Source organism: Capricornis sumatraensis, chromosome 10 (assembly GCF_032405125.1).
Source record: "Capricornis sumatraensis isolate serow.1 chromosome 10, serow.2, whole genome shotgun sequence".
NCBI classification, from domain to species: Eukaryota; Metazoa; Chordata; class Mammalia; order Artiodactyla; family Bovidae; genus Capricornis; species Capricornis sumatraensis.
Genome location: NC_091078.1, coordinates 29537467 through 29681645, shown reverse-complemented (window position 1 = coordinate 29681645; position 144179 = coordinate 29537467). Strand labels below are relative to the sequence as shown.

Genomic DNA, 144179 nt, shown 5'->3' with positions numbered 1-144179 from the left:
CAATGGCCCCATCCTCAGCATTCCCATGGCTGATACGATCCTAAGGATGAAGTTACTAAAAGCACTAAAAGCCAGTTATTGTCTCTACAGTTTAAACTTTCCCATCAAAGACCATGTTGGAGGTTCTAGGTTAAGAAGAGTCAAGAAAAAATTCAAATGAGGGACATCATCGATAATGCTCCCATACTCGGCCACTTAGAAACATGGTGAGTAAAACCCACCACCTTATCAAGGAGGTTATAACTCTCATCTCATAAACAAGGAAACTGAGGCTCAGAGAGGGTGAGTGCTTGTTTAAGGTCGCACAGCTTGTTGAGCCAGGCCTCAGTGCCAAGCCAGCATCTCCCTCCTTCCAGTTCCCTGTGATGCCTCTCTTATTTAGAAGCCTGATGCACATGTTCAAGAGGACTGAACCTACCTAACTAAAGCAGAAAAATCTCTTAGTCTGTAATCCTGAGGAGGGACTGGAGTGTCAGCTTTCATCTTTTCTGAGACGGCTGGGCAGGGCCCCAGCTTCAGGGTCTTCCTTTTCCAGACCGTAAACACAGTGACCTACTTTGCAGGACTCTCAGAAACAACCATTATTTTGAAAGAAAAAAAAAAAAAAGGCTGCAAGGACAAAGCCTTTGGCTAAACACTCAAGGTGGCAATAAATTCAAGCAACAGGACAGATGCTCTCTCCCTGCAGCAAACCTCAAACGTGGAAAAATAACAGACAAGGCCCAAGTGTCCAGTCCAATATTCCCCTGCAGACACTTTCCATGTGTGAAATTTCTCTTTGAAATCACTGAAATCCTCTCTTTGGGGAGGGAACACAGAAAGACAGAAATACTGTTAATAATAATAATATTATAAAATAATTAATAATAAATATTGATATCTGGCATGACCACAAGGCTGGGTCAAGCTTTGAGATCATATTAAACCCCTTGCTTCTCCTTCTGGCTTTATTAAGCTAGAAGGAAATGGAGGGCATAGAACTCTAATTCATATTAGATAATATAACCAACCTTATAAAAACTGGAAAGACATTGAAAGACAGGGAGAGAAAACAGGTTTCCAGGGTCTTTGAGCTTCCTGTATTCCCCTACCAGAAGCAAGCAAGACTTCTGCTAAACTTTCCTCTTGTCAACATTTTAAAAGGCCACTAAAAAACAACCAAAACTTACTGTTTAGGGGTTTGATAAGCGAAGTCCAAAGTCACGGAGGTGATCTCTCTCTTTTGTGAAAAACACCATCTGCTCCTAGGTGGCTCAGGAGACTCGCTGGGCTGTTATTAATAACTGGCTTAGCGCTTTCCTGAGAAACATGAGCCAGGCTGTCACGGGAGGAGGCAAGTGGGGAGGAACAGACAGACACAGGTGGGGTAAATGATGACAAAAACACCCTTAGGCCCACAGAGGAGTGCAAATAACCCGTGAGGAAGGGGTGGGCCCCTCCACATCAGTATTGATCGTGAGGTGCTAAAGTTCATGTCAGAGGTGCTAAGAGTTCAACATCAACTAATCAAACACTCGCTACTATCTTACTCTATTGGAAAACGTCATGACTCAAGCAATGTCAAGCTTTCCTTTGTTCTTCTGAGCAATTCTTTTCCATGGATATTAATATTTGAATATCTTCTCAAACTATACATTTTTGCTTTATGTTGAATTTCTTGTTTTTCAAATACATAAACAAATAGATTTTTAAATGCACATTATCAATTTGTTAAGGTTTGTTTTCTCGTGAGCGCATCAGTCTCTCTCCAACAAATAATCCCAAAACCTTTCCTGGCAAAGGGAGGGGTGCATTGTGACAGCATCATAATAAAGGGAAACCTGTAGAATTCAAATTCAAAGAATGGAAAGAGTCGTGACCTGGCTACTGGTTTACAGCAGGTCTTCCCTTTTGAAAAACTATCAACTATTTCCCCAAAATCTAAGTCTATGCCTCCCTCCCCCTAACCACTGACACCAAATTGTTCAGACCAAGAACAACCTGTCTTCTAACTTACATGATCTAACTTACATTGGTTCTGTATCTGTCTAAAGCGTTAAAAGAAAACTGAGGATCACACAAAAGTTATTAGATTAAAGGGAACAAACGCTCATCAAATGTCCAATTTGTAAGGATCCAGCTGCCACCCGGTTCAGGCCTGGTAAATATTCTTTTTTCAAACTCAACTGGGGCTTCTCCTCTCCAGCCAGGCCCCTGACATTTGACCCACCTTCAACCTGAATCAGCATATTCAGAACAACCCTTCCTTAGTCATCCTACCCCAGCCCAAAAGCTGACCATGAACATGGACCTTCCCTGATCAATGGTCCAGACATCAACTCGTTCACCCCATAGACAACATCCAGCTCCTTCCGGTCTTGTTTACCCTCCTTTGGGGAAAAAGTGGAAGCAGTGACAAACTTTATTTTCTTGGGGTCCAAAATCACTATGGATGGTGACTGCAGCCATAAAATTAGAAAACACTTGTTCCTTGGAAGAAAAACTATGTTAAACCAAGACAGTGTATTAAAAAGCAGAGATATCACTTTGCTGACAAAGGTCTGTATAGTAAGAGCTATGGTTTTTCTAGTAGTCATGTACAGATGTGAGAGCTGAACCATAAAGAAGGCTGAGCGTTGAAGAATTGATGCTTTTGAATTGTGGTGCTGGAGAAGACTCCTGAGAGCTCCTTGAACAGCAGGAGATCAAACCAGTCAATCTGGTTTGGTTCATGGACGGACTGATGATGCTGAAGCTGAAGCTCCAATACTTTGGCCACCTGAAGTGAAGAGCGGACTCATTGGAAAAGACTCTAATGCTGGGAAAGACTGAGGGCAGGAGGAGAAGGGGGCAGTAGAGGATGAAAGAGTTAGATAGCATGGAGATGAATTTACGCAAACTCTGGGAGATAGTGAAGGACAGAGAAGCCTGATGTGCTGCAGTCCATGGGGTCACAGAGTCGGACATGACTTATTGACTGAACAACAAACTACAAAATTAGAAAAAAGCCATTTTCCACCTGACCTTTGAGATGCTTGCAATCTTGTGGTCAATGTGTTATTTTGCAGTGGGCCCCTTCCCCATAGTATAAGCCTTTTCTCTTTTTTGAGTATTTTTTGAAGTTGTGGTAAAAGGCACATATCGTAAACATTAGCACCCCAAACATTTTTAAGTGTGTGGTTTGGTCATGTTAAGTACGCCCACTTTATTGTGCTACAGATCTCCAGAACTTTTTCATCTTGCGAAACTGAAACTCTCATCCCCATCAGAGAGCCACTGTCTACTGCCGGCCTTTCCTCCCACCTCTGGCAACCACTTACAATAGTCCTTTCAAATACTCCCCCTTACCTAAATCTGGATTTGTCTTGGACAGTTTGCTGGTGCCATGTCTCAGACTGAATGCCAGCCCTCCCGTGGGCCAGGCCGTCTTCACTTAGGTTTTCCCATTGGCTTCTCTGACCCTCTGTGTCCTGGGGATCTGGGATGTTCATTCGGGGCTTTGGCCGGCCGTCTCACAAGACATGCTGAGTTACAGTGACTCTTCCAGGCAAGGTGACTTTCCTCTGGCTCTTCTGCGAGGCCCCTCCTATTTCTCTTTGGTTCCTCTTGTGAGATTTTTCCAGGAAGTTCCTTCAGCTCCTCAACTGAGGATTGAATGAAGGAGGATTCTTTGCACTGGGACAGTGTGGGAAGCATCAGAGCAGTAACACGAGGGGGATGATCTTTCCTGTCTTTTTTTTTCCCCTTTTTTCCCCCCTTTTTTTCCCCTTACCCCCTCCTTTCTTTTTTTTCCTGTCTTTTTTAAGGTGTTCATGTCTGAAGTGATTATCTAATCCCACGGGTTACTAACTGGATGAGTTTCCTAGGGTTGTCCTGACAAAATGCCATAAACTGTGTGGCTTTGAACAACAGAAAGTTGTTGTCTCAGAGTTCTGGAGGCTAGAATCTGAAACTGAGGTGTCGGCAGGGCCACCCTCCTTCTGCAGGTTCTAAGGGATGATTGTTTTCTTGTCTGGTCCTGGAGCTCAGTGACTGCCTGCAGTCCTTGGCACGTCCTGGTTTATGTTAGATGATCTACATACGTCATTTCTTCTTCTTTTTTTTAATTTCCCTGTAAACCGCCTCAAATAACTATTTTTTAAAAATAATTTTATTGATTGATTGATTGATTTCTGGCTGTGCCGGGTCTCCGTTGCTGTGCGGGCTTTTCCCTAGTTGTGGAGAGTGGGAGCTACTCTCTAGCTGTAGTGCAGGGACTTCTCACTGTGGCGGCTTCTCCTGTTGCACAGCACAGGTTCTAGGGCACACGGGCTTCAGCAGATGCAGCATGTGGGCTCAGCAGTTGAGGCTTCCCGGCTTTACAGCACAGGCTCACGGGTTTAGCTCTTCGGGACATGTGGGATCTTCCCAGACCAGGGATCAAACTTGTGTCTCCTGCATTGGCAGGCAGATTATTTACCACTGAGCCACCAGGGAAACCCTACATCATTGCTGATAAGATAAAATACTGAAATATTGGCAACTCACTCCAGGACCCTTGCCTGGAGAATCCCATGGATGGAGGAGCCTGGTAGGCTGCAGTCCATGGGGTCGCGAAGAGTCAGGCACGACTGAGCGACTTCACTTTCACTTTTCACTTTCATGCATTGGAGAAGGAAATGGCAACCCACTCCAGTGTTCTTGCCTGGAGAATCCCAGGGACAGAGGAGCCTAGTGGGCTGCCGTCAGGGGGTCGCACAGAGTCGGACACGATTGAAGCGACTTAGTAGCAAGCATAATTTTAAGACTTTATATATTTTGATCTGTTAGTGAATGTGTTTTCTTTTGCCACATCAAGAAGCGGTACTGTAAAGATGTATATGGCCACAAAAAGTTGTGAGATGTACATTCATAAGCTTTGCTATAAAACGGTGTGCGACAGTTCACAATTATCCACTTTCCAGTTATTTCTGTGGAACAGAAGTTGCTGGGGTTAAAAGTTATGATCATTATATGATCATTATATTTCTCTGGGAGAAATAACTGCATAGGAAAATACATGTGTATGCAAGGTATTCAGGATGTGCTTTTGTTAAGGGAAAGAAGAATAGCTTTGTCCTAAAGTAAGATGATTGGTTGTTTGAGAGTGAGGAGCAGGGATGCAGAGGACAAAATCCACGTGGATATAGAAAGTTGTAGAAGGTTCACAGAAAGGGAACTGTATTTGTCATGGTCAACATTTGTTAAGGGTTGGTGGTGGTTTAGTCACTAAGTCGTGTCTGACTCTTCCCAACCCAGGAGTTGAACCCAGGTCTCCTGCATTGCAGGCAGATTCTTTATCAGCTATGAGGGAAGCCTCCTTTGTTAAGAGTTAATGGGCTTATTATAAGATTGCCTTTAAAAGATCACTAGTATCAAATATCATACTGGTGAAAAACTGAAATTCTATTTTCTCGTTGCCAAATGACAAAATTTTCTTGGATTACTTATCTGCTTCTTAAGAGATTAGAAAAGTGTTCTCAGTCTGCCTAAAAGCCAAAAGATTCTATGTCTTAGCAGAATACTATCCTGTGCCTTACGCTGACTTTACCACGTCCTTGATGACTGAAAGGAACAAAGTTTTCTCACTTTGGGAAGAGCTAAAGTTCTTTACAATCATGTGATCTTCTACTTTAAAAAGTATTTGTCACTTTGATTTCAAATTGATTTTATTTCGTTTTACATGGCCAGAAACAACCACATTTTCTCATCAATTGCATTGTTTTTGTAATAAATATTTAAAAATGGATGTATAGATGATTTATATTCTTTTTTTTACAGTTTCTTCCTAGCTGTGTATCTCAGCCCCAAAACAAACAATAAACAAAACATTGTTGTATGCTAGGTATAAAAGCTGTTAAAAGAGTAAATCCTAGGAGTACTCATCACAAAAAATACTTTTTTCTATTGCTTTATATATATAAAAATATATGATATTATATATGATATATATGTTATGATATATATGATGATGGATGGTCACTAGACTCATTGTGGCAAACATCTCATGATATATGTAAGTCAAATCATTATGCTGTACACTTTAAACTTAATATAGTGCTGTATGTCAATTATATCTTAATAAAATGGGAAGAAAAAAACACCCTTCATGTAACTTAGATAAGATCCATAGATACTCCCTCGTTTACCTAGGATGAAGCCAGGCACAAACTCCAGTTCCCCTTATTTGTCTATCAGTGATTAGCTAAACTGTTTGAGCCCACTGACCATCAGGTGTCCCTGGTGGCTCAAATGGTAAAGAATCTGCCTGCGATGCAGGATACCCTATCCCTGGGTCGGGAAGATCCCCTGGAGAAGAGAATGGCTATCCACTCCCGTATTCTTGCCTGGAGAATTCCATGGACAGAGGAACCTGGCAGGCTACAGTCCACAGGGTCATAAAGAATCTGACACAACTGAGCGACGAACACTATTGACCATTTCGGAGAAAACACCTGCTGACGTGACTTGACCTAACTTTGCTCTGGCTTCTTCCCTCCCCTGAGGAGCCTGAACTTTGACCCACTTTCAACCTGAGCCAGCATCTGAATACTGCACAGCCCTTCCTGACGAAACCTGCGGGAGACCCTTGCAAATCTCCAGCTCCAAGCACTCCATTACAACAGTGCCCCTAATATCTCCTTATCTTCCTCTAGAATTTTTTTTTTAATTTGACTGTAAGAAAGTGCTGAGAGGTGCACCCAGTGTTATAAATATTGAGGACTATGAAAAGTGAAAGTGAAAGTCGCTCAGTCGTGTCCAGCTCTTTGCAACTCCATGGACTATAAAGTCTATGGAATTCTCTAAGCCAGAATACTTGTGTGGGTAGCCTTTTCCTTCTCCAGGGGATCTTCCCAACCCAGGGATCAAACCCAGGTCTCCCGCATCACAGGCGGATTCTTTACCAGCTGAGCCACAAGGGAAGCCCAAGAATACTGGAGTGGGTAGCCTATCCCTTCTTCAGGGCATCTTCCCAACACAGGAATAGAACCAGTGTCTCCTGCATTTCAGGCAGATTCCTTACCAACTAAGCTATCAGGCAAGGCCGGAGGACTATGGGGTATGATCCAAATACTTAAGCAGATAATCATGTCTCAGTCCTATTTTACAGGTAAGGAGATGGAGGTAGCAGAAGTCTAAGAGACTTGCTGACTCACAACACTGAGCGCAGATTAGGGAATCCAGGTGTTATTTCTTATCTCCTAGAAAACAGTGCTCTTTCCAGCACGTGCTTGCAGGCTAAGTCGCTTCGGTCCTGTCAGACTCTTTGTGACCCTATGGACAGTAGCCCGCCAGGCTCCTCTGTCCATGGGATTCTCCAGGTAAGAATACTGGAGTGGGCTGAGATGTTCTCCTCCAGGGGATCTTCCTGACCCAGGGATCGAACTTGCGTCTCCTATGTCTCCTACATTGGCAGGTGGGTTCTTTACCACTAGCACCACGCAGCACAAACATGCTCAATTCTTGTCAATGTTTAGAGTAGGTTTGGGGAAATTATTGAAAAGCATTGGTTAAAAACAATCTCGTGTTTAAAGAAAGGGAAATTGTATCCAAGAGTGAAAAAAATCAATGGAATACCCTGAGCTTCAGGAAACTTCTGATCTGTGGAAGTGAATGAAGACCACCCAAATGAGAACAAGCAAAGGCTAATGATTTAGAGCTTGCTCTAGCAAGGGAGTTGCCCATCATCACTTGCATGTGACAGAAACTCAAAAGCAGGCGGAAGGGCTTCCCCGGTGGCTCAGTGGTAAAGAATCCGCCTGCTAATGCAGAAGACATGAGTGCAATCCTTGGCCCGGGAAGATCCCACCTGCCATGGAGGAACTAAGCCTGTGTGCCACAACTACTGAGCCTGCGCTCTAGAGCCCGGGAACTAAGACTACTGAGCCCATGCTCTGCAACAAGAGAAGCCACCACAGCGAGAAGCCCACACAGCTCAGTGAGGAATAGCCCCCGCTCACCAAAACTAGAGAAGAGCCTATGCAGGGACACAGTCACAAATAAGTAAATAAAACAGTCACAAATAAGTAAATACAAGTCATTAAAAAAAAAAAGCAGGAGTTAGAGTGTGACAGTTTTCTGGTGGATAAAAAGGGTAGGAAGCCCTGATTGGAGGCTGTTAGCGAGGAGAAGCAGTAGATAGGCCAGTGAGACATCACGCTTTCCTGTGTAATTGGTTAGGGGTGCCTTCTGGCTTTCCCCTGTCTGTCCTATGGCGGAAGTAGGTACAAAAATTAGGGAGGCTGTCAGTTATTAATCAAGTCCTAGCTGTTTGGGATCAATTGCCACAGGGATTAAGATTTGGCTTCCTGGACTGGCTACTGTTAGGAGGCTGGCTTCCTGGGCAGACTGCAGCAGGCTGTGGGCCAGGGTTCTATTTTTATTTATAGTCTGGCCAATGTACGTTCAGTCTCTCAGGGCTCTACAGGGACCCTGCATTTAGAAGAGGCTTTCAGATATCTGACCAGTCCTGCAGAGGAGTCTATACACAGGCCAGGGATACTGGCAAGAGGTTTTCCATATCCAGTCTGGAGGAGGGAAAGTATTGTTGACTTAAAAAGTAGTTACAATTTCCTGCCTGACAGAAGGGGGCAAAGGTGGTCACTTGCAACCCAGCAATCCTACTTCTGGGCATACACACTGAGGAAACCAGAATTGAAGGAGACACGTGTACCCCAATGTTCATCACAGCACTGTTTACAATAGCTAGGACATAGAAGCAACCTAGACGTCCATTGGCAGATGAATAGATAAGGAAGTTGTGTTACATATACACAATGGAATATTACTCAGCTATTAAAAAGAACACATTTGAATCAGTTCTAGTGAGGTGGATGAAACTGGAGCCTATTATACAGAGTGAAGTAAGTCAGAAAAACACCAATACAGTGTATTAACTCATATATATGGAATTTAGAAAGATGGTAACAATGACTCTATATGCAAGACAGCAAAAGAGACACAGATACAAAGAACAGACTTTGGGACTCTGTGGGAGAAGGCGAGGGTGAGATGATTTGAGAGAATAGCACTGGAACATGTATATTATCATATGTGAAATAGATACCAGTCCAAGTTTGATGCATGAAACAGGGCACTCAAAGCCGGTGCACTGGGACAACCCAGAGGGTTGGGATGGGGAGGGAGGTAGGAGGGGGGTTTGGGATGGGGGACACATGTACACCCGTGGCTGATTCATGTCAATGTATGGCAAAAATCACCACAATATTGTAAAGATATTAGCTTCCAATTAAATAAATAAATAAGTTAATTTTTAAAAAGTAGTTACAACCTTGAAGTTGAGAGTTATATTTTATTTGGTGGGAATTTTTAGGACTTCAAGCCCAGGAGACAGCATCTCAAGGGAATCTGAGAGAACTGTTCCAAGGAGGTGGGGAGAGGAGTCAGGTTATATATAAGTTTTCAGCAAGGGGCAGGTCCACTGAGATCTCTGTGAGTCATGCAGAAGGGACTTGATGTCCTCAAGGAGCTCAGCCAAGTGGGAGAAACAAGCAAATAGGTGAATGCACTCAATGATTTCCCCAGGCCTACCAGCAGCTGTCTTGGCTCTGAGCTTGCAAATGGCCATTCCTTCTGTCTAGATGGCCTTTCCTTGCCCTAGTTCCTCACTGTGCATTTCTTTCTAGTTTCCCCCAAGCCCCAGGCTAGAGACCTCTGAGTGACCTGCGCTCACCTTTCCAGGATTGCTTATGCTATTCTGCTCCGGGGTTTTTGCCTCCTTTCCCTAAATGATTCTGAAATCCTGAAGACCACCTCTCAATCTGGGTTTCTATCATCTGTCTCATTCCTAATACAAGGCAGCCGCTCAGATATTTGAAGGTGTGCACGGAGCACAAGGGCAACCCAGGTGGGAAGACTGAGTGCTGGAGGAGCTGGTGCCAGGGCCAAGTCTGAAAGTGATGCCAAAAGCTCAGCTTCTCTGTGTACTGGTGCCGGATAAAATCTCGGAGACAGAGTGTTTGGGGGCGAAGTAGGAAAGGATAGCTTTATTGCTTTGCCGGGCAAAGGGGAACCCAGCAGGCTCATGCCCTCAAAGGCATATGTCCCCACTTGGGAAAGACTGTGAGAAGTTTCATAGTAATTGTTCAAAGACGGAGTGATTGACTCTCATGGACATTCTTCTGATGGGGTGGTGGTGGGTTAAGAAAGAGTCTTCATCACCCACCTTCAGGTCCAACTGGTCTGGGGTCTACATCCTTGTAGGTAGCATACCATTGTTAACTTCTCCCACCTGGAGGGGTTTCAATATCTGCAAAATAGCTCGAAGATAATGTGTGTATCACTTGATGGGGAAACAGGACCCTGCTCCAAGGCTGCTCTTAGCTGTTTGTTTCTCTCTGGTCTTGCCTCCTTTCCCTTCCCTAATTAACAACTGCTTGAATCTGCCCATTGGAACTCAGGGAAGGTCATGGAGGCTGAATGAAGGCTCTTTCCTATAATCAAAGAAACTTTGAGAGACTCTGTGCCCAGGAACCCTACAGAACCCTGCTCAGTATCAAAAGGATAAGTAGGAACTTGCCAAGGAGTCAATAGAAAAAGCATTCCATGCAGAGCTATTAACGGAAGTGAAAATATGGGAGGAGGAGAATGGATATGGGTGGGATGAGAACATCATGGGGCTTGCACACCTGAAGGCTAAAGAACAAGGCAGGGACTTCCCTGGTTGTCCAGTGGTTAAGAATCTGCCTGTCAATGCAGGGGACACAGGTTTAATCACTGGTCCGGGAAGATACCACATGCTTTGGAGCAACTATGCCCACGTACATCTACTGATGAGCCCATGTGCACTAGAGCCTGTGCTCTGCAACAAGAGAAGCTATCGCAGTGAGAAGCCCATGCACCATAACAAAGAGTAGCCCTGCCTGCCACAACTAGAAAAAGCCTGTGCACAGACGCAGCGTGGCAAAAAAAATATTAAAAAAGAAAAAAAGAACAAGGCAGAAGCAGCCAGAGACATATAAAATTTTAATATTCTGCTTCCTCACTTACTAGCAGTTTAACTCCAACCAAGTTATTCCACCTCTCTACACCTCAGTTTCTTCATCTGTCAACTAAAAATCAGAACAGTCATTCTCACATAAAAATGTTGCAAGGGTTAAGTGAGTTAACATACATGAAACCTTTATCAATAGAAGAGCACAGAGTAAGAATGATAAGATTGCTTGCTATTTTTATTCTTTTATAGGCAAGATCTGGCTAATTCTCCTACTCTTAGCAGGAGTGAGAGATGGTTATCGGAGCGGGACCTGTGGCCAGCACAGAGGAACGATTTCCTACAAGAATCCAGTGAACAATACGGGCTGAACTGACCTGGGGCAGGGGTGGGGAGGATAAGCAGGATTCAGCAGCATTTAGCAGGTAAAACTGGTCAGACTTACCGCCTGGCTGGAACTGGGTGGGAAAGACTACAAGAAGCCCAGGAAGCATTAGATGTGTGGTTTAGGCAATTTGAGTTGGTAAGATACAGAAAGATAAGGAGCTTGTAAGTGCTTCCTATGTGCTAGGCACATAGCTAGATGCTTGATGCCAAGAGATGCTGAGGAACTGATCCAGGGCCAGAGCAAGTGGCCAAACAAGACCTGAAACTGTCTTCCGAAATCCAGTTTATGCTCTTTCCAACACACCCCACTCTAGTCAGAGAACTGGCTCCTTCTCAGGGATAAGATTTCTGCCTCGCATATCACAACTCTTAACCCTTAGGAACCAACAAGGAAAATTTAACACTGGGAGAGATGAGAGGGGGTATTTTTGAATTGTCAGGGCTTTCCACAAAATAAATATATAATAGAAGTGTACCTCAAGCCACCTTCCCTTCACAAATTCCTTTATTTTATTTATTTTAGCGTAACCCATGTCATATAAACTTAAATACTTCTAACACCCATTTCTTATTCCTGGTTCAGTTCTTCGCATCAGGTGGCCATATTGGAATTTCAGCTTCATATCAGTCCTTTCAATGAATATTCAACACTGATTTCCTTTAGGATTGACTGGTTTGGTCCCCTTGCAGTCCAAGGGACTCTCAAGAGTCTTCTTCAACACCACAGTTCAAAAGCATCGTTCTTCGGTGCTCAGCTTTCTTTATAGTCCAACTCTCACATTCATACATGACTACTGGAAAAACCATAGCCTTGACTAGACGGACCGTTGTTGGCAAAGTAGTGTCTCTGCTTTTTAATATGCTGTCTAGGTTGGTCATAACTTTTCTTTCAAGGAGCAAGCATCTTTTAATTTCATGGCTGCAGTCACCATCTGCAGTGATTTTGGAGCCCAGAAAAATAAAGTCAGCCACTGTTTCCACTGTTTCCCCATCTATTTTCCATGAAGTGATGGGACCAGATGCCATGATCTTAGTTTTCTGAATGCTGAGTTTTAAGCCAGTTTTTTCACTTTCACCAAGAAGCTCTTGAGTTCTTCTTTGCTTTCTGCCATAAGGGTGGTGTCATCTGCATATCTGAAGTTATTGATATTTCTCCCAGCAATCTTGATCCCAGCTTGTGCTTCATCCAGTCCAGTATTTTTCATGATGTACTCTGCATATAAGTTAAATAAACAGGGTGACAATACACAGCCTTGATGTACTTCTTTCCCAATTTGGAACCAGTCTGTTGTTCCACGTCTGGTTCAAACTGTTGTTTCTTGACCTGAATACAGATTTCTCAGGAGGCAGGTCAGGTGGTCCAGTATTCCCATCTCTTAGAGAATTTTCCAGTTTGTTGTGATCCAGACAGTCAAAGGCTTTGGCATAGTCAATAAAGCAGTAGTAGATGTTTTTCTGGAACTCTCTTACTTTCTTGATCCGATGGATGTTGGCAATTTGATCTCTGGTTCCTCTGCCTTTTTTAAATCCAGCTTGAACATCTGGAAGTTCTCAGTTCATGTACTGTTGACACCTCACTTGGAGAATTTTGAGCATTACTTTGCTAGTGTGTGAGATGAGTGCAATTGTGCAGTAGTTTGAACATTCTTTGGCATTGCCTATCTTTGGGATTGGGAATGAAAACTGACCTTTTCTAGTCTTGAGGCTACTGCTGAGTTTTCCGGATTTGCTGGCATATTGAGTGCAGCACTTTCACAGCATCATCATTTAGGACTTGAAATAGCTCAGCTGGAATTCCATCACCTCCACTAGCTTTGTTCATAGTGATGCTTCCTAAGGCCCACTGACTTCACATTCCAGGATGTCTGACCCTAGGTGAGTGATCACACCATTGTGGTTATCTGGGTCATGAAGATCTTTTTTGTATAGCTCTTCTGTGTATTCTTGCCACCTCTTCTTAATATCTTCTGCTTCTTTAGGTCCATACCATTTCTGTCCTTTATTGAGCCCATCTTTGCATGAAGTGTTCCCTTGGTAGCTCTGAGTTTCTTGAAGAGATCTCTAGTCCTTCCCATTCTATTGCTTTCCTCTATTTTTTTGCATTGATCACCGAGGAAGGCTTTCTTATCTCTCTTTGCTGTTCTTTGGAACTCTGCATTCTGATGGGTATATATTGCCTTTTTTCCTTTGCCTTTAGCTTCTCTTTTCTCAGCTATTTGTAAGGCCTTCTCAGACAACCATTTTGCCTTTTTGTATTCCTTTTTCTTGGGGATGGTCTTGATCACTGCCTCCTATACAATGTCATGAACATCCATCCATAGCTCTTCAGGCACTCTATCAGATCTAATTCCTTGAATCTATTTGTCACTTACACTGTAGAATCGTAAGGGATTTGATTTATGTCATACCTGAATGGTCTAATGGTTTTCCCTATTTTCTTCAATTTAAGTCTGAATTTGACAATAAGGAGTTCATGATCTGAGCCACAGTCAGCTCCTGGTCTTGATTTTTGCTTATTGTAAAGAGCTTTAAGTTGCATTTTCAGAAAGAAAACATTAAAAAAAGGAAAACTTGGAGTTATGAGAAGAAGTTAGGTTGACGTCTATCTTTAGAACTTAATATGATTGACAATACTAGAGTGGTAAAGTCATGGAATGCAGAAATGTTTAATATCCGTTCTCATATACTGAGGGTTTAACTGGTCCTAAGTTCTAAGTTCCTGAACTAAGAGCTTCATCTACAGTAAGATATTTATTCCACATAGCTCTATGTAGATGAGAAAATGGGCTCTGGTTGGTTATGCAAACTGTCCAAGGATCTAAATATAAGATCCGATATCTAATCAGGCACTCAGGTACAAATGCCTAGTCTCTCACCTTTGTTTTCAAAATATACATGGGTAGCTACAACAGTGGGCTTTCCTTGTGGCTCAGCTGGTAAAGAATCCACCTGCAATGCAGGTGATCTCGGTTTGATCCCTGGGTTGCGAAGATCCCCTGGAGAAGGGAAAGGCTACCCATTCCAGTAGTCTGGCCTAGAGAAATCCATGAACTTTATAGTCCATGGGGTCACAAAGAGTCAGCAACATTACTGAGCGACTTTTTAAAATTTGGCCATGCAATGCCGATTGTGGTACCTTAGTTCCCCAACCAGAGATTGAACCCACACCCTCTGGTGAAATTGTAGAGTCCTAATCACTGGACTGCGAGGGAATTCCCACAAAGCATATGTTCTGATGCAAAGAAAAAAGGAGAGAAGAGCCACACCTCACACCAGCTGATCAGAGAGGTCAATCAGATGAGCACCAGCACCCTTTTTAAATACCGACTGAACTTTTCGTCAGAGACATAAATAGGCTGATCCAAGCTATAGATGGTACCCCACTCCAGTATTCTTGCCTGGAAAATCCCATGGACGGAGGAGCCTGGAAGGCTGTAGTCCATGGGGTCTCTGAGGGTCGGACATGACTGAGCAACTTCACTTTCACTTTTCACTTTCATGCATTGGAGAAGGAACTGGCAACCCACTCCAGTGGTCTTGCCTGGAGAATCCCAGGGATAGGGGAGCCTGGTGGGCTGCCGTCTATGGGGTCACACAGAGTCGGACACGACTGACGCGACTTAGCAGCTGCAGCAGCTAGCGTATATATAACCTGGGGCTCAGGTTTGAAGGGCATTTCACACCTAACCTTTGGAGAGAGACGCTGAATGCAGTTTTAAAAAGCCAATAGGCTGAATAATGTGCACTTCATCTAAATGGTAATAAAACTTGTTTAACAACTGAGGATCTTAATGACAATTTAAGGCACTTGTTTTCCTAACACAGAGAGAGTAATTAACATTAAAGAGCACTTGGTTTTTAATTGTTTTACAAATAAAACCATTCCTTTTCCCTTTTAAGCTATTAGAACTGCCATCTGGTAAATCAACTCTGGAGATGAGCTAAAGTATTTTCTTTAGGATTAAGGAAACCAAGGATCTGAAGCCAAATACTTCAGATGAGGGAATGGAATTTGAAGACAGGGTTCCTCAGAAGAGGAAAGTAAAAATGGTAGTCACTCAGTCGTATACAACTCTTTGTGACCCCATAGACTGAAGCTCACTAGGTTCCTCTGTCCATGGAATTCTCCAGGCAAGAATACTGGAGTGGGTAGCCATTCTCTTCTCCAGGAGATCTCCTCAATCCAGGGATCGAACCCAGGTCTCCTGCATTGCAAGCAGATTTTTTTACTGTCTGAGCCACCAGGGAGGAAGGTGGCTAGAAATCTGGGGACGTAGAGTCTAACCAAACTTTCGCTGATTCCATGGCTCAATGTCACTGTCCCAAACTCCCACCCAATCACATGAACAAAATGTAACCTTGGGGGAAACTAGGAGCAGAGTAGAGAATTTAAGAGCTTTCTTCCCACCCTAAAATCCTGTACATTTAGTTTTATTAAACCATTTGATTTAACAGCCAACACTAAATCTGTGATGATCCCTTCAGAGAAGCAGCTCAGAGTATCAGACATATGCTATCCACACCCATGTGGCCGTTTAGATCTTTTAAATGACTATTCTTAAGTACTGACCTGGGGCTAGTGGGACACGACAGAAGCTGTTCCCAAGGTATGAAGCTGGTCAGACTTGATATTAAGATACTTCAGAGCTGGACTCTCAGAGGACTAACCCTTTATTCTGCATCTCACCTTAATTTATGCCCAGCTGTGCTACCCAACCTGTAGTCATATGTTATATAACCTGAAAGGCTTATACAATGAGTCACAAACACCCACCACAGGGAAAGTTCAGCAACTTAAAAAAGCACCTACAGGGGCTTCCCTGGAAGTCCAGTGGTTAAGACTCTGCTTCCAATGCAGGGGGCCGAGGTTCAATCCCTGGTCTGGAAACTAAGATCCCACATGCCGCATGGTTCAGTCAAAAAATAAATTAATTAAATAAAAGCAACCACAAAGAGATTGAAAAGCCAAAGTAAAAGGAAGCCCACTGATTTCCTTCCCCTAATCTAGTCATAAGCCCAGGTGTTCTAATGGGAGTCTCACTCGACAATCAGGTAGAGATTGTCTCTTTAGAAACCTTATTACAAATGTGCTTTCTTCAGGACTCCCAAACTACATGAATTTATCCCAACACTCTTATGGTCCCAAAGTTCCATAAGGCTAACCCCAAATGTAATGACAGCAACCTTACATCTTGACTGAAAAAATGAGAACTCCCCAGCACACCTGCAAGCTGTGGCCTTTCTCCAGCAGAACAGAAGCCCCACCACACCAGCCAGCCCTGCTTTCTGCGGAAATATGGATATGAGAACAAAATGGGAAAAAAGAAGAGGACATCCTTGTGCGATGAATTTCATTAGGTTATCAGTCACTCTAAGCTAGTTGCCCAGAGTCCACAAGTCCCAAACCCAGAAAATCACACTCAGTTCAGAGCAACTTCCCCCCAGGTTTCTCACATTGGAGGGTGGGATACAGAATACTCCTGCCTTCCTGCAAAAATCAGAATTTTCTACAGTGGCATCTCCAGCACCGTGTTTCCTGAGATGCCTGCCCTTTCCCCTGTCTATCCTTAAAATCTCTTGATCCCCTCCCTTGTATTTCTGAAAAATTTACTATGAAAATCTCAAACATACAAGAGTATAGTATAACAAACTCTCAGGTATCCATCACCAAATTCAGTATCCTCCCGATGCTGTTTTCTCTATACAGACATCAACCTGCCTAACCCCCATGAGCTGTTTTAAAGAGAATCCAAATATCATATCATTGCATCAGTAAGTATAAATAAACTTCGAAAAGACACAGATCTTTTAGAAATATTTACAGATAAGAAATAGGATGAATGTATCTTATATGTAAATAAGAAATAGAAAACAAAGAAAATTATAGAGAGATTTAGGAACTTCCATGAAGTCATGAGTCAGGCAAGAGTTAGTCTGTCTCTAAACGGCATCTTCTGTGGCTTGGAATTTTGCCCTTTTGCTATTATACTTTGTGACCTCTCAGGCAACCCTATCTCTGATGGCTCTGCTGAGTAAGGCTCTGAACTTAATGTTTAAGGGCAAAACTCCCCCAAGTAATTAACCCACCCATAGCCCTGAGAAAGATCTCCTGGTGAATCTGGAATCTTTCCTGGATGGAGTTCTGTTTCTGTGGCCCTCTCCAGCACCTTCATTCCAGGGTCCTGATATTTCTCTTGGATCTGGGACCAAGGTTCTATGGGAAATAGTCATCGGCTAAAATAAAAACTTAAAAAAAAAAAAAGGGAAATAGCTATATAATACCATTATCACAGCTGGAAAAGAAATCAACAATATAGGAAGAAAATCCAAAAAAGAGAGGAGATATATATATATATAAACATGTGGCTGATTCACTTTGCTGATTAGCAGAAACTAATACAACATTGTAAAGCGACTGTACTCTAATAGAAAATTTTAAATAGGAAAACAAAATTAACAATAATCCTTTAACATCAGCTATCCAGGGGGTGTTCTATCCACTTCTCCTTTGATCTAGGTGGCCTTGGTCTCTTGGGTGCTCTACTGGAAGTGGAGTGAGGAGGCCTCTCTGTTTCTGAGAGCCCAGTTCCCTCTACCCACCCCACACCTAAACACACAGATGAATGGTGTACCAATGTTCATAGGCTTCCCTTCACTCCAATCTGAACCAACACCCCCAACCCCAACCCCACTTCTCTGCTCTCATATTCCCAACATCTCCCCCAAGGATTTTTAGCAGCTGTAAACGACCACTGCTCTGGAATTTCTTGTCATTACGAAAGATACACCCACCCAATTGCCACATTTCTTTTCCATCAAGTTGTGAAGATTGCATGCTCTGGACGGTCTGGCCTTGCCACTTACTGTATGATTCTGGGCAAGCTATTTATTGTAAAAAAATTTTATTTATGTATTTTTGGCTGTGCTGAGTCTTCGCTGCTTGTCTCTAGCTGCCAGGAGCGGGGGCCACTCTCTGTGGCAGTGCTTGGTCTTCTCATGGCAGTGCCTTCTCTTGTCGCAGAGCATGGATCGAACCCATGTCTCCTGCATTGGCAGGAAGATTCTTTACCACGGAGCCTTCAGGGAAGCCCTGGGCAAGTTATTTAAATTTTACGTGTGGTGCTCAGTTTATAGTCTGACCCAGACAGAGAGGAACAGGACGAGGGGAGGCCAGTCTCAAGTACAGCCGAGGGACAACCCATACCCCCTGCAGAGCTCCTCAGCACCTCTGGCCCTGCTTCTGCAGAATGAAGTTCCAACCTCCTGTCCCCGCTGAAACTTAGGATGGTGGGGAGGGAAGGTAAAGGCAGAGCGCAGGGAAAACTGAGTGCAGAGACTGTGCCACCTGAGTGTGACTGAGGCCAGTGTGCCTGGGTCTAATCTTGGGATCTTTCCCACAAGGGCAGCTGCCGCAGCTGCCTTGAGATTCCAAAGGGAGTCTCAGCCTCAACCTTCTGTCCTCTGCCAATTCCAGATCCAGCCTTTCTCGGTGCTTGCACCTGTGCTTGGGGTTTGAGAGCCCCCAAATAAATCATTTCCTCTCCCATCACCCATCCTTGTGTAAACACTGATACAGGAGCCTCCTCTGACCTTTGGCCCAGAGGTATCATAGACCAAGCGCAAAAGTCTCAAGAGAGTTGACTGTTCAACTGCCAGGAACACTGTGAGCTGGTTGTTAAACACAGACACTAATAGAATACAATTATTTAAGATAAAAGATTGTATTAAAAACAGGTTAAGGGACTTCTCTGTGGCCCAGTAGTTAGGACTCTGTGCTTCTACTGCAGGGGCATGGATTTGATCCCTTGCGGGGGAACTAAGGTGCCCTAGGCGCCCCCACACCACAAAACTCATAGGTTAAAAAAAACACATAGGTAACAAATACTCAAACCACCCCGCTTCCTAATTATTTTACTCTATTTCACTATTTGTTGTTGTTCAGTCGCTAAGTCATGTCCAACTCTGTAACCCCATGGACAGCAGCAAAAGCCAGGCTTCCGGGTCGTCCATTCTCTCCCAGAGTTTGCTCAAAGTCATGTCCCTTGACCTGGTAATGCCATCCAATGCTCTCATCCTCTGTCGCCCCCTTCTCCTCCTCCTGTCCTCAACCTTTCCCAGCATCAGGGTCTTTTCCAAGGAGTCGGCTCTTTGCATCAGGTGGCCAAAGTATTGGAGCTTCAGCTTCAGCATAATTTTACTATTATTATGTATTTAAGGTTAGTTACCATTTGAACTGTGGTGTTGGAGAAGACTCTTGAGAGTCCCTTGGACTGCAAGGAGATCCAACCAGTCCATTCTGAAGGAGATCAGCCCTGGGATTTCCTTGGAGGGAATGATGCTGAAACTGAAACTCCAGTACTTTGGCCACCTCATGTGAAGAGTTGACTCATTGGAAAGGACTCTGATGCTGGGAGGGATTGGGGGGTGGAGGAGAAGGGGACAACAGAGGATGAGATGGCTGGATGGCATCACTGACTCGATGGACGTGAGTCTGGGTGAACTCTGAGAGTTGGTGATGAACAGGGAGGCCTGGCGTGCTGCAATTCATGGGGTCGCAAAGAGTCGGACACGACTGAGCGACTGAACTGAACTGAACCCCTAATATATCTGCACAGTAGAAATACCATATAACGGTGTTACTATTGTACCTCTCTCTCCAAGTTTAGTGACTTCACATTGCTGACTTGAAATCAGCCACAGTGGGGAGAATTTACACCATGACCATTGGTAAGCAATACAAACCAAGGCTTATTCTCCCAGAAGGCAGACAGTTACACTTCTCATCTCCTCTACAGTTCTTCATCCATGGGCACATCCTCCTCCTCAGCCTGCTGAAACCATGCTGTCTGTTGTATTTGGAGAGAGCAAGGGGCAAATTAGATGGCACCACAGCTAAGAGAATCTAGGAATACTTTCATATCTTCTCAAATCCTGTCCAATCTTCCCTATGAGGCTCACAAGCAAGACTGATTTCCTGAGACTTCCTTGTTGGCCCAGTGGTAGAGAATCCACTTTCCAGTGCAGGGAACGTGGATTCAATCCCTGGTCAGGGAACTAAGATCCCACATATTACAGGGTAACATGCCTGCCTGTGCCAACTGCTGAGCCCACGCATTGCAACTAGAGAGCTCGTGCACCATGACAAAGACCCAGTGCAGCCAAAAACACACACATAAATAAATAAAAGACTAATTTCCCAGAGTCCACTCTGCGTCTACAAACCACCTTCTATTAGCTGGACTTCTGCTGGGAGCTTCTGGTGTAAGCCTCTCTCCAAACAGGGCTTCAATTTTCACTTCTCATTCACTCTCCTACTCTTCCCCTCCTTTCTTATGCACACACACAAGCTCTAGCCTTCATTCCTAGAGGACCTTATGCCAGGGGTTCAGAAACTCAAAGCCTGCAGGGCGCACCATGGCTCTGCAGGGGCAGATGTTCTCTGCACCCTGGGCATAGCTTCTGCTCAGCCTGGCTGACTGAGTGATGGAGGGGCGAGGCCCTGCTGAGCTCTTATTTTTTTGAGTAATCAGAAATCTGGATTTTTTAAAAAAGAAAAATCTCCCTTATTATAAATCCAAGGGTATTCCAAATTTCATAAACTGTAAGTAACTCTGTGAGGTGACAATATGTTCACCAACCTTATTGTGGACATCATTATGAAATATATATTAAACTTACACCATGTGATGGGTCAGTTACTTTTCAATGAAGATGGGGAAAAAGAGAAAAAAGGAAGATAAAACACATTACAGGGACTTCCCTGTTGGCCCAGTGGCCAAGACTCCACACGCCCAATGCAGGGGTCCTGGGTTTGATCCCTGGTCAGGGAACTAGATTCCACATGCTGCAACTAAAGATCCTGCTTGCCACAACTAAAACCTGGGGCAACCAAATAAATAAATAAATAATTTTTAAAAAACCCCACATTACATCTCTCCAGTTTGGGGGGAAAAATGTTTTTCATGCATACTTGGGCCAAATCAAATGATTTTTGTTGTTCATTCTCTAAGTTAAGTCCAACTAACTCTTTGTGACCCCATGAACTGTAGCACACCAGACTCCTCTGTTCTGTCCTTCATTATCTCCTGGAATTTCCTCAAACTTAGGTACACTGAGTCAGTGATGCCATCCAACCATATCATCCTCTGTCATTCCCCTTCTCTTGCCTTCAATCTTTCACAGCATCAGGGTCTTTTCCAATGAGTCTGCTTTCTGTATCAGGTGGCCAAAGGATTGGAGCTTCAGCTTCAGCATCAGTCCTTTCAATGAATATTCAGGATTGATTTCTTTTACAATTGACTTGGTTTGATCTCCTTGCTGTCCAAGGGATTCTAAAGAGTCTTCTCTAGCACAATTCAAAAGCATCAGTTCTCCAGTGCTCAGCCTTCTTTATGGTCCAACTCTCACATTAATGCATGACTACTGGAAAAACCATAGCTTTGACTATCTGGACCTTTGTCGGCAAAGTGACGTCTCTGCTTTTTAATACTCTGTCTAGGTTTGTCATAGCTTTCCTTCCAAGGAGTAAGCATCTTCTAATTTTGTGGTTACAGTCACTGTCCCCAGTGATTTTGGAGCCCAGGAAAGTAAAATTGGTCACTGTTTTCACTTTTCCCCCATCTGTTTGCCATGAAGTGGTGGGACCAGGTGGTTAGAGGTTATTTAGCCCCCAGGCCACCTGTAGCAGACTGGATGCAATGCGTCACACTCCCTGGCTCATCTCGTGTTACTGAGATCCCTCACACACCTTGCCAGCACCCCTCATCAAACACGGGGTGGCCATCGTAGGGACACAAAGCAGATCAGTAGCTGCCCAGTGGCGGTGAGGGAGGTGACTAGGGAAGAAGCAAACTTCCAGGTCGATCATGAAAATTATCTACTGATTAAAGAGAAAACTGCTGCTGGGTCTTGGGAGATGGTGTGAAAAGGGACAAAGGACATTCTAGGAAGGTTATTTCAACATAGATTACAGTTCTGTTGTCTTGAGAAATAGGGTCATCTGCCGAGGCTTCGGCACATGGCACAAATTTCATTCCTATGTTCCTTTGAACATCAGTGAGGAGCTGGAAACATAAGACTCTGTGGAAGACTGAAAGTACCCTGTCAGCTGAACCCTAGTTTTATCTTCAAAAGGCCTTAAATGGATTAAATTATGGTTTAACTTTTTTCCCCCCCTTTGACTGCACCATGCGGCATGCAGGATCTTAGTTTCCAGACCAGGGATTGAAACCCAGGCCCCTCTGCAGTGGAAGTGCAGAGCCCTAACCACTGGGCCACCAGAGGACAGGGAAGCCTGGCATGCTACAGTCCCTGGGGTCGCAAAGAGTCAGACACGACTGAGCGACCGAACAACAAGAATGAATAAAATACTAGAAACAGTTAAGAAGTGACAACATGAAGACATATTCTCCCAAGTTTTAACAATGTTCACTGGATCCCAACAATTCCATTTGTAACAGAGAACAAATCTGACTCCACACTGAGTCTATTCCTTTAGCTTAAACCCTTGGGCTGTTGCCTATGCTTACTCATGCTGGTTCTCCAGCTTCTATAAAAATAATGTCATCTGCAGCCTGAAATATATAGGAAAGCCCATTCTCAAGGCTTTGACCTTTAAAGGTATAACACTTTTCTCATCATAGAGAGATGAAAAGTTGCAGAATAGAGAATATTTGTGTTGTTGGAGGTTTACAGGAACAGAGTGCCCTGACCTACATGGACAGCTGCAAGAACAAAGGATTCTGGACACCAAATAGTTTGCAACAACCAACCAACCCCCTCTCCCCACATCCCTCCCTTTCTATCTCAGGTAACATGGTTGTCTGGGACATGAGTCCACCATCTTCTCAGTTTGCTGGCTTTCCAGATAAAGTTGTTGTTTCTTGCCCCAACACCTTGTCTCTTGATTAACTGGCCTGTTGTTCGGTAAGAAGTACGAGCTTGGACTTGGTAATACATTCTCATTCTTATTTTACAGGTGAGGAAGCCAAAACCCAAAAAACTGAATTTAGACCAGACCTGAACTCACGGGACACTTTTCACTCCACCTAGCTACGGTAAATCTCAGGCTTCATGCCCAGCTTTAAAGTGATGAACAGCAGTAGTCAGGCAGTTCCCAAGGTTACTAATTTCCCAAAAGCATTTAACCAGCACCCAGACAAAGCCATCTCAGGGGAGAGGGGTGGAAGAAAAGTAGGTTAACTGGACTTAACTTGAATTTCAGCAGTTGCCTTTCAAAGGAACATTTAAAGAGCATAAATACAACTCACAAAAGAGTTAAGACAAGTTTTTGTTGCTTTACATATTTCAGATACTGTATTTTATTTTCTCTAGAAGTTCAATTGGAATCTTTTTTATATGTTTCATTTTCTTCATCACGCTCATGTAGTCTGCCTTCCAGAACCCGGGAAGAATGTTTATAATGGCTGTTTTCACATCCTTGTCTACTAATCCTATCATCTGTTTCACTTCTGAGTCTGGTCTTTTCTTTCTTGATTTTTAATATGAAAAATCTTCAGATTAATGACTCAGATCTCTTTTTGGGATAATTGAGAGTGAAAGTCACTCAGTCATGTTTGACTCTTTGCAACCCCATGGACTATATATATAGTCCATGGCATTCTCCAGGCCAGAATACTGCAGTGGGTTGCCATTTCCTTCTCCAGGGGATCTTCCCAACCCAGGGATTGAACCTGGGTCCCCCGCATTGAAGCCAGATTCTTTACCAGCTGAGCCACTAGGGAAGCCCAAGAACACTGGAGTGGGTAGCCTATCCCTTCTCCAGTGGATCTTCCAGACCCAGGAATTGAACTGGGGTCTCATGCATTGCAGGCAGATTCTTTACCAGCTGAGCTACCAGGGAATCCCTTAGGATAATTCAGTTCAGTTCAGTTCAGTTCATTTCAGTCGCTCAGTCGTGTCCGACTCTTTGCAACCCCATGAATTGCAGCACCCCAGGCCTCCCTGTCCATCACCAACTCCCGGAGTTCACTCAGATTCACGTCTATCGAGTCCGTGATGCCATCCAGCCATCTCATCCTCTGTCGTCCCCTTCTCCTCCTGCCCCCAATCCCTTCCAGTATCAGGGTCTTTTCCAATGAGTCAACTCTTCGCATGAGGTGGCCAAAGTACTGGAGTTTCAGCTTTAGCATCATTCCTTTCAAAGAAATCCCAGGGCTGATCTCCTTCAGAATGGACTGGTTGGATCTCCTTGCAGTCCAAGGGACTCTCAAGTTGCACTCAATCATTAGTAGGGTATCAGAAAATTAGTAGGCTATCAGAAAATACGATCTTTAGAAAAAGGGCTAATACATTTAGTCCAAAAGAATTCAATGTAATATGAAATTAGAGGAGATATGAAAGACAAAAAAGTTCTAAAGGACAGAAACTCAGTGTCTATGTTGACATACACATCTGACACTCGGAAGGACTGATGCTGGAGCTGATGCTCCAATACTTTGGCCACCTGATGTGAAGAGCTGACTCATTTGAAAAGACCCTGATGCTGGGAAACACTGAGGGCAGGAGGAGAAGGGAGTGGCAGAGGATGAGATGGTTGGATGGCATCACCGATTCAATGGACATGAGTTTGAGCAAATTCCGGGAGAGAGTGAAGGACAGGGAAGCATGGTATGCTGCAGTCCATGGGTTCATGAAGTGTTGGACACGACTTAGCCACTGAACAATAAATATTTACCAAGCACTGACTTCTTCCTCTATTTCTAGGAAAATGTTTAAAAGTTTGGGTCTGAATTGTATCAATACATTAGTCACTGAAAACAACTGTATTTCCCCAAGTATTTTTTTAATTCAAATAGCTTATACATTGAAGCAAGGGCCCAGATTTACCTATAGAGTTTTATATAAACACCAAAAAAGTTTCTAAACCATTTCAATTTTAGAAGCACCATGTGAAAAAAAGAAGTGCACATATAGCTTAAGTTTTATAACTTACATGTTAAAGTACTCTGCTTGAAATCCCATTTTCCTCAAATTCTACCTGAAATAAGAATGGCTCTTTCCAACATGCAGATTAGAAAACTGAAGCTGGCAAATGAAGCCAAGTCCTGAATTCAGAGGTCCTGGGTAATTTCTTGGTCAATATTTTTAAGTTGCAACTACAACTTCGCTGCCACGAGATTTTGGTCAACTCATCAAACGGCCAATCCAATTGAAAACTCTTATCATTTTTGCTTAGTCACTCAGTCGTGTCTCACTCTTTGCAAACCCATGGACTGTAGGCCCCCAGGCTCCTCTGCCAATGGGATTCCCCAGGCAAGAATACTGGAGTGGGTAGCCATTTCCTTCTTTAGGGGATCTATCCAACCCAGGGATTGAACTTGGGTCTCCTGTATTGCAGGCAGATTCTTTATCATCTGAGCCAGTGAAGGAACTGGTACTCAAACCTAGAACTGATCCTAACACTATGCTTTCTACAACTAGGAAGAGAAAACCCTACAGATGGATTTAAAAATATATACCAAATGTATTTTCCCAAGCCTGCCTATGTATGTGCACATAAATGTATACGGGATTCCCAGGTGGTGCTAGTAGTAAAGAACCCGCCTGCCAACCTTACCGGAGAAGGTGATGGCACCCCACTCCAGTACTCTTGCCTGGAAAATCCCACGGATGGAGGAGCCTGGTAGGCTGCAGTCCATGGGGTCGCTGAGTGTTGGACAGGACTCAGTGACTTCACTTTCACTTTTATGCACTGGAGAAGGAAATGGCAACCCACTCCAGTGTTCTTGCCTGGAGAATCCCAGGGACGGCGGAGCCTGGTGGGCTGCCATCTATGGAGTCGCACAGAGTCAGACACGACTGAAACGACTTAGCAGCCAACCTTATATGCAGGAGATGTAAGAGACACAGGTTCAATCCCTGGATTGGGAAAATCCCCTGGAGAAGGGCATGGCAACCCACTCCAGTATTCTTGCCAGGAAAATACTATGGACAGAGGGGCCTGGAGGGCTATAGTCCATGGGGTTATAAAGAGTCAGACACAACTGAAGCGACTGAGTACATATATTTTGTGTGTGTGTTTGTGTTTGTAATGAAATTACATAATCAGGTTATGTGCTCATAGTGTTGCAAAGGTTCCCTAACAGAGTGGACTGCTTGGACTCAGGACACCCATCCCTCCACTTACAATGCAGCCCAACAATGCAGGTTCCTCATTCCTCACTCTCGCTGAGACCAGAAATCTTATCTTTCTGAGGAAGAGAAAGGCACTACGGAGACACACCCACTCAAATCCTTGCTCTCAAGTATACTGATCACCTTTGTAGGCTACTATAGTCCATAGGGTCGAAAAGAGTCGGACACAACTGAAGCTACTTAGCACGTGTGTGTATATACATGTATCTATTGTTTATAGGTAACATTTTGAGAATGAGTGTGGTTTTCCTTTCCTTTTCATAATCTCCCAGGTTTATGGTTTTCAAGTGAAATACAACACATATATATATGATACAGATCATAAACTCACAGTTCAGTGTAGTTTCAAAACCTCAGTACATCCAGATAACCAGCATCCTGATTAAGAAACAGAGCAGTACCAGTCTCTTCTGTTTCCTCTTCTTAAGCTCACTTTCTAAGGCAGCCTTCAGTATTCAGAATCCAGGATGAATGTCTATCAGGAGCCACAGGGAAACAATATTCATTTTCTGACTCAAAGACCAGAAAGAAATAGGGTATAAGGCTCAGGAGGTTCATTTTAAAAAATTATCTTTATTTAGGTTCTGATTCAGCACATGTATCAAAGGCTAATCAACATAAAGAAGTAAATAAGACATTAATTGGAAGTCTTACATCTCTCTAAATTCTGACCAAGAAATGTCAAGATTGCCACTATTAGCAGAACTCCAACCTAGTCAAGTTGTAGACAAGCTATTATGAACGACATACAGTGTGCACAGATACGCAGAGGCCAAAGTCATGCTAGCGCTTGGCTCTCTCCTCTTCCTTGTTGACGTCTTTCCTGGGGACAGTCCACTTTTGCTTTCCATGCCTAGCTCCAAATAAAGTCCAAAGAAGGCTCAGGGCCAACCTGCTCCAACACTCTGCTGGAGGAATGCATTCTCAAGCTGTTGTGCCTGCAACTTTGTTTTTGCCAGGATGAAGTTCAGATCGAGATGTACAATACAATCTAGATGACAGTGCAGACTAGGTCAAGAACTAAAGTTGAGCAGTAACCCCGGTTAAGGCATGAATGCACACACACGCTTGCACACACACATCACCCACACTACCATGAACAGAAGATTCCTTCCATTGCCTAGCGAGAGGCAACCAGGGCTTGGCAGTTAACCACAACTGCTGAGCACTCTGGAACATGCTCCCTATAATTTTATACTAACAGCTGTGTGTGTTTTATCTGAAAAAGAAAAAAAGAGAGAGAAAGAAAAAGGAAAGAAACTTAAAAAAAAAAACAAAACCTAACAACAACAAAAAAGCAAAACCAAAACAAAACCCCAAAACCTAAAAACCCCTTAATCTCTTACAATGGCTCTTGAGCATGGAACTCACGTAGCAGCGTCAATGGCTGGCTCTTTAGTAATTTGGAAATAAAAGGTTGTTTTACTATGCATTTCTTTGGTAGTCATCGCTACAAAGTTATCAGTGTTGGTTACCTATAATACAAGTACTAGAGAGAAGAATCAAGTTATGCAGAAATCATTTCTTCTGTATCGATAAGATAAAAATAGTGAGCTCTCCAAGCACAAGTTACTATGCTTTTTCTTGCCTTATTGTAAGGGCATCCTCTACAAGCAAGGCTTCGTGCAGGCAAAGTTCATGTCTACCTAACAAAGGGCGATAACATATTCTATCTTTCTACAATTGAACAGTTAATAAAAATTCACATTATCCATTATTTCTGGTCAAATCAGTGAGAAGCCAATTACAAAGGGGCAGCAGCAGCACTTGGTGTCAAAGCCACATTCTGGTCACACATTCATTCCATGGTTGTGGTCAGGCTCTCAGGAGCTCAAAATGTCAAACTCCTTTCAATGAACAAAGGAGTGAGTTAAATCAAATCTTAAATACTTCCACCATCTGCCACATCACTAGAGGTCTGTCTAGAATGCCAGCATGCTGAATGACCGAGAGCAGTTCAGAGCCCAGAGAGGCATCAGGTGTTAGGGAAAGTAATTTGGTTTTGTATAAAAGGCATGGTCATCTGGCGACAAGTACTTATTCTCTTAGCAGCACAGTGATAGCCCAGGGTCTCTGTCAGTGAGACAGGAAAACGAAGCTATTGAGCCTGCTGTGCCTCCCACCTGCCTTCCAAGGCCTCTGGGAGTCAGTCCAGGGTTGCGGGTGGGCAACAGGAATAGCAGAAACTGCATCCAGTCCCCAAAAGACATGCTCCAGGTATGTCAGCTTCCTGTGGACGAGGGGGCTTTTGCCTCTGTGCGCTTGAGGTGGAAATCTTTGGGGTCCTTGGGGACTAAACAACTGGCAAGGAGCCGCCCTAGCAGGTACTGCCTAAGCGTGACAGGCTCCCCACAGGGTTACAAAACACTCAAACAGAACCCGAAATGGCATCAGCTCAAAAGAGTAGTGTTTGTTCTATCAATCCAGAATGTCCACTGGGAGAGGCAACAGATTTATAGTCAAAAAGTGCTATTTGAAGGAGCTGTGTATTATTTTGTGATGAAATGACTAGTCTAGGGAAACTGGCGTCACCTTCCTGTAGAAATCTGAATGTTAAGGACCTGTCTCTAGAAGGCATTTATCAGAACTGTTTGCTCCTCAGTCACCATAGGACAATGTTTTAACTTTTGTGCTTTCCGGAGATCACTAAACTGCTAGCAAGCAGAGGGACAATCATTACATTTTAGACTCTCTTGTTTGAGCACAAGACCCTCTATCCAACAGCACTGAAACCTACAGTCTTGTAGAAAATTCTTGTAAACATAGACCATATTTCTCCTCTAAGAAAAACTGAGAACTGTACCATGCAGGCAACACCTGTTTGCCTGCTCTCAGAATTCCTCAAAATGGCCAGGTGCCAGGAGGGACAGTGAGCCATTGGTGAAATACCCAGGTTAGACAGGACCCCATCTGATTGAATTAAAAACCTCAAGCCTCAATAATCAAATGCCAAACTTCTTCCCTATATTTGAGAACTGTACTATGATTATGTATATTACACATTATAAATAAAATTTATATAGACTTACGAGCGATGCTCTCAGTTTGGGGGTGGAAACTGAAAGAGCTGGAAAAAAAAATCCTATTGTTGCTTTTACTCTCAAGTTCTTAAGATGCTAGTCAAACACTATTAGCCAACAAGAGTTTTTCTCATTCTGTAACTCTTAAATATGCATTTGAAGGCAAAAATGGAGGTTTCTCTACTGTACAATATTAAGTATCTACAATGTTATGGTTCTTTATACTTAGGAGTGTGTTCAGTAAAGAGCTAGCTATGAGAGGTGGTAGTCACAAAACATGGACTCTTAAAAATTACGGATAAATTAATTTTCAGTTCTCTGATTATATCCAACAGATACACATTCTCATCATAAAATATACATTCTCTAGTAAGTTATTTCCATCCACAGCATATATAAATATGCAAACACAGGTGGTAAAAATCACTTTACTACCCAAGTACAAAACAGTAACTGCTGAAAAGCCAAAACAAAGGTGTTCCAAAGAGTGACTCACAGTGTTCCACTTTAAAGTGAAACCAAACAATTTGTGCTGAATGAATGAAAATAATGCATTCAGGATATACTTCTTTGAACACTGCACTTGTTTTTACTGGGCAAAATAAGCAGTCCTCAAGGCTAATGTGCTACTTGCCTCTATAGCTCTTTCCTGCTAAGAGATAAAGTATTTTGTGGCCATTATGCCAAAGTATTCCTGTAATATTCATTTCAAACAGTATTTTCTTAATAGTACTTTTGCACCTTTAAAATATCTGTTTGAACTCTATTTTAGGGGAACACAAGTAAAGAATGGAAAGGGAAAATAGCTGTTTTTATTACAATCACACTGCCTTTGGCAGCAGAAATCACACGGCACGTTCTTATCAGCCATCGCAACCACCGGTGGGTAGTTAGCAACTCACAGGAGAGGGGGCTAGTGTGGGTACGTTAACATCAAGGGTAAAGACAGAATCACACCTAGATATACAATAATTATCCATCCCATGTATATGGAAAAGATACAGCCATGTGAGCCAATACTTCAGGTGACCTCTTTTACAAGAGATGTGGGTGTTGAGATATACTGAACATACCCCATACAAAGTGTATCTGTTAGAAAGCTCTATTAAACATGATCTTGGGCACTGATCCAGCTAACTTTCTGGTCTATACTGAGAGCTAGATTTTCAAAGGTCTGAACTGTAGTGCTGAATTACTGGTATGCTTGGTAAACACCATTATAATGAGGGGTGAGGGGTAGTCATAACAGCTCAGTAATTTTCTGCAAATTCATGGAAAAAAATATAAAAAAGAGATCCCTTTTTATTTTACAAACCTAAAAGCCAGGAAAATGAAGCTCTGGGGGCCAAGCGAAAAATTGCACACTGCTGCTTAACTACCAAAGAGTTGAAAAGCCGAGGTCCCAGCCAGGGAATGGACGCACGTGTAGATTCAAGTAGAACACCGATGGAAAAGAGTCGTCTGCTTAGTGTTGTAGACCCACAACACTGGCTGCGTTTCCGACACACATTTACAACACAATGAATAGTGAAGCCTAGATAACCTCAGTGCAAATAAGTCAGATCCGAATATGCCAGGGAAGGAAGCCTTTGGCGTCGAGTCGACGGCTCCACTGTATGAACGAGTCCCCACGTGGGGTCTGGACTAAGCACATGCGTTAAGGCTGGGAGGAAGGGTGCACCGAATGTTGCGAGGGGGCAGGCTGCGAGGTGGCTGCCGAGGGGACCACGGGCTGCATGGGTGGCGGAGGTGGAGGTGGCGGTGGCTGGACGGGGGTCTGTGTGTTGGGAGACGGAGGCGGCGTGGGCCGTTTGAATTTGTCAGGACTGTTGCTTCTCCGCGGTGAAGGCCTCTGTAGAGAGGACAGGAACAGCAGGTCAGACCAGGCATACAGGCTCACCCCTAACCCAGCCTGACTCGGGGCTAAGGCTGCCCAGAAGCGGACCCACGGAGACAAAACACCGGCCACGTCCTTGTCCTTCCCGAGTGGTTTTCAAACTCGTCATGAAAACAACAAGCTAGAGTGTGCACTGACGCCTCGGAACAGGCTACACAAAATCACTATGAAATGTGCACTGACCAAACGACGGGACTCGGGGCCCTCAATGAGCCTGTCCGAAAAGGAAAAAACAGCTGCCACATCCTCCCCTGAAATGTTTTCTCTCTATTGTGTGCCTCCAGTTCCTCCCATCCCTCAAACAAGTTTTCGATATCCTGAAAGCTATGGTTCAACCAAAAATGCCTGCTTTTATGTAAAGCTCATCAAACCAGCAAAACAGCTTCAGAAATATCTTACACACCCTTTTTTTTTTTTAGAATAGGGTTCTTCTTTTCAAGATTCTCTCACTGGGAACACCCTCCATTCTACCCTGTTCTCAAACCTCTATTAGTGACATTTCCAACAAGCCTCTTATTCAACTACATAGGCGGCTCTAAAGAAAATACTCCATTAAGTAGAGTCTGAACCAGATACACATAAGGTTCCTTCTAATTTCAGGATAGAAAATTCTGGATGAAACTAGAAATGAATCTAATTTCAGGAAGAATATTGAGGGTCAGCGAACTGTGAAGATGCAGACAATAAGTACTTTTAGATGTGATGGCAGCCAACAATAATTCGCTATGGCAAGGAGCTGGCGAGAGTTCAATCACGGCATTGGCCAGAGTTCAGACTACATTTCATGAAGGGCAATTTTTCAAAGAAAGTGCAGGTCAAGTTTTTGCCTCCTGAGAAGGATTTTAGTTTCTACACCACAATGCGGCATCGAATTATTGGGAGATCTCTAGAAGTTTAAGATGAACTGAAGGAATAAGAAAGGTAAAGTTCCAAGGGCGTCAATACCAGCTCCCATGTCGCTATACCAGTCGCTACCGCCATCAGGCATAAAGAGCTGCTTCTGGCACGGATACTCACTGTGATACCGTGGGATGCTCCCATATGCTGCACATGAAGACCTGGGGAATTGTAATAAGACATTCCGGCTCTAGTCAGTGAAGTTGGTGGTGTGAAACCAACTGTGTGGCTTGCATATGAGAGACCTGAAATATAACAACAACTTGTGAGTATTACTTTGGACTCAACTCTCTGGTGTCTTAAGCATCTAGGAGGCTTAAAAATAGGGAAGTTCTGGAACTTCCCTGGTGGTCTAGTGGTCAAGACTCCATGCTGCCAATGCAGGGGGCACAGGTCAATCCCTGGTTAGGGAACTAAGATCCCACATGCCTTGAGACCAAATTTAAAAAAAAATGTGGAAGTTCTTATTCATCCACAAAAATGCAAATGGGTGAGAGAAGTGATGGGCTCACCAAACGGCCTGATGGATGGATAACAAAGGATGTAAAAGTGAAGCCCTAGAACAGACTACACAGTCCAGATATAAGTCCACGCATAAATGGTCAGATGATTTCAATGAAGGTGCCAGGAATATGCAATGGTAAAAGGGTGATCTCTTCAACAAATGGTGCTGGGAAAACTTGACATTCACAGGCAGAAAGAATGAAACTGGAGCCCTAACTTATACCACACACAAAAATCAACTCAAAATAAATTAAAGACTTACACATAAAACCTGAAACTATAAAACTCCTATAAGGAAACATAGGGGAAAGCTTTATAACTTGGTCTTGGCAATGATTTCTTAGATATGACACCAAAAACACAGCCACAAAAGCAAAGATAGCCAAATGGGACTACAGTATACTAAAAAGCTTCTGCTCAGCGAAGGAAATAATTGACACAAAGGTAACCTATGGAATGGGAGAAAATATTTATAAATCATGTATCAGATAAGGGAATAATATGGAATAATCTCCAAAATATGTAAGGAACTCATCCAATGCAAAAGCAAATAAACAAATAACCTGATAAAAAATGGGCAGAGAACCTCAGCAGACACTTTTCCAAAGAAGGCAAACAGATGGCCAATAAGATACATGAAGAGAGGGTCAACACCATTAATCATCAGTGAAAAGCAAATCAAAACCACAACAGGATATGATCTGACACCTGTTAGCACAGCTTAAAACAAATAAAAATAAACATTTCTAAAGGTCAGCAAGGAGGTGGAGAAAAGGGAACCCCGGGCACTGCTGATGAGAATGTAAACTGGTGCGAACGCTACAGAAAGCATTACGGAGCTTCTTCAAAAATTAAAAACAGAACTACCATAAGTGATCCAGCAATCCCACTTCAGGGTGTTTATCCAAAAGAATTGAAAACAGGATCTTGAAAAGACATTTGCACCCACAGGTTCATAGCAACACTATTCACAGTAGCCAAGACACAGAAACAACCCAGAAGTTCATCAACAGACGAGTGGACAGAGAAAACATGATATAAACATGCAACGGAATATTATTCAGCCTTTAAAAAGAAGAAAACTCTGCTTTTTTTTTTTTTTTTTTTAAAGAACGTGATGAACCTGGAGGACATTATGTTAACTAATATAAGCCAGTCACAGAAGGATGGATACCGCACGACAACACATACACAAAGGATCTAGGTCAAACTCACAGAAGCAGAGAGCAGGATGGTGCTTGACAGGGGGTGGGGGAAATGGGGGAACTATTATTTGATGGGAATAACATTTCAATTTTATAAGAAGAACAAGTTACAGAGATATGCTGCACAACATTGTACCTATTTAACAATACCGTAGAGAACAGTTAAAAAGGTGTTAAGAGGGTAGATCTCAGGTTAAGTGTTCTTATCTCCACTAAAAATAAAAAAAGTCAAGGCTCGAGAGGAGCACAGCTGAGACTTTACAAAAGTGGAAGGCAAAAGAAACGAGTAAAGGGGAAACAATAGAGCGAAGGGGTAAAGACCAGATGCAAGAAAAGGGAAGAAGTCAAAAGACACACCAATAGTAAGAAGACAAAACCACCGTGTTTGTTGTAGCCACAAAGGCAAGCAAAAAGCCACCACTGAAAACTTGGCAACTTCAGGATATTAAATGAAGAAAACAAAAAGCTCTATATATCCCAGTGTTCCTCCCCGAAGAAACAGATATTTAACCACTTCCCAAATTGATGTTTTCAAATTGTGGTGCTGGAGAAGGCTCTTGAGAATCCCTGGGACAGCAAGGAGTTCAAACTAGTCAATCCTAAAGGAAATCAACCCTGAATATTCATTGGAAGGACAGATGCTGAAGCTGAAGCTCCAATACTTTGGCCACCTGCTGTAAAGAGCCGACTCATTGGAAAAGCCCTGATGCTGGAAAAGATTGAAGGCAGGAGAAGGGGATGACAGAGAACAGATGGTTAGAGGGCATCACCGACTCAATGGACATAAATTTGAGCAAACTCTGGGACATAGTGAAGGATAGGGAAGCCTGGGCTGCAGTCCACAGGGTCACAAAGAGTTGGATACAACTTAGCAACTGAGCAACAACCACCTCTCCTTCAAGGCTCATCTCAAAAGCTCTCTAAGCTGGTAGCTCTCTCTCCTTTGAAATTCTCTTGAAATTAGTTTTTTAAAAATTATACCTTCTAATTTTATCATAAATTTTTATTTAGAAATAGTTTATCATTCATAAGAAGTTGCAAAAATACTACAGGATCTCTGTCTACCCTTCACCCAGCTTCCCCCAATGATGTCTTACGTAACCGCAGCACATTATCAAAAACAGAAAATTGACATTGGCCCAAAACAAGTGACTAAGATACAAACTCATTGTGTGTGTGTGTGTGTGTGTGTGTGTGTACACGTACAGGTGTAATTTTATCACTTGTGCTGATCCAAGTAATTATCACCACAATCAGCATACAGAATCATTACAAAACCACAAGCAAACTTCTATGTGTTGTCCCTTTAATTGTTATACCTTCTCTCTAATCCTAACCCCTGGCAAGGACTGATCTGTTTTCTATCACTGTAATTTTCTCACTTTGAGCATGCTATATTAATAGATATGAAATTATACAGTATAGAATCCTTTGAGATTAGTTTTTCATTCATCACAATGCCCCTGTGATCCTTCCAAGTTACTGTGTATATCAAGTTAATTCCTTTTTAGTGCTGGGTAATATGTCATTGAGTATGGATGCACCACAACTTAACATTTTAGGGGATATAAAAATACATAAAACTCATTATATTTGGCTTTGCATTAATAGTATCTTATTTCTTATGTTTCCTTAGGCCCTGTTGTTGATCATAAGCATTAGAGGCCAGAGACCATGTCTTACAAATTTTCTTTTTCTCCTAAGTTATAATGATCATACATCTGACACTCAGGACCAGGAATATAATAAAGGATAAACATCCCCCAAAAAACCTACATAGAAAATGCCTCCTAAACAGAATACTGTGGCTTTATGAAGTTATTGTTGGAATAAATTGCTCTTGCTCTACTACAGAAATGCATTGCCTAGAGTAAAAATTTTAAGATTTATTTCATTGTCCACTAGCTCAAGATTGTGAATTAAAAAAAAAAAAGATTCATTAAAAGCAATTCATGACAAAATACCACTAAGCAAAATGAAGATACCAATGTATGTAACCAATAGAAAATCAACTACCAAAAGGGAAGTTGCAAGACATGGGGGAGGGGAGACATGGGGAGAGAAGACACTTGAAAACACTAAAACATTAACACTTTGGATACAAGGATTCTGGATGGTTTTATGAATATTTCTGCTTCTTCTGACTGCCCCCAAATTCCCTCTAATACATCTCTTCTAAAGGAAAAAAGATGTGATGGATATGAGAGTTGGCCTGTGAAGAAAGCTGAGCTTTGAAGAATTGATGCTTTTGAACTGTGGTATTGGAGAAGACTCTTGAGAGTCCCTTGGACTGCAAGGAGATCCAACCAGTCCATCCTAAAGGAGACCAGTCCTGGGTGTTCATTGGAAGGACTGATGCTGAGGCTGAAACTCCAATCCTTTGGCCACCTCATGCGAAGAGCTGACTCATTGCAAAAGACCCTGATCCTGGGAGGGATTGGGGGCAGGAGGAGAAGGGGACGACAGAGGATGATATGGCTGGATGGCATCACCGACTCGATGCACATGAGTCTGAGTAAACTCCAGGAGTTGGTGATGGACAGGGAGCCCTGGCGTGCTGCAATTCACAGGGTCGCAAAGAGTCAGACACGACTGAGTGACTGAACTGAACTGAACTGAGAGGGAAAAAAAAAAACCAAAACCAGCCACCATACAACCAAACCAAAGGCAGAAGTTTGAAGATTCTGTTCCTTTGGAGATTATTTTAGTTCTACAAGCCATTCATGAAAACACTGTCTCTGTGAACATTCACGCACTAGAGATAGGATTTCTTCTTTAGCTCTCCCTGATCTGGCTCTGCCCTCATCAGTCCATCAAGGCCGCTCTTGCCAAGGTAGGCAGCGTTTCTGTGGTGCCAGCTGCATTGCCACTCTCCGCTCTTTATTGCAGCTGACCCTGGGCAATGAGGGACAGAGCTGACCCCCCTCCCTTCTTGCTGAAAGGCTTTGTCTTCGCCTCAGTGATAGCGGATACTGCTTTTCCTTCCCCTTCCCTGGGAGCAACTTCCCAATCTCCTTTGCCAGGTTTCCTCCTGTACGTGACCTCAAATATTACAGTCACTTCTGGATCAGACGGAAGGGTTTTTCTCTTCTCCCTGTACCTTCCATGACTAGCTTATCTTATCTATTTTAGTAGCTTTAAAATAGAGTTTTTATTTTAGAATAGCTTTTGGTTTACAGAAAAGTGACGAAAATAAGTATAGAGAGTTCCCACACTTCACACACTCAGATTCCATATTATCATTATTTGATCACACCACATGCTTTGTAGGATCTTAGCTCCCCACTCCAGCACTCTTGCCTGGAAAATCCCATGGATGGAGGAGCCTGGTAGGCTGCAGTCCATGGGGTCGCTAAGAGTCGGACACGACTAAGCGACTTCACTTTCACTTTTCACTTTCATGCATTGGAGAAGGAAATGGCAACCCACTCCAGTGTTCTTGCCTGGAGAATCCCAGGGACAGGGGAGCCTGGTGGGCTGCCGTCTATGGGGTCGCACAGAGTCGGACATGCCTGAAGCGACTTAGCAGCAGCAGCAGTTCCTCAACCAGGGACTGAACCCATGACCTTGGAATTGAAAGCGTGCAGTCCTAACCACTGGATTGCTGGGGAATTCCAACAGATTCCCTATTATTAACTTTTTATGCTGCTGTGGTACTTTTGTCATAACTAATAAACCAACGGTGATACGTTACTACCCACTCAGGTTCATACATCATCTGGATTTCCTGAGGTTTTCTCTATTGTCCTCTTCTGTCTCAGGAATCCGTTTAGGATAGCATGTTCTACGCATAGTTGTCATGTCTCATTCGGCACCTCTTGGCTGAGATAGTTCCTCAAACTTCCTCGTTTGTTTATGACCGCGTCAGTTTTAAGGTGTACTGATCAGGTATTTTACAGACAGAGTGTCCCTCTCCTGTCTGACACTTTCCACGTGGGGTGATGGGCTTTGGGGAGGAAGACCGCAGAGGTAAAGGGCTCTTCTCATCACATCGTATCAAGGGTGTGTGTGTGTGTTAAGTCGCTTCAGTCATGTCTGATTCTCTGCGACCCTACGGGCAGAGACCCTGTAGCTCACCAGGCTCCTTTGTCCATGCCCTCCTCCAGGGGATCTTCCTGACCCAGGGATCGAACCAATGTCTCTTATGTCTCCTGCATTGGCAGGCGGGTTCTTTACCACCAGTGCCAGATGGGAAGCCCTCATATCAAGGGGACATACTACCAACATGACTGACCACTGTCGATGTTGACCTTGATCTCCTGGCTGAGGCAGCACCTGTGAAGTTTCTCCACTATAAAGGTACTCTTTGCCTTCCTTCTCACACCGTATTCTCTGCAAGTCCTCATCTGCAGTCCACGTTTAGAGATCAGGGAGCTAGTTCCATTTCCATGAGGACAGACTATCTGCATCAATTATTTGGAATTCCTCTGTAATGAGAGATTTATCTCTTCTCCCTGTTTATTTACTTAGTCATTTATTTAGATCAGTGTGAACTGATAGATGTTTGTTTTCTGTTTGGGTTACAATCTACTATTACACCATTTATCGTTCAAATGTCCAGCTTTGGCCTTTGGGAGCCCTTTCAGCTAGCTCCTGTGTCTCTAGGAACTATCCTTATCTTTGTGTTTTTTGCGCTTCTCCTTACTATGTTGGCATTACCGGAATGTCCACATTCATCTCATATATTCCCTGCCCCAGGCCCCAGAAACATACATTCCTCCAAAGAGCCTCAGTTCTTTTAACTCAAGAATGGAATTAGAAACCAAGATAGGGGCAGCAGCTATGTTTGTTGCTATGCAGTATAGATCCTTTTAAAAACTTCATTATTCCCCATGCCTGATGTAGGCACAGGAAAACGTGCTAACTGGGAATGGCTTTTTTTTAGGCTATATAAAATAGTGAACAACTTCAAAAAAATTGCTGGAAAAAATAATCCTCTATATAATCCACATGTACAAGTCCACAGATAAACAAGAATCTTTCGTAAGTTCTATCAGGTTGTGAGATAGCCCTCAAAACATTCCACCAAGTTAATGAAAATACAAGACTGCCAATGTTAACCAGAAATGGTAAGGGAAGAAGAGCCAAAATACTTAAAATGGAAATGAAAACTATACAAACAGCATAGTTCCACTCAAGAAGTGAGTAGATATTCATAATATTGAGAACCGCAAATTCTTTCAATAAAAAGTAAAGTGAAAAGAAAACTTGAAAATTCAGATGTTGCTCATATATTATGCATGCAACGGACTCGAGAGAATAGGAGTAATTCCACTGCCAAGAGGAGTTTATAATCTACTTTGATGATATTCTAGAATTTCAAAGATCGTACAACTGTTCTCACAAAAGCTGACTGAAATTTAAAAAGAAAAAATCTAGTTGTTACTTACTATGACGTAGTATTAATGGACAACCAACTAGCCTGTCTGTACAAGGAAGCCCCACGTTATAGCAACAGGCACAGCAAAAGCCATAATTCTGTGCATGGAATAAATCTTCCTGCAGAGTATTTGTTACCATAGAAGTTAATATTCCCAAGCAAGGTCTCACTTTCGTTTTTGGTTTCTTCAGTGACCACAACACTACATTGAATGAATTAGAAATCACATGCATTTAAGTTTAAATAAATCAAAGAGAACACTAAATTATACTTAACATGAATCAGCATCAGTATGAGCTATAAAAGCCTTCCTCTTTCTTGCTTCTTCCTAACTCATGACTTTCTTCCCCATCAATAAATCAGAAAGCAAAGATGACCTTTATCCTCCTGGTAGTGAAACCCACATGCTCTTTGGGGAAACCTGAGAGGCAGCTTAGGAGAGAAGCTTCTGGAGAGATCTCAAGGCCACTGCAGAGCAGGAGAAACAGACTCAGGAACATCCCTTGGGGCAAGAACAAGTGATGATTGTGCTGAAGATCCACAACAGAAAGTCCTTTTGATTTGCAAACAGCCCCTCTTCACTCTGTCAGATGCCTGAGAGCACACCGGCCCCAAGTGGACAAAAGTGGCCACAGTTTGTGTTGGGCTTTTAAAAAATGACCCTTCTAGAGATGTCCTTGGTGGGCCAGTGGTTAAGACTCTGCACTCACTCTGCAGGTGGCATGAGTTCAATCCCTAGTCAGGGAACTAAGATTCTGCATGCCACAGGGCTCGGGCAAAAACAGACAGACCAACAAGAGCCAAAAGGTGTGACCCCTCTTACAAAGAGTCATAGCAGCACAGCGCTGGGCTGGATCCCAAACTCACAAAACCAAGCCATTTCTGCCTCCTGCTATCCTCAGCCACCTGCCTGGCTGCGGCACTTCCCCTCTGTCAACCTGAAGGGCATCCATCCTTGGTGTCCCACGATCACAACGGACAAAATGAGATGACACCCCAACGTGAAGCTGTTTCACTGTCCCAGACCACAGAACCTTTATTGCTGCCACCCTTTTAAGCCGTCACCTCACTTTATTCTACTGTGAGACTGTCCCTCCAGCTCCCTTTCCCCACCCCCCACACTTTTCCCCCAACTCTGCTGAAAACCTGTTTACGAGCGAGCACAAGAAGGGCAGCCTGGACGCTTCAGTCACAAGACACAAGCCCTTGGCCGGCTACCTTTTCCTTCCTCCCTCCACTCACTGCCCTCCCTCCCTGCCTTCCTCTTTCTTCCCTGCTGGATCATTAATTTGCCCTCCTGGCCCGAGAATCCCATGCTGTGCGGGTGTGGAGCCAGGGATCCTGGGGAGAGAGTTTTTTGGGGTCAGATGAAGACAAGCCCGCCTTTGAGGGGAAGGCTTCTGAGAAGCAAAGCCAGAGACAGAAGCAAAGCCAGTTCCTTCTTGCCCGGTCTGCGTCCCAGGGCTGAGGCCCACTCACCATCGCTGCAAACAGTAGGAGGCAGCCTGTGCTCGGAAGGACACAGGCCTTGGAAATAAGACATGCCCTGCCTCGCCACTTCCTGGCCATCTGGCCAGTAGCTATGGAACCTCCGCATCACTGCTCCCTCAATTTTAATACAACATCTGCATTAATTATTCTGAGGATAAAAAGGAGATGGTGAATACAGAATATAACGAGAGAACCCATAATAAGCTTTGATGCATCTCAGAAAAATCTACCCAAGGTTCTTATCAATTCATTGGCACCTAAAATCATAGTCAACGATAGTCTTTTCACAAAGGTTTTTTAGAGTTAAATTACATTTTTTGGTTCCAGAAAAACTGAAGAAAACCACCAGCTGGCATTACAATATTTGTGCTTAAAAATTTGAAGCAAAGACTGTTGTGATGGTATTGATCTTTTTTTTATGTTTCTGGACAACACATGACCCCTCTCTGTTTACAACTTTTATATGCTGGGAGGGAACGTATTCAGGGGTACCTAATAAATACAGCAGAAATGAGTCGCAGAGGCAGCCGAGAACACATACTCACCAGGTGATATTGGCCGGCTTGAACTGGGAGAAGGCGTGTAAGGGATCGGGCTGGACACAGTGCGAGGTCTTAATCCTTGTGCAGACATCTCGTTAAAATACCTAAGAGGCAGGATGACATGGTTAGCGCCGCCTGCCTCCCAGCAGTTCCTCAGAACGCTCCCCTGAGAAGATGTCAGACGCTCGCATCGTGAGCTAGAACTGAACGTGCAGAAGGTGCCGCTGTAGAGAGGACACGTGTATACTACAGGCACCAGAGCCAGGCTGCGGTGCTGCCTGGCACAGCGCTCTCTGCAGGGGCGTGGGTGAGGGAACCCAGGGTGTCTTTACTCAGGATGGAGGCACAGAACAGTTATGTAGGAATTCTGCCCCTGTCCCAAGAATGAGACACAACCATGTGTGTGTGGTGTGTGTGTGTGTTACTTGTTCAGTCGTGTTGGACTCTGTGACTTCTGCCAGGCTCCTCTGTCCATGGGATTCTCCAGGCAAGAATACTAGGGTGAGTTGCCATTTCCTCCTCCAGGGGGACCGTCCCGACCCAGGGATCAAATCCAGGTCTCCCACATTGTAGGCAGATTCTTTATGGTCTGAGCTACCAACGGGGCTCAGTGGCTACATGTAAATGCTATAATGGCTACATGTAAATTGTTCCTTGAAAGGCCAACCCACACAAGCCCTCTGAGATGTATGTCATCAAATTAAAGGTACGTGGTTCCCTGAAGTGGATGTCAACTGTTTACAAGGCAGGCCTTGCTTAACAAACAGTCACATGTTTGAATGGGGGATGTAATAAAAGACACTCGGGTGAGTACCTCAGCAGGTCACACTGTGCGCGTCAGACTTCTTCCTGGATTCAGAAATCACATTAGACCTCACTCGGTGAACAAGCACAGAGAGCTGACGTGGGCGAATTTCTGCTTGAGAGACTAATAAGCGATCCTTCCCAGGCTTTCCAGCCAAAGGGAGGAACACGTGCAGACATGTCTACCCTAGAGGCAATCTTAGCCCAGATGTTTAATCAGCTCACATGAGGAACTTGAACACAGTTATTTCTAGGCCGGTTTAGTCAATGCAAAGAAAACAAGGCTCCCAAGTTTGGCACGCACCTGTCAAATTCTCCCTGCTCTCTTTAGTGTAGCCCACCATGGTGCTGCTAGACCAGACGCCTTGTAATTCTGCAGCCAGCAAGGCTACTAAGACCACTTCTTGGTCTTTAAGGAATTAAACATATATAAGTCTCAAGTGTCTATTTTCTTTCTCCCAAATGTGATATTGTCCCCAGTAGGGACAGCAGATGTCTTTATTGGGCAGCTGTACTTGACTCCTGATAATCCAACCTAAGAAAGGCAGCAAGGACCCACTGCAGAGCACAGGGAAATGCATTCAATATTCTCTATTAACCTGTACGGAAAACGAATATTGACAAGAATAGATGGATGAATATGTGTTAGCTGCTCAGTCATGTCTGACTCTCTGCAATCCCATGGACTGGAGCCCACCAGGCTCTGCTGTCCATGAAATTCTCCAGGCAAGAATACTGGAGTGAGTAGCCATTCTCTTCTCCAGGGAAATCTTCCTAATCCAGGGACTGAACCCAGGTCTCCTGCACTGCAGGCAGATTCTTTACCATCTGAGTCACCAAGGAAGCCCAGATATCTGGATTTGTATAACTAAATCACCTTGCTGTATACCTGAAACAAACACAACGTTGTAAATCAACTATACTCCGATGTATGGCAAAACCAATACAGTATTGTAAAGTAAAATAAAGTAAAAAAAAAAAAAAAGAGTGGGAGAGTGGGGCTGGGAGTCAAACCTTGTTTCTGATGCTACCATGCACGCTGGACAAGTCAAAAAAAAAGAAAGAAAGAAAGAAAGAAAGGCAAAGCTTCTGCAGTAAATACCAATTCTGGGGAAAAATCGATTTTTGTCCAGAAGCCTGAAGTAGCCTTAGTGTTGTCACTGTAGTCAGAGAACTTGTCCCTCAGAGTGCGTCATGTTCAAAATTCAAAAACAGGGGATATACGTATACAAACAGCTGGTTCACTTAGCTGTACAGTAGAAATGAACAGCAGTATAAAGCAACTATATCCCAAATTAAAAAAAAATCAAGCCCAGGGTGCTGTGTATATTAACACACCCTCTGTTCCATGTCTTCAGGTAGTTGCTAAAGTAGTAAGTTAACTAATATTCTAGCTGCTGTTTTTAGTCAAAACGGTTTTCAGAGGATAAGAGTTTCAGGAAGAATGAGACACTGTCAGAAATAGTGAAATTCAGAGTTAAGGATGACAGTTTTAGAATATAAACTTCTGAGAAAAAAAGACTCACTTTTATTCTCTTCAAACAAGGAAGATAGTTTTAAAAACAGATATAAGTCTGTTTTTATTAAAATATTTTAAATGATAAAAGTAGATCTTCATTATAAAAAAATCATACATTTTTCATGAAATGATAATACTATCACTGTCCACAGTGAATTAATCAGAATGCCTCTTAGCCCTCTGGATCTGTTCAGTAAGAGAAATGGAGTGCTGATCTGCTAGAACTGTCCACATGTATTCAAACAACGTGCTCTGGTGTCAACAGCAAGTATGAGTCATCACAGCCATTGGCAGACCCTGGTCAGAGACTGGCTGCCCAGTCCTGTCGGATGGCGGCTGTCTTAACAATCACCTCTCTTCAAAGTACAGGGCAGGAGGGTGGGTAGGAAAGGGAAGGAAAATCTGTCTAGCTAACCAAAGGATGACTCTCTTATTCCAACCCATTTCTCAATGGGATAACGAAGGGTCTTGATGTTGAGGCCTGGGCAGATAAATGTATTTGTTTCGTTTTTGAAAAGTAGCTGCGAAAAGGCTGAAAAGTCACCAAGTGTGTTAAAGCAAAACCTCTGGCTTTCAACAACTTTCGCCCATCTCTGGCAGACTCTTTCAGCCCCCTGGACACATGTGCTTTCTCAGGCTGTACCATGCATGGCCTACTTGTTTTTTCTGAGAACTAAGATGCTCCCACCCATACTCTTAAGGGCTTCCCCGGCGGCTCAGTAGTAGCAAAAGGAGACGCAGGTTCAATCCCTGGGTCAGGAAGGTTGGGGAAGGAAATGGCAACCCACTCCAGTATCCTTGCCTGGGAAATCCCATGAACAGAGAATCCTGGCAGGCTACGGTCCATGGGGTCGCTAAAGAGTCGGACGTGACTTAGCAACTAAATAACAATCACCCATGCCCTAAAGAGACATGACAGGATCAGATGAATTCAACAACACGTCGATGCTGCCTCTCTACACGTGACCTGCCCCATGCCTCTCCTATCAGTAATTTGGGAAAGGCCATCTTCTTCATCTTTCTGTGCTTAGGGAGGATGGTCAATCGTCTTCATTTATCCCATTCTCGGCAATCACTTTGAGGTGACAGTATTCACCATGACAATAAATAGACGTTCCAGCCGTCTCCTACCACACCTCACAGGAGGTGAAGCGGGGCTGGAGGCTGGTTTTTGTTGCCGTCGTTCTTACGAGGCTTGCGGGAGGCGCACGCACCTTTCATCATCCATCTCTAAGCTGGACTCGCTCTCGGAGAGCTGTCGACAGAGGGCCTCTCTTCTCTCCATCTCCCTCTGCAGCTTCCTCTGCAGCCTCAGGTTCTCCTCTCTCATGTGACGTTCCTCCTCCAAATACTGCGCCATTTTCTCGGAATCTGAAAAGCCAGAGTTCTCGATTAAACCAAGGTCCGTGGAGTCACAGTTCACTCTTAAAAAGACAGGGCTGGTCCAGCCTCTGTGCCACAGACCAAGACCAAGACAGCTGTTCTCACTGCCCACACACAGGTGACATCTGGATTTCAAGTTAATTCCAAGTACCAAGCTTGATCAATGATATGCACTTAGGAAAAAAAAACTGTGAAAAGCAGTGCTAAAGGGTTAGGCGGCATCAATCCCACTTCCTCGCCTTCTAAAGTGCTCTCTGTCGAGGAAGGCATGCTGGAGCTACGTCTGGCCTGAGTGGTTACCAGAGCTCTCACTACCTTGCTGGAGTGGAGAGGGGAAGGGGACTAGATAGGGAAATAAACTCAGCCCATGGGCTCCCCTCAGGGCAACAATTCTGCTGCCTGTCAACACCAGACACGCTGGGGCAGGTCATCTATGGGTGCACACCCAGAGATCACACTTGTGAGCACACCCCCAGTGCAAGTGGTGGGAGTGGGGGTGGGGGTGGCGGGGAGGGGGCTGCACATGCAGAGCCTGTGTACTCAGTGAGCTAGGTAACAGTTATAAATCTTTTTATAAAACCAGAAACTGACGTAGTAAGCACTATGTGATCAACCTTTCCGATCAGTCTAATTTTGGCTGTATGTGTTACTGTCTCCTCACTGGTGCAGTGTTTTGGAGGCAGACAGCAACTCAAGACCTGCGTGCAGCCAGGTTCTGGGGATGGCTCTTGCTTATGACAAGTACCCCTTCCGCAGGAGCAGTTCCATATGTGGTGCAGTCAGAACTAATCGGCCCCAGGGTTAGACGCTATAGACTCAGGCTGAACCCACCAGATTATCTCTTGGAGGAATCTGAAATGTGCAACCAACATCTTCCTGGGGCTTTGGAATCCCCTTCTGCTGAGCTGTCTGCCCTCCGGAGTGACTCTGCAGGATTCTGTGGCATTCTTGCCACCAAAGGTAAAACATGACCCTCTGCCCTTTCCCGGTTTACCCTAGGCAGACCTCCCCCCTTTCCTGGTTTACCCCAGACAGAATGTGTTGCTACTAAGTAACGAAAATAACCTTCATACAAAACTCAGTGTTTACTCATCTTCTTGGCTCCTTCATTCCCCGCCCCCCACCACAGCCCCCCGTCTCAGCCAAGGAACTTGGGAAAAGTACAATCTCCACCTACTTCTCTTTTCCGAAAAGTACTTACAAGTTTAGAGTGGCCGTGACCACGTCTAACAAATAGTCCTACAGGATACTACCGCATATTATCAGTCTGGTTCAAATTTAAGGAAGGAAGGCAGTGACTGCTACCCTGACAATTTCTCTCCCATAAACTGAACCTATTTTGACTCCCAAGTCTACCAAATTAGTTCCAGTTTTACATAACTCAATGGAGGTCTGGCATTTTTAGCAAATAATGACTTTTGTTAGGTACTCAATGATTTCCAAGAGACCATCGTGACAGAATGCATCCAAGTTTTCGAAAATCCTTATTTTAGAAATTCAAATGAAAACACCCAAATTATCAAACACTATTATGTGCACTAAATGCTAAATCTCTCGGCTGTTTTCAATCTAACCAGAAACCCTGCTGTCTAATCCAGATGCAAAAATCTCCTTAATTGAAGGCATGCTGGGAAAATATTTACAAAGTACACTTTTAATATAAATGATTAAAGGTATTTCATCCAAAATATGTTCAGGGGCAGAATTTTTCACTTGCTCTATCAGCCTCTTGGAATATTTATTGTTTCTAAGAACGAGAGGGGCAGCTGTCAGAGCAAGTTGCCTTTCTTTTCCATAAAGAGAAGAGAACTGAGGATTCGTAAGGCTTTGAGAATAATCATTTAAGAGGAAACCCTGTCTTTCAAAGAAAAAATGGCAATCCTTTAGCATCTGGGGAAACCAGCAGAGGGGATCCTTAAACAATAAGCTATAGACAAGAACATCAGTCACCAGGAGCGATGGCTGAAAAGACTGCCTGGCAGTCTGGCAATTAACCCAGAAGCCAGAGGCACAGAGAAGGCACCAGGCCCACAGCCTCTGGGTGGGAGAGACCTAGGCACAGATGGCTGAGACCGTGGCATTCCTTGGCTGCCCTCTACCGGCAGGTCGCCACACCTGATTTCACGGGGCTGGGTTTACTCTTGGGTCTTCCCTGGTGGCTCAGATGGTAAAGAATCTGCCTGCAATGTAGGAGACCTGGGTTCAGTCCCTGGGTCAGGAAGATCGCTTGGAGAAGGAAATGGCAACCCACTCCAGTATTCTTGCCTGGGAAATCCCATGGACAGAGGAGCCGGGAGGACTACAGTCCATGGAGTTGCAGAGTCGGACATGACTGAGCAACTAACACTTCATTTACTCTCAGGAGTCATCCTCTTTCTCCCACACTGAGCTCGCTAAAGCTTTGAAGTCACAGCTTATACTTCTGCCATCTTCAGCCACCTCACAAATTCAGTCAAAATTATTGTCAACTGAAGGTGATTTCTAGTCTCCCAAAAGATGGTTCCTATATGATCCTAAGGTGGCCTGTACCTGGCTTTTTTTTTTTTTGGCTGGTACGTGGGATCTTACTTCCTGGACGAGGGGTTGAGCCCATGTCCCCAGCACTGGCAGCAACCTAAACATTGGACCACCAGGGAAGTCCCAAAGCCTGTACCTTCTGCATTCCCTTTCAAGTTTATGGTAAGAAAATACTCCTGCCCAGATTCCATCCAAACCAATGGAATTAAAATCCACGAGGATGAAGCCTCTCCACTGGTCTACAAAAACTCCCCTGAGGCTTCTAACGTTCATCCAGAGTTGAGAGCCATTTGGAGAGAGGTTCAAGCTCAGACTCAGCTTGACTTAGAAAAAGGCCCAAGTGCCCTAGGAGCTTTCAAACGGAACTAGATTATACGACCCAAGGAGGCAGATGCAGGTGGATAAGGAAAGTCTCATGAACTCATCCTCTAAACCCAACCTAAACCAACTGTGAGCAGCTAGGAGCCACACGCAGCTGCTTCAGGTCAGCTTTCCTTGTCCTCACAAAACAGCATTTATAGAGGCCTCTGCTGATATCCAGTCTCTCCAGGGACCAAACATTGCAGTAGCAAGGAAGTAGAGGAAATAAGATATCCTTCCCAAATTTATTCCAAAAATGTTGTCTGGGGAACAACAAGGCAAGTATACACAGGAAAGAAAAATACACTCGAAAGATTTCAGAAAGGGGCTAAAAGACCTTTGCCTGTCCAACACAGCAAAAACTCAAAAAACATCCAAACCTAAAACAACTAACTCTTGAGATCTCTTTGACTTGTTTTCACGGAATACACATCCATGGTGATTCCCAAACTGGGGGTACGTGATCAGAATTGCCTTTATTAAAAAAAAGATACAGATGACAAGGCTCCACCCCTAGAGTAAGCCCAGAAGCCTGTATAGGGTTAGACAGGATGGTGGCCTCCTACAGAAGTCCACATCCTACTCTCTGAAGCCTGTGGCCGTGCTGCCTGACGTGGCAAAAGAGACCTGTCGACATGGTGAGGTTAAGGACCCTGAAATGGGAACTCATCCTGGATTATCTGGGTGGGTCCGATGCAGCCCCAGGGTCTTTAAGGGGAAGGCAGGAGGGTCAGAGTGAAAAGATATGACAAGGATGGTAGAGGTGCGAGTGGTACCCATGCAAAGGAGGAGTCATGAGCCGAAGAGTGCGGACACCTTCAGAAGCTGGAGCAAGCAAGCAAGCAGTTTCTCCTTTCGAGCTTCTTATAAGGAAATGAGCCCTGCTGACACCTTGCTTTTAGCCCAGTGGACCTGTTTTGAACCCAGACCTCCAAAAACTGCAATATAATAAATTGGTGTTGTTTTCAATCAGTGAGTCTGCCTCTTTTTTCTTCTTCACCATCCTAAGTGTGGTTGAATTATCTCCTCCCCATGTCTTGCTTCTCATGAGACTTTTGGGGTCAAGCGATTCCTGGCCAAGAAACAAGAGCAGAATTGTCCCACTCCCCAAAGGATTTGAATGAAAACTGGTAATAAAATCAGGTCCAGTTCCAAGAGAAGACATGGGAGAAGAACCAAGCTGGGTCTCAGGAGCCTCACACATGAATGGCACACATTTATGCTGTGTCAAGGTCACTTCCATCCTACCATATCACTTGCATCTCAACCACACAACTGCTGTCTGAACAGCCCGCATGAGTTCTATAGAAGAGATGGAATGGCTGGCTCTCCTGTTCTGTTTCTCAGCTAGTACTCTATCTTACTAATAAATATGTGAGATCTTTTGTTGGAAATAAAATAAATGACTAAGTTTGTGCTCATTTGTTAACAGCAAGCAATAGGACACGTAACACACTGTATTTCTTAAAGGTTCCCAAGATGACCTTGATGTCCCATCCCATCACAGTACTGGACTAAAGCTTGCAACACTTCAGAGAAGAAAACATAAAGATAAGAATCACTGAAAATTTAAATGTGCACTTCATCTGACTCAGCAAGTCCATGCCCTGGAGTTTACCCTGAAGGTATTCTTACACAGGTATCAAAATATGGGTACAGAGATGTTCTCTGTGGTTGCACATGGCAGCTCAAAGGGGTCTGTTGATAAGAGATGAATTAAGTAAGCTACAGCATATCCATACTATCAAATACTGCACAGCCTTTAAAGGAGGAGTAAGGCAGTTCTGTATGTATTAGCAGGGGAAAAATTGTAAGAGATAGTGAAAAGAGAAAAATGCAAAAAAAAAAAAAAAGTTCATTGTGCTACTATTTATATAAAAGAAGTCTACACACACACACACATCTGAGGACTAAATTAAAAATGTGTTAATTGTGAAAATTTGGGGGGCTGGGGGTCAGGGGTGAAACAGACTTTTTCCCTGCATACTTTGTACTGTATTATCTATTCAAATAAATCTGAACAGTCTAAAAGCTGAAATAGGAGAAATGCAAGCAAATACACAGTGACCAATCACGTATCCAGAAATTAGTTCCTTTGCTTTCCAAAAATAAAAAGAATATACTTCAAAAGCACTGATTCGTCAAATACCATGAACAACCGTTAGCTGAGGCCCAATTCTGGTAGTAAAGAAGATAAATACTCTTCTCTGCATTAATGCTCCCAAAGAACACTGAGGCCTCTAGCATTGCTTCTGTTAGCACCATCTAAGAGATGAATACCAGGGAGCTGGTGAGAAGGAGTACTACCTCTGATATAAAATAGATAACTAATGGGGACCTACTGTATAGCGCAGGAAGCTCTCTCTTCAATATTCTGTAATGACCAATATGGGAAAAGAATCCCCAAAAAGAGTGGGTGTATGTAAACGGATAACTGATTCACTCCGCTCGCTGTATAACAGAAACTGATACACACTGTCAATCAACTATCTTCCAAGCAAAATTAATTAAAAGAAAAGAAATAGTGCCTCTGATCCTGGACCCTCCTGAAATTATGTGATTTTCTAGTATTCTTAACTATCTGCCCTGCCCTATTATAATTTTTTTTAAAATAAACTATTCCAGGATGACAGACATAGAATTATGTACTGCCAGTGAAACACAGTGTGAATGCAATTTATGCAGATTCAAGGGGAAATCCATGTGTTTAATCAGACTCTCTCCTTGGTACATGGGTTGCTTCTGTGGGCAGACGGCCAGTGGCAGCCAGCTACGTACGCTGCAGCTGGGCCGCTCTCAGCTGCTTCTTCAGCCTCTCCACTTCATTCTTTAGAAACCGGATGTGTCTCATCATGTTTTCTGGAGAGTCGATCTCCATGGAGATGTCTCTAGGCGATGGCGGAGCGGACACCGGCTGGTCTAATTTCTCCTGCAGGATTCTTCAGTGAAAAGAAAAGTCCAACAATGAAAGACAGTTTGTCTTTAAAAGATAACACACTGATGTGATGCTCATCATCACCTATTTTAAAAATACATAAATAAATTCTTCGTAATTGAAAAATCAATAGAGACAAAACCACACATTCTAGCTGGGAGGTTTGTTTTAACAGCATGCTCATATTAATCACCAAAATTCACTAAATTATTTGACTCCTCTGCCCATCTTCCAGTACTTTCAATCACCCTTACCTAACAGTCAAGTCAAAGGACAGAGCTGAAGAATCCACCTTCCCTTTCTTCCTGTTAAATGGCCACTGGTAATTAAGCCTTACATAAAAAACTCTAACACTGGCTTCTGATTATCATGCCGGGCATACCCTGGCCAGTCAGGATGATTTGCTGACTAAATGGTCCACATGTTGGGCTTGAGGGAATGGAGACCCTGGAGGAATTTCCTCTCAGTGCTTTTAGTTGAAACTTCAGAACTATAGATCATGAATCTTTTTGGAGAGTTGTGTCAAGTAGACAGATACACTTCTCAACTTCCCTCCTGAAAAACCAATCCTAAGATTTCCCGGATCCAGTGGCTAAGACTCTGTACTCCCAATGCAAGGGGCCCAGGTTCGAACCCTGGTCAGGGAACTAGAGCCCACATTCAACTAAAGATCCTGCTTGCTGCAACTAAGACTTGGCACAGTCAAATAAATTAAAAAATAAACATTTTCAAAAAGAAAAAACAAGGGCAAGGCTAACTGCATGGAAGCCCCTTTGCTTCTGGCCACAGCAAAAGTAAAGAGTTAAAGACAAAACCAAAAAAAAAAAAAATGTACTGGGTTAATAAGTGGTGGTGCCACCTTCTCTATCAATTATTTTTAGTCTGAAGTACATAAAGCTCTAATATTTGACAAAATGACAATTTCATAAAGTTCCATGCAATAATCTGGTATTTATATATATATAAAACCTTCCACTGCTTTCTTCAAAGAAAGATTGACTGACAATAGACCTATCTGCCTCCTTTTTATAAACTGCTGGTTAAGTTTTTGGTTTAGTTTAGTTTTTACCTTTGAGTTTATCCCTTGCTGAGAAAACTAGTTGGTTAAATACTGTAATGGTCTCTCCATCTATTAGATGAAATAACTTTTCATGATTTAATTTATTAGTACTACTATAATAAGGCAAAACATAACTGATTCAACTACTGCTGGAACAATTCCATATAGGTACACCCTGGGTCTTCACTTTTTTTAAAAGCCTGTGGAAGATTCCCTGGAGAAGGGCATAGCAGCTCACTCCAGTATTCTGGGCTAGAGAACTGGATGAACAAAGGAGCCTGGCGGGCTAGAGTCCATGGGCCGCAAAGAGACACAACTGAGCGACTAACACACAACCCACACGTGAATCTGTTTTGCAGATCTCGAGATGAACTCAATCTATGGTTATTCATCCAAATCAAATATTTATGACAAATACTTCTGGTCAGTAAACTAAAGTTCCTAGTGAAGTAGGTGAATGAATATTTTCAAGAAGTTTCCTTTCTATACCCAAACACACATCCCATCTACAGAACTTCCCTGCCATTGGCCCTGTTCGACTCACCCCAAAGAACACAGTGCTTAAATCTAAGGGCCCCACCAGATCTTTTTTTGGTGGGGGACTGTGTGGCATAACATGTAGGATCTTGGTTCCCCAAACAGGGACTGAACCCATGCCCCTTGCACTGAGAGCTCAGAGTCTTAACCCCTGGACCACCGGGGAAGCACTCCCACCCCAGTTCTTGCACAAAGGGATTGTAGATTACATGTGTTGCTGAGTTTTTCATATCCATGTACATATATTTAACAGTAAAAACACTAACCTTAAATATGTACAAGTAAGTCTATAAAAAATAAAGTTTTGTAGACTTTAGTAAGTCTTAAAACGCAAAGATGATCATTTTGCTATTAAAACCTCAGCCTTCCTCATGAAGTACGCTCTAGAGATATGTGATCAGTCATGGTACACAGCACACATCCTAAGCAGTTCAGAAAATAACTGGGGAAGCGAGTTCAATATGGTAGAAGTTGCAATTGAAGTTATCCTTCAGAACAACTCAGGAGTGGACAATAGCGCCTTCACTAATTTCTTCATAGCCTCCAACATCAAATGAAAAGAAATTCTACCAGGACAGTAAGAGGGGAGTATAAAGATGGACCAACAGAAGGATAGTTCAGTTTAGCTGCTCAGTCACGTCCGACTCTTTGCGACCCCACGGACTGTGGCACACCAGGCTTCCCTGTCCATCACCAACTCCCAGAGCTTGCTTGAACTCATGTCCATTGAGTCGGTGATGCCATCCAACCATCTCATCCTCTGTCATCCCTTTCTCCTCCCACCTTCAATCTTTCCCAGCATCAGGGTCTTTTCCAATCAGTCAGTTCTTCCCAGCAAGTGGCCAAAGTATTGGAGTTTCAGCTTCAGCATCAGTCCTTTCAATGAATATTCAGGACTGACTTCCTTTACAATTGACTGGTTTGATCTCCTTGCAGTCCAAGGGACTCTCAAGAGTCTTCTCCAAAACCACAGTTCAAAAGCATCAATTCTTCGGCACTCAGCTTTCTTTATACTCCAACTCTCACATCCATATGTGACTACTGGAAAAACCATAGCTTTGACTAGACGGACCTTTGTTGGCAAAGTAATGTCTCTGCTTTTCAATATGCTGTCTAGGTTGGTCATAGCTTTTCTTCCGATTCCAAGAAGCAAGCGTCTTTTAATTTCATGGCTGTAATCACCATCTGAAGTGACTTTGGAGCCCCCCAAAATAAAGCCTCTCACTGTTTCCATTGTTTCCCTATCTATTTGCCATGAAGTGATAGGACCAGATGCCATGATCTTAGTTTTCTGAATGTTGAGCTCTAAGCTAACTTTTCCCCTGTCCTCTTTCAACAAGAGGCTCTTTAGTTCTTCTTCACTTTCTGCCATATGTGTAGTGTCATCTGCATATCTAAGTTTATTGACATTTTCTCCCAGCAATCTTGATTTCAGCTTGTGCTTCATCCAGCCTGGCATTTCGCATGATGGACTCTCCATAGAAGTTAAATAAGCAGGGTGACAATATACAGCCTTGACATATTCCTTTCCCAATTTGGAACCAGTCTCTTGTCCCATGTCCAATTCTAACTGTTACTTCTTGACCTGCATACAGATTTCTCAGAGGCAGATCAGGTGGTCTGGTATTCCCATCTCTTTAAGAATTTTCCATAATTTGCTGTGATCCACACAGTCAAAGGCTTTGGCATAGTCAATAAAGCAGAAGTAGATGTTTTTCTGGAACTCTCTTGCTTTCTAATTTGATCTCTGGTTCCTCTGCCTTTCCCAAATCCAACTTGAACATCTGGAAGTTCATGGTTCATGTACTGATGAAGCCTCATTTGGAGAATTTTGAGCATTACTTTGCTAGTGTGTGAGATGAATGCAACTGTGCGGTAGTTTGAACATTCTTTGGCATTGCCTTTCTTTGGGACTGGAATGAAAACTGACCTTTTTCCAGTCCTGTGGCCACTGCTGAGTTTTCCAAATTTGCTGGCATATTGAGTACAGCACTTTAACAGTATCATCTTTTAGGATTTGAAAGAGCTCAGCTAGAATTCCATCACCTCCACTAGCTTTGTTTCTAGTGATGCTTCCTAAGGCCCACATGACTTCACATTCTAGGATGTCTGGCTCAAGATGAGTGATCACACCATCGTGGTAATCTGGGTCGTGAAGACCTTTTTTGTTTAGTTCTTCTGTGTATTCTTGTCACCTCTTCTTAATATCTTCTGCTTCTGATAGGTCCATACCATTTCTGTCCTTTACCAAGCCCATCTTTACATGAAATGTTCCCTTGGTATCTCTAATTTTCTTGAAGAGATCTCTAGTTTTTCCCAGTCTGTTGTTTTCCTCTATTCTTTGCACTGATCACTGAGGAAGGCTTTCTTATCTCTCCTTGCTATTTTTTGGAAATCTGCATTCAGATGTGTTTATCTTTCCTTTTCTCCTTTGCCTTTCACTTCTCTTCTTGTCTCAGCTATTTGTAAGCCCTCCTCAGAGAACCAGTTTGCCTCTTTGCATTCCTTTTTCTTGGGGACGGTCTTGATCACTGCCTCCTGTACAATGTCATAAACCTCCTTCTATAGTTGTTCAGGCACTCTGTCTGTCAGATCTAATCCCCTGAATCTATTTGTCACTTCTACTGTATAATCGTAAGGGATTTTATTTAGGTCATACCTGAATGGTCTAGTGGTTTCCCCTGCTTTCAGGAGGATAGGTTATCAACATTTTCCCCATTTGTCAAATTAAAACAGCGTGCATCCACCAAGGCATTAAAATGTCCCACTGTTACTCCTTGGTCACATTCAGCATGCTCCCCCGACCCCACCTCCAACACACACACATTTACATACACTACACAGAACAGCAAGACTCAACAAACCGCTTTTCAGCTTCAAGTTTATCCATCCTCTTCCAGAGACGGTTCACTAGTGCTTCTTGTTCTTGTTCCAAAGTATTTTCAAGGTCAATCTTCTCCCGTCTCAACTGGAGAAAAAGAAAGAAGTTTTACTGAGAATTGTAGGCCACTTAAACTTTGTTAATTAGATTTTTTGATTGGAACACTAGGATCCCTTTCCATGGAGAAAACTGCAAAGAAACGGTCAATTTTCCGGCACAGACACATTAAGTGCATTTAGTTCTTAAACTTTAATTGAGAAAACTGAGATACGTTCATTCTTTGATGTAGGTGGATCACAGTGGTTGCTTCAGCAGTTACTCAAGGCACATGGAAAGTCTTCCTTAAAGAGAGTTTGAGGAGCTTTGCTTGCCAGTTGTCCCAGGACATAAATGGATTTGTCTCCCTAGTCCTGCATGCATTTCAACATTAAACCAGAAAGGTTATACTTCCATTTACAGAAATAACTCCAGCACTGAAGACAATTCTACCAAGTGGTTAATGGGTACATAGAAATGTGTCCTAAGATATAAAAACATGTGCGAAAAGGATAAACACCACATTCACAATACTGGTTACTTCTGGGGAGGTGGGGAAGAAGGAAAATGTGATTTAGGGGAAGGCAAACGGTTGCAGAGGGAACCCCACACTGCATGCTGCTTCATAAAAAGAAGCAATTTGGGGAAGCAATTAATTTAATCTATTAACATAGAAAGTGAAAGTGTTAAGTTGCTCAGTCCTGACTGTTTGCGACCCCATGGACTGTAGTCCTCCAGGCTCCTCTGTCCATGGGATTCTCCAGACAAGAATATTGGAGTGGGTTGCCATGCCCTTCTTCAGGGGAGCTTCCCAACCCAGGGATCGAAGCCAGGTCTCCCTCATTGCAGGCAGATTCTTTACTGTCTGAGCCAACACAGAACAACAAGCAGTAACTGAGACCAACAGCAGACACAGGGTAACAGGGATGTAGCAGAGAACTGAGGAATCAGAAAGGTCTGCCCTCTGGGGACTTTTTTGGTTGGCCAAAAAGTTCGTTCGGGTTTTCCATTACAGCTTGTGGGAAACGCAAATGAACTTACTGGCCAGCCCAATACATTCTAGTAGTGGTAAAGACATTAAAAGAAACCATTTATATGTTTTAGTAGAGAGAGAGAGATATGAAGAAAAAGAGGGCTGGTGATGGGGACAGAAAGTGCCATGATCAACAGAGTTCACAGCATCAGGAAGAAGGAAATGTGTGGTATCACTTTTTGTATACTTGTCTATCTGCTTGGGATATTAAGTAATTTTAACAGAAATCATTTTTTAAAAAGGGGGCAATGTTATATTACTGCCCCCATGCTGTCTCTTCAACCAACTGGAAGTTATCTTTTCAACCACTGACTTAAGAGATTATTTTTGATTGCACAGCTACACAGCTGTCCAGGTATTAATAGCAGAGTTCACACTTCTTTAGCAGGTGAGAGGCAAGCTCCTCACTGAGCAAAGACCCCTATATAGACATAAAGTGAGACCAATTCCATGGACAAAATGCAGCCTTTTACAGCAACCAAAGCAGACATACCTTACTCCACCAGTCAATGAGCCAAGATCGCACGGTCAATGGAAAACATAGCTTCATTGTATTTTCTTTGCATGGGCAAAGCGAGAGGAATCAGACTAAGCCGGAAGCATCCTATGCAGTGAAGCTGGGAGCTGGCTAGTGCACAAAAGCTCCTCAAGATATTAAACAGCTTCTTTTCCCTGCAAGGAGGAAAAACCCAGGAACACCTCACAGAACTCCTATGTATCTTTGTGACCCTCTGACCACATTTTGGGCCAAGGTTTGAAGTACTGATACAATTCACAGTCTTTTATTTAAAGAAACAAAATGCTAAGTCATTACCCTTTAAGGACCCTATTGCCATGTTTAACTAAAACATGACAAGGGGTACTTAGTAGGTGAGAAAAAATTCAAGCAAGGCATCGTTTTGTAGTATAGATGCCTAGTAGAGAAACTAATGCCCAACAGCTTGTTTTTAGAGTAATTGTGCACCATGCAAACCTACAATTCCAAAAAACAAAATCAAGACAAAGCTGTCTTTATCCACATATGACTGACTTGGCATGTGGTTTTGAGGCGGTACTAACCTGCCCTCGGGCTTCCCAGGTGGCGCTAATGGTAAAGAACCCACCTGCCTATGCAGGAGACGTAAGAGACGCAGGTTTGATCCCTGGGTGGGGAAGATCCCCCGGAGGAGAGCATGGCAACCCACTCCAAGTATTCTTGCCTGGAGCATCCCATGGACAGAGGAGCCTGGAGGGCTATGGTCTATAAGATCAGAGAGCTGGACATGACTGAAGCGACTTAGGATGCATGCACGCAACCTGCCCTCATCTATGAGATGAGAAGGCTGGCCTCGATGACATCTGAGGTCCCTTCCAGGACCACCCATTCTATCATTCTCTGTCAATCTCAAGACGGCACCTGTCTCAGTCCGCCCTAGTTCTGTTGAGATTTTTAGAAACAGAAGCAGCAAAAGAAATCATCTAAATCCACTCTTTCATTTGAGAGCTAAGGAACCACTGATCCAGGGAAAGTGATGCTGCCAGCACAGGAATGGGGATCAGTCACCTTGGTGACCAAAGCAGCTGGATCCCATCTAACCAGCAAGTTCTGAGCATCTAGAGGGTCACATAGGATTTGGGGTAAATTATCCAGTAATTCTTGGAAGTAGTGGAGCAGGGGGTACCTTAGTGAGCCCAAGAGTATGCAGGAGCAGATAAGAAAGCAGGAAAAACAGAAGTTGAACATGAATCTCAGCTTCTTTTTGGTATCAGTTAGTAGACGTATGTGTGAGAGACTGTGTGTGTGTCTGTTAAGTCACTTCAGTTGTGTCCAACTCTTTGCAACCCTATGGACTATAGCCTGCCAGGCTCCTCTGTCCATGGGAGTCTCCAGGCAAGAGTAATGGAGTGGGTTGCTATGTCCTCCTCCAGGGGATCTTCCTGACCCAGAGATTGAATCCATGTCTCTTATATCTCCTGCACTGGCAGGCAGGTTCCTTACCACTAGTGCCACCTGGGAAGCCTGTTAGTAGAAACCCGAGTTTCACCCTCTGGAGGCCTTGGTTCACTGAAGTGGGCAGAAAGTTGATAGCTGGTTGCCACGTGAAGAACTTCAGAACCTCCCGAAGTTCTTTATCAGTGCTGCCCTTCCACCTCCTGTCCATCTAATCCCACAGCCTATTTATTTACAGCCAAAGAGTATAAACCAGGACTTCTGTTTCTGACCTAAGTAGATTTGCAGTGCTTGCATTGCTGTGATATCAAACAACCCTCAGATCTGACAGCATGCATTAAACTGACAGGGTACTGAGCTGGAAATTCTTGCTGGAATGGAAACACCAGCTCAGGGCTGCTCTCATTGCTTCTACAATGCTGATTCCCATCTGTAACAGTCTTCCCCATCTCCTTTTAAATTCAGTGTTCACGCCACAGGTACCCACTCTTCCATTACCAAACATCAAATTCTCAAGCAAGCCCAAGCCCCTGCTGACTACACTGTCTATGAGCATGCAGCACCAGTGGATACAGCCGATGTGTAGAATATTCATTTGAAGGGTGGCTTTGTAATTAAGTCAGGTCAATGGACTGTCAGCCAAACTCCTTACTCTTCCTCCCATTGCAAGTTAATTAACATTGCACCAAGAGTTCTTATTATGTTTCCCAAATAAATAACTTCTTTAATGGATAAACTTAAGTGTATAAAAGTAGAGCTGGTTCATTTGAATTCACAGCCCTTCTCAGTGGGCTGACACTCACCACCCAAAAAGCAGAGAAAGCAGGGGGCAGCCAAGAGACAGCTCCAACATTACCACACCTCTCTCTCAGTGGAGCATTTTCCCACTTACAGAGAACCCAGATGCTCGCAGAGGTCAGGGAAGGGATACGTGGCAAAAAAGCCTGATGAGAACCTTAGCAGGACCATGTGCTCAACTACAGAATTTTGAAAGGTTTTAGTGGATCATTTCAATCTACTTTGAAAAGTTTTAGTCTGACCACCAAATTACCATCATTCCTATGTGAAAATATATTTTGAACGCCAACCATTTGACTTAAAAATCCAGTTTTGGAAGGCAGCCCATGACAACTGCCCGTTCTATGTGCACCAGAAATATACAGAGAAGGGAATTCCCTCGCGGTCCGGTGGCTAGGACTCCACTGTGTTGCTGAGGGCCCAGGTATGGTCCCTGGTCAGGGAACTATGATCCTACATGCTGTGTGGTGTGGCCAAAGAAAAAGAACAGAAAAAATATATATACTGATAAAAAGACACCAAAAAATCACAAAGAATAGCAAGATAAATAGGGTTGTCCCTTGGGTGAAAGTATTAATAATATTGGTGGTAATTTATCTTTATATCTTTTCCTGCTCCCACACAATTTTTAAAAATATTTATGTATTTTGGCTGTTTTGGGCTTCCTAGTTGCAGCTCACAGGCTTGGCTGCCTTATGGCACATTCCACACCCAGGGATAGAACCTGCATCCCCTGTATTGGCAGGTAGATTCTTAACCCCTGGCCCACCAGGGAAGTCCGCCCCACACAATCTTTTAATGAACATTTACTATGCTTATAACAAAAAAATGGGAAGACAGTCAACTTACAAATGAACAATTTCCTAATTTAGGGTATTAATTCACATATCTAAAACACAGAATGAATTCATATACTCTAAGAGGAGAAATTATACTGAAGGCTCAGCTGGTTATCTGGAAGACTGAGAATCTTCCAGAGAGCCTTGAGTTACTAACCTTCTTTACCACTGCTTGTGCATCTGTATAAAAATTAGATTTGTTCTTTGAAATGGGTACAACTTCGGGACAATAGTAATACCTTATTAATATTTAATATATGAAAAGTGACACTTTCATAGTTTATCAGCTCAATAAATTTTGCTTTTGTTCAGTGATATTGAAAAATGAAGGTCTTTTATGAAACAGATATACATATAATTGGTCATATTTATATGGTTTCCAGGCTTAAGTTTCCATCACTTTGACATCAGTGCAATATTATACAAATTTGCATAATGGGTTCATAATTCTAGGGGACTCTTTTACCAAATAATTACTATCAGTGGAAAGCAAGCAGGTTTCAAAGTCTTGGGTATACAGGATTTTTTTGCTACATCAAGAACACAGTGGAGAAATCCTCGGGAAAGAACACATACCACAGCGCACGCTGCAAATACACCGTCACATCAGGGGCTACCTTCAGCTCATCATCTAAAATAAGCCTCAGGGCAAAACCAATACAGTATTGTAAAGTAAAATAAAGTAAAAATTAAAAATTAAAAAAAAAAAGCCTCTGTGAGAGGCAAATATCATGTATCATGCGGAATTCAAAAAGGATACAAATCAACTTATTTACAAAAACAGACTCACAGACATAGTAAACTTATCATTACTAAAGAGGGAAGGTTGGGGGAGGGATAAATTAGGAGTTGGTGGGTAATATATAGATGCAGGATTTAGCCATTTGCCACATACGTTTAGCTAAGGAGAGTACCTTTTCTAAGTTACCCACCAAATTCTTGTTCTGTTTTTTTTTTTTTTAATCGACTTCATGAAATGAACTTATGGTTGCTGGAGGGAAGGAATAGTTAGGGACTTTGGGAAGGTCATGCACACACTGCTCTATTTAAGATGGATAACCAACAAACACCCATTGTACAGCACATGGAACTCTGCTCAATGTCATGTGCCATCCTGGATGGGAGGAGGGTTTGGGGGAGAATGGACATATGTATATATAGAGTTGAATCCCTTCACTGTTCACCTGAAAGTACCACAACATTATTAATCGGCTATACCCCAATCAAAATAAAAAGTTTAAAGTTATAAAGAACTGACCTCATACATTCTAATTACAAGCAACTAGAAAGTCTCAGTACAGTATCTCTGGATGCTATCGCCTTTACTGTACGTAGCACACCCATGCCCTACAATTCCACAGGCAAAGTCTTTACCACCAGTGCATGACCAGGAACATACATGGTTGGATCATGGTGAGGTACCTCTTTCTTTGTAAAGAAAACTCACTTTTAATTTTGTCCCTGCCATCAACTGCTCAAACTGATGCACAAGGCAAATGTTATCTGGGTGCTTCAAAATAATACCTGACAAGATGGAACAGAGTCTTGGTACTTAATTGAAACAAGGCCTAAGGAAGGACTTCTTTCATTTCATATCCTGTGGAGGGACTTAATCTGTGTCCCGGACAGAGCTCAATGTCTGCTCTCACAGGTGTGGAGGGGAGGCCCCTCAGCTGGCTTCATCACACTCTGACAGCTCCTTAATTACACATCACCTGAAAAGAGAGCCTGCTAAAGCTCCTTCAGTACCACCTACTACTGCCCCTGGTTTGTTTACTACCAAGGCACAAACTCTCACTTATATTCCAGTATGCTCTGAGGCTTTTCTCCACCTCTCCCTGATAAGCAGTAGGTAGGGCTTCCCTGGTGGCTCAGACAGTAAAGAGTCCGCCTGCAATGTGGGAGACCTGGGTTTGATCCCTGGGTTGGGAAGATCCCCTGGAGGAGGGCATGGCAATCCATTCTAGTATATTTACCTGGAGAATCCCATGGACAGAAGAGCCTGGCAGGCTACAGTCCACAGGCTCACAAGAGTCGGAGATGACTGAATGACTAAGCAAAACACAGCGCACGATGTCTGTATTTGACCTTCAGGTGACCCACCCATCTTCAAGGATTTGCTACAAATCCCCATCAAGCTGACTTTCGGGTTTACCATGATTATGTCTGGCTGTGTACCTTGTCTAAAATGTGAACACACAGGTTGTAATACTTTACGAAATTAAAAGCAGGGCAGTAAATTACAATACATTATTATTCAGTTTAGTCGCTTAGTCATGTCGGACTCTTTGCGACCCCATGGACTACAGCACGCCAGGCCTCCCTGTCTATCACCAACTCCCAGAGCTTGCTCAAATTCATGTCCATCGAGTCGGTGATGCCATCCAACCATCTCATCCTCTGTAGTTCTCTTCTCCTCCTGCCTTCAACCATTCCCAGCATCAGGGTCTTTTCCAATCAGTCAGTTCTTCCCATCAGATGGCCAAAGTATTGGAGTTTCAGCTTCAGCATCAGTCCTTTCAATAACTATTCAGGACTGACTTCCTTTACGATTGACTAGACTGATCTCCTTGCAGTCCAAGGGACTCTCAAGCACCTTCTGCAACATCACAGTTCAAAAGCATCAATTCTTCGATGCCCTGCTTTCTTTATAGTTCAACTCTCACATCCCTACGAGGCTACTGGAAAAACCACAGCTTTGACTAGACGGACTTTTGTTGGCAAAGTAATGTATCTGCTTTTTAATATGCTGTCTAGGTTGGTCATAGCTTTTCTTCCAAGGAGCAAGCATCTTTTAATTTCATGGCTGCAGTCACTATCTGCAGTAATTTTGGAGCCCCATAAATAAAGTCTTTCACTGTTTCCATTGTTACCCCATTTATTTGCCATGAAGTGATGGGACCAGATGCCATGATCTTAGTTTTTTGAATGTTGACTTTTAAGCCAACTTTTTCATTCTCCTCGTTCATGTTCATCAAGAGGCTCTTCAGTTCCTCTTCACTTCCTGCCATAAGGGTGGAGTCATCTGAGTATCTGAAGTTGTTGATATTTCTCCCGGCAATCTTGATTCCTGCTTGTGCTTCATCCAGTCCAGCATTTCGCATGATGTACTCTGCACAGAAGTTAAATAACCAGGGTGACAATATACAGCCTTGACATATTCCTTTCCCAATTTGGAACCAGTCTGTTGTTCCATGTCCAGTTCTAACTGTTGCTTCTTGATCTGTATACAGATTTCTCAGGAGGCAGATCAGGTGGTCTGGTATTCCCATCTCTTTAAGAACTTTCTAGTTTGCTGTGATCCACACACTTTAAGCCTTTGGTGTCATCAATAATGCAGAAGCAGATGTTTTTCTGGAAATGTCTTGCTGTTTTGATGATCCAACGGATGTTGACCATTTGATCTCTGGTTCCTCTGCCTTTTCTAAAACCAGCTTGAACATCTGGAAGTTCACAGTTCACGTACTGTCGAAGCCTGGCTTGGAGAATTTTGAGCATTACTTTACTAGCATGTGAGATGAGTGCAATTGTGCGGTAGTTTGAGCATTCTTTGGCATTGGAATGAAAACTGACCTTTTCCAGTCCTGTGGCCACTGCTGAGTTTTCCAAATTTGCTGGCATGTTGAATGTAGCACTTTAACAGCATCATCTTTTAGGATTTGAAAGAGCTCAGCTGGAATTCCATCACCTCCAGTAGCTTTGTTTCTAGTGATGCTTCCTAAGGCCCACTTGACCTCACATTCCCGGATGTCTGGCTCTAGGTGAGTGATCACACCATCGTGGTTATCTGGGTCATAAAGATCTTTTTTGTGCAGTTCTTCTGTGTATTCTTGCCACCTCTTCTTGATATGTTCTGCTTCTCTTAAGTCCATACCATTTCTGTCCTTTATTGTGCCCATCTTTGCATGAAATGTTCCCTTGGTATCTCTAATTTTCTTTACTATTGTTAGATGACACTTATTAGTGTTATTACCTGTGTTAGACAACACTATATATTGTTAACAACATTATCCCTTGGTATCTCTAATTTTCTCTACTATTGTTAGACACATTATTATTAGTGTTATTACTAGTGTTAGACAACAGTGTGCATTTTTCACTACTCTATTGTTGGAGGAAAAAGAAGACAAAGGGAAGGAAGATGATGAAAAACATGAATAGCAGTTGTTGGAGGCGGGGACTGTAGTCTAGGTGATGTTTCTTCATGGTTGTACTTCCATGTTTAGGTTTTCCACATTTTCTTGAAAGCACAATGGATTAGTCTTATAATTAAAAAAGTTTAAGACTTCTCATCATTTGAGATGAGTCTGTGAAATCAAACTTCAAAAAATGCACAGGGATCACTATGTTTCCTCTGTGCACGTGTGTGTGCTAAGTCGCTTCAGTCGTGTATGACTCTGCGACCCTAGGGACCGTAGCCCAACAGGTTTCTGTGTCCATGGAGCTCTCCAGGCAAGAATACTAGAGTGGTTTGCCATTCCCTTCTCCAAGGGATCTTCCCCACCCAGGGATCGAACCTGCGTCTCCTGTACTGGCAGGCAGGTTCTTTACCCAGAAGCCCCAAGTTTCCTCTCCTTAATGCAAATGAAGGCTCGTGGAACATGGTTGTTCTCTGAAGAGCTCCTGCAACAGAGCTTGCCAGGGCAGCCGCCAGCATGAATGGAATTCTAACGAAACCCAGTATGCCCACATTACCCATGAACTGAGGAAATATCTTATTCCAACTTAAAAAAAAATCAACCAATCAAAGATGCAGACCTGAACACAAGCCACTAGCCACTCAATTAGCTGCTAAGTCACCAGGACAACAGATGATCTGTGTAACTCACTAGAATTAGTCATTGTAGCCACTAAAAATAAGCAGCATCAGAATTGTATGTGGACTGCTTGTGACGTCAGTTGGCTTGTACTACCTGCTAGACAAGTAAGGCAGAAAGGCCGTCTTATATTAACTCAGAACCATTGTACTAAGAGCTAGAAAGTGACAATGTGCCTTTCTTCTTTGTGGAACTTAAAATACACAAAATGTTTCCTTATTACCTTTTTAAAAAGTGAACAACAACAAAAAAAACTGGACTTCCCTGATAGTCCAGTAGTTAAGAATCCACCTGCCAACGCAGGAGACGCAGGCTCAGCCCATGGTTCGGGAAGATTCTACATGACGTGGAGCAACTAATCCTGTGCACCACAACTACTGACCCAATGAGAAGCCTGCACACTGTGCCTGAGCAGCCCCTGCTCCCCTCGACTAGAGAAAGCCCACGCAGCAAGGAGGCCCAGTGCAGCCATAAACAGATACATAAAGAGAACAACAACAAAAAATTACTTGCTGAGGATTGAAATTCATTCTAAAGCCTTGCTTCTAGGATAAAGTTATATATGGTGATGGACACTGGGAGAAGTGGGTGTTGCCCCTGGAAGCTGGGGTCTTCTCAAACCTCTGCAGTCACCTGACGTTGGCTAGTGGCTGAAGGTAACTGCTGGGCACCTTCCAACACTGAGGCCTGCAAGAGTTGTAGTACGGCTACGTGGCTGCCTCTGCAAGACACGCACTGTAAAGACAAGGGTATGCCCTCAAAGACACCACACGTGCAGACTGCCAAAGGCCCGTCTCTTCCCCTGCCCAGTAACAAAGAAGAGGGATTCAACTTTACGTCTTCACCATCTCTTCTGTGTTCTCTGCACCTTTAAGCCATGCAGAACCTCGATCCACTGTTTACTGCATAGCTTTCCCATTTCCGTCTCCTCATACTTTCTTGCTCTTGCAGCAAGGCTGGCCTTGGGTCTATCCAAGTCCATTACCCATGCCCTGAACCAACCTGACCCTATACTGCCCTTTGAAGTACAAATGACAGCTCTCCAATAACCTGTCCAAATCCACACTTTATTTAAACTCTTTCAACAAAGCAGTGCTAAGGCACTGGACCCAAAGGATAAATGCCTTCCAATAGCTTTTAGTTCTAAAAATGTGTTGTCAGAGACAAGAGCAAAGGCATGACCACAAATATATCCTCATAATGAGTAATATAACACCCGTCTTGGCTCTTCTTATAGTAACTTTAATATAGGGTATATTATATTATACAGACTATGACATATATAGTAAATATAATACAGATGACAATCCCGAAAGATGGCCACAAGAGAGGGTTAGAGCATACCCACGGAAACACAGAAGAGATTCGTTTCTACTGTAGAACATAAATATTCTCTCCAAGCACAGACTAAAATTACTTGTAGCTAAACAAACTAGAGTGAAATCCCCAACATTTAATCAAAAGAAAGGGGGCAATGTTTTATGATAATGTTACATTTCTCCATCTTAATTAAAACAAGGACTTGATGTGATGACCTCTATGGGAAAACAATCTAAAAAGGAGTGGATGTATGTGTATGTGTAACTGATTCACTGTGCTGTATACCTGAAACATAACATTGTAAATCAACTATACTCCAATAAAAAAAGTTTTTAATTAAAAAAATAAAATACAGACTTGATATCCCACAAACACTTTCACTTTTTTTCACTTCATCCCACATCTGAAGTTAAGTTTCCAGTTAAGGACTTTACAGTGTACACGTTCCATTGTGGAAATCCACTTCTTTAGTGCTGAGGTCTGATATGAGTCTTACAGGGCACTAAATCATTAACTGGGGAGAAGGTATAACTTGTGCCTAGTTTTCAAAGCATTTAGTTACTGAGGTTTCCAATGAGCCTTAACACGGGGAAGCCATCCATCCTCTCTCCCTTCTCTTTCTGACTCTACCTCCACCTTGTGGCCACAGCTAAACTTTGGGGGTCAGGGTTCCAAAGTCTCCTCTGGAATCTATGAGCAAACACAAGGTAGAAGCCGCTCCCATTACTGACAGCCATCACAGAGAAGGTGTTGACCAAGTAAAGTTCTCACAGTACCAACCAGGGTGAGAATTCCACTTGGTCACATCTTGATTAACAATTACCAGTAACAAGTTTGTGGGACGTCAGGGGCTTACACGAACATTTTCAAAACTAACGGGAATGGAACTGGCTACCGTCTATCCTGGAAATTAAACAGGAGAACTTCGGAACAAGATGTTTTTAAGCTGTGAGAGGTGGAGGAGTCTTCTAAATTTGGAAACTGCATCTGAATTCCAAAGAGGAATAGTAGGACTAGATTACTCTGGATTTTTGCAAAATAGCCAGCCCGTGGAAATGGAACTTTTTTGTTCTTTAACCTAGAAGGAATGGAAAGAAAATTTCAAGGCCATTATTCAAAGTCTTGGAAATCACTGTAACCCATCCTTTGATATAGGTAGATAGAGGAAGAATGCAAAAAAAATAAGTCAGTTCAATTAGTTTAAAATGGAAGCTCACTTTCTCTTACACCTGATAATCCCACAACGATTCAGTCTCAAGTACAGTGATGAAATGAGAATGGTCCTGAGGGTGATTCAAAAACCAGTTAGCATGGACTAAGCTCCACATATGAAAGACGCTAAAGTTGCGATAAATCAGACAACTTTGCACAGAAGCCTTGGCCAAATCATCAAAATGATAATTGGGATCCAAATCATGAACAGCGAGAAAATGTCAATATACTGAATTTTACATGGAAACCAGGTAGCACTACACTATTCTTGGTCTCTTCCAACTTCAGGAAAATAAATTAGCGTGGGAATAGCATTAGGGGCACTTAGGCCAGAGACAACAGGAACTTCTGTCTGGCACGCCAACTCGGCAGGACCGACGATGGCGGGCCACGATTCTGGGCTGGCAGAAAAGGACCAGCCTGGCCTCCTAAGGCAAACACTAACGTCTACCAGGGGCGACGCACAGGCGGACTGTGCACTGGTGCTTTCCACCTTTTGCACCTTTCTAAGCTTGCCACTCCTGATCGGAGCTTGTGCTTCTCTTGTTTACAAATGGCAAACCTGGACCCTCGCGAAGTTAATGAAGTTAATGCAAGGTCACAAAACTAACCAGTGGCTGAACCAGGATAAGTGACTGAGTCTAGGACTCCATACCTGTATCAACAAATCTAGGTGGGAAAAGACAAGGTTCATACAAGGTTGCTAATAATTCAAAGACAAAAGGGCTAATTGTTCTGAAGAACCCTTGAAAGAGAACTTTTTGCTCCACAGTCCCACTGTCTCAAGAACTTTCACAGAAGGGATCCTGTGGTTCAAAACATATTCTTCCCTCTTTTGCAAAAGGAACCTAACATTTCCTGCCTATAAATCAGTACATCACAATATATCTCTTGAGACCTTATTAGTTGTGGTTGGAAAGAACAAAAGAGCACGAGAAAGTAAGGAGGTGCTATGCAGAACTGTCAATGCACACTTCAGATAGGAAGTCCCCACTGTGTGAAGAAAAAGTTGAAAAATGTTTTTCACTGATATTCCACAGGACCTTTTAAAGTTTGAAAGAACAGTTGATGATATGAGGGAAAAAAAAAAAAAAGAACTATCCTAATTAAGGATACAGAGAGAGAACCGTACATTTTTACCTGTTCTAAGGTAAGCTGTTTAGAAATGGTATCATTCTCCAGTTTTTTAATTTTCTTCATCAGTTTGTTGACCTGGAATTCCTGCTCCTGCTCAAGATGCTGTTCTAGTTCAGCTTTCTCATGCTGCAACTGGAAAAAAAAAAAAAAAAAAAACACAGATACGGAAATCAAGACACTCAAAAGCCATGATAATGCTGGCTCTAAGAGCTGGTTAAACCAAGCATAGGAGGTCATCATAAAAGTTATCTTACTCATTTCTGCTCGTATATCCAAATGTACACCTAATAACCCGCTCCTGATTCCTCTAACTTATAACCAAAAACTATAGTGCATCATCTGAGGCACTTGGCTGTCTGTATGTATAAATATATATGTGTGTGTGTATATATACACATGTATGTGTGTGTGTGTATATAGAAATGTATATCAGAACATCAAACCATGATTAAACACCAATTTCAGTTTTGAAGAACATGCAAGTGGTTGTCTCTGTAGGGAAGAACTGGGGACGAGGGAAGGAAGGAAATGTACCTTTCAGCACATATATAACCCTTGCAGACTTGAAAATTTTTATACCTTGGCCATAAAAATTATTTAAAAAACAGAAAATTTGCAACTGTCAGTTTTTATTAAATGAATTACAGTTTACTTGCATTCATGCAATTTACTTGCATTTATACAATGTATGTAGAGAGGGAAGAGAAATTACAATCACAAAAAATACCTGGTGAAGTATTTTGAATGCTATTTACGAGTGTACTAGTAAGCATACTTGGCAAAAATCAGTACAAATAATTAACTTCTTGTAATGAGACCAACTTTACACCTTCTACATCTTTTCTGAAAACCAAGAGGGAAAGCCTCTTATTTATGCAATTAAAAAATAAGGTTATGGGGTCATTGCAAAAGAAATCTTAAAAAAATATACTCCAAACTTCAAAACCAAAAGAGAATAAAAGAAATTCAATGACACGCAACTGGGGTTCTCATGAATCACTGTGCCTCATTTCCAATGTTCTCAGTTGGGTGGGGCTATTGATTCATAGCAGGGGTTAATAGGAATGAGCCACAGGGCCTGATATTTTCAGAACTATAGGCAAATTAAGCAAAAGCTATTAAAAACAATGAAGCACACAGTTTGATTTTGAGGTCTAAGATGACCAATGCTCCCTAATTCTACCTCCAAAACCATTTCTTCAGGCAGGCACTGCATACCATGCTCATATTAGGCAGGCATGACAACCCCCATATGTAATGTGATAAAACAGGTTACCAGACCAAGGTAATTCAGCTGGAACGTGGCAGAGCCTGGGGCCCCAAACCATGCTCTAAACTCTAAACCAGAGTCCTCCTACTGAGCAAACGTGAGGGGCTGGCAAAACACTCTTCCATCCACAAGTGCCTAGTGCGCCCCTGGCGTTCGGAAGGTTAAATGGCTAAATACAGACATGGATGCTTGCCCAGGGAAAGCTATGTCTCTTTGTGAACTCGTAGAGGGTGCATTGGACAAGAGAGAGAGCTCAGTGGGCCTAAAAACCTCAAAAGATTATACTTATCATCTCCTCAATTGAAACAATTTCCATGGCTCTGAAAGTACCATGCTTGGTGTTTAAAAAGAAAACAAAAATGTTCAAAATCTGACATTGTCTTTCAACATGGGAAATGTTGACTAAACAGATGCTGGTTTCCCTCCAACTGTTTTTTACATGCAACTCCAAAAAAGCTGGTCAACCTTGCAGGGACTCAGAAAGCAAGCAGATATGAAGAGGTGCTTACAGTGACAAGTCTATTTTTAACTAGCTCATTAAAATTCAGGTTCTGGAAGATCAAGCAGTAATTAAAGGAACTAAGAGGAATGGTCAGAAAGTGAGAACAGTTCTCAGCATTTCAGACACAAAGGCCCCCAATGGGACAGGCATCAGTTATGAGGGAAAAAAGGCAGAACAAGGACCTCTTCATCTCACTCTTGCATTCTCTAAAAATTACCTGTGTGGTGTGTCTTCCTTCCACCTGCACAGTAGAGCCAGAAGGGAGTGAAATCTATAGTTAGGACATTATCTTTGCCCTAAAATAGTTTATGAATGCTAAGCTTAAATGATATCTACTGGTTTTAGAAAAATGAACTTTTTGTCTTAAAGCTTTTAAACCTTTTGCATAGTTTTCTTTAAATATTAGATGTGTTTTCCTCCAATACAGTTTTTAAAATACTGGCTGTGCCATTCTCAGTTGTGGCATGCAGGATCTTTGCTGCATCATGCGTGATTTTCCACTGTACAGGGATTCTCTAGTTGTGGTGCACGGGCTTAGCTGCTCCATAGCATATGGGATCTTAGTTCCCCGACCACGGATCGAACCTGCGTCCCCTGCATTGCAGGGTGGATTTTTAACCACTGGACTACCAGGGAAGTCTCTCCAATATGTTTTCAACTGCTGCCACTTTTATTTCAAAGAGCCTCCTCCTTCTCTTTTTTTTAGTGTTATACTTGTGTTCTTAAGTAAATTAAAATAATAAAGAGAAAGTGTTCGTTGCTCAGTTGTGTCCATCTCTTTGCAACCCCATGGACCATAGCCCGCCAGTCTCCTCTGTCCATGGAATTCTCCAGGCCAGAATACTGGATGGAGTGGGTAGCCATTTCCTTCTCCAGGGGATCTTCCCAACCCAGGGATCAAACCTGAGTCTCCTGCATTGCAGGTGGATTCTTTACCATCTGAGCTGCCAGGGAAGCCCCAAACAATAAAGGATGCAATCTAATGTCAAAAAATCTCTCCCCTGACCTAGGCAGCAATTTGTCACAGAATATTAATCTGAGCAAAGGTAAGACTCTCATTGACCTAGAGGAAAAGACTCACATACAGACAGATGGTCTAACACCGTCCATAACTGATAAGGTATTTTCTTTAAGAATACTGATTCAGCTAGTAATGAAATCTACTAAAGCTCTCAATTTTAAAAGGCTTTTTCCTTTCAAGAGCTATACCCAAAGGAAAATGTGATGGTGAAGCTGTCGTTACCAGAACTCAAGCAAGGTCCCTGGGTTGTACGAACCATTTGGAAAATATCAAGCCATCCTGAGATATAACTCAGCCAAACACTCACAGTTTTCAACATCCCCCAGAGACAGACCTGGAACAAACAGCTTTGCTGCCTGTTTTGTTCTGCCATCTCTCGGGTGACAGGCAATTTAGGGGCAGGGCACAGAGTTAGTGTTCCAAACAGAACCCTAGAAACAGAAAATCTGGTTCTTCTTTGGAACCAAGAAACCACCAATAAAGAGAAATACAGCAAGAAATACAAAAACAACCCCCCAGAACAATCATGAGAAGAGAATTAAGATGGGCAAGAGGAGAGGCCACAGAGTTTTCCTCATGACAATGCACCTGAGAAAATTTCAGAAATTGTTTGTTTCAAACAGATACATGTAAATTCAAGCTATCTGGCCCCAAAAGGACTTGAACCAACACCCTGAATTCATCTATTTTATTTATTTTTTTATTTGGCTGTACCTCATGGCATACAGGATTTTAGTTCCCCAACCAAGGATAGAACTCATGCCCCATGCAGTGGAAGCATGGAGCCCTAACTACTGGACCACCAGGGAATTCCCTCCACCTGCTTGTTTTAAAGCTGTAGTCCATGACATCATAAACAGAAACCGTAAAAGGAAGACTGGTTTAGGTGACCCAGGACATATCAGAGATGATTTCCTGATGGCTCAGTGGTAAAGAATCTGCCTTCAGTGGAGGAAACCCAGGTTGGATCCTATGGTTGGGAAGATTCCCCGGAGAAGGGAATGGCTACCCACTCCAGTATTCTTGCCTGAAGAATCCCACGGACAGAGGAGCCTGGTGGGCTACAGTCCATGGGGTCACAAAGAGTCAGACACGACTGAGTGACTAACACTTTCACTGTTACTTTTCAGGACCTATCAGAAAAACTACACTCCAGTTTCATTTCTGAGTAGCATCTTCAATATGGGCATAAAATTTAAGACATGATTTAAAATTTTTAATCAGAGGTCTAAATGTCGTAAGCAATTCTTAATCTTACTAATCAGGTCAGAGATCCTAAACTGGAACAAAAATCATTCAAACTGAGAAGTAAAGAGGCAAGTAAATTGTATTAATGTGCTTGGAAAAAAAAAACAAACTCATTCGCTTGCCTTTAATATATCTAAAGCAAAATGCTTAGGTAGATTAAAATTTGTTGTCAGAATCAGCATTTTCTGTAAATATACTTCTTACAAAGTCAATCTCACAGATTACAGGAGAGCTTTAGAACTGTTAACCGTGCAATATATTGTACTTTTAACAACAAGAAACCTTGTAGAATGGAAATTACATAACTGACGATCCACCAGCAGCACATTTACAATGGAATTAGGGTTATATAAATAAAGATTTGCTCCTTGGGATTCAGCATGAAAACTATATTAACATAAGTGAAAAAGCCATAAGCAAAAACACAACTACAAACCTGGAAAATTCTAAGCACTCAAATGGGAGCATTTTCTCATTGTATCCAGTCACATATGAAGTCCCAAAGCCAATTTCCAGCCCATTAAAAGACATGAGTATAGCATTAAGTTGATCTAACACAGACTAGCCTTAAGCATCATTGAATTACCGATAATTGTTGTCTTTCTCATAATTTCCAAAGTTTTCTGGAGCCACTTCAGTGAACCAGGCTTCTTATATCAGAGATTCAAAAGCTCTTCACTGAATGGCTTTTATTCTGGGCAAAACCTTCTCCAGCAGGTGCAGGTGCACGTGAAGGTTGGCGGCTAGGCCAGCCCACCCACCCAGCCTGCAGCAGGTTTGCCAAATCCCAGGCTTGGCGAAGCGTGTTTGCAAGTCTGGGCCTGTTGTTAGTCCACCCAGAGCCAAGGGAGGCGCGCCTTCTTGCCACCAGCCCCGGACTCAGCTTTTTCGATCCAACTCGAGGATAAACCCAAGATGCCCCCAGTTCTGTTTGCACTGGTCAATGCTAACCATTCTCTGTACAGCCTGCAGTTTTGCAACCAACATCCCTCATTTATTGACAACTACCAAGAACTAGAGCCATCTGCACTGAACCAGACAAAGGCCACCATACAACAGGGACTACATTAAATCACTGGATTGCCAAAAATAACTGTCATGTAGTTAACACAGTAAGCCCCCTACATGTGAACAAGTTTTGTTCCAAGAGCGTGTTCTTCAGTCCAATTTGACAAAGTAAGCCCAGGTACCTGACTAACACAATCAGCTACATAGTGTTGCTCTTATCCTTGCTTCCAGACATCGTTGGCTGGAAATAAAGATACTGTACTCTATACAGAACTGTACAGCAAGTACACAAAAGCACAACCACTTGTGGAGGAAGCCCGCGTGTGACAATGTATGCTAGACATGAGAACTAACTTACGTGAACGGACAAGTGAGCAAACATTCGCATCGTTTAAAGTTTGCAGCTTAAAGGTTCACGTGTAGGGGACTTACCGTTCCAAGCAGTTAACATGGGCTTTGAAAAAAATAACTGTCTCTCACAATATTGAGTCTCTAAACCAATCTGAACAGCTCTGCTGAGCAGAAAGTCAACCTCCCACCTTCAATTCAGTGCATCACCACTAGACGCCTCCTGGGCCCACCCTTAAGCCCACCTCCTTCCCCCTTCTGTCACTGGTCCTGTTATCTCATCAGTTACCAAATGGCATTAAGTCAGCCCCCAGAACAGCTGTCCAGCACACCCTGTGCTTTCTGTGCTCTGGTTCAGATCGTTTACTCCTCTTCACTGGGCCACTGCCAAAGCTCCTAATCGATACCCCGGGTCCAGTGTAGCTCATGCTAAACTAAACTAGTAGGGTTTTCTATTCATTCAACACCCTGCTCGAAACCTTATAATGGCTCCCTCATTCCTGCAGAGTAAGCCCAAACTCATCGGTACGATGTTCAAGTCCACCTTCGATCCAGTCCCCACGCAAGTTCCCCATACTTTCACACTCAGCCCAAGTGACAGTCTAAGGTTTGCACACACAAATGCCTTCAGGGTCCAGGCACCTGACAAAGAATGATGAATCTCAGCACAGAGTGGTGGTAACTATGATTAAAGGCCCATCTCATGTCTTTTTCTAAAGACTCTTTCCCTGGAGGAAAAAAAAAAAAACAACACCCACATTTTAAAAACTGAAGGGACTGCCCTGGCAGTCCAGTGGTTAAGGCTGCACCTTCCAACGCAGGGGGTGTAGGTTTGGTCCCTAGTCAGGGAGCCAAAGACCAGCCTCATGACCAAAAAACCAGAACATAAACCAGAAGCAATATCTTAACAAATTCAACAAGGACTTTTAAAAAATCGTCCACATCAAAAAAAGAAAAAAGAAACCCATCATCCTGGGCAAACGTGTCTGGAGACCACTCTGGTGCAGGGGCTTCTAGACCCCAAGTACTGTTGGTCACCACACTAACAGGAGCCGCCGCACCCCAAGCCCAGTCCCGATCACTGCATCCTCTGCCTAGAGTACCTGAAGCCGTTTCTTCCAAATTTCTGCAACTTTGGGATGGCTCCAAAGACGCCTCCCACAGCGCCTTCCCACACGCGCTCAGCACCATGTACACTCCCCCTCCTTCAGGCTGAGATGAGCACAGTCTGCCTTAATCCAAAACCAAAGTTTTGTGTTCTCTGATTCATCCAAATGAAGCAAAAAAAAAAAGGTTCACTCTTTTCCGATGGTATAGCTCTTCATGATTCCAGATTAAAGCGGAGGTGATTTATCTTTGCCCCTACCTTTGGCCAGCCCTGAGCTCTGACTTCTGAAACCCCAGCTCTACACAACTGCCAAAAGCACAATTCAGCTTCTTAGCTGTTCTGTAAGAAATAAATAGCAAATGTGCTCAGGAAAAAGGGAGCCTTGGGTGCTGGGTCTCCTCTCAATTTCCACCTTCCCCAGATCTCCCCCCAATAGTTCTTCATGATCTTGTTCATTCTTCCACTTATCTTCAGTGAAGCTTGCCTGAATTATCTAATTGTGATTTTCAAAAAGGGCAAAAGTATACTTAACTTTTGCAAGGAAAAAAAACTGGTAGGCCTTTCCAGAAAATAAATTATTTTTCTGGATGTTATTTTCTCATCAGCCTCCTCAACACTGAGGACAAGCTCTCACCTGAGTGCAGGGCTCCAGTACATGAGGCTTCCTGTCCACTTTGAATACCTCAGGGGCTAAGTCTGACCTTCCTAGATTTGATTCCTAATAGCATCATGCTGCTTAAAGTGTTAACACCTTTGAAAAGATCTAGTTAGGAGCAAGATTTTAAAAAAGATGCTCAGTGAATAAGATAAAGGAATTCTTGAGGCTCTGGACTCAACCTGCAAAAAAAAAAAATCCATTTTGTAAAAATTAACCCTTTCTTCTTTGAGAAGTAGAGAATATTTAACCCAAAGAAAGAATTCATTTTAAGCTGAGAACTTATCATAAATTAAAAGGAAAGTAAAGATAATTAGTAGTAGGATATATCTCTGTATTTTAAGGTAATTACTAACTGGGCTGACTGTAGACTTTTTAAAATGAAAAAAAAAAATTACCCAAGAAATGCAGAACACTGTAACATTTATAACTGCAAAGTTTAAAATCATTTGCACAGCATTTCCAGTGATAGTTCAAGTCCATCTACAGTGCAGCCAAGTATCTTTCAATCTCCAAGATTCACCTTTTCAACTAGAAATAACAATGCTTACTTACCCCTACCTTAGTGAATAAAGCAACTTCTCACTCCAGCTTCATCTCATTATTTTTCATTTCCTTCTCCTACTTTTACTTTCTACCTGCATTTCTCCATATTTTGTCAAAGAAGTCAACCTGAAAAGCTGCTAAGCCCTAACCCTTGCTCTTATATTTTGGGGAATCCAGGCTGGCACATTAACTCCAGCCATAATGGTAACATACTACACACATTTTGCACATTTTGGAAAAAAACCAAAACGCAGTGATTTGTGAAGACTAAAAGAACTGCCTCAAGTTTATTGTAGTTTTCTAATCATAATGCAGATTACGTTGGACTGAGATTTCTGGCATGCTGCTAACAGGAAAATTCTGCCTTATAATTTGGCCTCTGGTGGTTGTGGCATTTAAAATGCAATAAGCACATCCCAGAAGCCCTCTGCAGATGTATTGTGAACACAATGTATAAGCCCCCTGTTCCATGAAAAGAAACAAAGAACCCACGCAGCTGAGAGTCAGATAATGTGGAATGAAAAACAACAACGAGAATGACAAAAAAAACAAAACCCACAACTCAACTTTGCCCCAAATGTTCTGTTAGCTATTAGGTGATAGCCAATTTTTCTGCTCAGCATTAATAGCCCTGAAAAACTAAACGCCAACAGGGCCACTGGTCGAGCCAGCTTAATGAAGAACATATTTCAAGGTCTCTTCTCCCCTGCCACGGGAGAACAAGTCTCCACCTGAATGGATGTGACAGCAGCGCTCGCCTCGGTGCCTTTAAAGTGAACTAAACAGGGTTTCATACATATTTATCACCCTGACATGTGATTCTGCTGCCTGAACAAACAAGATCACTACACTGCCATCTTAGTGACTTGGAGAACTTGGAGGAAAAGAAGGCAGCCTCAGATTCTGGCGTACAGGCTTCAGAAGGGACCTGGACATCTACGCTCACTTCTAGTGCCTGCGGACAAGCCTGCCCTCCACAGACACAGCCTTGAAGGGACTAAAGATGCGCAGGGAAGGAGAAACTACCATTCCAGGTAGAGGGGCGGGGAGAGAGGAGGTACAGGAATGTAAGCCTTTGTCTAGGTCAACGGGCAGATTCAGGGACTTCTCGCAAGCCTTACTCTGTTTCATTCCTGTGCAAACACTGATGGAAGAATAACGCTATTACAGAGCAGCCTTCTGAACGTCTCAGCTCTGTATCACTTGGCAATGGCGGCTTCAGCAGTGGTTTTTGCCCACAACTTCCTTCCTTCCCTCCATATATCATCTTTCCACAGATGCTAGGAATCTGCAACTGCTGCAGTTCCCGGAGGCGTTCTCACCTCAGGGACCAAGTCAATAATAGTAACAATAAGTCGTGTAGCAAGAGATCCAGAAAACTTTCGTTCTTAAGTGCTTTCCGCCATCAATAAGAAAAATGTGTCTCCTCAGTAAGAGAATGAGTACAATCATTTTTATTATATTAATAGCTACACACTGGCATTGTTTTCTGAGGACCAGATCCAATTTCAAATGTGACTCTACAGTACAAGACCACAAACTTATTTGTTATTTTAAGGTCTAAAGTTTGAAAATTGGATTAGAGTAAAAACATTCAAAGAGATATACAATATTCGGTACTCCTATCTCAGTCCTGTTCCAGGCTTTTAAATAAAGGAAAAAAAAAATTCATTAACTTTTGGCAGCAGTATTGGTGGAGAAAAGTGTAAGCAACAATTGAACAGGGCTTCCCAAGAGCAGGAAGTGAACCTGATGCCTTGGGCTTACATAAAAGCAAGTGAGAAAATCCACAGGGGCTAAAATCTCTATCCATCTCAGCAACAATAGGTCTTCCAGTTGGTATTGGTGACTGGTGTTTAACTGTTAGCCAGAGGAATTAGGATTTTGTTTTTTTTTAAAGAGCGGCCAGTGGAATGAATCGTATCACAGCTGACAAGACAGTTAAGCCAATCATAAAAGCATTTTGTTTATGCTAGCTCTAAATGAACAATCTGGGTAGTCCAGAATCTTCCTGACTTTGCAAGGGGCTCCAGTGCACTGCAGTCTATGCGATCCATGATAAACAGCTGCAATTATGATAGTGAAACTGAGTAAGACCCTGCAGGACCACCCCAGGGATAGACCTCCATCTTACCCCCACCCCCGCCTTGGCCCCTGCCTCTTATTTGTAGAAAAGCTTTAAATTTGCTCTTTGATTACATAGCAGATTTAATTAGAGAAGTGAGAAAACAGTCAAGCAAGACAAAATAATAATAGTTAAGTCATACAACAAAGACAAAGACCTTTATTTTATTTCCTCCTCAGGGCTATAAATAATATCCTGAGCCATGTCCTTGAGTTGTTGTGCAGATACTAAAACCCCCACTAGGTGGAAGAAGTTAGCTGCATGCTGACCACCAGTACACATAAATCCCAGACTGGCTGGAACCAAAAGACTGATGGCTGAGATTCCTGAAACATCACTATTTCCTCACCATCAACCCATCAGAGAATTGGGCATGAGCTGATCATGCACCCTGTGTCTCTCTCCCCTCAATGTCTTTCAAAACCCTTCCTGAAAAGCGATCGAGGAGCTCATGTCTTTTGAGCACAAGCTGCCCATTCTCCTTGTTTGATGCCCTGCAGTAAACATTGTACTTTCTTTCACCACAGCCCCGTCAGTGGACCAGCTTTGGTGCACATCAGGTAAGCAGACCCCAGTCTGGTTTGGTAACAATTGCAAGACTATGAGCTCTCAAGTTCAGTGATACAGCTGGAGGTTTCAAACCATAAGGACAAAATAGGTATTTTTTAAATTTTCTTTTTAGGAAGTAAGATATTTTCTAATTACAAAAGTAATGCACGTTGCCTCCACAAACTGAGAAGGAAAGGAGCACAAGAAAATTAACATCCCTAAGCTCAGCACCCAAGTATAATTACAGCCAACATTTCTGAGAATAGTCTTTCAGACTTTTTTTTTCCCTAGCATAGATATTAAGAATCAAATTCTGATGAAGAATTTGATCACAAAACATCCCTTATACACTTTAATTACAAATTATGATTACGCAACAAACATCTCTTCAAGGCATTCCAGAGCTGAATTTAGTTCTAGCATAGGCTTGGCATTAGACTAGAAGGCTCCTTTTTAGGACAGTTCTTACCATCAAGTCATCAATCCCATGGTCCAGGCTCAGAAGGAAGCAGATTTTTCAGACAAGAGTCTTTGCAAAACGAAGGTATCTATCTAGCAGATGTATACAAAAATAAAGGAGAAAAACTGCATGCTGGTTTGTGCCTGTGTCTTTCTTTGCTTTAGACAGGATTAACATATTTGGAGGTGCTGAACCTATCTTCCAAACATGATCTTTTAACAGGGCAAAGAGATTTCTATTCATCTACTTAAATACATTTGATTCAGTTTTTATAGGTATGCGATACCATCTGTATCACAGCAGATGGAAAAGGAGGTATCTCCTTTATGGTAATAATCTCATTTTGTTCTCAAGACCAAAGAATTCCTTTGAAATGCGCATAAAAGCAACACTCACTATCAAAGACAACCGCCGTAGCACAAGCAACAAAACCAAAATTGCTCCGTAAGTAGCCTCTACGCGGCCTCTGGGTGAAAAATGTTAAACACTTCCCTGGCGAACACGTCAATTTACTCCTCTGTCCATCAGTGTCACCGGCAGCACGGTTTCTCTTAGTAGGCTATCATAACAAGTTCTTATCCAGAAGCAAGCATCCTAGAGTCATATTAAAGTAATTACACAGTGGGGAAAGTCTTTTGGTACCAATTACTCTAAAAATCTTCCAGATGGAGATTAGTTCTACCACACTGGGTGGCAGAAAATGTGAGGCTGCAACAAAGGACTGGCTGAAATCCTTCAGGAAAGCCCGGGGGATGGGTACAGTAGGCCTACAGCCCTTCTTTCCAGCAGTTATGCAAGAGCCTTCCAGCTGGCCAAAGGTACAGGGATTCACCATGAAACGGCGTGCAGTTGATCCCTGGTGTCTAAAGTGAGGGATGACTGTTCATGTCACAGTAGGCACAGCTCTGGAGCTTGCCAGAGACTTCAATCTCACACTACCTGCTGTCAGTGTCTTTTCAAAAGTCTTAGAAAGAACCAGGAGCATAGAGTAAGGGGTTATTTCTTATGGATTCAGTTTCAGTTTGAAAAAGTTCTTGGGGATGGGTGGTGGGAATGGTTGTACAACAATGTGAGTGTACTTAATGCCACTGAATTACACTCTCAAAACTGGCTGTAATGGCAAGGTTTACGTCTATGTTATCGATACTTCTGTGAAAGTTGCTCAGTCGTGTCCCACTCTTTGCGACCCCATGGACTGTACAGTCCACGGAATTCTCCAGGCTAGAATACTGGAGTGGGGAGCCATTTCCTTCTCCAGGGGATCTTCCCAACCCAGGGATCAAACCCAGGTCTCCCACATTACAGGTGGATTCTCTACCAGCTAAGCTACAAGGGAAGCCCAAGAGTACTAGAGTGGATAGCCTATCCCTTCTCCAGTGGATCTTCCCGACCCAGAACTCAAACCAGAGGCTCCTGCATTTTATTACTATATACACATATGGAATTCCCTTATATAGGGCTTCCCCGATGACTGTGGGTAAAGAATCTGCCTGCAATGCAGGAGACACAGGAGACATGGGTTCAATCCCTGGGTTGGGAAGATCCCCTGGAGGAGGAAATGGCAACCTGCTCCAGCATTCTTGCCTGAAAGCTCCCATGGACAGAGGAGCCTGGTGGGCTACAGTTTAAAGGGTCACAAAGAGTCAGACATGACAGAGACAAAGCGCACGCACGCACACTCTCTCTCTCTATATATATATATATAAAGTAAAGCAAAGTGAAGTCGCTCAGTCATGTCCGACTCCGCGACTCCATGGACTGTAGCCCACCAGGCTCCTCCATCCATGGAATTTTCTAGGCAAGAGTACTGGAGTGGGTTGCCATTTCCTTCTCCAGGGGACTCTTCCCGTCCCAGGGATCAAACCAGGGTCCCACACTGCGGGCAGACGCTTTACCATCTGAGCCACCAGGGAATCATATATATCTATATGTCTCTGAGACATGAATATATACATATATAATATATGAAAATAAAATCTAGGAACCAAGTGGGGATTCATGTCTCAGAGACATGTTGACCATCCATTTGCCCAGGTTCTACAAATGGGATTACTAATGAGCTACAGATCCACCTAGAACTCCCCAAACAACAGACTTATATCCTCGTACTGAACACTTTGTTTTGACTGAGGATGAACATATGACCCAGACGTGTGAAGACCGGGGCTCCACATTACAAACTACTCTGGGTAACCTTTTTTTGCATTGTCCAGTTTGTATTAATGTATTACCCAGTCTCTTTAGAAAGATCCATGCCCCTCAAAAAATTAAAGTTTTTAATATATGAAAATTTTTCTCCTAACCAAGTAAAACTATTTCTTTTAATGTAAGAATTCTGAAAAAACAATCTGGAAAAAATAATAATCTGAAAAAATAATTCTTAAAAAAAAAAAAAAACTACGTTTCTCCAAGTTATAGCTTTATTTATAAGATGTTCAGAGCTTAAATTTTAAGTTCAAACCTTCTTATGCCAAATATATTACTATAATTAACGTCTTTCTGTTGCACATGGCTCTTAGGCGTTCACTCTATCCAGTAGCTTGCTTTAAGGGACATCAATGTCCTTGGAAAGAAGGTGGGTCATGATAATAAGCTAATGAGAGGCTAGTTTAAACTACACATTACAGAACAACTCACAATGAAAATGAACCTTTCTTGAAAAAAAGAAAGCATGATCTGGCTAGGATATTGACTGCTTTATAATGTCCTTTAATCAAAGATTCCAAATACCAATGACTATGCAAGTTGAAAACAAAAAAATGTTTGTTGAAGTGTTAAAAATTAGGGCATCTGATTACACACAAAACTCAGAAAAGGAAGCCTTAAAGCAACATGCAGAATAATTGGTCTAATGCTGCCAAGGTGTGATAAGAGTCAAAAGTTGAACTAATCTTCTACCTCGTTTTTCCTCTAAATCAGAATGCACAGGAATAAAGAAAACATTTCAACACAGAAATTCCACCATAAATCTCCGCTAGATAATACTGACCGAGGATCTCTATCCTTCACATTCCAACAGCTACCATATAAACCAAATTTTGTACAAGATTATAGTGGTATCTTTATTCAATAATTAGGTAGGAAAATAAGAATAAAAAGATGGATAAAAGGTGCCTGGACCATTGCATGGTCTGAACACTAAACTTTCTGGTCTTTTCTTCCAACATTTGATATGTTAGAAGGTAAGAGAAGAATTTAGGAAGGTTTTTTTAGGCTCCAAATATCCTTTTGCTATAATCTCATTAGAATACATATTTTGATCAAATTAATGAGTGAACTTGTTAGTAATGCCAGTGAATAGAAAATACAAGGAAAGATTTCTACCTTTTACAGCCATCTGAAAAAAACACCAATAATAGTTCTCTTTGGATAATTTTATACCTATTCACTATTTTGGACATGTTGTGTTAAATAATGAAAACTTAATGACCCACTGTTCTCAAGTTCATACTAAATAACCTGCATGATATTTGCCCTAAACAAATCTTACTTTTGTAATTTACTATTAAGCATCAAGGAGAGGAAAACAAAACAAACAGGAGGGGAAGGTAGAAAAATCTAACTAGAAAAATTAAAATTTCTGTATGTTTTGTGCGTTGTCTTCTATACACTATTAGTGATTGAGGTTAAGTTTCAACATTTGTTATTTGTTCAGTAACATATTACTCACCCATCTAAACACAACTGATTGTGCATAATTTTAACTATCACAGATACACATATTTTTCTCCCCTCAAAGTGGCATTTCCCTTTGTATCTTCATATATTAGTACAAAAGACCTACTTCTGATTGCCAAAAATGTCCATATATTCATTATAGATTCAACATAAAAAGAGAAAGAAATCTCACATTTGGCGTTAACTCTCATAATCCCAAAATACACCGACTCCCGTGCTAAGGCCTCAGGATCATCCGCAATTTCTTAAAATGGTCGGTATAAAATATCTTACCTCACCTAAGCAGATGAGCTGGGAACCACAGTCTTGAGTATCACACTGCTGCCATCTTCACTTAGGTATTTTAATCTCTAAAGAATTTTAGCTACAACCTCATCAGCAAATGTTTCAAGCAAAGTGCTAGATCAAAGTCATTTTTTCCCCGCCCCTAGAGAAGAAAACAGGCAGGAAAGATAAGAGGGGAGAAAAGGTAATTTACCTGCATCAATTTTCTGGAGAGCTCATTAGTGAGGAACTCTTCTTCCTTCTCGTAATTTACAGCAAGGGTTTCTTTCTCCTTCTGCAAAGCTTGAATTTTCTTGAATAAAGTGTTACTTATGAATTCTTCTTCCTGCTCAGCCCGGGCTTGCTGTTAAAATTTTCAAAAAAAGAGGAAAACAAAACAAAAATATGTTAAGCAAATAGGAATTTACTAATTGAAATATAGTTCTTATTTTCAGAAAGGGCTCCCATTTTAATTAGAGCTCTATTTTTAACTGTGAACCAATATATCCCAAGACGACAAAACAGAGGAATTGAGTAGCAACCATAAAAGTAAATCTGTTACCCCAAAGGGACTTCCTGTACTATCATCTTAAATGGATAGTGTGTCAGGCGCTCAGTTGTGTCTGACTCTTTGCGACCCCTTGGACTGTAGCCTGCTAGGCTCCTCTGTCCATGGGATTCTCCAGGCAAAAATACTGGAGTGGGTAGCCATTCCCTTTTCCAGGGGATCTTCCCAACCCATGGGTCGAACCCAGGTCTCCTGCATTGCAGGTAGATTCTTTACTGTCTGAGCCACCAGGCAAGCCCTATTAAAGAGATATTTCAAAGAACTTAACAAAGATGGTTTGCAGTTTTTAGAAGCTATCCCAAATCAATCACCAGAATACAGAAAGCTCCTTCTCCTATGGCAGACGGGTCCAATGCTGCGGTATGCGTATCAATTCATGACAACTCTCCACAAGTCTCCTCATTCGAAGGGTTCAGAGTTAAAACACCTAGGTAACATCTTTTACTGAAGCAAAGAAGTACCGTTTATCAAAGTAAAATCATGTCACCTCTTCAAGATGTTACTGAAAGGGTTTGGATATGAAATTTGAAAAGCAATACAGATAGACATAGATGAATTTACATGTTCATTAAATACTTATTGGAAGGAAATATAGCAAACAGCTAAAAGGTAGCTGTTGCAAAGAGTCTAGGGGATGAAAGACAAGGATGCATGAGAGGAGCGTCATTTTTCACTTATTTCCCTACTGGGAATTTTTTGGAGGTGAGGGCAAGGACAGGCATTACTAAATGTTAAAAACAGAAGAAAAGGGAGTCAGGCATCATTCAATGGAGATGAAAATATTCTCCCATGGATTTCTCCCTCCACGTGTGTTTTAACAGAATAAACAGAAAAACCTAGTCATCCTTGCAGGAAACCAATTTTTTTAAGAAAATGGGGGCTTGTTCTAAATGGACTCAACTCTCTTCAAAGTATCTTTTAAGCTGCAACATTCTGATGCATGAGTCCCCAGTAATGCAGTCCTATTTCATCTGCCAAGTCCAAGAAGGAAAGAACTGCAGCAATTCCAAGCCTCCAACACCTGTCACTTATACAAGACAAAGAGGGCAAGAGAAGAAAGGGCACCTACCTGAAACGATTTTATTGTAAGAGGTCCGACAGCCACTCCCAACTCTCCTGGCTGGGCTGGCTGGGATTGCCTCCCCCACCTGGAGAGCCCTGGTTTCTGGGGAGTTCATCCTCCCTGCTCCCCATCATAGGCAGGAAGGACGCCAGTGCCTGGAACTGCCTGCTGAGCAAATCTACCAAAGAAAGTCACGTGTATGTAGGACTAAGACTGAAAAAAGAGCTACATAGAAAATGGAAGCTTGGGGAAGAGGTCTGGCTCTCCAGTTCTTTAAGACATCATCTGGCATAGGCCAGGAGAAGTAAGCAACAAAGAACACATCACTCAGCTAACCAGGTTTTATGACCAGCCAAGCGCACCCAGGGAGCAGGCCGGAGGTTCCCAGGGTTCCCTTACACACTCTGTAATTCATCAGCGCTTCTCAAGGTCGTGCTCTTTACCCAAAGGTCAAGGAAGCACAGCCCAGGACTGGCACTTCTTCTCCCCTTTAAATTGACCCCCAACTCGGCTTCAAAACTCTAAGACTTCAAGACCTCATACTAGTGCACTGGGCAAGAATCCAAAGCATTTCTTCCGGGCATATATGACACACACATCCAAGCCCGCAATCTGTTCAAGTTACCTGTTTTTCTGGTTTTGACTGACAAAGTTCTATATGATTTGAATTTTGATTATTCTAAAAGGAACAGGACAAAAAGGTAGAGAAGGGAACTGTAAAGCCTTTGCAGGTGACTCTGCACTTAAATTTCAAAAGGATGTTTACCATAAACTCACTTCATTATCAGATCAGACTCAACTTCTTGTGTGTTACCTGGCATTGCCTATTTAGATGACTGGTAAATTTACCCACAGTCCAGTAACAGAGAACCAGGCCCCAAGGCCCAGCAGACTACCACTCCCTCTGCACAGGGACCTAGAAGTGAGAAGCCGAAAATAACAGGCCAGGCCCTAAAAGTTGAAAAATAAAAAGGATTGGGGGCAAGCTAGGTCTGTTCTGTAAGTGCCTTCCAAAGTAAGTGATGGTTGTGAGAGACCCAGGCTTTAGCCAACAAACCTTGTCACCATTTTAGAACAGCCACTTATTTCTAGGCAATAGAAATAGAAAAAGCTCTCCAAGGACCCACCAACAACACAAGGAACTGTTCTATAGAGGCTGGTTAAAGTCTATCTAATTTAACAAGGGATTAACCAGGCCTGACACAGACCTCCTTTCACTAAGTTTTTGCACTGGGGATTGTTACTCTGCTTCCCATAGCATCTAAACACACAGAGAAAAAACATCTATCTGGGAGATAAGACTCCAGGTCCCCAAACATAAAACTAGTTTACCCTTTCTCCAACTGGCCACAGAGCATTTTTAAGAATTAACTCACGAGGGAAAGAGACAGCGTGTTATATCCAATATGGCTCCAGAGAAAACTGTTTAAAAACTCAGCTCTAATGTACTGACGACCATGGGTAAACACGATCGTCACAGTGGGTGCCGTGCATCACAGACAAGCAAGAAACATCCATTTGGATTTTCCCTGAAGGTTACCCTCTACTCTTTAGGCATTATCTTCTCAATTTTCATCTCAAATCCTGTCTTTTCCTTCTCCTTAAATCCAAAACAGGCTTCCCAGGTGGTGTTAGTGGTAAAGAAACTGCTTGCCAATGCAGGAGATGCAAGAGAGAGACAGAGGTTCGATCTCTGGGTGGGGAAGATCCCCTGGAGTAGGGAATCGCAACTGCCTCCAGTATTCCTGCCTGGAGAATCCCATGGACAGAGGAGCCTGGCAGGTTCCAGACCACAGGGTCGCAAAGAGCTGAACATGCCTGAAGTGACTTAGCATGTATGCACACACACATACATTCCAAAACAGCCCTTTTCGTTTAGGCTGTAAAAGCAATCACTTATCCAATTTATCTCCCCGAAAGAAGCCGAGAGCTAGATAGACCACAGACTAGGAGCAAAACAGGCCAGGTGCTATTTGCAAGGATCTTGCGGTTGGACAGGTGGACAGAACAGAGATAAAAATGGGCTGACATGAAATCTCAGTTTTATCAATCTATTTCCCTTTTATCTGAAATGCTTGAAAATCTCAGCATACCTAAACACATCCAAATTCAAAAATCAAACTCTCTTCTCAAAACGACAACAAAAAAATCAATTAAGGTTAGCTTCTAACTCCCTAAACTCTCAAAAGAAACTATGAGCCAAACAATTACAAACTCTTTGTTTTGCATATATTTGTAGAGTTGAAGACTGCAAAAATCTGGGGGAAATCAAAAAATCTGTGATTACAGATATAAAGAACAAACTAGTGGTTACTAATGGGGAGAGCAACTACAGAAGGAAGGAAGAGGTACAATCAGGCGTAAAATAAGCTACAAGGAAATATTATACAACATGGAGAATATAGCCAATACTTCATAATAACTATAAATAAACTTTTAAAAATCGTTAATCACAATATTGTACACTTTGTAAGTTACATAATATTGTGCAGCAACTATACTTCTATTTTCAAAATGTGATTATATTTTCATGTTCGATAAGGTTCCAACTGCTGTGTTCAGAAGCTGAGTGAATGCTAGCATTACCTTATTCATTTATTGGTGTCTGCTACTTTGCCCCCCACCCAGCAGGGTTCACTTGACTTCTGCTGATGTGAGCAGCACAAAGAGTACAAAGCATGTCTCAGTCTCCATCACTGTTTACTCATTCCACAAAAGTCTGATTTTTAAAAAAAGAAAGAAAATGAAAAAAAGAAAGGGACGGGTAGGGGAGACACAGGAGCAATTTACCAAGGTCTTTGGAAAAAATGGCAACCCATTCCAATATTCTTGCCTGGAGAATCCCATGGACAGAGGAGCCTGGTGAGCTACAGTCCACAGGGTTGCAAAGAGTCAGACATGACGTAGCGAGTAAACAACCATCAGGGAAAAATAAAGATCCATCAAAAAATTCTTAGAAAACAATTACTTCCTCCTGAGTCACCACATATTTATTTAGGCAACCATACTCAAATGAGCACAATTTTCTGCTGATAAGGAAATCATTCTGACCCGCTGCTATTATGAGCAGGGTACAGATTTGATAGGAGATTCCCCTGTGATTGTTTAGTGCTTCGTTCTCTATCAGGGATATTTCTGCAGATCAAGGATTGGCACAGAAAGGAGAATGTGAAAACTCTCAACAAGAGCACTCACTGCTGGCAAGAAAATCCAAGTACCAAGACCAAAATTATGTAAGATGATGCAACTCATCATCTGTCAAGAGTAAGAAAAGGATGGTTTCCAAAGCAAAAAAAAAAAAAAAAAAAAAATACAGGCATTTATCTCTCTGACAGCAGGCACAGGTAAAGGATATAATGAAGAGAAAGCTCAAGTGCCTACCAAGATTTTGCAACTGTTTTACAAAATTACCTTTAATTTGAATGCTGTTTGCTTTAATAACAAAAAATCATAATACTAAGATACCTTGGGGGTTGGGAGGGAGGCTCAAGAGGGAGGGCTATACACACACACATACTCATGGCTGATTCATGTTGTTGTACTGCAGTAAAGCAGTTATCCTCTGATTTAAAAAAAATCTCCTTGAAGCTCTAATTTTTAAAATTCAGGCAGGCTGGTATTTATTATTTTAATTACTTAAATTCCTTACATTTAGGAACCTATTTACATCCATTATTCTAATTATTTAAATTTATTATTCTGTTGCTTAGTAACTTACAACTCAAATTTTAATGATCTTAACACCTCAGTTTGATAAAGCATCTGAAACCAAATTGTCAGGATGGCAGAAACCAACACCAAGCCAGGAAACTGAGTAACACTGCTCTCGTTTATGAGGTACGCCACTGCCTGTATCAATTGTTCTGGGAGATGCTTGGCATTCGGTGGAGCTCATGATAGAGGGCTGGCGCCTCTTACAAGATTAACCTGGACACGGTCATACCCATGGGTTTATCAGAACAAACTACTATCCTGCCGTGGTCCTGCATGGGCTAACGTTTTAAGCGCCAATAAATCCCCTGGAGAAGGGAATGGCAACCCATTCCAGTATTCTTGCCTGGAGAATTCACGGACAGAGGGCCTGGCAGGCTACAGTCCATGCGTCACAAAGAATCAGACAAGACTGAGCGACTCACACACACACACTGCAGTGGTGGGTGACAGGGAGGACATGCGACAAGCCCAAGGCCCACACCTGTGGTTTTTCTATTAGACGAACTAAGGAAGTGATGTCAATTACATGCCTGAGAATTACAATCCTCTACTTAGGCCATGGAAGCACCAGGTTATCTCGTGCTTCCTCCACACACTGTGTACCAGCCCACAGTAAAAGCAATTAATAACTGATAGATGAAGGCATTTATATTATTTATTGCCTCCCAGTATTGTCAGCAGATCACTAAGTACACAAGGGCCAGAAAGGAGTCGTTATTAGCCCTCACAAGTGTGCTAAGCTGCCCCAGACACTGTGCTCAGGCCATTGTTCCAGGACTGCAGGGCAAAGGCGGAAACAGCGACGAAGGGGGACTTTTCAGGATAAGAACGCAGAGAGTCTTGATGTTAAAAAGGACCTTAATGGTTAACCAGTTTCATCAAGCTGCAAGGCCTCTCAAACCAGCTTAGCGAAAGACCAGCCCTCACCACCAGTCCGCAGGGGGACAATACATCCCTCCGTGAGTGTCCTACTGGACACGAGCAGAAACAGCTCTACAGATGTGCTTTGCCCCGTGAATTCAACAATACCCGAACTGGTCCATGTCCAGTTCAGGAAAGATAAGAACTCTGGTTGCTTGCTTGGATACAGAGCAATGAGAAATTGCTAGGGAAGTTACTAAATGTTTACAGTGGATTATGGGTTAAGAATTTATCTCCCCTTGGGCCAGTGACAAACAGAACAAGCTCACAGGCCAAACTTTGAACAGCATGACGTGGGGTGGAAGAGGGGACAGTGCATACATGCCACCAGACTCTGGAGTCAGGCTGCCTGGTTTATAAGGGACCTATGCCCACCTCCAGCTGTGTAACCCCAGCTGAGTCACAGGACCTCTCTGGGCCACTACATTCTCCTCTAGAAAGTGAAAATAATGGCACCTCCCTCCAGGTTGGTTATGAAGATAAATTCACACAATTCACATCAAGAGCTTATCATGCTCATACCTTGCATGAGTAAGCATTTGAGAGACATTTAGCAGAAGAGCTTGAAGAGGGGATATGTACAGGATGATTCATGAGAAAACAGTGAAGTCTTAGGGAATCTCACTTCCTTTAGCTAAAAGGGGCAATGAACCTATTTGCAAAAGCACAAATAAAGACACAGACGTGGAGAACAAACACACGGACACCAAGGGGGAATGAAGGAGTAGGATGAATTGGGGGATTGGGATCGACATACACACACTATAAACAGATAACTAATGAGAACCTAATGTACAGCGCAGAGAACTCAACTCAGCGCTCTGTGAGGACCTAAATGGGAAGGCAATTCACAAGAGGGGCCGCATGTATACACACAGCTGATTCACTGTGGTGTACAGCAGAAACTGGCAAAATATTGTAAAGCAACTATACTCCAATCAAATTTTTAAAAAGAAAAAAGGAGAAATGGACACAGTCGTGGCACAGAAAAAACATATATACAGTGGAAGAATTTCAAAAGAAACATGGTTTGTATGGACTGTCATAAAAAGATGTCTAGGGACTTCCCTGGTGTTCCACCAGTTAAGACTCCGTGCTCCTGATGCAGAGGGCCTGGATTTGATCCCTGGTCAGGGAACCAGATCCCACATACCACAACTAAAGATCCTGAGGGCTGTAACTAAGACTCAGTGCAGCCCAATAAAGAAATAAAATTTTTCAAAAAGATGTCTAGCAAAAAATGGTTAAGTAAAACAGAGAAAGTAAAGGTGGAAGGGCTCTACATTGAGCTCCCAAACAAAAACCACATACCAAGGACACAAAACACTGTAAGTCAGTTAACAGAAACTGTAGACAATTCCACAGTCACTAACTGCCCTACTCTCATGATAAGCAATGGCTTCAGACCTCCAAATTCTCATAAACCATAAAATAATTTTACCTAAAACATGTACAAACAAGAAGACCAAAAATATGGAAGATATCAATAGATATAGGAAGGAAAATGGAAAGATTTTTCTAGGAAGAAAAACCAGAAAGAGAAAAAGAGAGTGAGACTATCTAAAAAGATGAGGGCTTCTATACAATCTGAGAATATCCCATAACTAATTCAATGAAAGACGTGAGGGAACTCCCTGACTGTTTGATGGTTAGGACTCGGCACTTGCACTCCAGGGACCTGGGTTCAATCCCTGATATGGGAACTAAGATCCTGCAAGCCAAGGGGTGTGACCAAAAATAAAAAAATAAACACAGCTCCTCATCCTGTGTTTCTTTTGGCCGAATCTGGCCACCCTATCTGGTTTCCAAGTGGCTTTCTCTTAAAGTTCAGGTTTGGGGGTACAGCACCATACTCACATCCTTGCCCCTTCTTTGGCAAAAGACTGCTGTTCAAGATAGTTTTCCAAAAGTTTCTTTGGTACTATTTTCTCATTTTTTTCCTCTCAAAATTTTTTATCTCCTCCTGCGACATTTCCCAGATCTTGTAGTATACAGGAACCCCAAGTTTCGAACCACGCCCCACTGTTGTGACACCAGCAGTGGTCAGCCTCAACGCTACTTCTAGAAGCTCCTCTTCCCCCAGTAATAAACTGCTTTTACTTGTCAGCGGTTCTGGTTGGCAAACTACAGTCACTAGATTCCTAAAACGTAATCCAACACTCATTACACAGCATCTCCTACACGGTAAGCTCTTTGTGGACAGGCAGTGAATACCAGTCATTGCCCCTTCCCTGAAGGGATATATAATCCTTCCAGCAATTAAAGAAAAGTAACATAGTTAATCCATACATTTAGCAGTTGCCTTTGGAATACTCTTAGCTCTATAAAATAGCCTGAAGAACCAAGGGATTTAAAATGAGATTAAGTGGTTCAGATGGTAAAGAGTTGGTGAACAATACATGAGACCTGGGTTCAATCCCTGGGTTGGCAAGTGCCCCTGGAGAAGGGAATGGCTACCCACTCCGGTATTCTCGCCTGGAGAATTTAACAGACAGAGGAGCCTGGTGTGCTACAGTCCATGGGGTCGCAAAGAGTTGAACACACCAGTGACTAATACACACACACAACATAATTAACCCATACATTTAGCAACTGGCCTCAGAATAATCCTGGTCATATAAAATAGCCTGCAAAGAACCAAGGGATTTAAAATGAGATTGAGATGCACAGAAACTGTGGAAAATTCTGAAAGAGATGGGAATACCAGACCACCTGACCTGCCTCTTGAGAAACCTATATACAGGTCAGGAAGCAAGAGTTAGAACTGGACATGGAACAACAGACTGGTTCCAAATTGGGAAAGGAGTACGTCAAGGCTGTATATGTCACCCTGCTTATCTAACTGATATGCAGAGTACATCCTGAGAAATGCTGGGCTGGAAGAAGCACAAGCTGGAATCAAGATTGCTGGGAGAAATATCAATAACCTCAGATATGCAGATGACACCACCCTATGGCAGAAAGTGAAAGAGTAGAGTGAAAAAGTTGGCTTAAAGATCAACATTCAGAAAACTAAGATCATGGCATCCAGTCCCATCACTTCGTGGCAAATAGATGGGCAAACAGTGGAAACAGTGACAGACTATTTTTCTGGGCTCCAAAATCACTGCAGATAGTGATTGCAGCCATGAAAGTAAAAGATGCTTACTCCTTGGGTGGAAAGTTATGACCAACCTAGACAGCATATTAAGAAGCAGAGACATTACTTTGCCAACAAAGGTCCGTCTAGTCAAGGTTATGGTTTTTCCAGTGGTCATGTATGGATGTGAGAGTTGGACTACAAAGAAAGCTGAGCACCAAAGAATTGATGCTTTTGAACCGTGGTGTTGGAGAAGGCTCTTGAGAGTCCCTTGGACTGCAAGGAGATCCACCCAGTCCATCCTAAAGGAGATCAGTCCTGGGTGTTCATTGGGAGGACTGATGTTGAAGCTGAAACTCCAATACTTCGGCCACCTCATGTGAAGAGCTGAGTCATTGGAGAAGACCCTGATGCTGGGAAAGATTGAGGGCAGGAGGAGAAGGGGACGACAGAGGATGAGATGGTTGGATGGCATCATTGACTCAATGGACATGGGTTTGGGTGGACTCCAGGAACTGGTGATGGACAGGGAGGCCTGGCGTGCTGTGGTTCATGGGGTCGCAAAGAGTCAGATACGACTGAGCGACTGAACTGAACTGAGATGCACAGAAGAAAAAGCTAAGTATTGTATCCACTATGGTAACAGAAGAAACGGCCTGGTACATGAGCACCCATACACCTGTTGAATAATGAGGAGCATAATCATATATGAGGATACAAATTTTATATTATATACATATATAAGCGTGTTTGTATATATATTTATAAATGAATGCTTAACTCTATGGACTCTCAATAATAAATGATAACAGCACTCAATGGTGAAGCATTGATTATATTTCTGGCACTGCAGCAGGCTCTTTCATACAGTCTCTCATTTCATACACACCTTGGCTCCACCATTTCAGCCCTACATCATACAAGGGGAGAGAGAAGCTGAGAATGGTCAAGCAACTTGCCCAATGATCCAAACTACTAAATATCAGGGTAACAATTCAATCCTCAATCCTGGACTAGCTCCAAAGTGCCTAGTCCTTCTATGGACACCACTATCCGAGAACAATGTCTTTCGCTGGTTCAAGAGATGCAGAACTAACCAAGCTCCAGAAGTGAAACCCACTAACTACTAAAACCAACATCATCTGCACTGTCACACAGCGCCTGAGCATCATAAAGCAGTTCACCTTCGGGAGGAGATACCCTGTAATTTCCTTGCCTGAACAAGGTAACGAAATGTTAGGTGCGTGACAGGTGATCTGTAAGAACTGCAAAAGAGCCACTTTTTGCTACTGCCGCCATTGCTGCTCCAAGAAGGAGACCACATATATCCTGGTGGTACACGCGTCATATGTGTACGTGTATGTATCGCTTCTGGGTATTGACAGGAAGCTCTTCTCCCCTCCTCCTTCAGAGAGTGAATAAAGGGGTAGTTTTTAGGGCTACAGAAAGACAATGTCAAGGAGAGTAGGGGGACAGGTCTGCCTTAAGGAGGTCAACGAGGACATGGATTCAAGTTTACAAGGAAGAACTGCAGGATAAGACGAGTCACATGCTGTGTAGAAAAGAGTTAATGTAGCAGGCTGAACTTCTATCTTCTGGAAGACTGTTTGCAAAGGTAGCTCTGGGCTGGTGACTGAGAACTTGGGTTTGGGGGTGGGTTCCCATCAAGTTGATGAAAGTGGCTCTACTGCGTCAAAACTTTTCAAACAAAATGGTCTGTGGGGCTTTCCTGGTGGTCCAGTGGTTAAGAATCTGCCTGCTAATGCACGGGACACAGATGCCATCCCTGGTCCAGAAAGATTCCACACACAGGGGAGCAGCTAAGCCCCGTGCGTCACAACTGCTGAGACCACACGCTCTACAGCCTGTGCCCCACAACAGGAGAAGCCGTGACAATGAGAAACCCATGTACTGCAACTCAAGAGCAGCCTCTGTGTGCTGCGACTCGAGAAAGCCCACGCACAGCAACGAAGACTCAGTGTGGCCACAAATAAATTAATAAAAACAAACTAAAAAGAATCGGTTTGTGGTGAACACCTGCTTTCCTGAAGGAGTCTAAAATGTTGGTGCATGTTAAGCAGAGGGTACCTACAGGACCAGTCCCCAGTAAAAAGCATCACTGCTGTGTCTCTGAGTGAGCTTGCCTGGTAGACAGCATTTCACAGGTGCTGTCACAACTTGCTGCTGGGGCATCAAGCACATCCTGATTAGCTCTCCCAGGAGAAAACTCCTAGAAGCTTGTGCCTGGTTTCCCCTGGACATCACTCTGTGTACTTTTCTCCTCTGCTGATTTTGCTTTCAGGCCTTTCACTGTACTAAATCTTAGCCACAAGTATGACTAGATTCTGAGTCCTATGAGTTCTCCCATCAAACCAGAGGGTGCTGTTGGGGACCCTTGATAACCCTATATCTAAAAAAATCCCCTGCTCTGTAGTTACCTAAATGGGAAGCAAATCCAAAAAAGAGGGCTTATATGTACACATGCAGCTGATTCATTTTGCTATATGGTAGAAAATAACACTATACGCCAATACAAATTAATTAAAAAAAATTTTTTTAATATAAAAATAAAAAGAATGCCCTTTCATCTTTCTAAGGCCACAGGGAGCCATAGAACAGAGCACACCTCACACCTACTGTGCCCTAATGATCTCAGTGCAATGGTATAAGCTATAACCCAAAGACCTGAATTTAAGTGCAATGTAAGATGGACCTGAGACCACTTAGACAGAAAAATCTCCCCCTATCTCCAGACTCTGGAGCTCAATAAGGCACCTCAAACGAACCAAACACATCTCTTGAGTGGACCTTGGTTTTCCTTTTCTTCCCTGTTGTGTGCCCATGCAATCTACCAGAAAGCCCCATTTCTAACTGAAACAGATCCAGAATGTTCCTTTCTCTTCTTCTCACTACCTAAGGGGCAGCCGCCACCACTTCATGTACAGCCACCTTGCTGGCCCTGCTGATCCTCTGACTCTTGTTCTCATACAATCTACACTCCAGCCGGCATCCATAGTGGTATCAGAGGCAGAAAACTGATCACTTGACTGCCCTGCTTCAAGCTCTCCACAGACTTCTCACCATCCTCAGAAACAGCGATTTCCTCCCATAACCCGCCAGTCCTCCCACCTGTGATGAGGCCTCTGCCTGCCTCTTCTGCCCAAGCTCACAATACATGGGCCACATCAGCAAGCCTATTCCCACCCAGGCCATAGTCACGATTCCTGCGGTGGGAGTTGGACGCTAGACCCTCTGACCCAAGGCAGGGTGGCCACCAGTCATTTCCCATCTCCCAAAGAGGCTGGCTCTATACCAAACTTAAGAGTCAGCCCCAAGTCGTCTGCCACCCCATGACCTTGCTTTCTTTTCATCAGAGGATCCACTGGAATTTCTTTTTCTCTTCCCTTTCTTGTTTGCCAGCCTGTCACGCCTCACTAGAGTATGGGCTTATAGGCAGGGCTGGGTCTGCTGGGGCCTGACGTGGGCTCAGAGCCTAGAACCGCACCTGGCAGAGGGCAACCGCTCAGACGCTGGATCAACAGGCGCACACACACTCACAGGCAGGAAAAACCTCCTCTTCCTCTATGGGCCTTTTCTCCCTCCCCTCCTCAGTTGGCTAGCTCACGGTCAAAGCATTAGGAAAGGTTCTCCGGACAGAACAAATGATGGAGGTACTATCTCTGCTCTTGGAGGAGCTCACAGTCCAGTTTCTCCAGACCCTTCCCAGCCTTTCATGACCTGACGTCGGCTCTCACTGCCAAACTGTAGCCTGTGCTTGGCAGCTGGGACTTCCATCTTGCTCCCCCATCATCAGTGCTGACCATGCTCACGCTGCACCCGATGGTATGTGGCGGACCACCCGCATGCACTCTCTCCTTCCTCCTCGTGCTAACAGTGCCTCCCACAGAAGAGCTGAACACGTGTCCACCCAGCTGGAATACACCCCCCAGCCTCTCCGCCAGCTAGGTGCTGCCACCAGACTCGTTTCTGGCCAACGGGAGGCAAATGGAAGCGGCAGGCAATAACTCTGGAGGCACATCTTTAAAAAGGGAAGAGGTTTCATCCAGGCTCATGTCTGCTTCCCACAGGCTGGAGCCAGACCTGGCAGACAGGAGCCGGCTCCCACCCCAGAGGCCAGGTTTACCATCCCTCACGATGCCCACTGGCAAGTGAACCACCTCATGGAGCCCTGGGCTGTTAAGTGGGAGCAAAAGACACTCGGAGCCACCGAACTTGGGCGGGGTGGGGGGGTCTCCCTTTCAGCAGTTTAGCATCTACTGTAACTAACACAATTTCTGAAATGAAAACTCGTCAGGATGAGAGGAGAGGCAGGTCTAAGTTTAGAAAATCTCCCCTGAATTAAAAAGACAGAAAGCTACAGCATAAGCACTCTGATCCCAAGAACAAAGGCTTTTAACAAGGATATGTAAAATGCACTCATTTAATAAAGAGTATAAATTATAAAAGTGTATTATATAAATGTATATAAATATCACACATCCAAATCACTGTAAATATTTTAAAAATTAATAAAAGTGCACCCCAGAAATGTTAAAAGTGCCTTCAGAGTTGTTAGGTGACTAATTTGTCATATAACATCCACTAGTCTGAGAGCCTCACCTTGTATGTACTAAGCACTCAAGTACTATAAAAATAAATATTCACCTTGCATTTGTATGTGTGTATGTACACACACACAGACACACCCCCCTGGTAGGGACTGCCTTGCAGGCAAAGGATTCCCGAAATCCAGTACCAAGATTGCATTGTGCTTAGTCGCTCAGTCATGTCCAACTCTTTGCAACCCCATGGACTGTACCCTGCCAGGCTCCTCTGTCCATGGGGATTCTTCAGGCAAGAATACTGGAGTGGGTTGCCATGCCCTCCTCCAGGGGATCTTCCCAACCCAGGAATCGAACCCAGGTCTCCCACATTGCAGGCGGATTCTTTACCATCTCAGTCACCAGGGAAGCCCAAGATCGCATTAGCATCACCAAATAATCATTTTTTTAAAAAGGGGTGGGGGAGGTGGTGGTAGTCAAAACTACTGATGCCCAGCCCCTTCCCCAGCACTCTGGGCCAGCTCTGAGAAGGGGAGCCACAGGTTCTGGCCAGCAGTCCAGTGGGCAAACCAGGAGCAGAAGAATGGACACTGCAGCAGCCCTTGGAAGACCTCAGAACTGGTCCTGGCTTTGCTGTTAACATCTAATGAACCTCAGCAAGCTTCCTTCTCCCGTAAGCCGACACTCCCCCTCTGTAAAATTGGAGATGATCCTTTATGACACAGCAGCTGAGAAAAATCAGTCACCTACTCAAGAGGGACTCTAGGGAAAAACCTGTTGTCATGGGAGGAACTGAGGCCATGCAATCGGGCTGTTCAGTAGGGAAGCAAGAACCAGAGCCAAATATCTCTCTTCCCCATCAGGTTCTCTTCCTCCATCACCATCCTGCCCTGGGGGTACCGGGCATCCTGCTTGGAACAGTAATTCCTATGACATCCCCCAAACTCAGCTGATACCTGGCCGCAATGAGGATGGTGCTGTGATTGAATGTAAGAGAATACAGTTTTCCCTGCAAAGATAGCAGGCCCCTGGACCAAGGGACTTAGTTGGGAGGAGGGGAAAGAAAAGAGAAAGAACAGATTTATTACAGAGAAGCAGAAGACTCTGAAGTAAATAAGCAGTCTATTACAAAAAGCATTGTTATCCATCCCTGTTAGACGTTATGCTTATACATTTAATAAAAACTGGTTCATGTTATAGGGCTTCCTGATAGCTCAGTTGGTAAAGAATCTGCCTGCAATGCAGGAGACCCTGGTTCGATTCCTGGGTCGGGAAGATCCCCTGGAGAAGGGAAAGGCTACCCACTCCAGTATTCTGGCCTGGAGAATTCCATGGACTGTATAGTCCATGGGGTCGCAAAGAGTCGGACAGGACTGAGTGACTTTTACTTCACCACATAGGTATACTGTGTCCCCTCACCACACTTACTATATTGTAACTATTCTTTGTGACTAAATGTTCCTCTGAAGATTTCTCATATCACAAATGTCCCATCTCACTGACAGGCATCTCCCTGACATTCCAGATGTTTTCAATACTTCTGCCCTAAGGACTGTTACAATGAACATGCTTCAACAATGTCTAATACTATTCAGGATGGATGTTCCTTCTAGCAGCTTTCGGTAAGCAGTTACAACGTGGGGATGTAAGCAAACTGCTTCCTACTTTCGCATCTAGAAAACTGTGTCTGTTTCCTCTGCTGTTGCTGGCGGGGAGGGGGTAGCCAGTTGACTTCCCACTCACACTCTGCTTGCTTCTTCTAAGGTAGCTAGGGGTTTGGCTTCTGTGCTGACGTTCTGTGGACGCCAACCTCTCTGGAGAGGGGAAAGGCACGATGCTTTGGTTCTACAGAAGCCTGGCTTTGTGACTTGGGGGTTGTTGGTGTCTGGAGAGTATCTGCTTTGCTGTGAGGGAGACAGAAGGTTTAACATCGGGCAAGGGATTAATTTTCAGAATAACGTTTCTATTCTGGTTGGACATGAAGACGTGGTGGTCAACCTAAGTCAGCTTCTTGATACCTCGGGTTGAGTCACTTTCCAGATAGGGAGAGGGGAAAAAAAATTAGTCCATGTGTAGTAACTCTCCCTGACAGAAGTGCCCAGAAAGCTCATGAATCAAGGATCGTTAGCAATCAAGGATCAATTGGGTCATCAATCCAAATCCAGGAGATTTTGAAAACCGAAAGCTGCACCCATTGGGCAGGAAGCCAACCAGCCTGACCTGCGTTCATTTGGTGGCGAAGCCTGACCCTTTGGGCACATGAGGCTGCTTGCAGCTTTATTATGAGCCCTTGCGTGGGCTGCCCATACCTGCTTGTGTGTTTGATGGACCACTGTTCCGACCCAATGGAGGTGTTGTGCTGTATGTGGCAGAGGCTCAGTGTGACCTTTCCACAGCCCACCCAGTTATGGGTTGAAAAGCGTGCCCCCCCTCCCCCCACCACAAAAAGATACACTGAAGGCCTAACCCCATGGTACCTGTGAGTATGGCCTTATTTGGAAATAGGGGCTTTGCAGATGTAATGAAATTAAGATGAGGTCATTAGGATGGGCCCTCATCCAACATGACTGGTGTCCTTACAAGAAGGGGAAACGCAGACGCGCAGGGACAACGCCATGTGACTGCGGAGTCAGAGACTGCAACGCTGCAGCTGCAAGCCCGGGAACGCCTGGAACTTCCAGGAGCTGGCAGAGGCAGGAAGCATCCTCCCTCAAGGCTTCCGGGGGAGCACAGCCCTGCCAGTGCTTTGATTTCAGACTGTCAGCCTCCAGAACAGTGAGAGAATACATTTCTGTCATTTTGTGTGTGTGTGTGTTTTTTTCATTTTGGCTGCACTGGGTCTTCACTGCATGCAGGCTTGTACCCTGCAGCAGTTCCCTGACCAGGGTTTGAACCTGTGTCCTCTGCATTGGAAGGTAGACTGTTAACCACTGGACCACCAGAGAAGTCCCAAATTTCTGCAGTTTTAGGCCACCAAGTTTGTAGTACTTTGTTATGGCAGCCCTGGGAGATGACGACACATTCATTCCTCCCACCCAAAAGCCTTAATTCTCAAAGACATCTGGTCCCAAGGAAAAAGGGCTGTGTAAAGGTCATTCCAAGCATTGTTTTATTCTGACTATATCAAAGTAACGCTTGGTATCATTCGTTCTTTCTGACAACTGGTATTTAAATAAATTTGTGGAGTTCTTGTAATAAACTTTTTGTATTAAAAAAAAGAAGAAAGAAAGAAGGAGGAAATGAGAACACAGGACACATGCTTAGCCTTTAAAATGAGCAACCAGGGGAACTGCCTGTCAGTCCAGTGGTTAGGACTCAGTGCTTCCACTACAAGGGGCACAGATCTGATCCCTGGTCAGGGAACTAAAATTCTGGATTCTTCACAGGGTGGCAAAAAAAAAAAAAAAAAAATCCTGTAAAACAGAACAATTAAAATCATCCAAGTACATGCTTGGTATGAAAACCAACGTCCCCCACTTCCCTGACATTGAGACAGTACTATATTTAAACACAAAACAGCTGGCAGTGTCCGAAACACTGAAGAATTAACTGTGGTAAATCTACTAAGATTTAATATTAGAAAAGAACAGAGTGAAAACCAGGTATTTAACAGTGAAGTGTATGTGCGTGCACGTGTGTGTAACTTCCTTACTTGTTTATTTAGCAAATAGATACCAAATAAACGTGTCTAACATACGTCAGAAGCCACAGGGAATACAAAAAAGCTACAATGAGAAACAGAACTGTACACTCTAAGCGGGATGCAACAGAGGGACGAAATGATCTCCCAGCTCTGAAAATTTCTCTTTAGCACTAAACTTGCCTCCTGTTCTCCTACCCAATCAAGACTGGAGTTTTAATATTTTGATTTTTTTTTTTTGGTCAACTGTATGAGAATAATCACTTTGAAATATTCCATTTACAGGAAGTGGTCCATGGATTAACCAGAGATACACAGAGATGGACATATGAAAATGTTCACTGAGTTGTCATCCACACTAACACAACCAATTCATTAGCCACAGGAGACAAGCAAGGGCAGAAATGCCTCCCGCCCTGCCCCAAAGATACAGACATCCTAAATCCCAGGGCCTGTGAATATGTAACTTCCATGACAAAGGGGAATTAAGGGGAGAGATGGAATCCAGGTTGCTACTCATCTGACCTTAAAATAAGGAGGTTATCCTAGGATATCTGAGTGAGATCAGTGTAATCACAAGGGTCCTTTAAAATGGTAAAGAGAGGCAGAGAAGAGGTTAGAGTGAGGCCAAGTGAGAGGGACTTATCTTGCCATTGCTGGCTTGGAACACAGAGGAGGAACCATCAGCCAAAGAACAGAGGCAGCCTCTACAAGCGAGACCAAGCAGAAATGGATTCTCTTGAACCTCCAGAAATGAAGGTGAAGAAGCCCTGCCACACCGTGGTTTTAGCTCAGGGAGACCTGTGCTGCACTTCTACGGAACTGTAAGAAAATGCATTTATGTTGTCTAAAACCACAAACATGGTGGGCTACAGTTCACGGGGTTACAAAGAGTTGGACATAACTTTAGAACTAAACCACCACCAAACAACTACATGTGTGCGTGTAATCTGTTACTGCAGAAGCAGGAAACATAGGCACCGACAGATATTAGTTTATTCTAACAAAGGAATAATTACACTACCATAATTAAGAACAAGCGATGACTGTCACAGGCACTCAACAGCAGAAGAACAGGGTGGGATGAACAACACGATCCCCATTTTGCTTGCTGAAAAGATCCACATCAATCCTTGGAGGCACTAGAAATGATAGAAGCACATAACCCAGAGCAATAAAGGGGGTTCTGGGGGATGGCACTGATGACACAGTCTTTATACAATGAATCTGTTTTTCAAAGTTTCTACAAGTAGTTGTTTATCTTCCAGAAAAAAAATACTGAAAATAGTGAAAATAGGCAGAGGTCTCCTCATCTAGGGTGACTGTAACAGGCCCCTTCACGCCTGAACCAGGGAAGGCCTGAGACAGACAAATTCTAACAGGTGACGAAGAACAGGCGGAGGGACTAAGAGGTCAGAAGACCACAGAAGTTCAAAGACTCTTGTCCAGGTGAACTTCAAGGACAAAGACCTTTTTTATCTTTCTATCTCCAAAGGCTGAGTCCTGGGCACACAGCGTGCTCTCCTAGCATTGGCAGTTCACTTGAAAGTTGCTGATCTATTGAAAACTACTCCACAAGTCCAAGTTACATCTCCCAAGTTACCAGAACTGTCTGGTTAGTTCTCCGGTTACATGACATAGCGACTGGCCTGCCTCAACACTATTGTCCCCGTAAGCCCTGATACCTTTGGTGTGCGATTCCGCAGAATCCAATATTTTTAAGGAACACGCAGATCATGTTACTATGTTAGAACAGAAATCCTGTACTCAATTGGATGTTTTGAGACCTGCACAGGCACTGAACAGGCTGAAACCAACCAAGCTGAAAGCTCTGACCAGCCCAAGTCTGTCAAATGGTATTCTGAATATGTCTGATGATAATTATGCAAAGAACACTGATACATGGACATAATCTGGTACTATTTACTCAGACCAAAATACTAAGGTAAATTCTGCAATCCTCAAAAAACAGTGGTTACTAAAAAGCCTTGAGGAGCATTTTCATGACCCCAACCATGTGTGAGAAACACACACACATTCTTGTCTCACTACAGACAAGAATGTGTGGACACACCTGCCTTTTTTTAAAAAGCATCATCCCTGATGTGTGAGAGGCCCACCTGCATCCCTAATAGGTTACTTGCCACAACTATTTTCCCACCATGAAATCGTCTGATGTTTCTCAAAGTCTCTCCTATCTAGAAAAGATACCATGCCAGATTTTTTGTTTTACAGAAAGTTCCACCAAATATTTACAATAAAGATAACTGTCATGTTATACAAACTAAAAAAAAAAAATCAAGGAAAGCTACCCAAAATGACCCTGCTTCCAAAACTGTACAACAAAGAAGCCAATAATATATGTAAGGAAATCTTAACTAAAATATTAGCAGAATGAAGGTGAATACAGCAATGTAATTAAAATGAAAAATATTACCTAGTAAAGTTTATCCCAAGAACAAGTGGATAGTTCAACGTGAGGTGTTATATTACTGTATTTCATTAAGATTTTTAAGATATTAACAGATGCAAAACATTCACCAAAAATTCAGCTCACACGAGATACCAAACAAAGCAAAGTCCTACGTCCAGGCTTCTACCCAAATGCTCTCGTCAGACAATGTATTCATCAATAAAGCACTGGAAGCACTCCCAACTGAAGCACTGAAGGTGGGAACAAGAAGGACAGCTGCCCTCATCAGTATTCAACTCTGTACAGAACATCTTAACACAATTAAACCGGAAATACGGTGAGGGGGAGGGTCTCTTACACTTCGGTTAGCTTCCGAAGTAGGCTTGTGAGTGGGAAACGACAAAGTCAGTTTTCCTTTGATTATGATATGGTTGGGATATGTTTGTTTCAAACAAACAAAAAAACACATGCACCTGTGGAAAGGTACAAGGAAATATCAGTAACCAGCCAAGGGAAAGGCCTAGAAATGTCCATGGAGTAAGAAAGAGGAGCCAGTATTGTTGAAATCTATACTCTCTTCTGTTCACTAGGTGTAAATAGCTGAACGTGCTAAGTCGCTTCATTCGTGTCCAACTCTGCGACGCTATAGACCGTAGCCTGCCAGGCTCCTCTGTCCATGGGATTTCCCAGGCAAGAATACTGGAGTGGGTGGCCATGCCCTCTTCCAGGGGATCTTCCTGAGCCAGGGATCGAACCCATGTCTCTTCTGTCTCCTGCATTGGCAGGCGGGCTCTTTACCACTAGCGCCGCCTGGGGAGCCCCAAATAGCTGACATGTTCAGTTAAACATATGGCCTGATTCTACAGTAAAAGATTAGAAGTTGCTAGAAAGGAGTCTGTCATTTTCAGATGTCATCCACCTAGAAACCAAGAGAACCAATCAATAATCGTTGAGAAACACACTGAAAACATACATACACAAAAATCCTTCCTATGACAAAGTAAAATAGAATAATTTCTATTCATAATGGCCAGAACAAGGTACCTAAGAAAAAGATGATGAATTTAAAAAATCTATGTGAAGGAAAACACTTCTGAAAGCCTCACTGGAGGGTGCGTGTGTGTGTGTGCATGCGCGTGTGCGTGCAAGCTGTGTCCAACTCTTTGTAACCCCATGGATTGCAGCCCTCCAGGCTCCTCTTTCCATGGGATTTCCCAAGCAAGAATGCTGGAGTGGGGGTTGCCATTTCCTCCTCCAGGGGACCTTCCCGAAAAGGAAAATGATGGAAAGTCTGCAAAACCTAAATGAAGAAAAACAGTTTCAAAAACCTCACTGCAGATTAAAGAAATATGAACCTTAATCAATGGACAAACGGGGGATTTTTTAAGATGTTAATTCTCCTCAAACTACAACTCCCACAGGATTTAAGGGCTGTGACACGGAGGGAGAAAGTCATAATAGGCATGACAGTATTGAAAATGATGTGTCAGGACTTGCCATCAGGCACAGTAAAACCTACTATAAAAGGATAATAATCAGTAGCTATTAATACAGGAATACAGAGATTGAAATATCAGAAAAGTACACATAACTAAATCTGGGTATTTATGAATTTAGATGTCATTTCAAGGCATTTCAATGGGATAAACAGCCATATATTTAGACAAAAATAAAATTAAGACGTAAATCAAAACATGCACACAAAGTGCCACCCAACTCCCAAAATATCTACTTTCTAGCTCCCCTCTTGGTTCTTTCACCTCCTTGCATTGGTTTGAGGCTCTTATTCAGTTGCTCCAAGTCCTCCTCTCTTTTCCCTCCCTTTTCTTGAATATGGTCATGCTGGATGATGCGAGGTAAAACTCCCCACTCGCATTAGCTGGTTTCCCATGCTGGTCCACGAAACCAGATGAGAAGTCACACACAGCTGCAGCTCACAGATAAGGCTACATTTATAAGCACTGAAGCAGCAAAGGAGGGGCCAGGGATCAAGTAAAATGCTCTGATAAGAAAATTAGAAAAGCACGTGCTCATCAAGCCCAGTCCCTTGCCCCTGTGAAAGGGCAGGAGTCTAAGAGGATCCCACGTGACATACAAGCCCCTAACGCTTCGTGAACAACCAGAATGCAGGGTTCATCCAACTAAGATACTTCTGCTCACTCCCGACTTGAAAAGCCATCAGGGACTTCCCTGGCGGTCCAATGGCTAAGACTCCATGCTCCCAATGCAAGGGGCCTGGGTTTGATCCCTGGTCAGAGAACTAAGGTCCCACATGCCACAACCAAGAAATCCTTCGAGCTGCAACTAAGACCCGGTACAGCCAAATAAAAATAAGTATTGAAAAAAAAAGGAAAGCAAGCAAGCAATCAGAACACATATGGAGAACTAGTGGCTGCCAGTTGGAAGAAGGAAAGGTAAGGCCAAGTTAGGGGTAGCAGAGTAAGAGACACAAACTACTATGTATAAAAATAAATAAGCTACAAGGATACACTAAACAGCACAGAGAACATGGCCAATACTTCATAATAGCTAAAAATGGAGTATAACCTTTAAAAGTTGTGAACCTCTATGCTGTACACCTGAAACATGATATTGTACATCAACTGCACTTCAATTTTTTAAGTTAAAAAATTATGAAATTCCCTGGTGGCTCAGATGGTAAAGCGTCTGTCTGCAATGTTGGAGACCGGGGTTCGATCCCGGGGCCAGGAAGATCCCCTGGAGAAGGAAATGGCAGCCCACTCCAGTACTCTTGCCTGGAAAATCCCATGGATAGAGGAGCCTGGTAGGCTATAGTCCATGGGGTCGCAAAGAGTCGGACACGACTGAGTGACTTTACTTACGGTATAAATTAGCAGGTATGTAACTCAGTTGGTAAAGAATCTGCCTGCAGTGCAGAAGACCTAGGTTCAATCCCTGGGTTGGGAAGATGCCCTGGAAAAGGAAATGGCAACCCATTCCAGTATCACTGCCTGGAAAATCTCATGGACAGAGGAGCCTGGTGAGCTGCAGTCCATGGGGTCGCAAACAGTCGGGCACGACTGAGCAACTGACAAAATAACAAGATACACTCATGAGACTAGAACACGACATCACAGAGGGCCATTAAGAAATTTGGGTCAGTGTTATAACTGCCCTCACTCAACAGGTAAGGAGAGAAGGGTCTGGTGTGAAAGAGCAACTGCCAAAGGCTCCTGTGACTTCACGTGGATTACCTAAAACCACTAAACCCAGTCCACACAGGGCAACCCAGTCACTTAAGAAGCTTGGAAACAAGAATCCAAAGGGCAATGTTCTAAATATACTTTCTGTTCAGAATTCTTATCCAGCATCTTAAGGCATCAGTATCAACCAAAGGTCAATCCTATGTTAAGAACACCCATACTGTAAAGTGTAGATTTACGGTAAACAAAAGCCTAGAAGTTTTCCTTGAGAAACAAAACAAAACAAAACAGCAGCCCCCAGTCTCCATGAGCTGATCTGAGGCTCACAGCCAAAGCGCAACATTACAAACCCATGTGACACAGCCAGGGCATAATGTTCTCCCGTAGGACGTGAACAATTTCATAGAACATCCACATCAAACAAGGTCACTCTGAGACCACGACAGAATGAGATGAGACAATCACCGTGAAACCCACAAAATACCTAACATCCCCTCTCTCAGCTGAAGTCAATGACTGCTGCTGCTTTTCCAATTACAGCTTTCAGCTGACTCGACTCTGCTCTCCCTCGAAAGGGTGGGTTCAATCCCTGGTCAAGGAACTGAGATCCCACAAGCAAGTGGAGCATCTAAAGCCCCCCAGCCACAACTGAGCCAGTGTGCTCTGCAGCGTGCACGCCACAACTAGAGAAAGACTGCGCGTGACAGCAAAGACCCAGTGCAGTCAAAAAAAGTTATATAAGAACCTTCAATCTGTGAAAAGTCATCAAGCTGTAGGTTTAGTATATGTGTAAATTATTTAAGTTATACTTCAAAGTAAGTTCTGTTTTTTTTTTTTTTTTTAAGGGAAAGATGAAGCAGCATGTCACAAAGCAGCCTCCACTTAACTAAGACTCTGGAGGCAGCAGACGTCTACGTTTTACGGCCAGTTTCTGAGCCTCTCTAAGCGTCAACTTTTCCATCCGTAAATGAGGAAAGCTCCTTATACTTCATAGGGTTCCAGTGGGGGCTACTACACGAGCTGACGCTTGCACACAGCCTGGTGCACAGAACACGGTGGATTCCAACTAGATGTCCTGCCACCCAGTCTCTGCCCAGGGTCCCCTCCCTACACTCAGGGAGGGTGGTCACTTCTGGCATGATCTGAGCAGATCAACCCCACGATCCGACCATCCCCACCTGCAATCCCTTTATCTCCCCTTCCCCTGACCTGGGTCTCTCGTCCTGCTCAGCTGGCCTCAGCCAGCTCCTCTAGCTGCTTGTACCTTCTGACCATCTCTACTCATTCTGGTAATACCCATCCCCATTCTCAAAACTGCACAGCGCTGTCTGTACCATACAGTCAAGACCCTTCCTACTATCTTCACTTCTCTCAGATGCAACCCTCAAAGGATGCTCACTCCAGGCCCCAGTGGGCAGAGCTCTCTCAAACAGACCGTGAGGCCTGGGGATTTCTCTGAGAGGTGGGTGTGGGTGCGTTGCAGTGTGACACGTTCTGTGACACTTAAGATGAGAATGCCTTTAAGATGAGCATTGAGGCAGTATATTCAAAAGAAAAAAAGAAAGTAGTGGGACTTTAGGTGGGGGAAATTCCACCTTCTTTGCCCTGAGGACCCAGAAGCAGCATGAGGAGGTTGGATAATGAGGGCCTGTTCCTCTGGGAGGGACCGGCTGAGGGCACACTGCCATTTCAGATTCACTCCGAGTTAAGTTTGCAGGGGTGGGGTAGGGGTTGGAGGCCCACGCTGCGCAGCTCACAGGATCTAAAGTTTTCTGGCCAGGGACTGAACCTGGGTCCTCAGCAGAGAAAGTGCTGAGTCCTAACCACTGGATTGCCAGGGAAGTCCCAAGTTAATTTTTATTCACCAATTCATTCTCAGCTTCATAGGGGTTCTCTGCATAAATATGTAAGATTTTTAAAAGGAAAAGAGATATGAATGGTCATGGGCGGGGGAAGAGTCTTAAGAGTCAAATAAAGTTAAACGTTGTACAGATGCTAATCGACAGGTCCTATGCATTTTGAAAATCTAGTTCTGACTGTCCTAGCAGCCTAGCAGTTGGCATGGCCTGAAAGCTGAAGAGCTTCACTTGGTATTAAGACCTAAGAAAACAGTGTCATCTTTGAGTCCCCAGAAAGGGGACACAGTGTGACTGGGTGGATGGCAGCCTCAAAAACATCCTCGCTCTCATGTCCTTGCTCCTGGGTGATGCAATACTGAACACTTAGGAATGAAGTGGCCTGATATTTGAAACCTCCTTTCAGATGGCTGGGCAAAAGGAAACAGAGAGAGAGAGGAAGGGAGGAATGGAGAGGCTTGCGTGATAGAATCCTACGTTAAAAATTGGTGAGCTCAGGTGAGCAGTATAAAGGTGTTCATTGCCCTGATCTACAATTTTTGTTTGGACGCACAGCTTGTGGGACCAACCAGGGATTGAACCTGGGCCCACGGCAGTGAAAGCACAGAGTCTTAACCACTAGACAGCCAGGGAACTCCCTGATCTGTCTACATTTTAATTTTTTAAAAAAATGTAACTCAGTAGGAAAAAGAAAGAAAGGGATATATTGTTACCCCCAGAGTACAGTGAATAACAGGGATTCTTAAGGGTCATGTCAAGTGAGTAACTGGCGGGCTTCACTACGCATGGCGCGCTCTCTCCATTTCTCTGTTCCAGCAATGCCCTCAGGATCCTAGGCTTTGAATTCAGACACTGTGAGTCTTTGCAACATACAACACATCAGTTCTGCAAAAGACTGAAGTCTAGCCATGAATGTAAATGAAGCTGGGGGACTGGGATGGGAGATAAATGCCCCGTTTTATGATCGCCAAGGGAGCGGATAGCACTGACACCTTGCAAAGGGTCAAAAACAGACACACTCGGACGTAGCTGATGACCCAACTTGTCTCGAGCGATACTAGAAGCAGGCTAGTACTTTTACGGGAGCTGCCACCTCACATGGCTCTGTTTTCACAAATCCAGGCTTCCTTCTCCCTCTCTCTGCATGTTCCTTTTCTGTCAACTGAACACATGTAAGCACAGTTAATGATAGGAAACTATTATTAACTAATTAGAAAGTTTTATTGAGACGTTGCTCAAATTATAAGTCCTGTCTGACCAAACTGTAATATTAAGAGTGTTCCTTTTACTGGTTCGATTTATATAATTTGTAGTGAATTCAATTGATTATGTATGTAATGAGGAAATCCACTTTAAAATGCCCTAAAATATATTTGAGAACATGGACCTAAAATTCCTATCATGACACTGAATTGATGGAGATCAGAGTACAGCTCGTTTTGTGAAACTGAACCTATATTGTAAATCGATTATACGCCAATACAAATTTAAAAAATGAAACTGAACCACTGACTTTGTACACACTACACACCAGATAAAAGTTGAATGTGTCAATGTCAGAGTTCAAAACCTTCAAACTTCTGAAGAGAGCCTCAAACTCTGAACAAATTTCCAAATGTTTCCTAGCACTTTACAAAGACCATCACCTCTTTCTGTCACTTGAAGCAGGAGGTCACACTAGTGACAAGTCTTGAGTGGTATTCCAAAAACAGTTTTGAACTTTCAATATCTAGCAATTCACAGGATCTTAGTAAAAGGAGAGTTTGGTCATAAAAGTCATGTGTTCAATTCATCTCTGTTCTCTCACTGACTTCTACGCTGTTTAGACAAAAGAAGAGTTTTCAGTGCTAAGTTTGGGGGTGAGGTAGGTAAGTAACATGGCAGTTATTCTGAAGCAAAACCAATCCCTTCAAAACTTGATAAAGAATAAAGGAAAGAGATAAAGAAAAGGCCGAAACACACAAGAGCGTGAAAAGAAGAAAGGATAAGTGCAGAGAGATGACAATCAGCAAAACGTGACTTAAAACTGTCCAAGCAAATACACAAGAGCATTTAAGAACACATACTCGAACTCGGGCTCCCTGGTGCTTCAGTGGTAAAGGATTTGCCTGCCAACGCAGAAGACACAGGTTTGATCCCTTATCCAGGAAGATCCCACATACTGTGAAGCCACTGTGTCCGTGCACCACAGCTACTGAGCCTGTGCTCCCTAACAGGAGAAAACACCAAAATGAGAGGCCCACACATGGCAACTACAGTAGCTTCTGCTCACTGCAACGAGAGAAAAGTCTGCGCAGCAATGAGACCCAGCACAGCCAAAAATTAATATATGAAATTACACACACACATATATATATGAAGAACACATACGCTTTCGGACTCCCTTGGTGGTCCAGCGGTTAAGAATTTGCCTTGATGTGCAGGGGAAGCGGGTTCAATCCCTGGTCGAGGAACTAAGATTCTACATGCCACCGAGCAGCGAAGCCTGCGTGCCACAACTACTGAGCCTGCACGCTCTGCAGCCCATGTGCCACACAACTAGACAGCTTGTGTGCTGCAACTACTGAGCCCTGGCCACAACTAGAGAGTGCGTGAGCCACAACAGAAGGTTCCCCATGCTGCAGCTAAAGATCCCACGTGCCGAAACTAAGACCCAACACAGCCAAATAAACATTTTAAACAAATAAAAAAAATCAAACCTACTCAAAAAAAAAAAAAAGAAGAAGAAGCCATACTCCTTGAATCTATAATTCCAACCCCTAGATATTTATTCCATAAATACTCACCAACTATTGCTACGATTTATGCAAATATATTTTAAAAAGAATGTTTACTGTAGGGAATTTCCTGGCAGTCCAGTGGGTAAAACTCAGGCTTTCACTGCTATGGATCCAGGCTCAATCCCTGGTAGAGGAACTAAGATCCCATAAGCTGAGCGTGGTAAAGCTGCCTCAGTCACATTCGACTCTTTGCAGCCCCATGGACTGTAGCCCCGCAGGCTCCTCTGTCCACGGGCTTCTGCAGGCAAGAATACTGGAGTGGGGTGCCACGCCCTCCTCCAGGGGATCGTCCCCACCCAGGGATTGAACCCAGGTCTCTTATGTCTCCTGCGCTGGCAGGCAGGTTCCTTACCACTAGTGCCACCTGGGAAGCCCCATAAGCTGTGCAGTGTCGCTAAATACATATTATTACAGGTGCAAAAAAAAAAAAATCAAAGAAAAGAACGTTTACTGTGGTTTTGTTTGTAAAAAAAAGCAAACGACTGGAAACAATCGAAAGAGGAAGAGTTGCAGAAATACAGAGCTCCCATTTCATGGAACCCTTAGGAACGAGTGTGTGGTCGGTCATTCTGTCGTGTTTGACTCTGTGACCCCATGGACTGGAACCCTTTATAGGGGAGCCCTTTATAAGAATGAGGCACCTCTATGGCCAACAGGGGTGAACTCATAAGACATGCTGCTAAGTGAAAAAAGCTGTCTCTGTTGTGTCTCTGCTCCCAGAGACAGAACAGCATTACAGTGTGCTCCCACTTCTGTGTATGGTTTAAGGGGGACCACCGAGGCCCACAAGTGCATCTGTATAAAACATATCCAGAAAAAAACCCTTAAGAAACTGCCTAAGAAACTAGTGACAACATTTATGTCTATGAGGACAAACTAGGGTCCACAACAGGGGGGACCTATCTTTGATTTTTATGTGGCTTGATTTCTAAAAGCACCAACTATGTAACTTTTTAAACCCATCTTTCTTTAAAAAACAATAAAACCATGTATGTTTTTTCAGTGTGAACATGGAGCCTGTGCATTTTCTATCAGTGAAAGAGGGGCCTCAGATGACCTCCACAAAGCGAACAGCAGTAGAGCGCTCAGCCTCGGGGACAACGCATGAACAGTTAGGAAGAGTTAATGATGTAGGACTTTTCCCGATGGTCCAGGGGCTAAGACTCTGCACTCTCAAAGCAGGGGGCCCAGGTTTGATCCCTGGTCAGGGCACTAGATTCCACATGCCACAGCTGATGATCCTGCATGCCACAGTGAAGATCAAGGATCCCAAGTGACAAGACCTAGAGGCGGCAATTGGGACCCTCAATCGTCTCTGAGGCCTGAGGGATCCAGTTTTCTGACCAGGGATGGAACCTGGGGCTCCTGCGTTGGGAGCACAGTCTTAGTTGCAACTAAGACCCAGCACAGCCAAAATGGACAATAATATTTAAAATAATAATATTTAATGATGGAAGGGAGAAAAAAGAATACAAAATGGAAAAATGCCAGTAGGACATTGCTGGTTGTCTTCATCTACAAACTGAAGCAAGATTTGACAGTCTTGGGCAGAAATACAAAAACCAGCTTTCTACCTTCCCACCTTGATAAGCAAGTCCTGTCCAGGCTCCTTGTGCCCTCTGCTGACCAGACCACTTCCTAAATAATCTGACTCTTTTCCACTCACTTCCCCAGGCAGCTGATCCCAACAGGAAGGAACTTTCCTATGTCTGACCCCTGCCTATCTAAGACCCTAAAATTAATTGTTCCTCCCCACTCACCTTAACCTCCCCTCTGGTGCCAGCCTCTGGCCCACCTCACTGCTAACACCACTGAATCCACCTTTTCTTCCGGACTTCCTTTCCATTCCCCACATAAGCAGCCAAGATCTGAAACATGTACATGAGACACTTCAGAGGTAAACACAGCACAAAAATGTGTGTGCTAAGTCACTAAGTCATGTCTGACTCTTTGCGATCCCATGGACTATAGCCTGCCAGGCTCCTCTGTCCATGGGATTCTCCAGGCAAGAATACTGGAATGGGTTGCCATTTCCTCCTCCAGGGGATCTTCCCAACCCTGGGATCAAACCTATGTCTCCGTGACCCCTGCATTACAGGTGGATAAATGTACAGGGTTCAAGAAGGGAAGGTCTTGAGGCTTTGACTCAATCAAGGTGCCGGTTACAGGACTCAACACATTAATAAGATGTCAAGGAATCCCACCGAGGACAGGGACGAGCCCTCCACCACCTAAGGACTTAAGACTCTTATAGATGTAGGGAGAACATACCCTTGACCATCTCCCCTTTTTCCTTCCCTTGTACAGAAAAAGCACAGAGCAGGCTTACCCATCCTTTAACTTCAAAGGGGGACATAATAAAGTGTGAACCAGGGGGAAGAAGGACGAAACCCATTTTTGGACACATTTGCTACATACTGACAGTCCTCCCATCTTTATTCCTTCTTCAGTCCTCCAGTGAAGTGGAGGTTTGCTTAGCTAGCAGTAAATCTTTTTGCCTCATATGGGCTTTGAAAAATGAAGATGATTGGCAAAAAGCATGTCCTGAAGAAAAACTAAAAAAGGATGGATTAAAATGCCATTTTTGCAGGCCAAATTCATTCATCCAAAGAATGTTCTAGATTGGCACAGACCCTAGAATAAACACCTATTCCTGATTTAAAAGATACATATCCCAGCACTGCTACTTGAATTAGATGTTCTAGATAATAAAGCATATACAGAAGCTGTAAGATTAGAGGCACATACATAGTCTCAGTAGACCCCTCCATCTAGAAGGCAGTCTCCCCTTTGGCATGGTGTTTTTTTTTAATAAATGTCAGTCAACGAACTTCTTAAAGGATTTACTTTTCATACCTTCATAAGCGTTCTCATGAGAATCAGAAAAAAACTGCACATCAAAACACATTTCCATTTTTAGACAGAACACATGTTCTCTAAGGGAAGAGGAAGTGCCGAGTACAAAGAACACCGTCTACAAACCAGGAGCCCAAAGTTCAAGTTCTGACACTGGCTACCAGCGTGGACTCCTACCAGTCACTGGCTTTCCCTGGTCTCTCATCTGTAAAAGTGAGGGTTAGATTAGCAATAAGCACCATTGAAGGTATTCTCCAGCTCAGAAATGTGAAGGCAAAGCTAACGAGTAGGTCTGTCTTCTCTTCAAATGGACATCTTACAGATTTCGCTAAGTGGTCAAGGTTTATTTAAAGGAAAACTCAGCAGCGTAGGAGGCAGACTGTCAACCTCGTCAACGTGGGCCCCACCTACTTCCAGATCCTTCCTCAGCCCACATCCAGATCGTGCTCTGATCACACATGTTTCAGTTCCTCAAACTCACCCTGCTGCTGTTGCTTTCAGGATTTTTGCATGGCCTGTTATCTTGGCCCAGAACATGTTTTACCAGTCCTCTGTGTAGCTAACTTTTACTCATCTTTCAGAGGACGGCAGCCTACACGTCGTCTCTGGGGAACTCTGCTGGGCTGCCCCACACTTGTTCAGTTCCCCTATCATATCCTCTGAGAACCACAGGCGTATCTTTTAAAGCATCTATCACAATTTTAATTCTATACCTTAAAGTTAGATGTCTGATGTCTATTCCCCCTAGACTATGACCTCCAAGACTCAAGGACTGTCTCCTAGAGCCCAGTATAGTAGCCGGCACAAGGCCTATCCTCAAAAATATTTGTGAGATGAACAAAGATGACTTGGTAATCAGTCAATATGGAAGATGATTAAATTTAAGGTGCAGAGCTTCTAACCTCTCTTTAAAGCAGGGGAAATGAAAAACACAGCAGAGTAAAATAAAACCACCAGATGAACAGTCTGAAACTGACCAGGGGAGAGAAATAATGCCAATTAGATGGCAAGTCATTTAAGAAGGTTCTGGAGAGAGGAAATGGCTACAGTAATAATATCCAAAATGCACATAATTCAGGAATTGACAAGTCCCTTACAGAAGAGGATTTCTCCTAATTCAAGATCTTACATGAAATATACGATGCTACTGTAGAGGAAGACGTGGAGAACATTGTTAAATCAACAACACTCCAATAAAAACGTTTTTTAAAAAGGATGAGGCACACCAGCAGATGTGCCTCTATTATTCAGCTGTGAATTCAAGTCTAATGGAACTCGAGTATCTAGCATGTTTTCTTCTATGATGTCTTCTGAATCCCTTTTAAATGTACTGTTTACTATTGAAACAAAATCGCAATCATCTGTCCTACTTTTTTTCCCCAAAGCATAAATATACAGTAGTTTTACCATAATATCATAACAGTAATTCCTGTAGATTAAAAATGGCATTAAGAAAGCATAAACATATTTCACTGTGGCTTAAAAAAAACCCACCAAAGCCAAGTCAAAAGATAAATGACAAGTGGGAAATTTTCTTGCAACTGGAAATTAGGAAAAAAAAAAAAAAAAAGGGGGCAATTCTCTGTAATAAAGTATTGAGAAAAATAGGTAAGAGGAAGACCAACATCCCCGAAGATAGATGAGAAAGACTATAACTAGGCATTTACAGGAAAGGAAGTCCAAATACTCTTCCACACATATGAAAAGACGCTGACCCATTTTTCCTTGAGAGAAATGCAGAGACTATGTCAACATCACATTTTTGATCTACCAGACTGGCAAAAATTCAAGTCTGATACAAATGAAGTACAGGCCACACACACCCTCTCTCATACCCTGCACGTGGAAGTGTAAATAAAATAGTATAAGGCAATTTGGCAACATCTATTCAAATTACACATGCATAGTGCATCTGACCCCACAATGTCACATTTGGGAATTTACCCAGAAAGGCAGTATCTCAGAGCGAAGGAACTCCTCTGCAATTAACTTGCCTCAGTGTGAATTTTGACTCTGCCACTCTCTGGGGTGTGACTTTGAGCGAATCACCCAACCTACTCTAAGACTCAGTTTCTTCATCTGTAAAATAGAGGTAATAATACTGGTTACCTCACAGACGAATGTGAGGACTGACCCAATACAAGAAAATGGTCTAAGAGAGTGGCCAGTGTGTAATATGTGGCAGGTAAGCATTAACAAATGCAATGTATCCCCTTAGAAATATACTTACGCATATAGAAAATGATCCAAGTTCAAGGTCATCATAACATTGTTTCTGAGACCAAAGACTGAAAACAAGTGAGACGCCCAAAAGTAAGAGCCAGTCATACAATGGATTACTATGCAACTGTAAAAAAGAACGAGGAAGGAGTCAGTGGATCGATACGAAAAATCTCCAAAATATAATTAAGTGGGAGAGGCGCTGAACAAAGACTCAATTAACCACCTTTTGTGTAAAAAAGGAGAAAGCATATAATGACCTGCCTCTGCTATTCAAAAAACACAATTAAAAAATCAAAGAACATTTTGGGTAATTACATGACTGATGCCATGCAGGTAGTTAACTGATGCTATAGCAGTTAATCATTTTGCAATATAAAAGTCTCTCAAATCAACACCTTCAACCTACACAATGTTTTATGTCAACTCCATCTTCAATAAAGCTGAGAAAAAATAACCAATAGGGAAAAAAACACAGAAGAACTGCCTAAAGGGGCAGTATTTTTTCTCAGGGCTTCCCAGGTGCTAGTGGTAAAGAATCTGCCTGCCAATGCCAGAGACACAAGAGCTGCAGGTTCGATCCCTGGGTCAGGAAGACTCCCGAAGTAGGAAATGGCAACCCACTCTAGTATTCTTGCCTGGAGAATTCCATGGACAGAGGAGCCTGGCAGGCCAGTCCATAGGGCCAAGAAGAGTTGGACAAAAGAACCACACACACACATTTTTTTTCCCTCAAGCCTCAGGTGAGATTAATATTCTCACAAATGTATACTTTTAGATTTTATTGCTGGGTCCAAAGCAACTTTGAACTAGGAAACTTACACAACAACAACAAAAGTAACACCTGGCTCTGATCCCCAGACTTTGAAGGATGTGACACCAGGTGTCGGGATGTGTTAAGTTCTCCAGGTGACTTACCTGGAGAGCAAAGTCTGGGAATCACACACTGAAAAGTGAAAGGCTATTGCCTGCAGAGGTCAAATGATTCCCACAAAGGGCAACGGCTTTGAAAGTCACCAGAGGCCCAAGCCCTCCAAGTCAGTGGCCCACGTTAAGCACTAGCTGACGTAAGAGCAGAGTCAAATAATGCGGATCATCCCTTGGATGTCAACAGCTGGGACCGCCCACCCTTTCTTTTCCTAGACTCACATAACTGAAGGGCCTGGCCATCCTGCCCCAACCCCCACTGAGGCTTCATTACCCACGTGGACTGGTCCTAGCTGGCAAGAGGTCTGGCAAGTATTTGGGTAATTTTTGGTAAAAGAACACTCGCTACTGGTCACCTCACTCTCCTTCACGAATTACTGTCAAAGCTCCATTCAGTTCCCCTTGTTTCTAAGTGCTGAACGAACAGATCCCCTTTCCTCCCTTTTCTGATGAAGAACTGACCAAATGGAAAGCACCTCTGCCTGGGAGTCAGGCCGCTACCTTGCAATCCCACTGCTCCCCTTATCAGCACCCCTCCCTGGCCAGGAATTTCAGTTTCCCCTGAGCCCCAGGTCCTTTATTTTTCAGGTGAGACTCCCACTGAAGAGACTTTGCTGTGAGAGTGCAGAGAAATAACTGAGTTGAAATAAGAATAGTTATTAAGAAATAAGTGAGAAATGAGTGAGTACAGCATCCATTCTGTGGATGCTGCACGAGCTGCAGATTTCTAGCTGGAGATTCTGCACCAGGATGCTCGTTTTCTACCTGTCCAGAAGCCATCTGCCTGCAGATGCTGCCCACGGCTTCCTGTCTGGGGCTCTCGAACCCTGAGTGGCCTCACACCCGACACTGAGCCAGACTTTCTAGAAGTCCTTGATGCCGGCCCGCCTTGCTATGTACATACAGCATGATTCCTCCCAGGATGCTCGGCAGACACTTCCCAGCTCAAGCTTCCAGGGGAAGACTGCGAGATTTTCCTGCAGCAGAGCCGCGAATGCATGCCAAGATTCTCACCCTACGTACACAAGGATGGTGGGTGACCTGAAACTCACACCCCTGTGTGGGAAGCCAGTCCACATACCTTCCTGAGGAGAGGCAGCGGTGGCATGACTGAGATGCGTGTACCGAGAAAAACAGGGCAGCAGGTAAAAGGTCCCAGAGCCTGCCGGCAGCACTAAGGAGAAAGAGATTTCCATCTGGGGCCAACAGCCTCGGGTCACACGGGTAAAGCTTCAAAGCAGAGGGGAGGCAAGGATAACACATCTGATTCCAGAAAATTCTCTGCTGTTGACTTGCCAAACATAAATGTACTAGCGGAACTACTACTTTTTTTTTTATAAATGAGATAATGGTGTGGTGGTTATAAAACCTTTTATCAGAGATATGAATGAAACTTTCCGGGTGAAATCACTTGAAGACTAACCGTGATGGTCACCGGTGAAGCTGGGTGGTTTGTACGTTCACTCTACTTTTTTGCATGCTGGAAATTTTCCATAATAAAGAAAGTTTCAACAATATCTTCTATCATCGTAAAAAAACGAATTTCACAGCAGGGCGATGTGAGAAACGTATTCTAACAGCATGACTGAGTGCCAGTCATTCAGGGCTCGGAGACAAGTCACTGAAAGTCACTAACACGAACAGCTCTGTTTCCTCCCAAGCATCTGCATCTTCATCAGAGCCCTGGGGGTGTGACAGGACCCAGGCATCAGAGGTAACTCACATCGGCCCTGAACTGCTGCTGTCGGGGACTTGCGAAGCACCCCAGGCGTGAGCACTGTGAAAGCACATGTGTCCTGTGAAGGAGGCAGTGGGTCTTGAGGATATTCGGGGGGCAGAGCTGCCCACCCAGGCGTTCCCTGTGTCAAAATCATGTCAGTCATAAATGAGAACATGGACGGGAGAAAGCACTCTGGGGAAGCGGCTTCTGAGGCAGAAGAAAGAGGGACAGGAACAAGACCACAGGCACCCCTGCAGCCACTCAGAGCTGCCTGCGATTCCGGCTGCCGGGCCTTGGTCCATGCAGGTCCTTCTCCCTGGAATGCCCTTCACTCCCTCACCTCCTCCAGAGGGAACGAAAACCTCCGAGTCCTCCAACATCCTGTCATCTGTGAAGCGTTCAGCAACCACCCCGATCGACCGTCACCATTGCACTTTCATTTCTGCTGAGCCGGTCCTGCGTTGGTCTGGCCCAAGAGTCCCGCACTGCCCTTGTCCTGCGCTGCAAGGGAGGTGGGGAAACCTCTGCAGGCTTCATCTCCCCGCTCCCTCAAGTCAGAGACTTCCAGGCTTCCAGCCAAATTCAGCCAATGAAAAGCACAGGCAAGAGGCTAGAAAAGGGAGGGTGGGGGAATTTCTCCCTTCTTCTCCCCACCTTGGGCAGCATTCTGGTCTCAAGGCCCTCGTGGTTCCAGCTCTCTCTCTAAGTGACCCCGGCCCTGGGCTCTGATAACACCACCTCCACCCTTTGTCCTCCAGAGGAGTGATGTCCTGCTGCTCCAATCCCCTGGGCTGTCTCACTGCACCTCCTGGTGAGTTCTATTCTCAGCGACTCTACCCGTGGGATAACCAACTCCCCAGATTGAATTCTCTCCCTCCTACTCCACAGGGTCTATTTTCCTGTGTGAACCCTAAAGGGGTTCAATCTTTCAACCATGCTATGGTCCTCACTTTCTCTCCAGTTTCCTAGCAGCCTCTGAGCTCCTTCACAAAGTCTTCTCGGGCTTTGGATGTCCTCCACCCAGGGCAGGGCACTCACTCACTACTTATACCCTGCTTTGCTCCTCAAAGGACACCTCAAGCATATAGCTGGCACTTAGTAGGTGCCCCCAAACTAAACTTACTTAAATGAATGCCTAGGATACCTAATCATTTATAAAGATGCCATGCACAGGAAGAGAAAACTCTTGGAAACATCTTTACAGTGTATGCAGATAAGAGTAGGGGGTTCCTGGAGAAAGAGAACCAGTCACGGCTCTCTTGACATGAAGCCATTTTTGGCTTAAGCCACTCTGTGATCTAAGCCTGGCCATACATATGACTTTACTTGAACAGCTCTCAGTAATTAAAGATCTTAAGGGAAGTGAGGGAAGCAGGAACAAAAGAAAAGCAGTCAAGAAACAACAATCCAGCGATATACAGAATCCCAGTTCCTCCTCGAGGGGTATATATTACAATCTGATACTGATCTTTGAGTTCTGCAAGAACAAAGGCCTCAACCCAGTGGAAGATGGAATGATGAAGTTGACCTTTCCTGACCCTCATAACTTCAATCAACTAAAGCTTAGACTCTTGTTAAACCTTGCCCCAATTCTACACTGAATCCTCTGCCCCAGCCCCTTCACAAGTATAAATGTTGCTGTTGTTTAGTCACTAAGTTGTGTCTGGTTCTTTGCAGCCCCATGGACCATAGCCCGCCAGGCTGCACTGTCCATAGGATTTTTCAGGCAAGAATACTGGAGTGGGTTGCCATTTCCTCTTTCAGGGGATCTTCCTGACCCAGGGATCGAACCTGGGTCTCCTGCGTTGGCAGGCAGATGAGATTCTTTACCTTCTGAGCCGCCTGGGAAGCCCTGAATATGCATGTACCCTTAGCTTAAAACTTCCCCAGTTTTGCTACTGGGGACTCGCTGCTTTGGGGAGGATCCCAGGTGTTCTCCTTACTTGCTGCAAATAAATCCTTCCTTCTGTGGATCACTGGCTTGGCTTTGTCTTGTGGCTCAACACCCACTAAGATGTGAACCCAGTTTTCAGGAAATGAAAAAAAAGAATGATCCTTGAGAGGAAACACAATCTAAGGATTCACTACCCAAGAATAGAGAATCTAGGGTAAGGACTGGAGATTATGAATCGACAAGCAAACTGTGCTCTAGTCTACTGTGAACTCCTGCAAGGGATTTCACAGACCCTCACAGCTGCACCTGGTCACAGAAATACAACACAGTGGTTCAGAACAAGGGCTGCCAATCCAGTGACTGGCAAGGTAACTTCTCTCTACCCCTGCTCTCCCAGTCCGTAAACTTGCACCAACTGTGCCCTGTGGCTTTGTTTCAAGAGCTCAACGAAGGACGGCACGCTGGCTGCATCAGTCATTATCTGCAGCAGAGCTCAGCAGTCTCAAACCCAAGCGCCATCAGGGCACAAAATGAATCAGCCTGGGAAGCTGACAGGGAGGTTTGCCCAAGGCAGGCGAGAGCATCTGTGACTTTCCTTCCCTAAAACCGCTCTTTCCAAGGGCTTTCCAAAATCTGAAGCCAAACTACTCACCTGTGGGCCAAAGGCAGCCTGCCAGCCTGCAACCCCTGAATTCTCAACAAGCCTTCTCAGCAAATCGAGGTGAAAACCAAGGCCCCGAAAGGATATGTGTGTGCTGCCTGGCCCCCCAGTGAGGCCAAAGGGTCCCATCCTCCCTGAGTCAGTATAGGCTCAGAAGGAAAGGAGAAACTGAAGAAGAGGATTGGTAACGCGCGGCCAAATAAAGGGAGCTACTTGAGACATACAGTCAAAGACGGCTTCCAGGGAAAAAGAAAAAAGGAAGCTGGTCGAGGAAGGGCAGAAAAAGTGAAAGCGAATTCAGAGCAGCTTGAGGAAGGAGAGGAGGTGATACCCTGAGAAGACCCAAAAACCTACACTATGTAGTCCAGTGGTTCAGACCCTGCGGTTCCACTGCAGGGGGCAAGGTTTCATCCCTGCTCAGAGAACTAGGATCCTGTATGCCAGTGGCAGCCAAAAAGAAAAAAAAAAACAGCCAGCCGCACTAAAGGAGAGGACAATGGGCTGGCTTCACAGGGGAGGAGAGGAGGAAAAGGAAGACAGGCAAGAAGCAAACCCACTGTCACTGCATAAAGGCAGAAAAAGAAGATACTGAACATGTCCTGAGGCCTTTCACGAGCCTCATCAGTTATCCCTCAAACCTGAGTGCTAAGAGACCATGAGCCCTTCTGAGAGAAGATACGGTGGCTTAGGGGTCACATGAGATGCCATGTGATCACAGACGGAGGCAGGAGCAGAACTGAGATTTTTTTTCTAAATCTTAGGGTTTCAAGATTTCTAGGTGAAATACAAGATGCCCAGGGAGTTCCCTGGCAGTCCAGTGGTTAACACTGTATACTTCCAATGCAGGAGGGTCAGGTTCCATCCCTGGTTGGGAAACTAACATCTCCCATGCCAGGAGGCAAGGCAAAACAAAACAAAACAAAAGACACCCAGTTAGGTTTGCATTTCAGATAAATACTACAAATAATTTTTTTAGCACATATATATTCCACTTAGTACATATATGTTCCACAGTGGGAACACATATACCCTAAGAAACTACTCATCATTTACCTGAAATTTAAACATGGCTCCTCATCTTGTATTTTTGCTGAATGTGGCCACCCTATCTGGTTTCTGAGTCTTCATTATACCAAGCTGTCTCCAAGAACCCCGGTGTGGAAAAATAGAAAAGAGTTAATGAATAAAAGGAAAAAAGGGATGATTCACACAGACAGCCTTATGGAGGGTGCTAATGTGCAACACATCAACTTAAAGCTAAAGAACAAAGAAGGGGGGGCAGTGGAACCCATGGGAATCTGAGAAGAAGAGTGCACGGGACTTACGAGAAGCAGCGCAGCCTACTGCCTTTCACGTGTGGGCTGGCAGGTGGACTCCGGGTGCCTCTTCACATCCCCCATAGGGTTCTAAGGACCCGAAGCTGCAAGGCACGGGGCCAAGAAAGAACCACACAAATCAGGGATTCAAAGTCATCAATGCTGATCTCCTTCAACCTGAAAGAATCTGACAGGCAGGCCCCCCAAGTGGTCTGGGAAGGAGGCAGGGAGAAACCAAGAGACCCCAGCAGCCTTGGCTGAAGCAGACGGGTGAGAAGGAGGGAAGGGCACTCCTGGCTCCCAGAAGGCTTACTTCAACTTGTTTATGACTTCCTGAAATACACCAACTGTCTTCTTGGCCCCTCTCATCACAACCAAAACCCTTCACACCAGGGCACTAAAACCCCAACAGTGCCCTGGTGAAAAGCACATTCCTTCAACCTTCACAAAACCCCTAGGTTGCCATTGCTACTGCTACAGAGATAGCCAGAGGTGACAGACAGAAAACCAGTCCCACCGCAGACCTCCACAAACCCGCCCTGGGCTCCCCGGCCAGGCAGTCCCTCCAGCACAGGGCACCGCAAGCCTGCAAAGGCGGGCAGCTTCAAAGAGTCCTGTTGCACTTTCTGTGCTTCAGAGCAGCCGCTAAGCAGCAGTGGAACGTGTGTCTCGCCATCAAAGTCCACCCTCTGGAACCCACACTCCTACGGAAAAGGGTCAAAAGTCACACGACAGAGAAGCAGGCTGTCTGCCTGCTGCCCACGGCGCTAAAGGCAGAAACTGGGCAAAGGTACACATTGGGTCTTTTTTCATGAAATAATGGAAAGAGCCCGACAACTGGCCTATAAGAAAAAATGGATCTTTTTAGGAAACTTGATTGCCTCTCATTACTTATGCACGGCCACACAGGTCAGTTTTATCTGGACTCACCAAACCCTAGGAAATCAGCCTAGCTCCCAGGCATCCCCAAGCATTAGAAAAACACAGGCCCTGAGAAGTCAGACTGCAGAGCTCCCCAGCCTGAGGTCTCAGAGAGATCGCCCCCTCTCAGCAATTCAGACATTTTTTCGCACCATCATATTACATATAAACAGGGTTATCAAGAACACCTTTGATTCTGAAGCACATTTTGGAGAACAAGAGAAAAGTATGTATGTACATGTGTGGGGTGGGTGTTTACAAATCATCTTGAATATCATTTTCTACAAGAATAATTCAGAAATTATCAAAACACTTTGACGTGCACTATTTCATCTGATCCTCGTAATGACAGTGGGTGGAAGCAAGACTGGTATTAACCCTAGAGACTATGGTTTTACCAGGTAAGTTCACGGAGGCTCAAAGGCTCTGAGGGCAGCATAACAAACTAGCAATGTAGCTAGAACCTCAACTAACTGGAAGCCACATTCTGTAGGGCCCATGCTGCCTCCCAATGTCCAGTGATCAACACTAGGGAAGGAGGTGGGGCTATGCAAGGGGCAAAGCTAAACTAAAAGCAGTTCCACAGTGGAATACTGCACAGCTGCAGCAAAGGATCACTGCCACAGGTAACACGGATGCTGTCTAATGTTAGTCAATGTAGGAACTAGGATGTGAAATCAGAGAATCTGCACGCATACAAAATACATTCTGTATAAAGCTACTTACAATATAAAGTTCAAAAAGAAGCAAAAAATTAATCCACAGAGTTAGAAGTAAGAACAAGTCACTTTGGGGGTGTGGTGTGAGTGGAACAGAGTACAAGGGAACTTTGGGGGTTGTCGGGGATGCTGATACTAGCGTGCATCTTAAATGGAGCAGTGATTTACACTGGTGAATTTACAGGTAAATTCACTGAGCACTTTTGCATCAGTTTGTGCATTCAAAGCTTGGAGACCTTACTGCAGTGGTCCCCAGCCTTTTTGGCACCAGGGATTGGTTTCGTGGAAGACAATTTTTCTGCAGGGCTGGGGTGGGAGTTGGGGGGGGAGGGTTGGTCTGGGGATGATTCGAGTGCATTACATTTACTGTGCACTGTATTTCTAATCTAATGCTGCTGCTGTACTAGCCCACGGCTGAGAAGTTGGGGACCCCTGCTTTACTGTATGTTATACTCCATTAGCGAGTTTAACCAAAGTCAACCTGGACATCCCCCAAATAAATGCCATGAACTTTACTGAGCAGTAGCTGTGCTAAGACTGGGGAAAAAGGCAAATGATGCTTCGAATGACAGGGTTTTATATGCTGGTCAAGCTACCATCACCGACTACCTGGCTCAAATCACTGTCCCGCTGCTCACTGCACCCTTCGCCAGGACGCCAAGGCTGTTCCACCTTGTTTCTTCATCCAGGACACAGAGGAAGCAAAGGGGCTGCAGTGAGAATCAAGTGAGGCCCTGAACATAAGGTGTTTTAGAACTGCGCCAGGCACAGAGCGAGACCAATATACCTAGCTGTTATTACCAATGGGATAAGACGGATCATCTTATAGATGACAAATAACACAGTTTAGAAGGAAAACACAAATGTCTCCACTAAGCAGCCAGAGCAGATTTTGAACATCCAGAAACATTCCAACTGTTTCCCCCTCCCTGCCCGTTTCTGTCATCAGCCCCCAGAAAGGACCCAAGAACGGAGGCAGCCAGGCCCTGTTCACCAGCCTCCGCCTTCCTTTCTTTCCCCACATTGATGAAAGGCCTCCTCCTTCCACCACTTCCACCCGTGCCTAGATGAACTTCATCTTTCAGGTTCTCACTTCTACAATGGCTCCTGAGAGAGAGCCCTCTTTGACTGTGGCCCCTCTCCCGGCCTGAGTCAGGGGCCCTCCACCAGCTCTCCTTGCAGCTGCTATCCGTGGCGCACTGCCTGGCATACAGGGGGTCATCAATACAGTGGCTGAAAAAAATCCACTCCTCTTGTGCTCGTCAGACTATTTTTAAGTAGAGGTTATAACTTAAGTATAAAGAGACTGGTTCCAGCCTGGGATGAGGCGGGAGAGCGGAGGAGGGGGGCCCCGCTGGCGCCCCGCTGGCAGAGCTATGAGCAGAGGTGGCACACTCTGCGGTAACACGAGAGAGGGTAAGGGGGGCAACGGACCCAGGCCCAACACTGGAGGCCAGTCAGAAAGTCTGCACACCCCACGCACTGAAGGCGCCCTCTTTATCGTTGTTTCCTTTCCAAAGCGGAGAGTTTGCAACCCTGGAAACACTCCCTGAGGCCTGGGCTGGCATCCTGGGAATGTGCGGTGGTAACGGGGCAGCCCTGACTACTCTAAATGAAAGAACACGACAGTGTGGGAACACAACGAAGAGGAAAACGCCCCCAACAGGATCAAGACACAACTGTTCATAAATTTGGAGCCTTGTGCTTAAACTCTGAGGTCAGAGTTCCCATGCTAGCCACAGGTCCTCAGCCAAGTTGTAGAACGTCTCTGGGTGTAAATTCGCAAATCTGTAAGGCTACACATCAGTGGCGCAGATTAAATCAGGATATAAGTAAACCCCTCCCAACAGTACCCAAGCCATAGTAAGCATTGGGTAAACATGAGCGGTTGTCATAGCAACATAAAACTTGCAAGTAGTTCAATGCTGATAAGGAAGAATTTCAAGCATTTTTTTTCTTTTTCAGCCGTTCTTAAAGTATGGTTTATCTGCAGTGCTATCAAGGAAATTAAACATAAGATTTTTTTTTAATGGCAAACATCATCTACAAGGTGCTACAGCTAAATCCTTTTTCTTTCCCAGAAGACAACCTTTCCCTGTGTGTTAGTCCCTCCCCAGTTCTCCACAATCTGCCCACTCTGAGAGCAGATTCAGACCTATGGTGTGGAGCCTAGAACTAGGGTATCATATGTTTGCTGAATGACCAAAATGAACCAGATACGGATTAGCCAGGAGGCAATAAAAACTGAGGTTGGAGCAAGATATCAACAACATTTTAATTAAAGCTTTAGGTCCTAATTCACAACTTCAACACTAAGAAAAAGCAGCTAGCTGCTTTTGCACACCAGACTCCATTTTTTTCTTAATTAAAAAAAAAAAGTTTAAAACTAGAAATAGAGGTTACCATGGGCTGGAGGCAGGAGGGAAATGAAGAGCTACTGTTTAACGTAAACAGTTTCTGCTTGGGATGTTGAAGAAGCTCTGGAAATGCATAGTGGTGATGGTGGCACAGCAATGTAAATGTAACTAATGTCACCAAATCGCACACTTAAAAACGGTCCAAGGGGCAACACTTATATTGTGTACATATTACAACCAAAAAAATCTCACTGTATCCTCAGTACTTCAAAATAATAAGCTGCATGCACTCAAGGTTTAAAATGATGTGAAACAGTTAATAACGTTTTTCAAAAGACATGACATCTTACCAGGTAGTTACCTGGACTGAAAGAACTCCACACTGCTACTTTATAGCATATACACTTAAAATTGTACTCTTTGGTTAACAAAGACGTTAAAATCATCTAGCCAATTTTTTTTTCTCTCAAATTTTTGTGTTTCTATAATCAGAGGTTATTAAACGAAGCAGAGACACAATGTTTTGACTCTTAGCAAATGTCTTTGTTTAGATAAATTAAGGCCTGCCTAGTGAAGAACCAAAAAAAAAAAAAAAACCCAAACAAAAAAAATCTCAATAGAATAAGTTATTACTTAAGTTAGCGTACTAAGATAACTGGAAAAAAAAACAAACCATTGTTTATATGCAAATAACTTCATAAATTGAGAAGCTCTTTCTATAATTAAAACACGAAATAATTTTTCTCTCAGGACTATTTTAGCTCTTCTAATTCAATCTCAAAATCCTTGACTCTGTTCACTAGTGAAATAAACACATGAAGGGTTTCATGCAGGTAGTAGATTTCTAAGAACTTTCCTTAGCTCACCCTTAGTCCATGCCGTTTTCATTCTTTCACTTTCCTCTTTCCTTCTATGGAAAACTTTTTTGAATTATGAGCTATGTCTGTCTGGCTGAATATCCCAGCTCTGCTCCTCAGTACCAAATGGCCTCATCTGATCCCAAGTGGCCGGAGATGCCCCAGAGGGTGTTAACCCGCTCACTCGGGACACACACCTGGCACCCATGGAGGCTGGTCTGATCTGGAGCAGATGCGTGCAAGATTAGCCCATCCATCAACACTGCCTTCTTTTTTTTTTTTTTTTTTTTTAACAAAACTGGAGTTTGCAACTGCCCATAAACTAGTATATCTAATCCATTCTAGCCTTAAGAAGTCTTTGTTTTCACAGTGTCCATTAAAGATTTAAGAAATTTGGTCTATCCAATAATGTCTGTGTAAGGAAAGTGGATAGGCCCCAGAGTGTAATAGGAATAGATGAAAAAACCACCTAGATAATTTCTGTCTATGGGCAGATGTAAATTATGAAATTAAAAACATCACTGACATTTCTTTTCAATCATCACCACATTAAAAGAAAATTAAAAACAAACAAAAAGCCTTTCAGTGCCACCTGGACACAGACAAATTGAGCAACAGTTCTCTCTATCGCTGCCTTACAAAATAAACTCTAAGCTAATTAAACTGTGAGTGAATATGACACATTGTTTCCCTTCAAGATATTCACCAAAAGAGATGAACTTCATTTTGGAAGATGGAAGCTAAGCCAGCCCTCCCTGGAACCTTGGCACCAGTCAGCCTGGACCGCCTTTCTGGCTTCCACTTGTATGTTGGTTATTTCCGCACCTCACAACTCTCTGGGCTGCAAAGTGCTGGAGAGGGAAGGCCAGTTCTCTCTGCTCTGAATTCCCTGCCACAACCAGCCAGGGCCAAGCTGAACACCAGTCAAGTGCAATCCTGCTGGAGAAGCCCTTACATTCCTTCTGGGTATTTTGGAGTATCTGACACCCAATAGGCAGTTCCCAAGTACTTGTATCCTGCCTGTTGTAGGCTATATTTATGACACACCGTTCTGTGCCTTACTGAAGAGGTGAAAATTTCCCAGCGTTAAACGAGTATGAAAATGAATTTTAAGCACTAATCTGCACCCCATGCCTCATATCTAGGGATGAATAATAATAAGGGGGTGAATTCATTCTAAACAGCCATCAAACTATTAATCCTTTGTTAGCTCTCCCTAAAAGAGAACACCTACACAAAGTGACATTTGCAATTTATGAGTTGGAGCACTGGGATAAAATCCATAGCTGTGGGCTTGACAAGCATAAAAGGTAAGAAAATTTGATAGCCTTGTGGAGGTAGGAAGAGTCTGCAAGTTAATACTTCTCCAAGATCTTGACTATTAGAAATACTTTCCAGAGCATTCGTTTCCCTGTCAGGGAAATTTCAACCACCACTGAGCAGGAACACCCTGAACCTGTGATCACCAGCTCGGATGATCATTCAATCTGTCTATTAATAAAAGCAACTAACTGCCTATGATTGAAAACAAAAAGCAACACCTAACCACTGAGGGACAAAGTACATGAGGAAACAAAGAAGGTGACCTTACTCCTTCCTCAACCTGGCTGTATGAATCTAAAGGCTCAGATTAGCATTTCTAGGAGTAAATGCTGCAACGCATGATTTGAGGAAGAAGAAAACAAGAATGCAAGTATACATTGTGTGACACTATCAGTTCAGTTGCTCAGTCGTGTCCGACTCTTTGCGACCCCATGAATTGCAGCACGCCAGGCCTCCCTGTCCGTCACCAACTCCCAGAGTTTACCCAAACTCATGTCCATCAAGTCGGTGATGCCATCCAGCCATCTCATCCTCTGTCATCCCCTTCTCCTCCCGCCCCCAATCCCTCCCAGCATCAGTCTTTTCCAATGAGTCAGCTCTTTGCATGAGGTGGCCAAAGTACCAGAGTTTCACCTTTAGGATCAGTCCTTCCAAAGAACACCCAGGAATGATCTCCTTCAGAATGGACTGGTTGGATCTCCTTGCAGTCCAAGGGACTCTCAAGAGTCTTCTCCAACACCACAGTTCAAAAGCAGCAATTCTTTGGCACTCAGCCTTCTTCACAGTCCAACTTTCACATCCATACATAGCCTTAACTAGATGGACCTTTGTTGGCAAAGTAATGTCTCTGCTTTTGAATATGCTGTCTAGGTTGGTCATAACTTTCCTTCCAAGGAGTAAGCATCTTTTAATTTCATGGCTGCAATCACCATCTGCAGTGATTTTGGAGCCCGCAAAAATAAAGTCTGACACTGTTTCCACTGTTTCCGCCTCTATGAAGTGATGGGACCAGATGCCATGATCTTTGTTTTCTGAATGTTGAGCTTTAAGCCAAGTTTTTCACTCTCCTCTTTCACTTTCATCAAGAGGCTTTTTAGTTCCTCCCCCAAATCCACTCTGCAAGCCACACGTGGAAATCCACCAGGATTCAACAAATCTCGCCATCCTGTTCGCAGATACTGCCCCAGTTGGAGCTTCAGGTGCCTGCTATTTGCACTGATACCTCCTCTCCGTGATGGCCCACAGGTTGTTTTCCAGAAGCAGCCATGGGGCATTTCGACATCAAATAAGGTTATGAGGAATGCCTGGAGTGACCTGTCACCATCAACAAGACAGAAGTGGCAAATCTGAACCCCTCCAACAGAGCCACTTTCTCCCCTGAGCCTTGCTCAAACAACCCTTGGAAAAGTGAACCCAAAGACACTGTGTCCCCTTTTAGAGGTGAAAACGTATCATGAATGCCTAGGTATGAGCTCCAAGGTTGCCTACAATATCACCCACAACCAGAAGGCAAAGGTTTGGGACACACACTAATTGAGGTGGTCCCCCAAAGTAGACAGTGTATCCATTCATCCATACAAGGATGAAGACGGTGTTTGCTGCTGTTGCTGACACAGGAGAGCAGCTCTAGGAGCACAAGGATGGAGACAGTCTTGGCTCCCTCACCCAGGAGAAAACAAAACAAATCCTCACCACTTCATGCCTCTGAGGTCAGCCCAACATACCCTTGAGTGTCTACTGCATGCCAGGCACCAAAGAATGGAAGTGAACAAGGCAAATTCTGCTCCCAAAGGGGAGACCTACATGCTGGGGGCCTGGAGAGGAAGCGGTCTCACGAGTGGGCAACTAACCCAGCGTGTGGCTGGCAGAGAGGCACTACAGTGCACACTGAGGCCAGAAGGAAGTACAGTCTGTTTGGATTTACAGGTTGAAGGGTAGGGAAGGACATTTAAGGGCAAGGAGGTACGTCTTAGAGAAGCCAGAGAAACCTACTGAGATTCAGGAGCCGGTAGTTCAGCAGAGTGAGAGCTTTGAGAATGTGAGGGGTGTGTCGCTGAAGCAAGCAGGGGCCAGATCACAGAGAGCCTGGTAAACCACAAAAAGTTCACCTGGAGCCAGAGGGCAATGGAAGCCACTAAAAGTCTGAGCAAGCAACAGTCCCTTCAGATTTTTGCTCCAGACCAGTGTCTCTGGTCTTGAACAAAAGTCACCACAAACCAGATACTGGTGATTCTCTGAACTGTTCCCCATCCTCAGCAAAATAAATAAAAGCACTAGAAAAGACTGTCTTGACCTCCTCTACACTTTTGTAGGGCTTTTTAAAAAATCAAATACAAAGAGATTATATGAAACACACAGAAAAAATCTAAGAATAGCTTCTATAAGACAGCTGGATTTGTGTATAATCAGACCTAACTGTGAGATCATACTTTTCTCAAAGTTGCATCTAAAGTTGGGTGCTTTCACTAGAATCTAAAGGGGGAAAAAAAAAGCAAGGAAAAAAAAAAAGTCACACACTACCCCTTTTTATAAGGGCGATGTTGCTGACAGCTTCATAATCTGCCAAAACAAAGTCTTAAGAAATGGAAAATAGTCTATTGGGCTTCCAGAGTAAATAATCCAAAATCCACAACATTAACTATATGGTGGCTTTTATTGGTTAATGAAATTGTTACACTGTTGATATTTAAAATAGCCAAGTTTTCTAATCTAAATGCAATACCAACACATTTTTCTTCTATAACTTCAAAAGATCTTTGTATTCCTCTATTTCCCTCAACTTCTATAATGAAAGACTAATTTTATAGATAGAAAAAGATACTTAAATTCTAGTAATTTGTCATGGGCCTTTACTTCCGAACCAAACACATGGCAAAGGTCTGAGCTGGTCCAGAAAACACACCTTGGTGAGCTAGCATCCCAGGAATAAAACCCTGCTTATACTTGGAGAAACTAGTCCAGAACTTAGAAGCCATTCAATTATTGCCCACAATTACATTTCATCTTCTCAGAGACCACGACCCCTGGATTCCTCTCACTATGTTGACTCAGATAATCTCCTATTACATTTTAACCCACAGAACAAGTTAGAAAGATCAAGCCTAACATCTAAAAGCTACTCAACAGTGTAACTGAGCATTTTTTGTTTTGTTTTGTTTTTTTGTTTATTTTCTCCACTCCAAAGAAGAAGTTATGATTGATAATCAGCAGTCTGGCTCCACTGCTGATTTACTGGGAGAAACTGGATAATCACTCAACACATTCCATTCCACCACTAACCCAAATAAAACACACCAGGGGAAAGCTGTGGCAGTGGACACTTGTAGACAAGGATGAAGGGCCCTGTACAGTTGATTCTTCCCCACAGATAATGTTTACCTCTATCACACAGATGTGGAGAATACAGACCACGAAACCGATCATTTATTAAAAGGGTAGCTTGACTAGAATAAGCACCTACATACCAAAAAAGACAGAAATGACGGCTGGTTAAGAACTTCTATTGGCCTTTGGACTTAGCTTAAAAAATGAGGGCCCAATAATGAGATATCACTACACTACTAGGATGGACAAAATCCAAGACAGGTAACACCCAAATGCTAGCAAGGATGTGGAGCAACAGGAACTCTCATCAGTGCTGGTGGGCATGCAAAATGGTACAATCACTCCAAAAAGTTTGGCAGTTTCTTAACAAAATGAAAATACTCTCACCCTACTACCAGCAATTAGCTCCTCCCTACTTACCCAAATGAGCAGAAACCTTCTGTCTACCCCAAAACGTGCACACAGAAGTTTACTGCAGGTTTATTCCTAACTGCCAAAACTTGGAAGCCACCAAGTCAAGTCCTTCAGTAGTTAAATGGATAAGTAAGCTGTGGTACAGCCAAACAAAGAAATATCATTGGATGTTAAAAGGAAAGGAGGGACTTCCCTGGTGGTCCCGTGGTTAAGAATCCACCTTCCAATGCACAGGACGTGGGTTCAATCCTTGGTCAGGGAACTAAGATCCCACATGCTGCAGGGCAACTAAGCCTGCACCTCAACTAGGGAAGCCTATGTGCTGCAACAAAGACTCAGTGCAGCCGAAAAAGAAAACAGAAATGAGCTACCAAGCCATGCAAAAACAGGGAGGAAACTCAGATGCACCTTACTAAGTGAAAGAAGTCCATCTGAAAAGGCTACAGACTGTATAATTCCAACTATATGACTTTCTGGAAAAGGCAAAACTACGCTTTTGGCCACCTGGCATGAAGAACTGACTCACTGGAAAAGACCCTGATGCTGGGAAAGACTGAAGGCAGGAGAAGGGGATGACAGAGGACAAGATGGTTGGATGGCATCACTGACACCACGGACATGAGTTTGAGCAAGCTCCAGGAGTTGGTGATGGACAGGGAAGCCTGGCCTGCTGCAGTCCATGGGGTTGCAGAGAGTCGGATATGACTGAGCAACTGAACTGATGGAAGACAGAAAAAAGATTGGTTGGTGGCCAGGGGTTAGTGAGGGACGAAAAGGCTGAGCACGGGGGATTTTTATGGCACTGGACCTGCTCTGTACACTATCATGGTGCTACAAGTCATTGTACACTTGCCCAAACCCATAGAATGTGCAATACCAAGAGTGAACCCTGTAGACTTTGGGTGATTATGTTGCTTCAATGTTGGTTCATCGGTTGTATCAAATGTACCATTCAGGTAGGGGAATGTTGATAATGGAGGAGGGGAAGAAGGGCCGGAGTATTTAGGAAATCCTGGTTTCTGCTTAAGTTTGCTGCTAACCTAAAACTACCCCACCCCCAAAAAAAGCAACACCTCTCTCTTCCCAGGGTGTAGCTGATCAGCAAGGTACCTTGTTGAATACGTTCAAGGAAAAGACATCCACAATCACCTTCTGTGCTCAAAAATGTTAAAGTTAATATCATAATTAGAGGAACTAGTAAGAGACATGAAGACAAATACAGGATTCTGGTACCATCTTCTCTTCAAATAAAATTAGTGAGAAATCTACCAAGGCCTTCACTTAACTGAATATTTAAGTCTTTTCACAAACTTCCTAGATTGCTAGCAGCAAACTTCATGCAGCTTAACCTTGACACAGACTATGGCACAGTGTTGTTCAATGGAATCCTTACATCCACAGACTTACTTCATGTAGTCACACACATTTTTCCTCCCAAATTACAAACCCTAAAGGTCAAACCCACTCACCACAATCTGTGTCCTAAGTCAGTCAACTCCAACAAAACCCTCAAAGGAATCTCTCCTCTGCATTTGCCTGAGTAACACCTGCCAAGTATTAGGGAACTCAATAAACCACAAGCGCTTTTTATTTATCTCCCTGAATATATTCATCAGAGATTAAAGAATGGAGAGGCTTCTGGTACCTATAGGCTGTCATCCAAAACAATTTTAAAATTTGACTCAGTGAGGCCGCAAAAGTTTTCACAAAGCATATTTGGTGAGATGTCAGTTTTAGTTGAGGGAAGTTCCAAGGAAGCCACCACCTCGCACAACTCTTCATGCCAAGTGTTCAGTGGCCTGTGATCTTACACACCAGGAATGAATGTGTCTGTGTACAATTTACAGACCTACTTTTAATATGGTCAAGTGTCAAACAGCTAACCTTTTCATAGTCTCTCCACCCCGCCATCCTCCTTCCCAAACAAAAACAGCCTGAATTGCTCACAGTATGCAAGAAGCCAGAGATTCCATTTTATGCAAGTTTTACAACTTTCGGTGGTTCACATTCTCCAAGAGACCAGACTCACCCTCTCCTTCACTAACTCCAATCTTAAATAAACTGCTTCCACCAACTTCCCCCTCTTTTCAAACCTCCACTCACCAAAGACATCTCTCTCAGCCAATAAGGCTCCAGAAGAGGCTTGGAAGTGGCTGCCTCTGCAAATTCCTCCCCATCCTACCAAAAGGGCACTTCAAGAACTTTACAGTCTGAATATTGCTCCAATGCCATTCACCAGAGCTGGATCGGAGCATGCGGGGTGTCTTTCAGCGATGTCTTTTCAGCAATTTAGGCTGCCCATCCCAATGAAACTTTGGCGAAAACCTGCTTTCTAAGCAAATTCAGAATGCCATCCAGTCCCCAAGTGCAAGCCAGCACAGGGTGGGGTTGGGGGGGGCGGCGGTGGATACACACAGTCCATCCTCCACTGAAGACTTTTTTTCTGGTACAGGGGCATCCTAAACTTGGCGCATTTCCTTTGCAGAGTTGTGATCTTCCATCGATCCCCGAATGCAGGATATTTTCTCCATCTGAGGATTCAACCTAATCAGCTATTGTGGAGTAACTATGGCAATTCATCTCCTTGCTTTCTTGACATTTTCCTCTCTCCTCCTGGCTGGGAAACTGTTTTGATCTCAACAGGGTTGCCTGTATGGGGATTCTGCATGCTAATGATGTGGCTAGCCGGCAGGGATAGTAGGTGAGAGCACACGCTGTACTTTTCCCAGTTATGTTTCGCCTCATCACAGCTAATAGTGGCCTTTCTAAAGGCCTGCTACACGAGAAGGGAGACCTACACACCTAATCTTATCCTCTTTGGGGGAGCATCCGGGGACCAGGTGGAAACAGAACAGATAGCCCGTACTCCCGTCAAGTATCTAGACGCCGAACCAAAATATCCCCCAGACAGACACTCCACCGCCAAGGAACCAAACACACGCAAAACACACACACACACACACACACACACACCAAAAAACAACTCCCTCTTGATCGGCGACACACACACACACACACACCCACACACCCACACACCAAAAAACAACAACTCCCTCTTGATCGGCGAGGGAGTCAGTCGATCCCCTTCACCCTGGTTTCAGCCGGTCCAGGCTTCATACCCTTCGCTCCGTCCAAGCCAGGATAAGATGCTGCATTCTCCCAGCAGTACACGGCCTCCGCCACCCCCCACCCAGGGAAAGGACTTCCAATGGAGGTGGGAGCATCAGCTCCGGTACCCGCCCTTCCCTCTCGATCCTGGCCAGAAAAACTGCACTTCCCGGATTCCCGGCCACTCTCTCCCGCCCCCTCCCCGGGCGATCCAGCTAGCGCCGTCCTGATGCCAACCAAGTGCCCAGCCCAGCTGCACACTCCCCGCACCCCGCGGCCAAGCCCCCGGAACAGGCCCCGGCTTCCTGCCTCCCTCAGCCTAGGACTCCCCGATTCTGGACGCACCCCTCAAGCAAACTAGGACTGAAAAAAGTCCCACCCCGCTCCCCCACCCCCGCCAGCCACGCCGCCAGCTTCCAGCTCCTCCCGGAGGAGCCTCCTCCCCCAGGGGCGACAAGGGAACGTCGGTGGGGCGGGGGAGGGGGGGTCCCAGCAGCCTCCTCCCGCACCCCGCGAGGGGCCTGGACCCCGGGGAGGGCAGACCCGCGCGGCTCCGAAGGACACCTCCCACTCCCTCCACCCTCTGGGGCCGGCGGGTCTTGGCAGCGAGTGTGCTCGCTGCAGGTCATCGGAAGCCTGGAAGAGCCCGGGGGCTGCCCTGGGTCGGGAGGCAGCATCTCCCAGGGGCGGGCGGAGGTCAGCACCGCGGCGCACCCCAGGAGGGCACTCACGATGGTCACGCTGGCTTTGCGCAGGTCGCGGTTCTCCTCCTGCAGCGCCTTGCACTTGAGTTTGTAGGTCTCCAGCTCGATCTTGAGCACCTTGTTCTCCTGCTGCAGCGAGGCCAGGCGGTTGGTGAGCTCCTCCAGGCGGAACGGCGAGATGACAATGCCCCCCGACTTCCCACCGCCGCCGCCTCCCCCGCCGCCACCGCCGCCGCCGCCGCCCGAGGTCGACGAGCAAGACGACTGCATGGCGGCCGAGCTACCGCTGTTGCCCCCCGCCCCGTCCGTGTCGCTCTCGCTGGCGCTGTCCGCCATGGCCGCGGCAGGCTAGGGAGACGCGGAGGAGGAGGAGCAGGGAGGCGGCGGCGGCGAAGGCTGGGCTGCGAATGAGTGGGCGCCGGGGCGAGCACAGGGGAGCGCCGAGCTGGGCGCCTGGCACCAGGGCGCAGACTCGGAGCGGCGGCGAGAGAAAGAGAGGGAGCTTCCCGCTGCCAAGGGACCTCCTCTGCCAGAGAACAGAGACCCCGCCCGGGCTCGGGCAGTATTGCACTGGGGCTCGCTCCAGCCGGGCCTGGCGCGCTCGCTAGGCCGCTCGGCTAAGCCGGCGGAAAGCTCCGAGACTCGCCCGCCGCCGCCCTCCTGGCGTCCGCCGGCGGGCTGGGGACGCGCTGGCCGGACCGGGGCGGGAAAGCCAGGCCAGCCTCCGCACCAGTCGCTCGCCAATCGCACGTGTTCTGAGGGAGGGCCTCCCAGCCCCCTGACCTAAGCCCGTGGCCGCCCAGCCTCTTCCGGGCTCGCGCCCGCTCCTGGGAAAAAGAAACCTAATGCCCCACTAGCCTCGCAGGTGCTGGGGACACGTGGAAAGGTCAGCCCGGCTCGGGCATCCAGCCCCCGCCGACTCCGTGGCCCCATCTTCCGCTGACCGTGTGTGCTCCTGTCTCCCTCTGTCTGTTTCAAACAGACACGCAGCCCTTTTAGTTTGATCTCTCAGTGAGCTTGCCTGGGAAGCTTCGGATAGCGCTCACAGAACAGAAAGTTCCCCTGCAAGGAGCGGAGGAGGGCGACGAGACAGGAGCCACAGGTTAACCTCGTTAAGAAAAAATCTGCAGAAGAGACACACCGCCCTCTTTACTCCTCCTAATAATCCCATAAACCACCCTGCGCTCAGTTGTCTAAACAAGGTGCAAGGTTTTTCTTTTCTCTCTGCATTTTGCAGACAATGCCAGGACCTGTTGGGCAATAGGATTAAGACAGTAACATTTATCTAATCCAAAAAGAAAAAAAAGACAATTTTTGTGGATTAAAACATCTCTTTTAAGTGCCAGTTTTCCAAAGCAACTGCAGGCAGAGCATTCTGCTATACGAATAGTGATGAATGCAAGTGGGAATGCAACATAACCATCATTTTCTTTCCCATCATCTTGCCCACTCCTAGAAAACTTAAGTAGGTCAAAACTAAACCCAGATTAATTATGTTGGTGGTCTAATTCGGGGTTCTAGTTTTAAAGCATAAATAGTTCAGAATCAAAACTTGCATTTCCCCTTCTCCGCTCCCAAACAAAGGCTTACAGGAAATTGGCCCAGCAGGTGAGATGATTCTTTACACTGTTGACACAAAACAGCTTTCACTTATGTATGAAAATCAGAAAATGAAACCGACCAGACTAGTTTTATTATCCAAGCTTAGGCAACAGAACAAACATATGGAAACAAAACATAGAGGGAAAATAGGGTGAAGTTTTTTCTATTGCTTTGAACTTTGGGGAAAGTTTATAATGTGTTAGGAAGGATAAAGAAGTGGCTTTAATGATTTTTATTTCAGCTCCTCCATTATCTTTAAACTAAATTTAGCCTAATAACTACAGTTATTCAATGGCTAATGAAAACTGGTACCCAGGAATAAAGTGAAACCTCCAAGTGTTCCAAATGACATCATCCTTTACCAAGATGGCTGCTTTCTGGCAGCCGGCTCCAAAATGCCAACCGCAATTAAACTCCAAATTTCTAATTATTTTTTAGTCTAATACTAAGGGCTTCTGAATTAGTCACTGTTGGTGTAGCAGGAACAACAACAACAAAAGAGTCGACTTTGCTCTTCAGAAACGTTCAGCCAATGTAAATAACTGTTAGAAGTGACCAGTTTAATTTTCACTGAAACTTGCTCTTCTGACTTTTCCTTTTGGGAATCTGCTAGAGGAGACAAACAGCTCGTTAAACTGGAAACAGCTTCTGGAAAACTCACTTGCTGGGTGAAATGGAGGAGTAAAGCTAGCGGGGAGCAGCACCACAGGGGAAAACCCAGACTTAACATTCTTTCCACTTTATCCAGCACTGTGATAGAATCTTTTAAGAGCCAGTCTGGCTTCCATTCTTCACAAGTTTCCATTGTTCCCTATCCCATAGTATCTTTAAGTTTCCACCTCTAGGGCTTACTTAGAAACACTCAGGAGACAAGTTGCCTCTCTCTTAACTTTATCACCAACTGCATTCAAAGAGAGGACTTAACTGCTACCAGTCAGCAGAGGGGTGGGGTTTAAAGGGCTTGATTTTCTTAAAGGGCCCACAGTTACTGTAATTTAAAATGGATTGGTTTTGAATTGGATTTGGAGGAACACTGCATTTTGACATGATACTCACAGGCAGTAACTGTGTTTAGAAGGCCTTAGGGAGAAAGTCATCTTCTAAAGCTTCCCTGCTGATACAGATGGGAATAAACTGGAGAGTATTTTTTCACTGTGGTTTTTATTGTTATTGCAAAGCAGAAGCATGTCTAATTTTCTACTTCTTGTAAAAGTGGTTCCCCTTATAAACAGACCATTTATCACAACATTGGTTCAGTAATAAGATTACAATGAAAACACTAGTTACGAAACCAATAATATCATTATAAAACTTCTTCTCAGCTTTCCCGAGGAAATGAATCAAAAGAATAAATGGTAGTATGTGTTGCCTGAAGGAAGAAGAAACAAATACAGACCATCAGTTCCATTGGACAAATAAGATTTACCTTTGTCCAAAATGCAAGCTGCAAAAATATAACAACAAAGAAAAAGAATACATATAGTCTAATTGCAAGGTACAATGTCTCTTTGTCTAATGCCACTTATTCAGCTGATTTACTCTGTGGCCTTGGAATGTTCAATAATAAAGTTAAGGGACTTCCCTGGTGGTCTAGTGGTTAAGAATCCACCTTCCAGTAAAGGGGCTGCGGGTTCAGCCTTAGTCACGGAACTAAGACCCCACATGCAACTGAGTCTGCGAACTGCAATGAAGAATCTGCATGCTGCGGCAAAGACCCAGTCCAGCCTAAATAAATAAATAAATTTTTAAATTTTAAAAAATAGTAATAAAGTTAATCACTGGTGATTTTTAATTTTTAATGGTTAACAATAAATTGCTGTACATATTACATTAGTATTAGACACAAGTGATTTCACTCAAGCTCTGAATAGACTTGGTGGTTGCAGAACCTATCATTACAGTTGTTTGTTTCTAATTTATCTGGCTGCAGCTGGTCTGGGCGGCCTTTGAGATCTAGTTCCCCTACCAGATATCAAACATGGAACCCAGCCACTGGACCACCAAAGAAGTCCCCAGAATCCATCTGTTATGCCCAAGTCGTGAAATCTCCCAATAACCACCAGGGAGCCGATATCCGATGCAAAAGCAAGAGAGTTTTTATTACCAAGCTCGAGCTGGGGCTCCCACCGTTACTGATGCAGCAGCTATAGGGAGGAGCCCCAGGTTTTGGGTTACATTGCTTATATAGGCAGTGTTCATGAAAAAAAGAATTTCTAGGTAGGGGGACGTCTGATTGGTCACTTTCTTTCGAAGGGTTGTGTGTTGGTTTTTGATTGGTCCCTGTTTCCTAGATAGACCACAAGTTCCTGAACGTTGTCAGGAGATTCTGGTCAGGGGTCCGATTGGCTTGTGGGTGGTGGGGTGAGGTCAGGGGATTTCCAAAGGCTCTTTTCCTGGAACCTTACAAAATGGAGTTTTTCTGTTAACAAAATGGAGTAGCTTAGATTCTTCACATCAATACAGTTTTAAAAAGAACTGGAGTGGCCTATTGCCTTCTGAGATAGCTTACAATCTGTCTGTTGAATGTGTTTCTCTCAAATCTACCTCTTACATATCAAAAAATAATAATAATTGGAGTGAGCCACATATGACCTGGCTTTCACAGAGTTCCTGAATTTGGATAGAATCATAGACTGGGCCACTGTGGTGCTATTATTTCTTGAAAGGTAACTGATAGTAGAGAGAACTGGAGTAACAGGCAAGTTTGGCCTTGGAGTACAAGATGAAGCAGGGCAAAGGCTAACAAAGTTTTGCCAAGAGAACACACAGTTCATAGCAAAGACCCTCTTCCAACAACACATGAGAGCAACTCTAACATGTACATCACCAAATGGTCAATACTGAAATCAGATTGATTATATTCTTTGCAGCCAAACATGGAGAAGCTCTATACAATAAGAAAAACAAGACCACGAGCTGACTGTGGCTCAGATCATGAACTCCTTACTGGAAAATTCAGATTTAAATTGAAGAAAGTAGGGAAAACCATGAGGCCATTCAAGTATGATCTAAATCAAATCCCTTAAAATTATACAGTGGAAGTGACAAATAGATTCAAGGGACTAGATCTGATAGATAGAGTGCCTGAAGAACTATGGACGGAGGTTCGTAACATTGCATAGGATGCAGTGACCAAAAAGAAGAAATGACCATCTTAACGAAAAAGAAATGCAAAAAGGCGAAATCGTTGTCTGAGGAGGCCTTACCAATAGCTGAGAAAAGAAGGGAAGCAAAAGGCAAAGGAGAAAGGGAAAGATATACCCATCTGAATGTAGAGTTCCAGAGAATAGTGAGGAGAGTTAAGAAAGCCTTCTTAGGTGAAGAAGAGGTGGCAAGAATAAACAGAAGAACTGTACAAAAAGTGTCTTAATGACCCAGATAACTACAGTGGTGTGGTCACTCACCTAGAGCCAGACATCCTGGAGTGTGAAGTCAAGTGGGCCTTAGGAAGCATTACTACCAACAAAACTAGCGGAGGTGATGGAATTCCAGTTGAGCTATTTCAAATCCTAAAAGATGATGCTGTGAAAGTGCTGCACTCAATATGCCAGCAAATTTGGAAAACTCAGAGCTGCCCACAGGACTGGAAAAGGTCAGTTTTCATTCCAATCCCAAAGAAAGGCAATGCCAAAGAATGCTCAAACTACTGTACAGGTACACTCATTTCACATGCTAGCAAGATAATGCTCAAAATCCTTCAAGCTAAGCTTCAACTGCATGCGAATCAAGAATTTCCAGATGTTCAAGACAGATTTAGAAAAGGCAGAGGAACCAGAGATCATATTGCCAACATGCATTAGATCATAGAAAAAGCAAGAGAATTCTAGAAAAAGATCTACTTCTGCTTCATTGTCTACACTAAAGCCCTTGACTGTGTGGACCACAACAAACTGTGGTAAATTCTTAAAGAGATGAGAATACCAAATCACCTTACCTGCCGCCTGAGAAACCTGTATGCAGGTCAAGAAGCAACAGTTAGAATCAACATGGAACAACGAACTGGTTCCAAAGTGGGAAAGGAGTCCTTAAGGCTGTATATTGTTACCCTCCTTATTTAACTTATATGCAGAGTACTTCGTTGGAAATGTGGACTGGATGAATCACAAGCTGGAATCAAGATTTCTGGGAGAAATATCAACAACCTCAGATATGCAGATGATACCATCATAATGGCAGAAAGCAAAAAGGAACAAAAGAGCCTCTTGATGAAGATGAGAGAGGAGAGTGAAAAAGCTGGCTCAGCATTCAAAAAATGAAGATCATGGCATCTGGTCCCATCACTTCATGGCAAATAGATAGGGGAAAAATGGGAACAGTGGTAGATTTTATTTTCTTGGGCTCCAAAATCACTGCAGAATGGTGACTGCAGCCATGGAATTAAAAGACACTGGCTCCTTGGAAGAAAAGCTACGATACACCTAGACAGCATATTAAAAAGCAGAGATCACTTTACCAATAAATGTCCGTAGAGTCAAAGCTATTGTTTTTCCAGTAGTCATGTATGGATGTGAAAGTTGGACCATAAAGAAGGCTGAGCACCGAAGAATCGATGCTTTTGAACTGTGGTGCTAGAGAAGACTCTTGAGAGTCCCTTGGATAGCAAGGAGATCAAATGAGTCCATCCTAAAAGAAATCAACCTTGAATATTCACCGGGAGGCCTGATGCTGAAACTGAAGCTCCAATACTTTGGCTACCTGTTGTGAAGACCCTGATGCTGGGAAGATTGAGGGCAGGAGAAGGCAGCGACAGAGGATGAGATTGTTGGATGGCATTACCGACTTAACAGACATGGATTTGAGCAAACTCCCGGAGATGGTGAAGGACAGGGAAGCCTGGCATGCTGCAGTCCGTGGGATTGCAAAGAGTCAAATACGACTTTGTGACTGAACAACAACTAGTTCCTAGGTCTGGAACAGAGTTTCTCACTCTTGGCACTATTTACTCTTTGAGCTGAAAAATTCTTTTGGTTTGTTTGCTTTATTGAAGTATAGTTGATTTACAATATCATGTTAGTTTCAGATGTATAACACAAAGATTTAGTTATAATTAGATGTGTTATAACTATACATGTGTGTGTATTGTTTCTCAGATTCTTTTCCCTTATCCATTATTACAAAATATTGAGTATAGTTCCCTGTGCTATACAATAGGTCCTTGATTATATAGTAGTATATATATGTTAATCCTGTTCTCCTAATTTCTCCCTCCCTCCATTTGTATCTTTTTTTTTTCAGGTTCCATATAAGCGATATCATATGTTATTTGTCTTTCTCTGTCTGGCTTACTTCACTTATTATGATAATCTCTATGTCCACTGGAAAATTCTTCATTGGGGGCATGGGGAGAAGGGCTGTCCTGTGAGTTAATTGTAAGATGTTTAGCAGCATTCCCAGCTTCTACCCACTAGATACCAGAACTGTGCCCACCAAGCATCTCCAGACATTTCAAAATATTCCCTGAGGGGGGAAAAATGCCCACAGTTGAAAAACACTGATCTTGTGAAACAATCACTTTTGGAGGGCAAAAGCAGGCCCACTTTGGAGTGGCTCTTCTGGCAACATATTTATAACATAGCACTCAGCCATTAAGAGAGGTTCCCTCTCATTTCAAATTCCCAGTGTCAACTAGCCAAGAGATTCTGTACTCAAATAGCTACATCCACACTAATAACCCATTTATTTAACATGCCTTTTCAATATTTTATACTTGGTAACATTTATCTCAGAAAAGGCAATGGCACGCCACTCCAGTACTCTTGCCTGGAAAATGCCATGGATGGAGGAGCCTGGTAGGCTGCAATCCATGGGGTCGCAAAGAGTCAGACACGACTGAGCAACTTCACTTTCACTTTTCACTTTCATGCATTGGAGAAGGAAATGGCAACCCACTCCAGTGTTCTTGCCTGGAGAATCCCAGGGATGGGGGAGCCTGGTGGGCTGCTGTCTATGGGGTCACACAGAGTCGGACACGACTGAAGCAACTTAGCAGCAGCAACATTTATCTAGCCTTGCATATGTAGTAATCCACCCAAGCAAGATATCGAACCTAAAAATTAATTACATATCTCATCTGTATCCTACTATTTCTGTTCATTATTTGTCACAAGAATCAAGACTATTTCTTCCAACAGCAGTGTAAAGAAATGAGTCATCAGCCTAAGTAAAC

The 144179-nt window shown here is 43.7% G+C and overlaps 2 protein-coding genes across 2 annotated transcripts in view; both read right to left on the bottom strand.

Annotated features, from left to right (window-relative positions):
- MRLN (myoregulin) overlaps positions 1-1299 on the bottom strand; it is a 14701-nt gene extending 13402 nt beyond the window's left edge. Inside the window, exon 1 of the mRNA XM_068981624.1 lies at positions 1170-1299. The gene's annotated coding sequence lies outside the window, so the exon portion shown is untranslated. The remainder of the gene's footprint in view (positions 1-1169) is intronic.
- A 28838-nt stretch (positions 1300-30137) lies between these two features.
- CCDC6 (coiled-coil domain containing 6) lies at positions 30138-136747 on the bottom strand. Its single transcript, XM_068981925.1, has 9 exons — positions 136439-136747; positions 83545-83694; positions 68552-68680; positions 55410-55513; positions 50792-50952; positions 44968-45124; positions 41434-41534; positions 32429-32553; positions 30138-31366 (listed from the first exon to the last, which is right to left on the bottom strand). Exons 1-9 carry the CDS (start codon positions 136745-136747, stop codon positions 31172-31174), a joined length of 1431 nt encoding a protein of 476 aa, XP_068838026.1. The 3' UTR covers positions 30138-31171.
- Between the last annotated feature and the right edge of the window lie 7432 nt (positions 136748-144179).

Bases quoted from the DNA above. Each gene is read 5' to 3' on its own strand.
- CCDC6 (XM_068981925.1), bottom strand. From the start codon at position 136,747: ATGGCGGACAGCGCCAGCGAGAGCGACACGGACGGGGCGGGGGGCAAC. The intron at 41,535-44,967 runs GTGCGTGCGCCT...CCTGCCTCTTAG, and splicing joins TTAGAGATGGATGATGAAAG to GTATTTTAACGAGATGTCTG. The intron at 32,554-41,433 runs GTGAGTATGTGT...GTTATATTTCAG, and splicing joins AAGCCGGCCAATATCACCTG to GTCTCTCATATGCAAGCCAC.